Consider the following 144,179-nt stretch of genomic DNA (forward strand, 5'->3'; position numbering starts at 1 on the left):
CCATAGAACAAGGAAATGTCAGTCCCTTATAATGTTTCTGATTATATACAGCCTACATCTACTCAGCAAATTGGGATTTCCTTTCTTCTACATTCAAAATGTCTTTATAGTTAAAAAAAAAAGGTTTTGATTTGCAAGAACAATTTGCAGCTAAACTTTTGGCTTGAAGAGCGTACTGGTGTGGCAAGAAAGACATGTTTAACTTTGCCAGTTTTAAAGACTTGTTATTACTTACAGAGTAACATGTTAAATATACAGTAAAAAAATACTGTAGGAAAAGGCCTGAGGAATAAGTGTGCATTAAAAGTTAATGCCTGCTGCGGTAAATTTTAAATAAGTTATCTTTCCAGGAGCTTAAGGTACAGTTTTTATCATTTTTCAGAACTTTACTTTGGACCATTAATATATCAAAGCCCTGAACTATCATAGGTTTTTCCTTCCTTCAGAAAGGAGAGATGAAAAGAGTCCTCATCTAGTTCCTGCAGAAACCATTTTCATAAAAGTTGATCCAGTCCCACAATGCTGTAATCCTCTTCCTAAGGAGCCTTCCACATTCCATTGCCAGCTTTAGGTTTCATTTACCGTTGCAGAAACTAAAGAGTGTTAGCTGTCCTTCCCTATTTTTTTTAATCTATTTACCTTAATGCTGATTTAAGATGTTTAACTTGGCTTCTTGGAATGTCTCTGTCTCCTGTTAATATTACTTTGTCCATGATCTTAGATTTTGTGTTCCCACAAAAGATAACTCTTCCCCTCTGGAATGCGATTTCCAAAGTAGAAATTTAATTCCTTAAGGGGAAAAAAAAAGGGTGGGAGAAGTTTTATAAAAAGAAATGTGTGCAGAGTACCTCAGATACCTTTCTCTTCTCTTCCACCCATCTCTAGATTTAAATGAAATGCATAGTGAGTGTTGGTGTTTTATCTCCATTAAGAAACTCCATATCTGGCTTCTATAATTGCAGGATATTGATCTTCTGTTCCATATAGTGATCAATTGCTTAGTTAACTGAAGGAACAGGTAGGTATCACTGCAGTAATGTTAGTTATTTCACACATTCATTTTTTAATTCCAAATAATGCAGATTTATTATATCTGTATTAAAATAATGCCTCAATTCCCTCTATACAGGCTTCTACTTCAGCATTATTTTAAACAGCAGAAAACAGTATTTAGAAGCAGCAGTAATCTAGATAATTAAGGCACTTTTGCCCCACTGAAGACAATAGCAAAAATTCTGCTGATATCAATAGAATTGAATTTTTAAGTAAACAGGTGACACCTATTCCAGCATTACCACTAATGAATACTAAAGAAGTCACTTAACAAATCAGTACTTTGGTTCACCTATCCATCAGTAAATTATCAAATGAGTTTATAACATTACCACTGAAGGTTAATAATTGCAAAATTTCAAATTTGTGTTTAAACGCATGCTAAAGCAGCATATTACTAGTCTGCATTTAAAGTACCTTACCTTTAATGAGGTATTCCAGATATATTGCATAACAGAAATAAAATTTGCTCATTATACCTGCTAAACAGCTCCAGAATATATGAACTATAAAGATGCTTGGATTTTAGGAAAGGAGGTACAGAGAGATAATGACAATAAATGCTATTATCCAAGAACTGAAGGATTATACTTAATTGTATCTTCTCTGCAGGCATAGAGAATGAGGTCATGCTTACATAGCTGACAGAATCCTCACTGCTACAAGGACCCTCTGAATTTGGAATAAGCTCACACTACAGATTTGATTTGTGGTGAATCCGATTCCTGTATTGGATGTTCTCTGGTCTGCTGTTTTTATCAATCTGATATGTCAAATTCAATAGATACCAAAAATCCACCCTAATCTGTTTAAACTGCAGAAATGGAGAACAAACAATCCTTAATATGCCACCTTGGCACAGGATAAAAAGTAATAAGCTGACTTTGATTGTAACTGTCATGTTTTTATCTGTTGAATACCACTTTATTTTTAAAAACTGCATTGATCCTATCCTATGGTAAATTTAATATCAGGTATCTTGGAGGTCTGCATATTTAAGTGGCTTAAGAACAAGATCAGCAGTAAAATTGCATTTCTGTGTTATTTAAAAAAAAACAAAACAAAACTGATTTCATGTATATCACTGCAGGAATTAGACTTAACAGGAAAAAAATGAATAATCATTGACGCTTCTGCAACTTCTACCATTCCCAAAATGTTTTGTTAAAAAAACCAAAACAACAAAACCATGGGGGACTCACTTAATACATCTACATCAAACAAAATGCAAGAGCTGCTTAACTATGCCATGGAATAACACAGAGTAGGTTAATAGGCAGTTTCTATCCATCTGAAACTGTAGGAACTTTGTCAGCAGGGTGCTGTTATCTAAAGTGGAATTTGACCAGGACATGAAAGTTTTTTACAAAACAGTTATTGTCTGCTGATTAAGATAGAGGACACTTCCACAGAACAGTATCATTAATGGCCTACGTTCATTTATAAAGCCAGAGTTGTAAGAACAAAACTGCCCCACGACAGAAAATCTCCAGGTTTCCAGTCTGCAAGGTATCTGCCTTCAGGCAGTTTTTAAGAGGACAGGCACAGTTGCAGAAGAAATGTCACTGATTTTGAACTGGGCTAAAATATTCTATATTAAGACAGAACTAACATAATTCAAGAATTTGCAGTGACACTTCAGCATTTATGTTCTTGGGCAGCTGAGCTTCTCCTGGGATATCTTACTAAGAGCCAAATCCCTAGCATAAGTGATAGCAACTGAATGATCCAAACTTCATGTTGGACTTTGTCTTCACTAAGGAAAACTTAGGGTAGAGGCAGAAAGGAAAAGAAGTTTCATTTAGTTAGAACAATATCTCATTATATGTATTAGGTGGTTAAAATAATCTTATGCTCCTACCTGTTTACCTTCATCAAGATAGCATGTAATAACTACAAACCACCTTGTTCATATTAGGAGAAAAACACCCCTATCTGTTATTATTTTCTTTCACCTATGTAATACTATAAGTAAAATTTAGTTGATGTATTTTTGTATTTTATGGGTGTTGTGATATCAAGTTATCAGTCCATTTCACCTTACTTAATTATGGAAAAAAATTCATTAAAACTCTTCAGTGATTCTAAATAAAAACTAGAACTTTCATTCTACTGTAAATTTCAAGATGTTTTGTTTGCTTTGATTCAGAAATTTTAAATTTTAAAATATTGGACCTTGTTGCAGGATGGAATTTCTAAGTAGATCTAATATTAAGTATGAGCCTGAATCTTAAGCAAGTTCCAATCATTTATTAATGTTACTCTAATGAAAAAAATGCTTTTACCTGTCAAGACAGACTGTACTCCATTGCCCATGCAATTCATTTACCAGAAGTTAATTGCTTGCCAATCACAAGTGATTTACAGACCTGTTTTCCTCACACTGACCAACCTTCAATTAATGTAAAATTAAAACAATATAAAAATCTATTTTATTTCTTTCCCAAAATAGCTTCATAGAGGCCTTATTCTCAAGTACAGATACGTACAATACATGTCCTATTGAGACATTAATGTTTTACAACATTTTCTGATACCACAACTCAATGAATTCAAAATTCTGCAATATATAAATATCTCACAGGTATCCTGCTTAGTGTCAGTTTACCTCACCATTTGTTCCACAAAAGCTGCTAGTTACAGCAATCCTTGTGCTTGACATCTGTTAAAAACATCTGTGAATTACTTCAACTGCTTGTAAAAATGAATTAGGGAACTTGTTATGGTCTAAACCCACTAGCACTTATTTATTAATTAGATTTCAGTAACTAGTTTGTGAACTTGAATAACTTGTATGCCAGATGTCTTATGCTGAAACAAGAAGCTAGGAAGATGGGGGAAGGGAGCAGCAAGTGAGTGATGTGCATTTAAAAACAGCTGTGTAGACTACCATTTTAAAGAAAATTCTTTGTTTATTATGTGATTCTTTGTAACTGTCACATGATAGAATCTAATTATTTAGATAGGAAATGAACAGATAGCTGTTTGGTTGTTGCTGAATGGGGAAGGCCTTCTTTTGCTTTCCTGTAAATTCTGAGCTCTTTGGGGTTTTTTTAGTCCCTTTAAAATCCACCTATCACTTCTATTTTTTAACGTTTCATACCCTCTCTCAGTGGAAACGGGGCCACATTCTTTCCCAGTGAATAACACCAGCAACAAAAGAAACTCAAATTTAGAAAGCCCCAGGCCATCTTACAGTTTCAGCGACATAAAAGGACAGTCGCTCCTTCTAACAGGACAGTCTACAGTTTCCAATTTATTTAAGGACTAGGCAAAAATTAGTTAGCTTGTACCTGTCAAATTCATGATGATTCCAAGTTGAAAGAATGAGGGAATCATATCTTAAGATAAGCTCCACTCCACCCTGCTCTAGCTTATGACATTCAGATTGGTATCTGCAACCTGATACACACAATTCAGGATGGAGCAGAGGTGGTGTCATTTGGATCTGGGCCCATCTGTAATAGACAACTTATTAAAAACCCAAACAAACAAACAAACCAACCCCAAACAAAACCAGTTGATAACAGTTGATACAACCAGCATAAAAACATGTTTAAGCTTTTTTCAAATAGATGATCAAACACTGAACTCTTTCAGCTACTTTATTCCTCTGATTACATTTCCCAAGACCTGGGAGAATGAACAAGCTAATTTAAAAGAACATTGAAAGAGGAGTAGTTCATATTTTCTGTGTAGTTCTTCAATTTCTGAGTTGAGTATTTCTTCTTGTGTGCAGTGGTGATGGTTAGGAGACAAAAATGTGTACCTTAGAACTTCAGTGAGAGTTTTCTTTTTGTCTCAGTTTTTATTACGAACTTGCCTATTTTCCATGTACAAAAAATAAATTAAATATACTACACAGTAGAAGAGTAGAAGAGGAAAAGATATACTGTATATTACACATTCAGCAGAACAAATTGCCAATTTCCCCCTCCTCCACTGTGCTGGGTTTGGGTGGGGTAATTTTCTTTACAGTGGCTGGTATGGGGCTGTGTTTTGGATTTGTGCTGAAAGCAAGGTTGATAATACAACAGAGCTGTTTTTCTTACTGCTGAGCAGCCCTTACACAGTGTCAAGATATCTTCTGTGAGGAGGCTGGCGGTGCACAATGTGTTGGTAAAGGACACAGCTGGACCCCAACTGAGCAAAGGGATTTTCCAGACCATACAGTGTCATCCTAGTATGTAAAGCTGGGGGAAGAACAAGAAATGGAGGGACATTTTGAGTGGTGGCATTTGTACTTCCAAATACACGTGATGAAGCCTTGATTTCCTAGGGATGGCTGAACACCTGCCTGCCCATGGGAAGTGGTAAATGGATTCTCTGGTTTCTTCTGCTTGTGCATGAGGCTTTTGCTTTACCTGGTAAACTGTCTTTATCTCAGCCCATGGGTTTTCTCACTTTTACCCTTCCTATTCTCTTTCCCTTTCCACTGTGAGAGAATGATTGAGCAGCTGCGTGGGACTTGGTTGCTGGCTGGAGTTAAACCACAACATCCATATACATGTTGGTAATTATTTTCCTCAGCAGCATGATGCAGTTTGTGACTCTTAAAGACATGTTTTTGGACTTTCCTAGTTGTTTCTGGTTATACATGTACTTTTCAAATTCAGCATATATAAAAGGCATATACAAGTAAATCCATATCTAAATTATGTTCAAACCCATCAATGGGATGAAATAGAAAACAAACATTTCCATAATTTAAGTTTGTTTCATTTATTTTTCAAAACTTTACACTGTCAGATTCACTGCTTTAGTGACTGCAGCCACAATCACACAAATGTTCTTCCCAGGTCTCAGCAAGAAGACTAACCATGCAGCATCAAACCAGTAATCAGGACATATGCATACAGAAATAAAAGCTCCCAATATATTTTGATGTAGCTCTCTAGTTGACCTGAAACTCTCCTTCATATGTAAACAGGGGGCAAAAGAAATCCACAACAATCTTAATTTTAACTTTGAATTTTAATGGTATACTCTGTTTTTAAAAATCTTCTCGCAAGTTTGTTCAGCTAGTTTCCAAAGAGATTATTGTAGTGGCTGTTAAATATGGAAAGCCAAAATAAAAATTGAAAGGAGCCTTTATATTTGGTAAATAGAACTGTAGGTGTAACTCATTTTAAGATATGTAACAGAACATTTAATTATATTGTTCTCAGAATTTGGCTTCTCCAGTTAATCTTGAATTTGGCAAAATTGTACTTATAGAATACAAATAAGGATATTTAAAAGATACTTAAAATTCACTCAGCACTATTTATTTCACTTTCTATCCCTGCATTTTTTGTTTGCTCACATGAAACTCCTACTGCCCAGCCAGCTGCAGATTTTCTACTGCATGTGTTCATCTTTGCTCATTCCATTTCTCCTGTTCATTTACACCTTCCTGAGTCCCATTTCCCACACCCAGCAGCAGGTCAATGGACAAATGTTTTAGAAAGGAACAGCGAGACGAACACCAAAATAAGGCATTGGTAAGACAGAAAAAATATTACTGCAAGTTTGCTTAAATTCAGGAAACTGTAGAGCCTTTGGGGGTAAGACGAACACCAAAATAAGGCATTTTTTTTTAGAAAGCCCCAGGCTTTCTAAAAATATTACTGCAAGTTTGCTTAAAAATTTTAAGCAAAAAATATTACTGCAAGTTTGCTTAAATTCAGGAAACTGTAGAGCCTTTGGGGGTTTTTTTGCTCATAGATTTTTTTCACCATTTGTGTACTTCTTTTAGTGTTATTTTGTACCTGCTATATGAAGGAGCTTCCTTAGGGGATTTAAGAAGCTATTGCTTTCCTCCTCTAGAAATTAAATTATTTTGTTCTTACTGTATTCAGAATCTGATAGACTTGTCAACATGTTTTTTCATTTAAATAGAAAAATTCATGCCTAACAGTGCATCCAGGCAGCTAAATGATACTGAAAATGGATGAAAAATGTGGTTCACTCCAGTTTTCTTCTGGATTAGAGGTGACTGCTGAGCAGATCTTGAAGGTTTAAAAATTGATTAAATATAGGTCAATGGCATTTCATAAACAAGACCTGGCTACATCTAAAATAGTGACTTTAATGTTCACATGGTGGCTAGAAGTATTTTTCTGCCTTATTAAAGGATTTAGATAAAGAAAGTTTACAATTTTAGTGAGTGCTTCCCTGAAAATATAAATTATTAGGTATAAGAATGCAGTGTCTGGAAGATAAAAAGCATGGTATGGAGATATACTTAAGAAAGCAAGTGTTTATGTGCTTGATACAGTGTAGTTATAGTATATTACACAGAGCACACATGAGCTGCCTTGCCAAATTCAGATAGGCTATAAATAGTGGTATTAGATGCTGGTGAAATTCTAAGTGGATACATGCCAGTCTACTTTACAAACAGTAATCCCTCTGCTAGCATTAGTAGCACCTTCATTGATCACTCCATCATCATGGACTTTTTTTTACTGCTTCATGAAGAATTTTTGGCTAAAAATCTGTATGTTATTAACACAGTTTTTATATTACCTAGCACTTTTGTCAAGACACCAATTCAATGTCTGCTTTGTCAAGCACCCACACAAGTACTGGCTCAAATAACCTTATTTAGCATCTCTGCTGCCAAATATCCTGAATTTAGGAAGATGTTCTTCCACTGATACTCATTATTCCTTGCTGCTGGATCACTATGTCGTCAGTGTGTTGCTACTGGCTGATGATCTGGATGCAAACATCCAGTCCATTAAATGAAGTAGAATTGTAAGGATGAAGTGACTGGAGCAGCACAAACCAAAGAAGTAATTCTATTTCATAAATTCAATGCAAATTGTTTTTTACAAGGGTTTGAAATTCCAGGTTTCATATTCAGGTTCCAAAATGGCATAGTGGTGTAATGTTTTAATGATTATCCCCTTGAGCCATTCACAGAACACATTGACTGGATCATCATTAGTTGTTCCCCTAGTGCATAAACCTATATGATCAATATATTTCCTGACTTTGTTCAAAGGCAAACTATAATGATTCTGTTGCTCACACAGTCATGTACACACAGTTTGATGCTTCCCTGTGTTTGACAAATGCAACCCTTTTTTAAGCCTCTGAATACACCACATAACCTATCCATCAATGTGAAATGACCCCGTCATTAGAGCACAGCTCTGAGGCTGCACATCCATTCATCAAATGTCTTTCTTTGACCATAATGGTAAATTCCAAGTTCATACTAATTTGTAAAATTTCATAATTTTCTTTACTGCGAGCAGCAGACAATATATCCGATGGAAGAATTAGCAATAGCAGCATCATAAATACAATTACAAAATTACTTTTCACAAAACTTCCACAATCACTTAATCAGAACTTGTTAGTCCTACACATTCTCATTTTTTAGTAGATCATAGGACAGTTCTTATTTATTGGGGCAGGGGGAGAAACTCATTGTTTAGCCTCCAGAAAACAGCTGCCATTGGCTAAATAAACTGCCAATTTTCCCAGCAGTATTTCCTCTAAGTCCCATGCACTCAGAATTTCCCCAAATATGCCTTGTTAATTGAAAAAATACAAAGTGAATAGAAAGAATCATGTGCTACTATTAAAACAAAGGTAACTGCAAACTTCCATGTAGCCTGGCTGGGACAAAAAAAAAAATCTCAGAAAGACTTCACAGAATGGAAAAGCCGAGTTTGAAGTGGGCTTATTTGAAATGACCTTCAGCTGATAACTTAGCACTCTGTCACAACCACATCTGCTGTCCACCAAGTATTAGAGAGACAATAAAAGGCTAAGGAAAAACACAGGGTATTCCTGAGTATGCCATAAATAAAATAATCTTACTTAATAAAAATAGTGTATTAGCCAGCTTCATTATTACTGGTCTCTAGCCATAGAGGCTGTTCATAAGTTCAGTTTACCTGGGATCAAATTTACCCAATCAGAACCTGTCACATAGAAACTAGAAAATTTTGAAGAATAGTTGATCTATCCATGGCTTCCCTTATAAAAGCTTGGAAAAAAAAAATTTCACCATGGAAGTAGAAAGATTTGACTGGTGAAATGCCTAATTTTTTGCTGTAGCAACTTATCAATGTGACTTTTGAGAAATTATTGACTGTGACAAAGAAAATTGAAGCTTTTGTGATATGGTGCAAGCAAAGACATATCTTCTGGACAGAAAGGATGATAAATGCACATATTAAATATATTATTGGAGAAAAGTAGACTTGGTTGTCAGAAATGAATAGGTGTAAGTGTATGTGCTTTGGACACATCAGGAGCAGAGATGGAAATAACCTTGAGAATGTAATTATGGAGTGAATGGTGACAAGTCATCATAATTGAGAGCAGCTAGAAAGGAGGTGGATAGATGACATGCAGTAGGCTGCTGTAACTTCAGTTTCTGAATGTTCAAAACTAGCAATAGATCATGGAGGCTTCTAAAAATTCTCCTATGAAATCACCAATCTGCAGGTGCCAATAAATTGATTTTACTTCACTTGCAAGCAAATGAAAGAAGTGCAATCACTCTGTCAATAGAGTGGTTTGTAAATTAAAAATGTGTTAATAAATATACACTTTTTCCCAATGGCTTAAATGCTATGTACAGTGACAATCTTCACCATTTCTGAATGAATATACAGTATTTATATATATCATATATGATATATATATAATAATGTGTGTATGATATATATATGATAATGTGTGTGTGTGTGTGTGTGTGTGCGTTGGGGGACTAACAAATCAAGAGCAGCCCTGTGCAAAAACCATTTGGTGATGCTGTGGGTGAGAGGCTGGACGTGACCCAGCCATGGGCACTCACAGCCCAGAGAGCCAAACGTGTCCTGGGCTGCATCCAGAGCCCCGTGGGCAGCAGGGGAGGGAGGGGATTCTGTCCCTCTGCTCTGCTCTGCTCTGCTCTGGTGAGACCCCACCTGCAGGGCTGCAGCAGCTCTGGGGCCCAGCACAGCAAGGACACAGACCTCTTGGAACTGGTCCAGAGAAAGGCCATGATGATCATCAGAGGGCTGGAGCATCTTTCCTGTGAGGAAAGGCTGAGAGAGCTGGGGTTATTCAGCCTGAAAGAAGACTCTTGGGTTACCTTGTAACAGCCTTCCAGTACCTAAAGGGGACTTGCAGGAATGATGGTGACAGACTTTTTAGCAGACCCTGTTGTGATAAGACAAGGGGTGATGGTTTTCAACCAAAAGAGTGTAGATTTAGTCTAGATACAAGGAAAATATTTTTTATCAGGAGGGTGCTGAAACACTGGAAGAGGTTGCCCAGAAAGGTTATGAATGTTTCATCTGTGGTAACATTCAAGGTCACGCTGGACAGGGCTTGGAGCAACCTGATCTAGTTGGAGATGTCCCTGCTTACTGCAAGAGGGCTGGACTGACTGGATGACCTTTAAAGTCCCTTTCTACCCTAACTATTCTATAATTCTATGATAACTGCCCTATTTCCAAGCATGATTCAGAATAAAGACATTTTTAGGCATCACATGGAGAAGCCCTCCTTACCAAAACCAGAGTAAAAATAACATTTAGAGAAATCATGGCTAGGGATCAGTTTTAAAAGAGTTTATCATCCATGTGGTCCTTCCCTTTATTCAGAATTGGTACTACTCAATGAAGACTCAGAGAGCTGTGGGACTCTTCCACAGAAGCACTTTGTGTCTCCATCTGATTATCACATAATACACATAAGTCCTCCTGCCCCCTTTTATTGATTTTATCTTGTCAATGTAGAAAATGGGAGATACACAAGTCCCTGGTTTTCTGACAAAGCTCATTTCCTGGGCTATTCTAAAAGTAATTTCACTGTAAAGACCCCCTGGAATGGAACACCTTTTGGAGATTTTTCATTATAGCAATGCACATTGTCAAGAAACTCACCTCTGACTCACCTCAATTTACAGCAGATGTAAAATACATCAATAATAAAAATAGGCAGTTAAAACAATTAGGTGGTGTTATCAAAGATATGTTATACTGCAATGAGAGATATTATTTTTTGCAGTTCACAACACAGTATCATGTCTTAATGTCACTGTTTACTTCTTAGTCATTGCCACTATCTGTGTTTACTGTATTAATAAAGACCTGAGGAGAACTACTAAGCAGTTCCTGGAAACATGTGAGCATAGCTTAATTTAATCAACATGAATTAAAGGATTTTCTGTGCTTGAAGTAATCACTCCGTACTCTCTTCTGTTTCACCCGAAAATGAAAACCCTATGCTGCATTGTTTTCCCTACCAGTAAAAATACAATTTTCCTTTCTTGATCCTTTCCTTGAACGTGTCCTATCACAACACAAAGAAAGAAGCACCTTACAAGGCTGCCCCACAGGTGTTTGGCACCCTTTATTTCAGTCTGTTTATGAATAACATTTGCAATCATAGTCTAAACTACAATCAAAACAAATGAGAGCAGATCAGAGCAAATACATTCCAATAAAAGTATTGTGAGTGAAGGTAATAAAATTCTGATGCAAACAGTAAAATCTGGGTAAAGACTAAAGGACTCAGTCATATTATTAGACAGAGCCATCCAGTAAAACCCAAGGGATCATGTGAACCTGGCTACAGCTGTACAAGCACAGTCCAAGTCAGATCTCAGCTGCTTGCTGAAATTAGAAGGGTGAAGGTCAAACAAGCAAAAGCAACAAACCAGACACTAGCAGCTGTAATTGTATCTGATAAGAGCAGATTTCAGGACTATTCAGATTAAGGAGTACCACAGGTCAGATTATCTGAAGCAGTTATGTTTTTACATTCTGAAAATGCCATGAATATATTCCAGCTAATTGGCAGTTAAGTGTTAATTCATACATCCCTTAATTGGGTGTGATATCAGAACTACATGCTCTGTTTTAGCCCTTTAGAATTTCAAATGGTGCAGAAGTACAAATCCCACTGCTTCTCTTCTGAGAAAAGATAGAACCATTGCCTAATCAGCTCATGATTACAGAATTTGCACCTACTCCTCTCAGCCACTTTGCTGATATGATTTGTTCAAGACACTCAAAACACTACATATCTGGCTAACATACTGCTGACTAATCACCCATTACCCATAAAAGCAGGAATCTTGTGTGAACTCCTTGATAGTCAACCTTCCACTGATGCCTTTCAAGACTTTCTGTGTTATTCTAACTTGACTATTTGTCTGAAATCTGCAAGAAGACAAAGCGGTCTTGGTCCACAACCAAGAGGACTTCAGTGTGGGGATTCACAAAGAACTTGTGTAAAATGAAACAGAATTTTAACTGAATGAGCAACCTTGCCTGGCACTCTCAAGTCAAGTCTTTGAATTGCCTTGTTTAATTATGTGCTACCTTCAATGTACACATTCCTTACAATGCAAGACTTTATCTTATTCTTTGGTGAAAAATAAAAGTGATTAGAAGTGCATACTAGAGGCTTTGCACTGTGTTTGTCCTCAACTTAGACTAAAACCAAATTGTGGGAGAGTAGCCCTTGACTATTTATGTTCTTAGTCCTGCTTCACAACCCATTGTATAAACAATTCTAAGTAAAGATGGTGTCAGTTTGTGAAAAAAAAATCTTGTAACTAGATTACAACAATAAGTTATGATATTGTAGATCACACTAATGATATACATAAAGCAGTGCTTTTCAATAACAACTAAAGAATATTTGAAAACAAGTACTAAAATTCATGAAGTTCAGAGACTTAGGTGAAATTTCTGGAATGCCTGTAGTACTTCAATTCTGCCCAAAGAGAAGTCTGCCTAACATCTTTCTAGCTCTATGTTTGGTTTATGAAAAAAACCTTAGCAACAGACTCTTTAAATTTGTTTCTTGCATTTTTTAACTGACTTAGATTCTGTCTTTTTCTATTTAAATTGAAATGAGCACATAACGGTTTTTGATATATACTTTATTTAGTTACAGAGTAATCTTCTAGGATTTGTTTCTAATTTATTGTGCTAAAAGAAGTGCATTAAAAATAATGAACCTACACCAAATGGTTTATATTAGTAATTTGATTGGAGAAGGAAATACCTTATGTAACAAATTTAAGAAGACCCAAATATGTTCAATGTAAGTAAGTTCTGACAGTACATCTTATTCGATTGACAACAAATTAAAGTTGATAGCTAGTCTGAGTACTTCAACGTTAAGGGAAATCTAAATGGCCCCTTTAGTTTAGATTCAGGAAAAAAGGCTACATGCTTTGAATTGGCTTTTATTTACTAAAATCAGTACAACCTTAGGTCACCTCTCTATTGTGAATGCCCAAATCCATCGATCCTTACACTTGGAGAGAATAATTTCATCTAAGTCTGGATTCACAGCCAGATTTAAATGACTGGTCTGATGGCACCCTTCTAAATTTCAAAATCTGTCTGAGATCCTCCAAGTGTTCATTGCAACTCTCAGTCAACTTTCACGATAACCCTTGTAAGCTGGTTTCATAGAGACTGTGGACATTCAAGGCTTTAACTCCCCTAGGACGACACTGCAGGGAGACAAGGAACACAAGTGTAGGAGAGCAATTTCCTACCCACATGCTATTACACACAAAATTCCAAAAAGCTTCTCAGTCTTTGTACATTTTCCACCCGCACCTTGTAAAGCTGGAATTCAGCATACTTCACCATAATCTTACTTACTTACCCCTATCCCATCCCCTCATCCTCCTGCATCTTTCCTTCACCACTGCTGGGCCATGCTAGCCACCACCCTGCTGTGCCTAGCTAGGCTCCTGTCCTACCTGTGCAACCCCCACGGAGAAACATCCCTCCATGGAGACTGGTCCTAACCTCCTACCTTCAATTTGCTCTAAAGAAAATTCATTAGAGATTTCCAAAATAAAGAAAAAGAATACTTTTAGCTGGTTTGAATAACAAAAATAACCAGCTGAAGACCCGAAATTAGTCTTGATCAGTTAGAAGTCATCTTTCAGCTGTCACACACCTCTGAGCAGCACAAGCATCTAGAAAACATTTCATAGCCACCTACGCTTCAGACAGGGTACATACTGCAGATTCAAAACAGACAGATATATCCCACTTTGCTACTGACTTTCCAGACATACCCCATCCCTTGGCAATATGAATATTAAATTACAAAGACATTTTGCACGGAAGGATTTCCTGAGTTGGCTGGCGAGAGCTCCTTTGGTCTGCATATTCAAGTTTCTCCTTAAGATGTATAACCAAAGTGTGGATACTGCCCTTTCCCCTCATCTGCCTGAAGAAGGACCGTTCAGTCTCGCCTGCCGCCGCACTCTCCGCGGTGCCATCCCGCACACCGTTTCCGCACCCTGTCTTCTCTATCGCACACCAGGCCCAGATGCCTGAGGGACCGGCCAGACGAGCCCGCGCAGCCATGAGCGGCCCGGGCTCCCTAAGGAAGCAGCAAAGTAACTCTCGCCTTCCCGCCCTGCAGCCAGGAACCCGCAGGCTCGCTCGCTGCCACTGCCGGCAGCCGGGCATCGCCGCTCGGCGCCAGCCGTGCCCTCGCCGCCCCGCAGAAGCCTGCCCGGCCCGGCCGCTCCGGGGGTTTCGGCGCCAAGCTGAGGCAGCGCCGCGCCGCCGCCGCCCGGCACTGCCCACCGTGCGCGGGCTCCGCGCGGTGCCGGACTTACTGGGCGGCCTCGCCCTCTGCCCGAGGCGGGGGCTGGGGGCTCCTGGCGGGGCGTCGCCGCCGGCCGCGGGCGGGCAGGGGAAGGGGAAGGGGCGGGGGCGGCGCGGAGGCTCCTCCCGGGCTGCGCTTCCCTGGGCGGGCGGAGAGCGGCGCTGGGTCCCCGCGGCGCACGCTCCGCCCGAGCCTCCCCCTCTCCCGGCCGCCGCCGCCGCCGCTGCTGCCGCCACCGAGCCGCTCCCCCTCCCCCAGCCAGCGCTCCCGAGCAGGAGCTGCCGCGCCGCGGAGCAGGAGGCGGCGGGAGCGCCCAGGGCAGCGGCCGGCGGGGTGGCGGCGGAGCGGCGAGCACCACCCGGCACGGAGGCTGCTCAATGCTGCACCTTCCGGAGCTGCATGAGGTAAAGGCGGCTCCGGGTCCCGCTTCCCCCCGTGCTCGCTCCCCGCTCCCCACGGCCGCGGGGGTGTGTGCGCGGAGCCGGGGCTGCGGGGGGCTCTTTGTGGGCCCGGCCGAATGCGGGGCGGCGGGGCGGGTGGGGGGGGTGCGGGGCGAGGGCTGAGGGGACATGAAGTTGCGGGAACAAATGGAAAGTGGCGAGTGGCCGGGCCCCCTGGGGGGCTCTGAGGGAATGGGGGGGTCGCGGGGGGGTTTTGTTTGCGCTCGCCGCCGCCTCCCTCCCTTCCTCCCTCCCTCCCCCTCTCCTGTTGGCTTCTCTGCCTCCCGATAGTTTTGAGGCCTAACTGTTTAGGCCTCGTCTCCCGGCTCCGGGGCCGGTGTGCCGGCTCTGAACCACCCCCTGGGGCCGGAACGGCGTCCCCCGCCCACCCCTCGGGCCGTAAGGGGCCCTTGGCCGCGGGGTATCCCTCGATTGGGCCCCAAATTTCATTGTAAAACCGTCGGCTGCGAACTAACAGTGTTGGGCTGGAGCAGCCCCGCAATGAAAGGAGGCGCCGGAGGGGAGCGGAGAGGCCCGAGTCGCGGGGAGCGGCGGCGGGCCGGGCCTCGCTCCCGCCGGGATGCGGCGGGGGCAGCGCTGGGGGGCGCGGCCCGCGGGGCGATAGCCGGGGCCTTCAGCGAATTGAGGGTGAGGAATGGAAAAAGAGGGTTAGAAAGTCGTTTCTATTCTGCTGAACTTTTGTTTTCTGACCGATAGAGGCCGGTAGAGGACTGTGGAGAAGGAAAGTTTATAACCAGCAGCGCCAGGATGGACTTCCCTGCTACCCAACCAAAACCTGCTGCCGACGGTAAAATCATCTACTATCCTCCTGGAGTGAAGGAGATTACGGACAAAATTACCAACGATGAGGTGGTTAAACGGTTAAAGGTGAGCAATTCTGACCACCACCCCCCTCCCTGCAACTTTTACTTGTTAAGGTAAACATTTTATTGCTGGAATGGAGAACTGCCAGAGTTTTGTTGTCCTTCCTGCCTGCAGACCTTTAAGGGAATATGACTTCATTGTTTTTCCTTGAAAGTGGAGGATCCATTTTTCCCATTTTTTGTAATTCATTACTGTTCTCTTCTGAGTTCTCTCAGTGCTGGAGTTGGTACATTAACTGCTAATTTGTACATGAACCATATCCATAGTTTAGAGGAGAGGTCTGAAGTGGAATCATAAGTAATAATTACAGGATATGCTAGCAAAATTTTTTGGCAAGCTAGGTGGTGTTTTGGGTTCCGGCATTTGAAGAAAGTATAGTTGAGCAGAGGAAACAAGTAGGCCTACGTAAAGAGTATTTTTGATTGAAAAGATCAGTGTTTGCAAAAAACAAAGCTTAATTTTTGGTGTTTATGGATGGAATTTTGAAGTAGTTTCAGATGTAAAACCTGCCTCAGATTTTTTAACTTAGTGTAATACATACTGGTTTTTTCCTGTTTATTATAATTGACAAAATTGCTGCATTTTCTTTAGGAAAAGGGATTGTTAGAAAAGCATCTTCTCTGCTTATTTGACAGCATCCTGGGGGAGTGCGAGTCTTGCCTCTTTTTTATTTTATTAATCCCTTCTTCCACTGGGAAAAAAAAAAATTAAATGCTATTGTGATACAGTAGGATTATTTCTTAAATCCTTGCTGAAAATAGAGAATTAGGTTGAGCATTGATCAAATATTGACACAGCTCGTTTGTTAACACCATGGTCTTTGGACCAAAGGTTTTTGGAACCTAGGATTTGGTCCTGTGCCCAGGGTGGAGTAATAATTTTTAGAGATGGGAAATATTCTATCATCTGATGATCTGTTTCCTATGACAGCAGTGACTTCACAAAGACTGAAAAATAGAAATCATTGTCTGGGCTGGTCAGTTAGTACATTGAAAAGTTCTCTTAGCTATAAATGTGAGAACATAGGCTTTGTCCTTTGTTTTTCAAGCAGCAAGGCACCTGTCAGTGGTTTTTTTTGAAAATGAGCCTTGTTGTCCATTTACAGTTTTGAAAATTATTGAATGGGAGAACATAGGCTTTGTGCTTTGTTTTTCAAGCATCAAGGCACCTGCCAGTGTTTTTTTTTTGAAAATGAGCCTTGTTGTCCATTTACAGATTTGAAAATTATTGAATGGACAGGTTTGGCCTAGTATTTTCAAAACTGCAGTGGAATATTGCCAGTTACAGGAGAGGATACTGGAGTTGTGACTGTTGAGACAGATAGCTGGGATTAAAGTCTGTGGAATGTAGAGGAATGCAGTTGTGAGCTGATCCTTGAAACAGGTATTTTATTTTGTCCCAGCTGGTGGACCTGCAATGGGGAGCTATGTCATTGCTATATAATAGGAATCATGGAACTTCAAAATCATGTATACATGTCTTACTGCATTCACGTGTGTGTGTATTAGACATAATTTCCAGGCTAAGAGCAGACTTTTTTCCTGTTGTGTTGTAATGAATTATCATTACAGAATTCAGACAGCCAAAAAATTTGAGAGTAACTTCAAATGGAAACAAACTTTGCTACTGAACCTACCAACGTTATTTTTCTGTCTGAAACAACAGATAAAGAATTTTCTTACTGCATTGGCACTGTGTAATCTGAGTTAGAATAATTTTTTTTGTCAGGTATGGGCTTTACTGAAGCATCAAGAAAATGGGAAGTACTGTACATTCTAGAACTAAACCAACAAGTATATTTTTCTTTATGCATTTGTGTAATGTGTATGTTCTTTATGAAGTCTGAGCTTCTTTATATCAATTTACAAAAGCAAATTAATTTTGGTATGTGGAATATTATGATGATGCTGTGCTTGGGATAGAAATGCTTGAAAAAGTTTTGTTAAATTTCTTCAAGTTTTCTTCAAAAGATAACTTTCCAGAACTTTAAATGTGACTTAATGATAAAAGCCAACTTTAACAGAATGTACCAACTCAGGCATGAATCAGTTCTTGAAACTGTAGATTTTTTTGTCTTCTTGGCCATGCGTCAGGCAAAGATGCTCTTACAGAAGGTGTTTCTTACAGAAAATGTGCAACTTAAGAGTTTTGGCCACCAGGATGTGAATCGGTTCCTGCAAATTTTTGTTCTTTTGGCTTGTTGAAGTCATGGTCAACTTAACTGGTTACAAATTTGTGTCCTTATTAGCAAGTTTTCTGGTATCGCATCTGTATTTTTGTGTCCAGACCTCTTCTTCTAATGAAAGCTTTTCTTATTATTGGAACTTGAGACGTTCTGGGCACCTGTCCCAGAGTGCCTGAGCAGCAGCTTTTGTGCCAAGGACTTTAAAAAGAATGTTTTTATATCCATTCCCTCCTTCTGCTTGGGGTTGTGGGTAATAAAATGTAGGCCAGATACTTTCAAAGTGTTTTGACATGTCAGTATGATAACATTATCATTGTCCTGAAAATGAAAACATTGAGAATTTTAAAATGAACTTGCATCTCTTGAGGGATGTAGAAAGGAAATGCCTCAGGATTGCATATGTATGGCAGATGAAACACAAGTTCAGGTGCTTAATGGAGTCAAAGGTAGTTTCTGAAGTGTTAGATTACATTGATGGTTTGGTGCCTTCATAGAGTGGGACAGTATGTGATGTATAGTTTCAGCTGTTGGGGAAGTGATTTTAACTGCTGTGCTGTGGCTGGAGTCAAGTGTCCATTCAATAGATCCAATTAAGTTTAATCAAGCTAGGCAGCTAGCATGTAGCAGAGTGTTGAGGTTTACTGTACCTTTGAGTACAAAATAATTTTTTTTAGGTTAGTCTTTCAAATCTTTACAGGGCAGATGTTCAAGTTGTATAGGGATTCATTTTAGAGCTGCAAGTCAGATGCTTGACAATTTGGGTAAGGCTTAGGAAGAGGGATGGTAACTTTGACATAACCAAGTGATAGAAGGGGAAAGCAAACAATTTTAAGGCACCCAAGAAGCCCTCCTTCAGTTCCAAGATCAAACCAGAACCTAAATAAAACTTGAGAGCAATTGTGTTAGCAATATTATATTTCTTTCCATAAGATAGTTGGGGGTTGAAAGAAGACTTAGAATCTTGGCATCTGCTTTGCTGCAGAGCTTCTTTATGGCTATTGACTTTTTTTCAAAATTGACTGTATTTTACTGCTGCGTTAAACTGCAGACTTGCATATTGTTGTCAGTAAACTGTTAAATCTCAAATATAACTTAGATCACAAGAGAATAATAAAATGTCAATGATATAAAACATTTTTAGTCATTATGAGTAAGATTAAGATGAAGTCGTGTACTTAATTGTCAGATACATTACAAATAACCCCATCAATCCAAAATGCATAGAGACTGATTTTCTCAGTGACTGACATAAACAGCCCTTGTAAGCAAAGCCAGAACTGCCACCAGAATATGTGGGGCTCTCAAGTGCTTGTCCCAGCCTCTGTTCTGTACCTTCTTTACAAGCATTTTGTTTTGCTGCACACCAACATGGAAGGGTTGACTGGGTTAAAACTTAGCAGGGCGAAAAACTCAAACCAACCAACAACAGAACACTCACCCCTCTCCAACTCAGTTAATTTTAACCTGAACCCTTTTCTCATGTAATTTATCAGGAAAACTCACAAATACTTGGGCTGGCACAGGGCAAAACCAACTTCTTTTTGTGGCAGTCCTACCTTAGAGTATTGCAGGAGCCTCAGAGTTGATTTGAACGTGAAAATGAGCAAATGTTTTCTTTTGAGATAGGGATGGGGACGTTTGCATTGTTTCTGGAAAATCATCATGCCTGCTAGAGTTTTTAATGCAAAAGAAAGGATGCATGATGGTGAGTTCAGATAAAGCTTTGTACTAAAAACTGTCTGGTAAAGAGTAAGACAAGTCTGTAGACAAAAAGAAAATACTTACAGTGCAGCAGTTTCTTTTACCTTGAGATATCAGTGTAAACACAAATTCATGAAATTTGTAAAATGCACATTTAATCAGGCACTAAATATACACAAGTTAAAAAAATGTTTCTGAAACTTTTCAAAGGAAAAGAAGTGATAAAGTTATTTCAGCATGGAAATTTTAAACACAGGTTAAAGGCAGTGTTTAAATATGTTTCTGTGGAATTAAGTTTTATAGGTTAGAATTTAGTGAGGGAGATACAGTTCTTTATCATGGCTGGGTTAGGATCCTGGTTTTTGTTTTGTAGGGGTTTGGATTTTTTTGGGGAATGATTGTCCTTTTGTTTTTCAATCAGTCCAGTAGTCTTGTTCTTTTTTCCATGGTGACAGTTAGGCAAGGCGTTTGCTGTGAAAGTTGCATTTGATTTCAATGCCCCCCACACCCTTTCATCTTCTCTACAATTCTCCTCCTGCCATGCCTATCCCATGGCCCAGCTTGTGATCTTCTGGGGAAGTTAGCACTCCAGGTGTGCCTTGCAGTCTTCCCTATCTTGTCCCTTGGCATTTCTTAGTTATTATATGTGTTTGTGTGAGAATGAAGCAAACACCCTCCCTGTCCTTTCCGTTGTCTTTCTGCGTGTCCCTCTGGTTATCAGGTGTTGGCCCCTTTGGCCTGTTGTGTTTCCATACCACTAGAAATAGGTAATGCTAACAATTTGTCATATCCTGCACAGGTAGTTTTAGGCATCTGTTACATCATGTTAAAATTGAGAAAGCTTGCTTGATGCTGCTCACATGTTTTGGAAAAGTCTGTAGTTACGTGAGAGGAAAAAAGTTACTCTTAACTAAACCTGATATTTCTGCGTAAGTTAATGGCTGCTCTCTGAGGTTGTGTAGTTAGATGGACCTTTGATCTGACCTGGATTTTACCTAGGTAGTTATATTAAACTATACTAAAAAATACAAATTGAAATATCATCTGGTAGAAGATGATCTGTTGTGTCACCCACAAGAATTTTGGGAAAAGGTATATACATAGTAAGTGGGCTGGATAGTATGTTAACTAATAAATGTTCTTTGCTGGCAAGTCTTGGATGACATGGGTGACTTGCATGTATTTACATGCTTGTGTTTAAGAATTATGAGTAATTTTGTAGAGGTCATATGGCCAGGTTACAGAAATGATCCACAGTTAATTATTCTAATAATTTTAAACTTTCATTAATTGTATTTAACTGCAGACTGCAGTTGCAATGTTCTTGAGCTATTGCTGGCCACATAAGCCTAAAGCCAAATTTTTAATTTGATTTTGCTCATAGTTTAATCTTTTTAATTAGTTTGAGTCTTGTAACAATCAAGTTTTTCAATAACTAGGACAGGCCACTAGTCAGAGAAGAAGAAATTGTGTTCTGATTTTTTTTTCCAAATGGCATATTAACCAATTGCTTTGTAAATGTCCCAGTTTTGTCGGTCCTTAGAGGAACAGACCATGTGGGCTTACCAAGTTCACCCAGATGTTACTGAATTTCAAACTGACTGATGATGACACCCTTTGTTTTTGTATCTGATAATTTTCTTTTGTTGCAAGTGCGTCAGTAATTAATGGCAATTTCACATGTACAATATTATTCTAATGGTTTCCCAGCAACACTAAGATAAATGTGAAAGGGAAAAAAGCCCCTATTTGAAAGGGGGGGAACCCCAAAGGTAGCTGAATTAGAAATGATAACTTCTGATGTCTGACCGCTGAAATGGACAGACTAGTTCAGAAGTCTTTATGCCCTTATTTATTCTACTATAAACTTCAGAGGATTTTTAATCTTATTCTTATGCTAATGCTTGAGGTTTGTGAGGCATGATGTTAATCACAGTTAAATAAACTGAGGAGTTACTGAAAAGGAAAAAACCAAACCCTAATACCAGAAAGACAAGCTGGCTTCATATGTCTAATTTGGTATTTCTAAACTGTGACTTCTGAAGTGAAGTGCATTCTGTTGCACTTTATATGTTCAGACTGAAAGTTTCTTTGATTTCAGCTACATTTCTGAGTGTCCAGAGCTCCTGTAAATCAGACTTTATCATCTCTCCTAAAAAGCCCAGAAAATGACTAATGTTTTCTGGGAAAACTGTGTTACAGGCTGTTTCACAGGCATTATATAGAAACTTTGTAATAGGTGGGAGGCTGGCATGTAAATCTTCAGACATTACCATTTCAGAATGTAGTATAGAATATTAATTTTTTTCAAGTATTTTCCTTCAGTTACAGTATTCATATTTGATAAATAAGAAAGATGGTCTTTGAGCAATATTTCTCTACCAAATAACCTTGATTAGCTCCAGAACGAGTTTTTAAATGTGAGTGGAGCCAAGTAATGGCTTCAGGGTTTTGATTGTGGTGTTTCCTTTTGTGTGTGTGTAATCACTTTACAAGTACTATATTAACATTAGTGTTACAAAGACTGACTAGAAGTTTGAGAAGTAGAGGATTATTTACCTTGGAAAAGAGATGATTAAGAGTTGTTGTGATAATAATAAATTACAAATTTCTGAGTTTGTGCCCCTCTTCTAAAATTAAAAGAAACTATTGAATGCTAAATATTACTTAGGGGCATACTGGAAGCCTGTGGCAGACCAGAGCTCTACTGATGCTGTCTTCAGTGTAAGTGACATGATTTAGTCATGTAAATCACTTCAGGTGGATATGCAAGTCAGTATGTATTTTTATGGTACAATTTGGGAGACTTTTTGTGAATTGAAATGTTTTAAATAAAGTTTGGATAAAAAATCTGTGACATACTGCATTCATTTGAGGAGTTTGTATGCCTAAGTTTGCAAAACAGCAGGAGCTTTAGCTGTGGTCAGAGACTCATAAAGGAAATGTTATTCTCTGACCAGTGATATGAAGTGAAAGAAAAACTGTCCCTGGGCTTGCAGACAGTAATATGGAGATGATTGATAGAAAGGGAAATCAGACATATATATGTGGTTACTTGTCTACCTTGTCTACTTGAATCAGTGCATACTATTTTGTCTGCTTAATGTCAATGTGACATATGATAAAGAAAAACAACAGACAACATAATTAGCAGATCTTCAGTTCACAGTATATTCTATAGCAGTTCAGCCCATTTGGTAGTTAAAGAAACCAAACTTTTCTGTAGTCCCCAGTCTGTGTTAAACATTGTTTGTATCTGAGGGATTTTTTCCCAGACTGCAATATCTTGTAAATCACCATTGTTACCTAGAAATGTAAAACACATGCTTATTATTGGTGTTACTCAAAGCAATGGGTGTTTTAGTGGCTTTGCAGCTGCAGTAAACTAGTGAACTGTATTCCCACTGCTGTGCTGACATCAGAATTTGGCTCTTCTAAAGATCTCTTAAGCATGATGAAATACTGCTAAGGAGAAACGAAGATAAAATTTGCACAATGTCGTTGCTGCTCAGGATTGAAGATTGAAAACTTTCTGGTACCTGGTTAGCAGGGGGATATTCTAAACATACATTTTACTTGTGTGAGACCAAAGGTACATACTTAGCTGATGGAGGTGTCAGAGCTTCAGTGTTGGGATCAGTTTTGCAGCGGGGGAAAAATCCTTTCAAATTTACTGTGAAGGCTGATCAGGTTTTTAATGTCTTACTCTTAAGTGAGTTGCTGTTTCTTTCTAGTTGTTCAGTTATATTACCTAATCTTAATGGTACTCTGTTGTCTTCCATGAGTACAACCTGTCACGTTTTGCTGGAATACAGTTTGGTAGTTATTAGCATTTTAGGCCTTGTGTCTTCAGTTTCGAGTGTGACATCTCTCTCCATGAGATTTATCAAAACTTTCCAAACTATTGAAACAGAGAAAAGGTTTTCTACTGGCAAAATACATTCATAAGCATTAAAGAGAATGTCTTTTCTATTTACCAGTAATTTTTGAACAGATATTGAAGATGAAAGAGAAGGAGGAAGAACATTTTTTAAAAAGGATTTTGGAGTAGTCTTATGTTTCAGAGTTTGCCCACACACTATTCCTTGTTGTCTACAGCACCTGAAAAATGCACATGCTTAAAAATAAAGTACCTAGATTAGTAGTTAGTAGTATTAGAATTTGCTTGCAGTCATTAAAGAATTTCTCTTCCTCTGCAATTGTTGTTGCTTTCTTATAGCTCTCTGTGGAAATAGCCTGATTTACCATGAGAAGATAGCTTACCATCTGTAGTTTTACAATATTAACTTACTGATCTTAAAACTGTTTTTTATCTGTGCATCTAGTGTGAAAGCCCATTGAAAGACCAGCTCTAAACTTGTGCTTATTATGGAAATCTTTTTACTGTTGTTCTAAGTACCCAAAAATCAGTCTCTCAAAAACTGCAGGTAAACATTTGTGTGTCTCAGTTTACTTTGTGTATGTGATAGAGCTTTGCCTGGAAAAATGTTTTTACCTCCCTTTTCTAATGAAATAAGTCTAATTTCTTAGTTACTGATCTTCCCTGAAGTTACATTCGTTCAAAACTTGCTGGCAGTTGGACAGAGGTTTCAGAGATGGAACACTTGTCTAATTGCTGCTGAACAGAATAGAGACATCCAAATTCTGTTTACACAAAGAAACATGGATCAGCACTGCTAAACATTTCAAAAGGCAGCAGCCCATGTGCTAGCTGCAATAAATTAAACTAATTATTTCATGGGCGTTTCAAATGTTTTAGGGGATCTGCTGCACCCTCTCCAGCTTTCTGGACAGGGCACCAAAGGAAAGTGGGCAGGTAATGCAGGAGGATGAGAGCAAGGCAAGGGATGCAGCAGCTCTCTGAGAGGAGAGTGGTGGGGAAGAGGTCTATTGGAAACCAGCCAGTGGCAATTTTTCTGCCTGTGATAAAATCAGTTTCAAATAACAGCAGTACAGGAGATAAACAAGGAAAATAAAGCACAAAAACGTTTTAATACTCTCTTAACCCCCAAACTGGTGGTGGGTGGTTCATGGTCTTCAAAAGTATTACTAGTTTTTAAACTTAAAAGTGGTTGTTTCTAACAGCTGAGTATGAGACTTGTACTCTGTGATCAGCTTGATGAAAATTGCTTATACAATATGGTATTACTGAAAGGATAAAGCAGTAATAAAAAAAGCTAATCTGAAAACCTAACAAAACCCAAATCACTCAAAAGTAATTTAAAATCTTAAAAGCCAATCAGTAAGTTCTTTAATTGATGTTTTGTATAGTGTTTTTTTATGTAATTACTTTTTTTTGGGGTTTTCTGGCTACTTAGAATCAGGGTTGTGGTACAAGTGCTGAAGGAGAATCTGTGCAATGAAACTATTGTTAAACTTAGGAAGTGCTTAATGCAAAGAAGTTTTGCAATATGAATGTTACAAATTTTGCCAATAGTGATGTGGATATGAAAAGAAATTGGTTATAATAAGTTGTTCCTTGAAAAAAAAATAAGCTAATTGACTTCTGTTACAAGTTCAGTGTAAGGAACAATATGGTTACATATTTCACCTTAAAATTTTTATTCTGTCTTTTGGTCCATAGGGTAGTCAAAGAATAGTAAATCCTGTTATTTTAATATAATTTTGTGTTTTAAGTGTGGGTTTTTTTCTGGTACCATTTGAAAATACGTGCATGTACTTAATTATCCAAACTCATTACTGAAGTTTAATCAAACTGTTCATAATTTAGTAGGGAATTCCTTGAAAGTAAATTCTGCAGAATATAAAAATTGTTCTTTTCTTGTGATTTAAGAGAGTAAAACCTGATACTCACTTTACTCTGACTGCAGTACTTTTCTCAGGGCCTTATTCTTGTCAGTCATAAAAGCAAAAAAATTTCTTTTAGAAACTTTGTGAAGAGAAATAATTCAGAAATGTTGCTGCTTTGTTTGCACAATGGCAGCATGTATTGTGGAGTACGTGAAAGGAAGTTTAATTCTTAAGCTGTTGCAGTAAAAATAAAGCAGGTAAACTCAGAACTTTGTTGTGATGGTTGAAAACAACTCAGTGATCTGTGAGAGCTGGAAAAAGTGGCCCTATATGTGTGGGGTTTAGCAGGTGTTTATTTCTCATCAGTGAGGCGCTGCAGAGCTAACACTCATTCACCTAGAAGGCAAATGAAAATGCAAGGCAGTTTTAAAGCTTTTTTCCTTGAAAATGCATGTTTATTTAAATGCCTAATTCAATCATCCTTTATAAATGTACTTGGCATTTGCCATTACTCCTGAAAAATTCTAATCTATCTCAAAGCTCCTTCCTCTGCTATTACCAGTAGAAAATCAGTGGCAAGAAATGCTATTTCTGCTCATGTGAAGTCACTGAATGAAGGTCTAGTAGGTCTTTGTGACCTGTTAGTAATATTTTTTCTTAGAAAATGTATATAGAATATGAAAGTAGGCATGACTGTAGCTGATGGGAAATTGGGAAATCTGGAAATAAGATTTCAGCTTTGTTCCTTTTGAAACTGGTAGTCTAGACTGCTGTAAAACCATGAGAATTTTGCTTTAGGAAATGGAAAGTTCACCAAGTACAAAAACTATATCTTTGTAGAATATATACACATTAATAGAACTGGAAGTAGGTCAGTAGAAAACTTAATAAGCCATTTAAGAAATCACTTTGAAATGGGAGTAAAAACCAAGTTAGTGTCTGTGTTTCTGAATCTCAGCTGGGAACGCGGGGGTAGTGTGTAATGTTTTCCAAAGTTACAGTCTTTCAGCCCTAGCCCATGTTTCCCTTTAAAGGTTAAATCACCTTCAATCAGATTACAGATTAAAAAGATGCCATTTAATTTTGTTTCACTTTGACATTTTTAGATACTGTTCTTAGTTTAGGTTCTTGTGCAAATTGGAGCATTCTGGTCTGAGTTACATATGCTGGGTAGATTAAAGAATACTCATCCTAGAATTGGAGCTCTGTGTGTCACTCCATGTTTGATGCTAAAACTGGTTTCTGATACCTGTGTATGTCTGTGAGGATGGAGTTCACCATTAGATTTTTATCTAGCAGTAGAGCTGGTTTGAAAAATGCCTTGAGGGATTCTATCTCACAGGTTCTGCCTCCTGATAATTCATACTGTGGAGCTGTGCCCTAATTCACACTGTCTTGAGACTCCTCAGAGTTACTCCAGCTTTAGTCTGTATGAGGGCTGTCATGCATTTGTTTCTGTACAAAATCTGAATTGATGTTTCTCCACACTTCTTTGAAAGCCTGGCATCATGCAGCGTCCCCAGAAAATTAGTTTTACAACTAACCTCAATTTTATAAATAAGGACAGTATTAGTTGTTGGTGTTTTTAGAAGATTCATTGAGAGTTTTCCCACAATTTTTCATCATCTTTGTCAATATTCTGCTCAAAAACAAAGTTGTGGGCAAAAATAATTTTATCAGGAATGTAACAACATGGAGGAGTAAGTAATGACAGGTTGGTTTTGTAGAGTATTGCAAGTCATTTTAGTGATCTGAGCTGATCTGCATAGTGGGTATACTAACATAGTCTAAATCAATTGAGTTTCTCTTAAAAACAAATAAATAATTTAAAAAGGCTAGTTCTCTTTATAGACTGCCAGAATTGTGTTCTGGAAGCTTGTCATCCTGGCACTGTTGTATATGAGTACTTTTGAGTACTTTTAGTGTGATGCTGCTACTGACGAAACAGTTGCTCATTTTCACTGTTGCTGCCACTGCTGTTCAGGAAGAATAATGGTTCAAAGTAATTTTCCTTTATTTGAGTCACCACCACTCCTAAAGTCATAGAAACAAATCAAGTTTGTGAAAAGTGAGAGGAGAAAAAGTAGAAAATAGAGGCACATAGTGACTGTAGGGAAAGAGGGGAAAACTGGTGTTGGAAATGGTGGAGTTGCTACACCAGTAGGTGGAGGATTGCCCTGAATCAAGCCCTGGTGTATGGAAGGACAAACACCAAAGCCAGTGCTTTGAGCCAGTTAGATACTCTTGCTACTTGTGGGCCATACTTTTCCCCGTGCCTATCCAGGTGTATCTGTGGCTTGCAGGGTACTGGGTTGTAGAATTGGTCCAATTCAAAAGCAGTTTTTCCAGGTAAGTTTTCATTTGGATCAGTGTGACTTGTGCAGTCACCTGCTACCCGCTCCTTGCTTTCACAGAAGCTCTGTGATAATGCTGGGTGAACTACTACTTGCAGTGACAGCTGAATTTGGGACACTGTTCATTGGGTTTGACCTTACTAAATCAACTTCTAAGTCATTAAACTGCACCCTGAGAATGGGCTGAAGTAATCTCACCCTCCCCTGTCATTTTTACAGCCATGTAATGAGCTGGTTCAAGAAGCAGATATATCTGAAAAGAAACCTGGGCAGAAAATGGGATTTTTCAGTAGTGTCACTTATCAGCCACTTAGTGCTGGCATAATGGAGGGACAGTTGGTTTGACTCACACAGCCATGAAACTACACCCTAAGAAATTCTACAAACACCCCTCCACCCCCTCTATTTGTGAGGCAGAATCTGTAAACAAAATGAAGTGTGTCCCTTATTTCAGGGAGCTGCAAATCTTGGTGCAGTGGATGATGTGCTGGCCTTCCATGTCTGAAAAAAGAAGCTAAGAAACAGAGGTGAATGTTCTCTGGAAATGTTCTCTGGTTACAAACAATTGAGATCAGTGCCGTGTTTATACACAAATGTGTGGATTTTGCTGGCACCAGTAATTTTGAACAAGCATGAATGATGGGAAATCCATGACGAATTTTCTGATGTTTAGCTGAGTAACTGCAGTAATAGATACTATTCATCTTTGGATTCAGAATAGTTGTAGTAATAGTAGAGAGAAATACTTAGATAACACCTCTCCTTTCTCTGGGATTGTTGGTTTTCTCTGTTATTGTCTGTCCTGTTTGTACAAAAGATGGAATTTGAGGTTTCAGTTTTTTCAGGCCTCTCTAGACACGATGGCACTCAGTTCTGTACCAGTATTATGGTTATGAGATGCAGTCTGTGTTGTTTAGGCTGGTCTTCTCCTGTTCTGTAATCCAAACTACTGAGTCTTGTGCTGTGAGTTGAACTAGAGTAGGCGGTACAGGCCAGTGCTTGCAAACAGATTTGTCTTCATGCTGGCTCTGATTCTTAATGTTTTTTCCCTTCCTAATGCCTGCTGTAGTTGTCCTTTAAACAAAGACTTGTGCTAACTTCCAGGATGTGTCGGTCTGTAGGGGAGTAACTGCATGCATACCTACACGTAGACAGAGATGAATCTTTTCTTTCCAGATTATCACACATAATGCAAAAAAAAAAATTGTACTATCCAGGCACCATAAATAGCTTTCTCCCCCAAGCATGAACTGATAAAATGCAAGTAGTAGAATCTTCTTTTTGTGTGTGTGTCATATCAAAGCCAGTTATTAACACTCCACAGGGCTTATAGCAGGAATAGACTCCAAGTTTACTCTGGCATGTGAAGCACTTTCCAAATTATTCATAGAAAGTAAGAACTCTTCTTTTAACTCATTTAAGTAATATTTTTTACACTTCAGGACCTGAGAGTTGTGCAGAACATATTAAGGACTCCTTGATAGGAGTGCCAAAAGTGTAGCTGCTGTTGAAATATGTTTGAACATAATTTTGTTTATTCTTCTTAGAATCAGTGTTTGCAAGGAGTTTGCAATTCTTTAGTGGTTATGTGCATCAAAAATCTGTAGTTGCCAAACTTGAGCTAATGTTAGAGCTGAATTTTGCCTGCTTTTCTAGCAGCAATTTGTTTGTATATAGAAACTTCTGAAAATAGTGTGAGAATGTTGCCAGAAACTTTTGGATGAAGTTATGTAGATAATTTTGATTATATAAATCCTTACTTTGAAATAATTTGATTTCATCTTATATTGTTTGGTTTGTGACTTGTTGAGTTTAGTTGTTTCATTGTATATTGTTATTGAAGTAAGCCCTTACTGGTACTCTTCAATTCAGAAAATGTCAAAGTAATGCTTAAGAAATGAATGCATGGACATGCTTTACATATATTCACATCTGAGTAGTAAATTGGGATTCCTGGAGTTCAGTTTTTTTGTTTGTATATAAATTCCGGAGACCTTAAGTGACTCTTCATTCAAAAATGTGTAATTACCTGGCAAGTCTTTGATAGAATATGAAAAAAATCTGTGAGTAACTGATACCATTCATGACCAGTGGATCAAATGTTCAGAGGTTTGACCAGCACAAAGAAATTTGGGAACATTTATGGGAAGGTGGACAGAGGCTAATACCTATTTTACTTTAAACTTATTTTATGCTATCTTAATCCTCACCAGAATGCTTGTAAAACCATCATACTGAAAAGGGGGAAAGATGTTCTGGGTTTCCTGGGCTTCTCTCTAAGACTGCTGGCTAGGAGATACTCTTTCTCACCCAAGAGAAGTGATAAGCACACAGGATACAAAATGCTTAATAGGCGGTGATGGAAAACTGCTTTTCCTACTGCTTGGGTTCTCAATATCTGACTCACACAAGCATCAGCTGTCTTCTGACCTCTGAAGGCAGCTCCTAGGCAAATTCAAAACAAGTACTGTAGATACACTGCCAACAATGTGCAGGTGGCCACTACCTGATTTGAGTGTTACCCCATGATTTTACCATTTTTTAACCCTATGTGTGAACAGTCTGAGCTCTAGCAAAAGAAAGATGCCTAAAGATAAAGTAAAACAAGGCAGTGTTTTCAAGCGGGCAGCAGGCAGCAGTTTTCTTTGCTGGATTGTATCCCTTTGATACTTCTTTTTGGTCCTTGGTGCAGGCAATACTTACCTTCAGTGGGGAAACTGCCAATAGTGGCCTCTGAGAGTAACATCTTATGGCCTCTCTCCTTGATTAGGAATTTGGGCCCCATCTGGATTAGTGTCATTTGCTCTACTCTCTACATCTGGAACAGAGTTCTGTAATTAATCTCATCATTAATGTATCAGTATTTTAGGACTATGGAATAAAAATACTGAAGCATTTTCCTCAAGATCAGTTACTTGGTGGGCATCTGCTTGTTTCCACCTCCACTATTCTCCCATAAAATTCATAGTAAAATATTAGTTCTCAGCCTTTTTCTTTAAGGTGCTAGGTGGCTTCAGTTTAATGTTTGAGTTTTAGATGCTAAAGATTGTAGTTGACAGATTTTGTTTCCTGACCATAAATCTTAGCCCACAGCATTTTTAGCATGTCCAGTGATTTCTTGGCAGCTGTAGAAGACTTGCATACCTCTACAACTTGTAGGCCAAAGTGCATTCTGAAATTTTCTTTCCTTGCTATGAAGATGAATTGCGAAATGTGGCTACTGTTCTGAGATCACTGCAGCTGAGCAAGTGAAGTGAAATCTCTGTAATTTTTGAGTCAGAGAAACAAAGATAATTTTTAAATCAGGCCACTTCAGTCCAGTACTATTGATTAAGTGGCTGCTTTCTATGTGTTCTGGGCTGTCATAATTTTTTGTGCTGAAGCTTGGTGCATTCTTTGTAAGCTTCTCAAATTTCTCTTTAACACTGTGTCACAGATGTAGATATTTGTGAAGTGACTAAATCCTGTGCCACTGGGTAACAAATTTATGTTCATGCTGGGGTACATTGTTTCAGTGTGTGATCTTAGGGAATCAGATGAATCCAGCTCTTTCAAATGAAGGCAGAAGTCACTCACTGTTGCAGAGCATGTGCTGTCTTGAGACAGTGTCTGTTGTGCTGGAATTTGCTGAATGAGTTTAAAAAACTCAGAAACTGTAAAATTGAGTGGGTAACAAACATTTCTAATGAAGTATTGAACTAGGTGTTAAAGTAATTTAAGGGTATAACCTCAAGAACCCCTCTAAAGTCTAGAGTCCTGTGTGGTTTTTGTACTTTTGGCATGGAAATGTCTCAGTTTTTGTCATGGTGAAGATAAGCGATTTTTCTGGATGGCCATGCCAAAGTGTTTTGCAAACACAGAGCTACAATGCCTTAAGGTTTTTTTAAGTATGCTGGACCTTCAGAAATTTTGTGTGATTCCTGTTTTAGGCATTGTTTATGAGGATATTACTGGCAGCTATTTAAATTATATTTGGTACTTACAGGTCGCTGATTCCAGCAATTTAGTTTAATGAAATGTTATTTTCAGCAAAACTCAGCATCATAAATTGTGAGACTGAACTTGAATGATGTATTTAAATACACAAATTAAGCATTAAATACATAAGGTGTATTCTTTAATAAAAAATGTCTTTATCTGAAGTCTCTTTCTAGCAGAGCAAGGACATGGCAGTGCTCTCTGATTTTTCAGGACCTCAGTGAGCTTTCAGTTTTTCAAAAATGAAGTTGTAGTACAAGACACTCCTTATTGGAACTTCTTAAAAAATGTCAGTCACTTTTTGAAAGTGTTCTTAAAAAAAAGTCTTATTAACACTTTATATCTGATACATTGCCTGCTTCTTACCATATATACAGTAAGAAACAAACTTCACAAAATCAGTAGCCATAAAACTGATTACATAGGAGGAATGCTGAGGGACAGGTACAGCAGTTATGGTCATATTCAAGCTATTTACAAGGAAGGAATTTGATGGCACTGATAGGCAAAATAGTTCTAGAAGTCTTATGATGGAAACGAGGAGTTACTTAAGTTCTCAAAATACTAGAGAAAAATTCCATGTCAAGACTTTATTAGCCTGACCTTGAAATAACTGCAGAAAATCAGAGCAAAGCCACCACTGCTCCAAGACACATGACATAATATCCTCTAAAACAATATTGCCAGTCCAGAAAGGTAGATTAGAGCTCTCTAACAGCAAGAATTCAGAGGTTTTTTCTTTAATTAGGTAAGAAAAATCATGGTTTACATATTCTGGATTTGGGATAATTTTCAATCAGATCAAGATTACCATATTGCTTGAAAATACTATTAAAATGTTTAACAAAGTTAGAAACAAGTGAAAGCAATCCTGTTACTGGTGGTTTGGTGTATGTGTCAAGACCCAACCAATAAAAATAGGTATGATACAGACACACAAATGGGAAAACCTGGTTTTTGGGGTTTTGGTGTTTTTGTTTGTTTGGGTGGTTTGGGTTTTTTTTTTTTTGTTTTTTTTTTGTTTTGTTTTTTGGTGAGGTTTTGGTTTTTGTTGTTGTTGCTCTCCTGTCGTTGCATTTTTGTTTTTACTTTTTCATTGGACATACAAATGCACATTACTCCCATGTTCAAAATGGAAACATCTACATACAGTATCATAAAACAAACAGTAAAAACATTAAAACAAAAATTTTAAATACTTTCCTATAAAGTCTAGGACAATGCTTTCTATAAATAACGTATTTGATTTGAAATATTTCCACACTTTTAATATTGGCAATTATAATGGTAATATGAATTTCTTGAAGGCTTTTCATATTACTCTTTGCTACCTATGTTAGAATCACATACATAGATGTATCATATTTGTTGTGCAGGCATATTTCTCAGAAATTGAATATCCTACACATAATGATTATGTCTTTAGCATCATCCTTTTGCTGAGCACTGTGGATTTGACTTTTCTGTCCTTATATCAGCAATATCAGTGCGTTTTATTTTTCCTTTGGTCTCCAACTCCATTGTAATGACAATTTTTAAATGGAAAATTTCTTTAAAATATTACTCATTTCACATATATCAGAAGCCAGTCTGTTACTTAAAGGTATTTAATAATAGGCACAGTAAAATTATTTAGGCTTGCTAATGAATTCTACAAATAGAATACTTTCCATACCTTTATTAGAAATCATTTTCTTCCTCCTTATTGAAAAATTAAGACTTACAGCCAAGAAAGCCACTCTGCATAAGTTTCAGGTCCAATTTTTTTGCATCAGTTTTTCCCTGTGCTTTAAGAATTTTGAGAAACTTTGGTTTGGATAGGGCTAGTTAAAAATAAAATGAAACCACCAGACATGCAAGAAGAAAATTCTTGCATGTTGCATTAATTCCATTTTGTAGTGCCTTAGTTTTGAGCTTGGTACCTGCCTAAAGACAAAGCTGTTGGCGGGGGGGCGGTTTGTGTTTCTGATACAGGTAATAGTGTTCAATAGATAGCAAAATTATCTGGTAAAACAGAAAGATAGTTTGTTTGATCACAATTCTTTGCAGCAGTGCATCTCGCTTGGTAGGTGTGGTAGCTGGCACATCACCAGCTGCTGACAGAGGCTCTCCGTGGCAGCCAGTGCCTTCTGAGGAGCTGGTTTGATGTGCTGGTTTGTCAGGGGTTTGGTTTTGTTGTTACTGCTTTGTAGTATAAGTTTTGATTGTGAAAGATTAAAGATTTTTATGATTTTACAATTCTGATTTTTGTCCAGCTTTTCACATTGGGAATGGAAAATTTCAGTTTCTGCAGTCTGTATAATTGTCATGAATGTGACAGTGTTGTACTATGATTCCAGTAGATGGCAAGAGACAAAATTCTTCTGTGAAGTTTTGTCACAAAATATGGGTCATGCTAGGGTCTCACATAATTTGCTCCCGATTTTCAATTCTAAGGTGCAGTGGAATGTGGCTCCTAAACAAACCAGAAGATTCATGTCATAACTAAAGAGTATTTTCTTGTTGACCCTTGGTACCATTGTTCTGTTACTGTGTATGATGGCATTATGTGCAATTGCTGATCAATCAACCATTGCATGAAAGAAATTCTGATTTATTTCTTCTCTTACTGTCACAGATAAAAGATTTTTTTTTTCTTTTAACTGATTGCACAGTTTACTTATTTTAAAGATCAGTGTACAAATATTTTACATAATTTTCTGCTTTGGGAGATACTCAGGTCACTACAGTTTACAAGATTGCTGAAAGAAACACTTTTCTTAGAATAAATATTTTTTTGTCTCATGTATTGATTGTGTTGAAACATGCATTGGGTTTGCATGGCCAACCTTTCCTAGTGGGGGCAGGCTATAGGGGTGGCTTCTGTGAGAAACTGCCAGAAGCTTTTTCCCTATCTGGCAGAGCCAATCCCTGGTGGCTCCAAAGATGGATGTGCTGCTGGCCAAAGAGAAATGGTGGTAATGCCTCTGTGGTAACAGATTTAATAAAAAGGTAGTTATTTGCATTGATGGAAGCCAGAGAAAGAGAGGGAATATGTGAGAGGAACAACTCTGCAGACACACCCAGGTTAGTGAAGAAGGTGGCAGAGAAGGTGCTCCAGGCCCTGAAGCTGGGATTCCCTTGGAGCTTATGGTGCAGACCATGGTGAAACAACTGTGACCCTGCAGCCCATAGAGGACCACAGAGGTGAAGAGATTTTCCTGCATCCTGTGTTAAAGACCACGGTGAAGCAGCTCTGCCCCTGCAGCCTGCAGAGGACCAGGGAGATGCTGTGATCCCCCTGCAGCCTGTGGGGGGGACCCACGCTGCAGCAGGTGGATGCCTGGTTGACTGTACCATAGTGTAGAAATAGATATGGTCTATAGTCTTTACAACATCAGTATTGTTGGCAGCATAGCTCTCTATGTGTGTTTAATGTGAAACCTTAACACATGATTGGGTTGTAAGAATTGATCTTAAATAACCACTTCAAAGTGAATCCTTAACAGTCAATTCACAGTAGAAATGCAAATGCTGTTGTTTTGTCTAGCACCACCTTCTCTTTGGAAGAGGAAATGAATTAGCACACAGCATTGAGCTGGTTATGAGGAATCCTCTCTCACATCTGGAGGCTATTAGCAAAGTATTTGTGAAACTTCATATGGAAATAGAAACTCCTTCACCGTGGGGAATAAGGTTTGAAGAATTTTTTGGTTTTCCCCCAGCCATATATAAGTAACACCATTATAGCTAGGGGAGGAGGACTTCTTAAGGAAATGCTTCTAACTGATGATGTCTTGAATTATCATTAGAACATTTAAAAAAGTCTCTTTTTAGTCCCTCTGCAAAACCCTTTCATTATGTATCCATGTATGTGGAAGCAAAGTTTCTGAGAATTTAGGTGACTTTAGGAATCATCTTAGGGCATTTAAACAATTAGTAGTCTTTGGCAGGAAAATTGCAGAGAATACCATTACAAATCTTTCCAGTAATAAAGACTAGGTACTGCTGAAGACTGAATCACCTAAAAAAAAAACCAACAAAATTGGTGCTGTGACACCACACTTAAGTCATAGATGTGTAAGAGATGGGGAGTAGTGTTAGTATGGAAACATAATGTGCTGATAAATATGAGCACTCTTTTCACTGTTTGAGAAGAATATACGTGCATTGTTAAAATGTGTGATTTGATTGTGACTATAGTTTGTGTCATAGAAAAATTGTGTGAATCAATCTAAAACTGGGATAACAAAATACTTGAGGGATTGCAATATGATACAGCCAAACTAATAATATTTCTCAATGTTTCTTACATTAAAATAACTTTAAAAGGTCTTGGATTGAGTAGCCAAGTATTGTCATGTATCCAAAGCTGCTTGTAAATAAAAAGTACCAAGAAATAATTTTTGTTGGTGACAAACCATACAGTGACCTAATGTCAGGTAGTACTTTGCACACTTGAAAACCTTTTAGGTGTTTGGGAAATGTGAAGAGGTGAGTTGGTTTTGTTCATCACAGCCTAGGAGAATGTGTATTAAGTCAGATAATTTGAGTGGAATTGATCCAGTGGGAGCTTTTAGGCTTAATGTTGATTAAAGCATGGTGAGGAATAATGAGAGAAAATAGAACTATAACTTCATGTAGTTGTAAAGGACTAAATAAGGGAATTCTGATGCATCAGTTGAGGCTGCTCAATGAAATCTTTGAACAGCTTCTGTTGGAAAACCGTGCAGATTTCAGTGCTGGGTAAGGAGCCCGACAGTGAATACTGTCTTACGCTCCCCTTCAGATGTGTGTGCTCGTTTGCATACTGTGGGAATGTATTCTCTGCAATACTGAAGTTGTAGTGAACCTTTGCCTCCAAAGAAATGAGATGAGGATATGATGAGATTAATAAGAACCTGGAAGGCAAAGACAGAGGTGGCTGAAAAAGTAAATGGGGAAACCTCTGCTGTCTCGAGTCATGATGAAACCCCAGGAAACACATCATTAAATTAAAATGAAAAAGTTCATTGATACATTGGATACAAGTTCTGAAAATTACTGTAGCAACACATTTCTGAGACCTTAAATTTAAAGTGATTGGGGATCACATCTTATACCAGTTTTTACTAGATAGAAGTAAAGGTACATTTTTGGGGGATCTAGTAGGATTTGGCTATCTATAGCTGCCCATTTCAGGCTTCCTGAGCTTGCCACTAGTAAGGTTAAGAATTTGTGCCTCTGTTAGGTTGTTTGTTAAGAGTTTATATGCATTAGAAAGGCTTGAGTTCTTCTGTTCCTGGTCTTGGCCATTGAAGTCTAACTGCCTTCTTGCTGCTGGTTCTGGAATGTGTCAGATCTGTCTAGAATCTAACTGTGCCTGTCAGAAAACTATCTGGGCCTTTAACCAGGATGCTTTTTGGATACATCAGTAAATTAAATTTATTGTGGAGTTGTTCAACAAGTGTGCTGGCACTGCAGGGCCAGAAGCAGGGCAGGGTGAGTAATAGGAAAGGGAGAAGGAGATGGTGGCTGCAAGTGGTTAAACGGGATCTCCATGTCACATGAAGCCAAAACCAGATGGAAATTCAGATCTGTTTGCCAGCCAGTAGTCTTAGCAGTACAAAGTTCAAACCTGTCTCCAGATAGCTGTGATTTTGGTTACATGTTGATTTTAGTTGCACTCAAATAGTCATAATTTCAAAAGAAGTGATTATAGATTAGAAATAGAAGATTATAGAGATTCCATATTGTTGCAATAGTGTGAATGTAAATGAATTTACAGATTGTTCTTACACAAAACATAGTGGTACCTGATTAAACACCAAAAAAAGAAACTTGATTTGGGTTTAAAGTGCTTTTACTTGGAGGAAAAAGCACATTACTGTTGCATATAATAGTGAAGGAACTGAGGGTGTACAAAAATGGTTTTGAATCTTCCAAATTCTACTTCAGTAAAAATTTTAAATCAGTGATATTTTCTAAAATACTCAGTTCTGAGCAAAATATATTTTGACAAGGTTGTGGTGATAAGAAAAGGCATGTAGTATTTTCTTTGCACATCGTTAATCTCATTTTTCCCATGGGCTTGTTCATGGTCAAGGAGTACAAGATTTATTGCGTGCTGTGGTAACAGCATTAGGCTTATCTTCTGCTGGGAAGGAAGGACAGAGTTTTACTTCCTTTTGCACCGCTGCAGTCTTGGGAAGTGTACTTTCTTGGAATTTTTCCTTGCAGCAGTCCATATGAGTTGCTGTAACCAAGATGTCAATCTGATTATCAATACATGACTGATTTTTGCAGAGCAAAAAATTGAAGCACAATTTAAAAAGCATGTTCTAATTTGTGCCATGAAAAGTGTTTTGAATTAAGGCATCTGATTTTTCTCATTATATTTGCCTTGTTCCCCCCTTCTGTTCCATTCATGTTAGTATGAGGAGTCTTGCAGCTTTACAACAGAACTGGAATTCTACTGTGTGTTGATTACCAAGATAGGTGGGTAATTGTACAATCCCTTTCCCAATTTGGTAACAATTCTTGTCCTGTTTATGTGATACTTGAATTCATTTAGTAGTTACTTAAAAACGTGTATCAAGGAAGTTACTTCAAGTAATCCATGAACTATCTGCTCCGTGTATTGTTTTTATTACAGGCAGTAATCAGCCTTTCTGCTTTTTCATATGTCAGATCAATTTAATAGCTAGGTTCTTGGAAAATCGTCTGACTTGCTTGATGTAAGTAAAATAATACAGAAGCTGCTGTTTCACCCATGAGAAAACAATGGAACATTAGCCATTTGTGACTTCTTTGCATGTGATTGGCTGGAACTCCATGGAAAAGCCTGGTGTAGGTTGGTCCCCAGGGGAGGAATAGCCAGTTAAAACTGTTTGCCCAATCAGGGGGTATTGCTGTGGCTACCAGCTGTTGCTGCATCAACTTTGCATCTCATATGATACATTTGTCATCACATCTGGAAACCCTGTTCATTGGCTTCAGTTTGTGAGCGGGATATATAAAGAATAAAGCAAATAGTCTTTGCCCCTCAGAGTGTATATGCTTTATATCTTCTTTTGTCCAACTTTTCATTTTCTTTTTTCCCTTCTGGCAGGTTATCCAAAGCCAGTTAAATGTCTTGTCAGAGAGTATAGATTGAAGAATTTGTAGTGAAAATGGGACATTGCCCTTCTCTGGACTTCATCTAGCACTTTAAATTCTTCCCCGAACTAAAGGGCTCAGAATTGGAAACAGGATTCAGGGTGTGGCCTCAGCAGTGCCGAATATAGCAGGACAGTCACTGCCCTGGTCCTGCTGGCCACACTGTTGCTGACCCTGTGGGGCACACACTGGCTCCTGTTCAGCTGCCTGTGGAGCAGCACTCCCAGGTCCTTTCTTGCTGGGCAGCTTTCCAAGCACCCTGCCCCAGCCTGTGGCACTGCCTGGGCTTGGTGTGACCCAGGTGCAGGACCTGGCAGAGGGCCTTGTTGAACCTCATAGTGTTGGCTTTGGCCCATCTGTCCTCCATGTCCTCTAGAAGGTCAACACTCCCAAGCAACTTGGTGTCATCTGTGAATTTCCCGAGGATGCACCCAATCCCTTAGTCTGGATCATTGATAAAGATACTAAACAGTACTGCCCCAAAGAGAGATTTGCAGCTGTTGTATTTAATTAGCACAGTCTGGTAAATGTCTCCTTACAACAAAAGGCATTTGAGACTCCTTTGGCAAATACATTCTGTACCTATGTAATTTATTTTTTTTTTAATTACTGAGGATAATCAGGACTAAGTAATGTGTTTCCAATCAGCATTTAGTATTTTTAGCATTTCATGAGTTGTATTGCTGGCTTTTTCCTTTCTTTCTTTTGTCATAAGCTGCAATTGCATTTTCATTGTTTTCCTGTACATGGCCAGCTGTTAGCTTATATATTCTTTACAATTACTTACTAAATGTCCATCTTTCTTCTCTTATATGTTTACAGCAGATAAGGCAGCTTAATAAGGTCTTGGATTTAACCACTAAGCATATGATGATTTACCAATGGTGATTTTTTTGGTATTTCTGTTCTTCTCATAGAGCATCCTATCCTCTATTACCATTCTGTAACTGTCATCACCATAAATTCCTACTTCTCATACCACAGTTTTATATGGTAATAGGGTCATTTATAACACCATTTTCCACCAGTCAATACATTCAGGTCCAAAAGGTTCTTTCAGTTTATCACTTCAGGAGGGGGCTAAGGAGACAATATTAGCCAAATTTTCATCTCTTTCAAGCATCTCAATTTCCATGTGGCTCAATGTGGTGCTGTTCTTGACACTCAAACTAAGTCTTGTGTAAAGTGTTGATTATCTTTATTAAAGGCATGAGCTGTTTGGAGATGATAAAAAGCAAAGTAATTTGCTTTTTATGTGTTACCCTGTTTTCTCAACTTCTGGGTTTATTTACCTGTTCCAGATTTGGTTTGTATTATGAAATTTTGTTGATGTCAGCCTGTTGGATGTATTGGCAAGATGTCCTTTCCTGATTTCTACATCAATATATGGTGCTTTCTGATTAGTTGGTATCTCCCTTATTCAGGCGTTAGCTTAGGGTGGTGGTGGGGTGTGTATATATACTTTGTTGTTTGCAATTATTTTTCTTGTTTGTTGTTTAAAGAGCAGCCAACAAAACGTGTGGTACTACATTTTTTATTTCATTTGTTAGGAATTTAAAGATTTTGAAATAACTGTCATCTGGTCCTCCCAGTTTGAGTATTTTTCTTTTCTTTTTCTTCATACTTTAATGTCTCTTTTGTCCACGTTTGTTTGATGCTTCTGGCTGACAGATAGAACTGTATCTGAGGCTGATGAACACTTCTCATCCTAAATCTGCACTGCATAGAAGTTGTTTTTTTTTTCAGAGACACATGTCTGTGAAACATTTTGCTATGTTTTAGTCTGAGATCTGAGATAAAAATATAATTTATTATTAATAGTTAATGGCAAGAATCACTTATAGTATTGCTTAAATTGTGTGAGGAAAGATGTAAAAACACTCTGACAGTTGCATTATTTGGGTCTGCTGTGATTTCAGCCTTTTCTTGGCATCTCTCCTTGAATTGTCCTAGCTCTTGAAGTGTCATCTGGATTCACATCCATTTGGTTAAGTTTTGCTTTCGAATATCTTTTGTATTTAGTCCTAGTACTAAAGTTAATTTACAGTATCATCCCAGTTACAACAAATGGTATCAAATTCTCTCAATTGTTGAATTTCTTCTTTCAGTGATTGCAAAGGGACTTTTTAAATACTGAGTATTTTTCCCTGGTCTTTTTACAAGCCAAGGGTTGTTAAATGTTACTGCTTTGGAGCCCTGTGAATAAGCTGGTGTAAGAACAGTAAAAGAAATGCAGCATGTACACGCCTTCCCCCTGCTGTGACTGGCTTGGATGTTTATGCTTGTCCTGCCAACTGCAGCAGGGCTTTTCTAGATCTGCCTCCTTCTTCCTCTCTGCAACTGCTAGTTTGAGTCTTTTCAGTATCTATACTGATTATCCTGTCCTCTCTTGGTGTTTATATACCTCTCTGCCCTATATTGCTGCAATCATCAGTATGTTTCAGCAGTAGAAGGGCTTTCTGATCCAACAAACATTTTCCTAAATCCTACAGATCAGAACAGCAAAAGTTAATATTCCTGTCTGAGGCATAGCTCTTGCACAAGAGCAGCAGCTGAGTCACATCAGGGCAAGCTACCATGCTGATTTTGTCTTTGGAAGCAGGCCACATGTAAGCTGCATGTGAGATGTGGGCAGAGTGTGAACAGCCCTTTGGCAGCCTCCTGTGTGTGTTTCAGTGCAGCTGAAAGGCTGACAGTCTCACAAGAAGCTGCAGGTATTGTTCATCTCGCCTTGTTTCAGGCCCCTAGTCACACTGAGCTGCTTCCATGGTTGGTGCAGAGTTCCAGGGCAAAACTGAGCCTGCATCTGTAGATGTCATCATAGACATCTGTGCTTAAACTCAGGGTCTGTATTTCTCTCCAGTGGGTGAAAGGATAACCTAGACTGGCTTGCTTGTTGCATGGTTGATAACAATCAGATGAACACCTTCCTGAAAGCTTTAACTTCCAGGTTTCAGAGTGCTCCTAACACAGTATGTTTCTAACTGCTGAGAGTGACTTCAGCAGTCTTCATTTAGCTGCTCTCGCTAGTTTGAATGAAAACATTTGCATGGCTTCAGTGTTATAATCCTGTCATTTCACTTACTGGTTTACAGAGCCTGGGAGAGTAAAATTTTGCTCTGATAATTAGAATTTAAGGGTACTGTGGTAAAAGTGGCAATAATGTCAATTTCTAGAATAGTTGTAATACTTTATTTTCTCAGACTAACTAAAGTACCAGTATGTGACAAATTAATGGAGATGCATTCAATCAAAATGCATGATGCAGAATGAATTCAGTCATAAATGTGCATAGCTGTATTCTATTTACATTTGCTAGAATTAATATTTAAATTGACTGCTTAATTGTTTGGAAAGGAGTGGATGATGTTACATTATTATTATTAAAGAATATTTTTCTGTCTCTTGCTTTGTGCACACAGTAGAGTAACAGATTTTTCTTTGTGAAAGCTGCTAAGTCTGTATGCTTTTTATATTAATGAATATTAGTATTCAAGATGGTTTCAACTGTATAGCCAGACATCACTTAGACAGTACTACTGTATAGTAGTGAGTTCCTGTTACAGTTCGATCACATTTTTTGGGAATAAAAACTGACTTAGTGTGATAATAAGTGGTTTCCAGTTTGGACATTCAAAACATTAAATTATTTGGACTTTAGCCTTCTGACTCTCTAGAGTTTATTTTAAGTTTTCAGTTTCATCAATTTTTGGCTATATCCAGGACTCCAGGGGAGGCTACCCCAGTGCCAAGCAGGACAATCCCCTTCCTTGACCAGCTGGTGATGCTGTGCCTGGTGCACCCCAGGACACAGCAACAAATGGCCCTGTAACAAGCAGACCTTAGTTGTCAGCAGAAGAGTGGTTTTGTGCTTTCAGCTAGGGCTTTAAAACATAGCTTAAGAACATTTTTAAGGAAAGAGACCAGTAAGGTACATTTTGTGTTTTTCTGGGCTGTATATGTAAAGTTCTCTTTTTTTCTCTTTATTGTTGTGTCGGGTTTTTCTCTTCTCTCATCTCCTCTTTTTTGTCTTTGTGGCAAATTGGGTTATACTTGTGCATTTCTGGGAATGGAGGAGGATTTTTAAGTAATGTACTGTAGGAGAGGTTGCTGTCAAGCATTTATTTTAATTTATAAGATCTGAATTTAAAACTATTTCAAAACTCAGGAAAGAAAGAAAGCCTAAACACAGCGCTTTCATATTGGAAGCATGGCTGTGCTTAATAATGGAGAAGCAACCCTAGAATCATTTGAATTACACCATAACAAAAAAATTCTAGTTAGAGTAAGAGATGTATTTATTAGCTGTGTAAGCTCAGTCTTCTTTTGTGTTTTACTATTATTAGAGGTGAATTTGACCCATCAGTATTTATCATTCTTTGTTCTCTCTGGTATCTTTTCATTGTCTGCACTGTGTATACTGTGTCTGTAGTGGGCATACCAAATCCTGTTGGTCTACAGTGTGGCTGTCCTTCACAGTTTTAACTCTTAAGGATGCACAAGTGACATGGAACAATGGAACACAAAGACTGATTTCACTAAGGTCATTCTAAGAGTCTCTGGCATGTCCACCCATTCTGTATTGACATCCTAGAAGTCATTCTCATCTTTCAACAAACACTATTCTAAAAGTTAAATCTGCGACTTTTTATTTCTTCAGATGAAATTCTTTCTTTCAGTTTTGCGAAATCATTATGTTGAGAAGTTTCAATTAAATGGGGTTATATAATAAAAATAAACTAATTTGGTGGCATTTCATAGGAATTAGTAGTTCTTAGCTGTGCTGGAGGAAACAAGGAAACCATGTGGTTAATTTATTACATTATGTTAATGAGGCTAAAGTTGCAATTTTAAATATGCAAAAAGAGAGATCTGCAGTGTTAAGACTTCTTTTACATGAGGGATTAAATTATCCAGTATCTAGATAGAAAGATTGTGCATATGTGAAGTACTTTGTGACGTCTGTGCCTCAATAAAGGCAGAGCGTTAAGAGTGGCTTCTTAGGTTCCTCTAGTCCTGGCACAGCTCTGAAGCAGCTGCATTGTACTATAGCCATGTGTTAGGCCAGATGGCTTACAGCCCCTCACACCATTCATACTGAGGTGAGTCCTCACTTGGAATTGCAGTGGGACTGCTTTGAGAAAGAGATGTTGCCATCTCCAACCCCACCTGTGCACAGCAGTTTCTGTGCTATACCTCAGGTCAAGATTGACAAAATAAGCAGATCTGCGTGCAGCACATTTTTCAGTGTCATAAGCTAAAATATCGACTTCAATAAACCTTTAAGTATCAGGTTAGCACTTCCCTTATCCCGATATTTGTCCTAACAAAAAAATTCAAGTGCTAGTTGTGATTATGCAGCAGAACATGTATTGATAGTACTGCATCCTTTAAAGAAGTCTTGTTTAGTAATGAGCAATAAAAGCAGAAAGAACTCAATTTTTTTTCTGGTGTTTTTCAGATGGTGGTAAAAACCTTCATGGATATGGACCAGGACTCAGAAGATGAGAAGCAGCAGTATCTCCCATTAGCCTTGCACCTTGCTTCTGAATTCTTCCTCAGGAATCCCAATAAAGATGTGCGCCTCCTTGTAGCATGTTGCTTGGCTGATATCTTTCGTATCTATGCTCCTGAAGCTCCATATACTTCCCATGACAAACTTAAGGTAAAAATACCTCATAAGATAAAGGCTTTTCTCCTACCTTATTCTTACTAAAGAAAATACTAACTGCCCCCTTAAAAAAAAAACAAACAAAAAAACCCAACCAAAACAAAAGATACCAACCCAAAAAACCCAAACAAACCAAACAGTACCTCCCTCCCCCCCAAAAAACCCAAAAACTAACAGTAAAATGTTTTTATTCCCATGGATACTGATTTTAGTTTTATTAAGAGAAATTGCTTTAATCCTGTAAGTCAGCATAATACTTAAGGGCCAGAGATATGTAAAGGAATGCTAGATGGCCAATGTCTGTGTTGGTGATAGCTTTCTATCAGTGCCTAAAAAAGACAATTTGATGTTCTCACATTATGAGTTTGAAAATGTGGATAGATGTCACCTACTAAAGGATTGTATTTTCACTTGCAGCTGAATCAAGCTTGTAAACTTTGTTTTTTGACAGGACATATTCTTGTTTATTACAAGACAATTAAAAGGCTTGGAGGACACGAAGAGCCCTCAATTTAACAGATACTTTTACTTGTTAGAGGTAACACAACTGTTGTAACTTTCAGTAGGTGGTAGTAGCTCTGTAAACTTAAGAAGTGTAATCAGTTGTTCTCCTGATGTGCCAGTATGCCTGGCAAATTTGTTTTATTCTGTAAATCACACCATTAAGTTCAGTGAATTGCTTCTTTTAGTACTTATAATGCTGTTTGTGTTTAATAAGTTTGTTAATCTGTAGTTGAGAACGTGTTTAAACAATTGGTATTTATTAAAATTTAACCTTTATCATACAATTCCATGCATTGGGGTTTTTTATCAAGAGAGAAAATCTCAAATGCTGATTAAAATGCAAATGTGTCTATATTGGTGATGGGAGGAGGAATGTTAAGATTTTGCATTAAAAACATTGCAAAACCATACTCTTGACAAGAACTGAGTGGTGGGGGTTCAATGGGCTTTTAGAAATAGTATCTCATTTGTAAACAAGATATTTGATTTTTAAAACATGATATTTCAAATTGTATTGTTTCATAGCATGAAGGAAAAAAAGGTCTTACTGTATTAACAAGTGCTGTCAATTGGATTTCATACTTAAGAAATCAGATCATTCTGTATTTAGCTTTTTCTGGATATATCTTGCAAAGCCTCTCTGTTAGGAGCTCTTTATATGCAAAGCAAATATCCAGTCTCTTTCCCCAAAGCATTTACATCTATTGTATATTATTTTTCCTTAAAAAAAAAAACCCAAAACCCATAGCTAGCATGATTATATGTATATTACTTAATGTGAATTTGTACTAGTCTAAATATCTTAATTTTTGTTTTAGAATTTAGCTTGGGTCAAATCTTACAACATCTGCTTTGAGTTGGAAGATTGCAATGACATTTTTATTCAGCTTTTTAGGACTCTTTTTTCAGTTATCAAGTAAGTTGAATCATTTCCGTTATATTAACTGTCAAAATATCATTAGATTTGGGGGTAGACTGAATCATTGCATAGTCTACAGATAAATATGTCTGAACAGAATTCTTTATTTCCCTAAATGATGAGCTACTGGGAAAGCAAATGAATGTGAACTACTGACATTACAGGGGGGTATGTGTCTGAAAGTAGATGTTTTAAAATTTGTTGTCCATATTACAGCAGTATATTTCATTCTTATTAGTTTATCTGCATTTTTGTATTGGTTGTCCTTTTTTAATTTTGATTGTCTTAAAGCAGAGCTAAGTTGTTCTAGATTTTTGAACCTTTCTATAAGAGAAGAAAGGCACGTAAATACTTTTGAGATGTGGAGAGTGTAAGGGAGAGCAAACTGGACAACATTTGATGTTGTTTCTTGATTGTACTGTTAGTATTTGTCAGAGTCTGAGAATTTAATATTGAAAATGTTCTTTATGATCCTAGTAATAGCCACAACCAGAAGGTACAAATGCACATGCTGGATTTGATGAGTTCTATCATCATGGAAGGCGATGGAGTAACTCAGGAGCTGCTGGACTCAATTTTGATTAACCTCATTCCTGCACACAAGGTCTGCCAAGTTAAATATTATCATAGTGTACTGTTATAATAACAGTAATTCTTACTGCATTTTGCATATTGTTTATCTCTTTATACACTTTAGCTATTGTGACTGTTCTGTTTTCTCACATTCATTTGGGAATTACCTGGTGCTGTTGATCAGCTGTGTCTAAATTATTTGATACAGAGATTGTGCCACCTCAGGATCTCTGTACTGAAACAGAAATGAAGTGTTTCCAAGCAAATATAATAGGAAAACATTATATCTTGAGGATTGTAGGTAGTTAGTTGTTTCACTTTTGGGATATGTTGGGTTTTTTTTTTAAATAGAGAGGATATTAAATATTTTTGAATTTAAAAAAAGGGGGGCAGGGGTAAGATATTCCTGAGACTTCTGTGGTGTGTTGCTGTTCTCCACAGCTTGCTAGTCAGACTTTGCTGCACCTTCCTGGTTGTGCTTCCCACCCCTTCCATTGTCTTTCTTCATTTAATTCACTTGTAAGGAACACAGTGACACAGAACACACACACACTCCCCTTCCTAGAGGAATTGTATGTTCCTTGAAGAGGGGATCACTGGGTCTGCAACTGAGCTTTTAAAGTACCTTCACTGTAATGCCTTAATGAAGTTAAAAAGTGAATAAACACAACTCCTTTAGCTGTGAAATAAAGCAAAATGAGATGCAGGCTGGTGATACCTTACACTGACCAAGAAAATTCCCTTTCTAAAACACTTGTACTTATGAAAAATATCGTGGAGTACTGTAAGTTTCGGTCACTAGTCAGAGATGAACTGCACTCTCTGATTACTAAGTAACTAACTAACTAAGAAACACTAAGTATGTGTTTCTGTTTGCTCATTTGTTAATTAAAAATAATTACAAAAATTAAGGCATGTCCATCCATGACTACATAACTAAATCAGTATTAGTATGGCCATTGTCATTTACCTGTGAAATCTCATCAAGCTTATAAAAGTATCTATTGTCTGAGATGAGTTTGCATTCCTTATGTCATAATCATGGGACAGGAATGTCATTCTATCAAATCATTTTTATTGACAGCAGTGACATAATGTCTTACTGAGACTGCTGACACAAGGAGCCTCTTATAACAAGTGTCCTTGTGAAAATACACTCTTTGTGAGCTGCTTCTGATGAATTATAGGCAAGTAGATACAAGGAATGGAAGTAGAGGGTGGTGGTCTGAGGTGATGCTGTTAACAATAGGGGGCGTTGCTCTGAGGGTACAAAGGCCCAGTAAAACCTTGTACAACTTAACATTGTGGTGTGACTATTTGATTTAGGCAAATGTCATGGTTTGAGGCTGGCAAAAAAACCTCACTTCCTTCTTAACCTACCACAGCAAAGTCGAAGTGAATATGATCCTTTGACATTCTTATAGTTTTGCCTAATGAAGAAAATTCTCAAGCAAGGCTCTGATAAAGAGGGATACAAACTTGGTGTAAATATTGAGTTGTAATGCATATTTAGTATCACTTAGAGGATTGGTGCCGCTCTTACTAGCTCTTGGTCATGACTGAGAAAAAAATGTCCTGTAGGCAGTGCTCAGTATTATAATTTGGTCAGTATGTCAGTCTGTGTTACTTTATTTGTTTCCTTTAACAACAGCACTTAAATGACTGCTTTACAATGGTAGTTCAAAAAAAAGAATAAAAAAAACAACCAGAAAGTTCTTCTGTCTGATCTGCCTACGGGAGTTTGACTGTTGTAACTATGTTCTCCTTTCATGAACAGATCTCCAAGAAAATTCTGTGATTATATTGCTTGCCTTTAGATGTGTAAATCAGAAGCACCAGCCTTAAGAGCATGGTTGATTTTCTTGTAGAATGCATGCAATAGCAATACTTATAGGTCTGTGCAAAGCAGTCAAATACCAGTCATTCTCTGCTATGACAAAAGAAAATCAGTCTGGAAAGACTTGATGGAAGTTTGTCCTTGTAAAGAAGCTGAAATAATGTGGTTTGAATATTGCGGTCTGAGGTGTTTTGGGGTTTTTTTTATTAGACATGATGTACAGTCTACCTCTGAATCTGGATTTTATTAATTTGTGCATCTGTTCTTAGTAAAGTGATGGTGTGGTGTACATTGTTCTATGTGTGTGCTAATGTGACTCATCTAGTAAATACAGGTTTTCAGTAGCAGTAGCATGTCACATTTTGACCTGTGGCCTCAAACTCTAGTTCTTTTTATTAACTTTAAAAGTAGTGTTCTTCAGTGAAGATTTTTCTTCCCAGTCTTACGTAAGTTATTCCTTAAAAACATTTTCATGTGTTAAAAATCTGTATTTTCTTCTGCATGTTCTACAGCATGGGTTATCCAGACAGGGTTTCTTTTCTCCTAATAGTTGAAATAGTTGATTATTTGTTTTAAAAGTTAAAAAGTTAAGTTATTATTAGGTTATATCCTACTTTTCTAGGCTCTTTTGATGTTTGGTTCTTTGGTATTGTGGTGTTCTGTGTTTGTGTGTGTATATGGGTTATTGCTTTGATTGTGTGGAAGAAGCTGTATTGAAGTTTCATAGAAAATGTATTTAAAAGTTAGAGATTCACAGTCCTTTAGTTTAATACCTGCATACCAGTCAACAAGGTTTTAATCATGGTTGGGTTTGAGAAGAAAGTATTGGGATATTTTTTGAGAAGAATTAATACAAATATGTCTGTCCTCTACAATGAGACATCAGCTTAGTGCTTTGGTGACTGAGGAGATAATTGTTTGAGCCTTTGGCCACCTTGTTTGTCTTTGCTCTCTGTTGATGAATTGTCTTTGTAATCTCATTAGTTAAAAAAACATGCGGGATTTCTCAGTGTAGATTTGCCAAATACCATATTTCCAAGAACAGTCATCCCATGGCTTTACCTGCATTCTGTCTGCAGTGATTTGTAGTTTTCAGGGCAATCAGCTCATCCATATCTGTGATCTTTCCCATGCAAGCTGCATTAATCCTTAGATGATATGAGATACTGCATATGGGATTTGTACAGACTTGGACAGTCAGATTTTTCAGATATGCAGTTGCATTCTTTTTCTTGCTTAAGAGCAATATAAACAATGTTCAGATTTGTCATGTTACAATCAAATGCTTACTTGTAAAGTTAACTGCTGACTCTGCCCAAGTGTAGGTGCTTTCTGTAGTCTCATTGTGGGCTGTCTCAGAGCATATGATACAGTCTGTGGAGAAATCAGTGCACAGTTTTACTCTCCAGACAAGGCTGAGCTTGCTACAGAGTGTATCTTTAAAGAGTATATGAGGGGCAAACAAAACCACAGTTAAATATTAATTTAAATTCATTTATTTTTCAGTGCCAGATTTGGTGCACCTTAATCTTCAGAGTATGGAGGTGTGATAATGTTTCTTCAAAATTTGTTATTGTGTGTGAAAACTCTATAAAATGTTACTATATTTTCTTCATTTCAGAACCTTAACAAACAAGCGTTTGATCTTGCAAAAGTCCTGTTGAAAAGGACCGTCCAGACCATTGAACCGTGTATTGCCAATGTATGTAAATTAATTAACCCATGTTACCTGCAAGTAATGTGTTCTTGTTGCTGTCTTGATTTATTGGAGGTTTGATGGGCCTTTTTATTCTTTTAAATGTTGTTTATAGAAGCTACTACAATTTTTTCCAAATAGCATATTGTTGGCTTGGTTGTTAAACATGTGGAGTATTTCCAATAAGCAAAGAGGAAATTAATTTTTATGTATCTCAGTCTAATGTTAAGCCTAAATCTAGGTTGTGAAAATAGGTGACCACCAAAAATCCTGTTACAACAAAAGGAATCATTAATAGTTCATGTGTGCAGCAACCAAGCAGCCTTATTTCATACCAAGTTTAGGATGAAGCATTTCAAGCTACCGTCTCTTGATTTTCTTTCCTCTCCTACACTTGCTGTGACTTGTAGTCATAAAGAGTAAAAGAACTATGCTTTTTGCAAGGCTTCCTTCAAATTACAATTCCTTCTTGTTGAATATGAGTGTTGTATATTCTGCATATTAATACAGCTCCTGCAGTCTTTGATGAATGTGTTCTGATCCATTCTGTTGCCTTTCCTTGGTGCTGAAGCCAATAGAATCAATAAAATTCAGAGCAGTTTAAAAGGGAATTAGGCAGATTGATAAAAGATTAATCAGTAAGTACTTAAAAGCTCAAGGAGTCTGACTAACAGTTACCACATTCCCCTGTTTTTTTAAGCTTTGTAATTAGTCATATGTGAAAACAGGATAGTACATAAAGTAACATTTGAGTTGATTTAATACTATTCTCCTTACTTTCTTTTTCAAGTGTGTAATAGCTTTTTTGCTATTGCATTTGCACTGCTTAAATAATATTAACTCACAATATCTAATAGGAAGTATTAAATTTTAATATACTTTATATAAATCCAAAAATAAATAATTCATAATTTAGACTGCTTTGCTTTTTTTCTATTAGATCACTAATGACCGTGATGCATTAGCCATCAAATATTGCAAGACATAACATAAAGACATCTGACATTCTTTAAAATGGATTTGAAGCAGAGAACCTTTGTTTTCAGTATTTGATGATCTTCAGTTGGATTGAGTTTCAATTATAAGAAAAATTTTTAAAAGTACTAATTTTTTTGGTCAGTGTTCTGCTGGATGAATATGCATTTTAAGTTAGCAATTCTTTTGTTACATGTTAATTTTGCTTGGGAGATAGTTACTGAGATTTGAAATTATCAAATTGTCATGTATTAAACTGTCTTGATAGAAATAATAAAACTCAGCTGGGAAGGATGTTTGTAATTTGCTTGAGCCAAAATTGTAAGGGTGAAATGCTTTGATGTAATGAAGAAATTGTGCTTTGAATGCCTTCCATTGGTATAAAACCATTAATGATACTGCGTTAAAAGAATTTTTTAAAATGTTTGCATTAATGAAGGAAAATATACTACATAATATTGTTTGTGTTTTAGTTTTTTAACCAGGTTCTGGTACTGGGAAAGTCTTCAGTAAGTGACTTATCAGAACATGTGTTTGATTTGATACAAGAGCTTTTTGCCATAGATCCTCACTTACTGCTGTCTGTCATGCCACAACTGGAATTCAAGCTGAAGGTGGGTTACAGTGTAGCTTTGGACAATCAGTAACATTTTTGTTAAATGTTTTGTTAAAAATTTTTGTTTATTTTTTTTTATTAAGAGTGCATAACTGTAGATTTCATAAGTGTTCTACTAGAGGAATAAAAATTCTGTATTTATTGCTTTATTTTGAAGGTAAATATAATATTGAAGAAAGGATATTGGAAATTAGTATGCAATTATGTGCTTATTGTGCTTGGAAACATGTATTATGCACACAAAATATATATAATCATTGTAATGATAAATTAATGCAGTCTAATGCAAAAGCTTTATGTACTTCATCTTTGGATTACACCCAAAATTTATAAAGCAATTAGGCTGTGGTTGGCTTGTCTTATGAAATGCAAATGTGTTAGTTTCAGTATTGATTTGCAGAATTTTCTTTTATAAAATAATGCTTTAATAATAGGGAAATATTTCCTAATATTTTATCAGATTTGTTATTGTCAGCAATAAGTTAGCTGACTGATTTGAATCCTTGAAAGTAGTTAATTTTCCCTGATTTGGAAGTCTGTGGGGATTTTAATTAAAAAGCTGTTTGTCTTTCCTAAGATTGTAAGTGGACAAGAGAAATAATTTCGCATGTGTGGATGTACATGTAGGCTATGGTTGCAACAAACAAAAGTAATCAAGAAATAGGTATTTGATGAAATGACATGTGGCTTTCATTAGTGCACATGTGTTTATTACATCTGAATTGGTGTCTTTTCCACACACATAAAATAGTCTTAAAAACATTTTAAAACAAATCATTAGTTGTTTATATTGTCAAATATATATTGGAGTACTGTGTATGGGTTTTTATTGCTGAAAAAGAGGGTCATTTGAAAGCACATCCATCTATTCAGTGTCTGTAATACATTAGCTTAATAGGTATTTGTATATTTTGCCTCGTATGAATGCTATAAGATGGTTAAAGAGAATGAGGATTATCAGAAATACTTTCAAACTCAGTTTTTCATCTAACTGTTCAAAAAAGCAGAATATTACTACAAAGGTATTACAGACAATATTTACAGTTGCTTTTTCATGTTTTGATTTTTAGAGTAATGATGGAGAAGAGCGTTTGGCTGTTGTTCGACTTCTGGCTAAACTCTTTGGCTCCAAAGATTCTGATCTGGCCACACAAAATCGACCTCTTTGGCAGTGCTTTCTTGGGCGGTAAGAGGAATGGGATAGAATTCTGAATTTCTGGTTTTTTTCTCTTTTCTTACAGTATTGCATTTTTCATTGCCTTTTTAGAGGATGTAACTGTTTGTATTTGAACGAGTTCCTTATTAAATTGTCAAAGCAGAAGACTGCATAGGGTTATATTTTAGAAGGAAGCTTGAAAGACTGGTGCTCTATTGCTATCAGCTGTGGCCATATAAGTTAGACAGCACATTATATGCATAGCAGAATTTACACAGTAGCTATGCCAGCATTGTCTGAAACTTCATACTGTTCAGCCTTATCTGCAACTCTGTTTTGCTTGGCATTTACCTTTCTGAGTGAAGAGATACTTCCTTTAATATAAAAGTAGAAGTTCATAATTTTTAAAAAAGATAATATTTTTAAATAGTTCCTGTTGATGCCAGTTTACATTTCTATAATTTTGTGTATGTTTGTGTAGACACACACAATTTACATTCTATGGAGAACTGTGTTCAGAAGTCAGTGGGCAAAATCTGTTGGGTCAACATTTTATCCACGTACACTATATTAATTCTTTAATTTCAGTCCTGACTGAATTTCACAAGAAATAAATATTTATATGAGGTACATTATGAAGATAAATTCAAAACATATAAATTCTCTACTTTTGCCATATAAAAGTATTCTAATAGTTAACAGAACATACTATCAACACATGTTACTACATAGAGAATAATACTGATTTGCAAAGCTAATTAAAAATTAACATTCATTATCTTCTATCCCTCCAGGTTCAATGATATCCATGTCCCTGTGAGATTAGAGAGTGTGAAATTCGCCAGTCATTGTTTAATGAACCATCCAGACTTAGCAAAAGACCTCACTGGTGAGATGCTCATAAAGGAGTTTAGAATAACCCACAAAATGAGCAAGGAACTGTGTAACTATTTTTGTATATAGCAGTGTAGTTCTGAAATGTACCAAGTCCAATGGTGCTTGATAAGGGATGGAAGCATCTGCTGAGTAAATGATTTCTGTTCAAGATGAGTGCTAGTTATGTGAAGTGAGTGAAGATGAGTTAGAAAGAGGAGGAGTGTGTGGTTTTGTGTGGACTTTGTTCAGACTGAGTCATTAAGAAGCTATCCATTGCAGAATGAATTTTAAAGTCATTTCAAGTTCTAAAGAAATTTTGGGTGAGGCAAAGCAAATATTGGTGCAACATCCTGACTTATTTTCAAAACCAGTAACAGAGTTCCTCACTACCCTGTTCCACTGAGCTCAGAAAATGCCTTTTTGCTGATCTAAATGATGAAGTTTCTTCTTTCTCTACAGTATCATTTTAACTGTGAGAAGATTTTCAGGCTTAACTGAAAATACTTTGGTTTTTTGATGCAAGCTATTCTACAACAACTGTCAATATTTCTGATTTTTTATTTACATTTTTCACTCTCTGGGAATGAGAGTTTCTTCTCTTTTTGTTTCTTCTTATTCCCTCACCCCCCTTTACTTACAGTATATTTTAGTCAGCTTTATTTGACTTTATTGCTTCTTGTAAATCATAAAAGCTATCACTCCTGTATTCTTCTGATATTTACAGTTATCTAATTGTTTTATAAAGCTTTAACATAGAAAACATTGCAACAGATGTTTCCTGTGGGTAACTCTATATTTAATAGATTACATGGTTGTGATATGTGACTGACATTTAATTGATTGAACATTAGTAATAAATCAGAATACATTACACCTACGTAAAAAAGCCAAGCTTCTCATTGTTGCTGCTCATGACAGACTATTTGAAGGTGAGATCACACGACCCAGAAGAAGCCATTCGACATGATGTTATTGTTACAATTATCACTGCGGGCAAGAGGGATCTGTCTTTAGTCAATGACCAGCTGCTTGGCTTTGTGAGGGAAAGAACGCTGGACAAACGGGTAAGTGTTCATATTGTGTTTTCAGCAGTCACCTGCTTCTAATATACTTCACTAAAAGTAAAATGAAAAAACCTGAAGCCACAGAATCAGAGAATCTTTGGAATTAACTATTAACGAGAATACTGACGGGAAGAAAGTTATTTTCTTACGAGAACATCTTAATGGAAATTCCATATTATGGTGGCATCAGTCAAGTGTTGTGAGGCAAATAGGGTCATTGACTTGTGATAAACACAGTTACATTATAAGAACATAAGAATGGTCACACATGTTTAAGCCAAAGGTCACTATAACCCATTATAATTCTTACAGTCATCAGTTTTGGCTTCCAACAATTTGTGATTTAAGGATTTCTTAAGTCTGCTGTCCTATGCTCATAATAACTTTCAACGGAACTTTATTCCATGTATTTATCAAGTCCTTTCTTGAATTTATTTGTAATTTATAAGCCTCCATGGCATATGCATCAGTAAATTAAAGTTTAATGCATATTTGGGAAAAATAACTTCAGTTGTTTGCTTCTAATTTGTCTGATAATTTGGCTGGGTATCTCATAGATCTTGGATTATATAAAATAATGAATTTTCTTTGACTCCTTTATATTCAATAAATATAAATACCATATCTTCTCCAATTCTTGGTTTTATATTCTAAAGAATTACCTGATTAACTTCCACACAAATTGATTGTTACATACTGCTGATCATTCTGGTCTGGATGTTGGAACTAAGGTGACCAGATTTAAGAGCATTGTGCCACTCACCAGAACATCTGAGTTTGAATGACATTCAGAGTTTGAGCTATTACATGATGACTTTTTTCTTATTCTGAAACGTTCTGTCTGTCTCTTCTGTTATTTCTGAGCACTGAGCTGGCAGAGAAAACATTCATGTTAAAATCAGTGTTTTTCTTGAATAAATTTAGGTGGTATACTGCCAAATACTGTACATGCAGTGTTAATGCTGGTGGGAAAACCTCTCCTTAATCTGAATTTCTTCCATTTCATATCATAACAATTCAGTAGCATGGCACTTTTCTGCAATTCTTAATTATAATGTTGCATCTAATTACCTCAGTAAATTTTCTACACACTGTTCAGTTTATTTTGTAATAATTTTTCATACATTATATGTCAGAGATTCCTTTCTGACTTCATCTACAGGTTTATTTTGTTCCTTTAATTGTGAAAATCAGTAATTTATTTCCAGCCATTTCCCCCTATGTTTTAGTTAATAATTAATTCACAACAAAATTTTTATTTTAAGGTCCTCTGGTATGAGACTTTGTTGGAAGTTTTTTGGGATCCTAATGCATTTTACTGATGGACTTCTGGGTCTGCTAGAAGTTATATTTTCTTAGATAAAACTTCCCATTATGTAAAGTTCTTAGACACATTTCTGTCACTTATTTTTCAGTAGTGTCATCTCTTTGTTGTCGTTACTGTTCTATTTCAACCTGTTTGCTCATTCCAAATCAGGTGATCTTATGAGTGGCACATTTTTCCTCTTTAGACCCTTTGGTTTCTTTCACATTTGCTGTCTTCAGTCTGCTTATGGACAGATTGCAGTAATAGAATAATTAGTATTTGGTATATAATGTCTAAATTTTTGTAAAAGTCATAGATGGGTTGCCACCTTTTGTAATTAAGATTACAAAATCTTAATAATTTTCTTCCTGCTTGCTTCACTAATTTTTTTGTTTTAATGTATCTTAATGATGCTTTAAGAAACCTCTTCAGACCTCTCTCCTGGAATAAATCTGTCTCTCAGCCATTCAGAAAGGGTCTGAAAGGCTTCCTGCTTCTGCAATCTTTGGTGAAGATGTTTAGTTAGTATGCTTTTAATAACTTTATTTTGAAGCTATTGCCCATGCTTCATCAAGGATTTACTTTCAATTTTCCAGAGTTTATACTGTTTCCTGTTTACAGTTTTTTGGATATGGCTCCATGCTCTTTGGAGAGTGATGCCTAATAGCAGACATGTCTGTGCAATGTAGCCATGCTGATGTTTTTTCCCCTTTTTATTGTTCTTATTTGATAGGCTGTAGAAAGGATGCCCCCTATGTAATTCTAGCTTTTTTTAAAAAATTTTTTTAAATTTTTTTTTTCCTTTTAAGTGAGAATGTTACTATAATTGATTTTGGAAATGATGTCATCTTTACACAGAGAAATACTGATTTGGAGTATGTTCACTGTGATAAAGCAGCCCTTCAATTAGTTGTACTTGCAGCTTGACATTGCATGTTTCTCAGAAGTGATCAAGATCACCTTCCTTCTTTTTCAGTCACTTTTTCACTTTTTTCAAACATATCCAAAAGTTCATTTATGAGATCTAAAACCTTTTAGTATGGCCACCACTTCCCACTGGGACTTTCTACCTAGTGAGAAGGGGATGATTGTTACTGTGTCTTCACCAGTGTCTCTGTCTGTTTTCCTTTAGCATGCTGCTGTCAGTAAGAGGCAGTCAGCTATTACTGCATAGCTGTAATACTGATTTCTACAGAGCTAGGTCTTTCTTTGTGTGGCTTTAAATCAGTGTGGTGGCATGCAATGTTCCTTATCTGTAGACTAAGTCTTTTCACACCAACAGTTGTAGTTGCATTTCAAGGTTAGGTGCTTTTTCAGGTGATCAGTGAAGAATTACTTTGTCTGTACATGATGTTTCTCTTATAAAAATCTCTGGAGAGAGCTTTAATGAAAGTATATCCTGAGGGGAAGATAAAATTGAGCACTGACTAGAAATTACTACAACAAATACTTAGCATTTGAAGTAGACCTTAGTGATACAGGATGTGTTAGTAAATATGGTTACTTCTATAAAATGAAGATCAAGGACTTGTAAACTTTCATCTGGTTTTTTTAAAATTATTTTTAGGATTTTTCTCCAGTTTGGGAGAGGAGCATTGATAATGTCCATGTAACTATCTTTATGTTTTCTGTGTATGATTTTCTCAATTCCAGGCTGAGTGCCCTATAGCTATTTTAATAACTTCTTTTCTTTAAAAGAGGTCTGTATTTTGCTGGCTGCATTTACCCTTTGTAGCTGGGCTTCTGTTGGACACATCTACTGTAAACCATCTAAATGATGGTTCATCAGTTTGACTTCATCTTTTTAGGTCTGCAGTCATCTGTCAAATGAGTATTGCTATTTCTATGAAAAGAATGCTTGTCCAACAGGCTGAAGTAAAGTGCCAACCTGTCATTTCAGTTTTGCCTCTTATCTTTATAAAGCAGGGAAAAAAAATTAAGTCATGCTAATTGGTATGCCATTTAAGTGATTTGGTTTTTTCCTCCTGACCATATTCTAATTGACACAGTATTGATAGTCTAAACACTTTCTAGAGTGAAAGTTTCTGGCTAAAAGACACTTTAATTTTTTAAAGGAATGTCCTTAGCTGATTTGATCTATATAGACATTTGAATGATGATTGTAACTATTTGAAAAACAACAACAATTAAAAAAAACCAACCAAAAAAAAAAAAAAAAAAAAAAACCAACAAAAAAAAAAAAAAAAAAAAAAACCAACAAAAAAAAAAAAAAAAAAAAAAACCAACAAAAAAAAAAAAAAAAAAAAAAACAACAAAAAAAACCCACTTGCACTAGTTTTCAAATTCATTTTTATTGCTCCACATGGAAAAGTAACACTGGTAACATGCTTCCTCAAAACTGAAATCTAGTCTTTGGTGATAATTGTTCTTAAGAAAGCTCCATTGGAACACTGTTTCAGAGGCTTTTCCAGCATCTTCACTTCTCAGAATAATTAGGAGACATTTTAAAAACAAATAACAAAAATACTCTGGTCCATAATACTGGAATAATCTTAAGAACCTGACAAGTTAAGAGAGTTTTGACAGCTGACTTCTTTGGCATTTCTTCCAACAGTCTTTATGCAGTAGAGACTCAGGCCCTTCATAAGAACTGACTTGCACATCATCAGCTTTAAGTCAAAAGCTCTAGAGTGAGGAGCCATAGAATCATACACCTCTTTTTGGTTCCTCTTTATGCATTTTTCTGCATGTGCGTTAGTTTTAACTGTACTGAAAACCATTGTGGCTTTTTCCAGATGGAGGGGAACTATTCTGTTTATTAAAGTTATTCTAATGAGTAAGGGATTGTGTTGAACTTTCAGTAGCAATTTTTTTTCAATACTCAGCCCAACAGTCTTCAGTGGAGAAATTTAATTATGTTGGTCAACCAAGGAAGCTAAGATTATCAAAATTCTTCTGTTAATTAAATCAGGGTAGTAATTCTGTTCGCTGTGATTATGTATTCTGCCTTTGAAACTGATTATTACATTCCTCTTTAGGTTTATTTGCTGTTTCAGCTTTAATTTCCAGAAGTGTCTTATTCTTTTTTTTCCCCTACATTTGCCACCTATTCAATGACTTGCTTCCATGGTGTTCCAAACATTCTCTAAGTGGTTTAGTCCAGTGTCTCCTATTGTCAGTCTGCAGCTGCCTTTCTGAATGCTCTGAAATCTACTCTACAGCAATTTCACTAATCAGAATTCTGTTGGCAATCCAAACCTCCTTTCTTTTGTAACCTGTTATTACTCCTTCATTTTAAACTTAAATTTTCTGGAATAATTTCTAGAAATCATTTTTTGTTTTCTTCTGACAAGTTTTGCCATCCTTCCTGTCTCATATAGGAGATCTGATGAAGCTATCACCTGCAGGGTGTATCTGAATGCAGAAAAATATGAATGCTTTTCTGAAAATGTTTTCTCTTTCAGGCCTTTATTTTCTTTAAAATGTGCTTTAGATCGTAACAGGAGTGAACAAATTCCTGCAAAAGAGTTAAACAATAACATCTGTTTATAGCTAAAGTTTTTCTCTTTTGTGAAAACTAATTACTGTGTTGTGTTCTGGCAAAATCATTACTATCTTGACTCATCTGTCACAGTTTTAATACTTAAGAAATATGTAACAAAATACAAGTTTATTCTTTCCATCTTATTGTTACAACCTGCTCCAACAGCTAGTGGTGTCTTGTGGTGACATGAGCCATATTATCTTGAAGATTTGTGTTTTCTTTGCCCTTCAAGAGAAGGAAATCATTCAGTAAAACTATTAAGAAGTTAAATGTGCAGTACCTCAGTGGTATTGAGTCAAGCCTTCAGTTTAACAAGACTGAGGAAGTTACAGTGTGAATAATAGTATCTACATTTATGCTTGGTAGGCTGAAATGATCTGAGTGTTGCTAGTCCTTTGGAGTTCAAGGCCAAAAGTGATACCTAGTGTGTTCTGAAAGACATTATCTCTTTCAGTTCAAATTTAATGCATTTCTTCTAAATTATGTGGGGAAAAAAGTGTTTTCTGAGGTTTACTGTGTAAATCATTCAGCATGAGACACTATGCTGCCTAAAATAATCCTGAAGTTAGTTTTGGTATGATTCCTCATACAAATCAGCACAGGATGGCTTATGGGTCTCGTCTGTTAAATTGTTTAATAATGGAACATTTGTTATTTACTTGAGAGGATAAAGTATGACCACCAAAAGCAAGATGGAGAACCCATGAACTCCTCCTGTAGCTCTTGTACTCTGTTTTTTTTTTTCCTTAATCCCTGTAGTCTTAGAACAATTGCCTCAAGGCTTCAGCAAAATGGGCCTCTCCCACTGTCCTGGAAGGTGGCCTAAGAGTTTAAGCCTAGCAGGTTTGGCTTGGCCTAGGCTCCAGATCTCCCATGTCTAGGCAAGGGTGCTGTAAGATGGTGCAAGGCAATGGGAAGAAAGTCTGCCACTTCAGGTGCCTGTCTCTGAATAGATAAGCCTTCCAAATCCTGACTCAGTAAGACACTTATTCAGGCATACATGTTAAGCTGTACTTAACTTCTTTTCTGGTGGCTAGCTCTCAGATTTTTTACGCTCAGCACAGAGAAGTACTGGAGTCCTGGGTACTGACCATATTTAATCTGCATGGTACTGGCAAGAAAACCCTTACACAGGCTTTGCAAGTTTTCATCTAGAGGCTTCAAACAGCATTTTTCAGCTTTTGAAGTGTCTGAATATAGGACATCAGAAAGTGGCTATTTTGTCTTTCATGCTTCTACATCTTTACTGTATTTTGTATGTTTTATTTATTTATTTATTTACAAAAAACAATTCCCCAACTTCTTTTCATTTCTTCCCTCTCAAGTGGCGAGTAAGAAAAGAAGCTATGATGGGTCTTGCCCAGCTGTACAAGAAGTATTGTCTTCATGCTGAGGCTGGAAAAGATGCTGCAGAGAAAGTGAGCTGGATAAAGGATAAACTTTTGCACATATATTATCAAAATAGCATTGATGACAAGTGAGTCCATCTAAGTCTTCCTAATTTTAATTGTATAGTGATAAGAGATACTCTGAAAATATGTTCTTATCCTGTGGAATTAAATTCTTTATTTACAGATTGATGTATGGTATATTTAATCATTAAGGCATGTTATGCACATATTCAGAATTGTTGTATTATCTGTTCATGGATTCATTTTCATATACTGATGGAACTAGATCTATGATGATAGCAGATTTTCATTAACTGATTACTGTGTAGAAAAAAAAAAGTTAAATCTGGCATTTACTGTGCCAGCTGTGGTTTGCCTTACTACTTTCCAGAGGCCAGGCTGTTAAAATCCATCCTCTGTGTTCTGTGTGTCCACACCACACTACATGCACAGATCTCTCCTTTTGGTATATGGACCTTTAGGTAGACCAAAAACTGAAGAAACATCAGGTGTGCTTTCACATTTGATTTGTCTGTGTTCTGTCGTACATGCACAGATCTCTCCTTCTGGTATATGGACCTTTAGCTTTTGGTAGACCAAAAGCTGAAGAAACATCAGGGGTGCTTTCACATTTGATTTGTCTGTGTTCTGTCACTCAGTCCCTTTGATTTTTTGAAATATCATTTTGGTGTTGAAAAAAGTATTTTGGCCAAGGTTTTGGAAGATTATTCATAGTCTTTCAGGAAGGGAGAAGCTGTGGTATCACACAAAGGCAGAATTTCAGCCTAGATTTTTAGTAGGATAGACTCAGAAAATTCTTTACAGCCTTGCTTATGCAGCCTGCTACTTCAGCATGTTTTGTTGCCTTGGTGACTAGTCTGAATGGGCCAATAGCCTCCTTCAGGTGCCATTTATGATACTAAATTTTTAAGCACTGCAGTGGTGAAGGTTCTCGCTTTGTTCATCTGGCTGATTGTAAGTGGGCCATAGTTGCATATTTGATTAGTTGGCTCCTTTTTTGAAAATCAGGAAGTCTTCACATAGTTTATACGAAGCTAATTCAGCATATACATGAAAATATACTTTAGTTTGCATTGAGAGGTTTCTGGTTTTTCTGCCATGTTTACATCTCATTTTCAGTACACAGGTTTGATAGTGGACAGAGAATGAATCAGTTGTATAGTGAATGGGGCAGATGTTTTCTGTATTTCTGCTCAAGCAAAAGCAGAACACTGATGGAAATGAGGCAGGGAATTTTAAGGGAAGAGTGTGTCACCAAAGCTGAGTTTCTTTCTCTGACATGATTTCGGAAAGCCTGATTACACTATTCAAACTAGCTTTTTCATGAAGAGGCATGGATTATATCCTGTTTGTTTTCTGTGTGTCCACACAGAAAGATCAGTGGCTTCATTTTTAATGTTCTTCTAGGTCAGTGTGGTACTCTAAATTTTAATTCAAATGCTACTAGTCTTCAAGGCTGACAATTAAATTTTTGCTCAGTGACACCACGGGGTTGGTTTCCTGATCTCAGTGGAGGGATGTGTTTGTGCTATTGTCAGGATTTTAGAGATTTAGCACCTGAAGAGATGTAGAAATGCTATGATCTTTTAAGACAGAGTCTGTTCAATCCTTTAAACACATAAGCAAGGATGGGCCAAAATTAGCCGGCTCTGCCCTATTTTCCTTCAGTAATGCTGCAAGGAGGATAAAAAGTAGCAGTGGACAGCTCTGAGCCTTGGAGTATTTTCTGCAGTGTGCATGGAATAACACTGTTTCTTTCAGGAGATAGCAGTGCAATATCACACAGACTTCAAGCATGAAATGGAATAGAACAGATTTTTTTTTTTCCACACATTGATATCTTGGTCACTTGATAATGTTTTTTTGTTGCTTGGCTGTTGATGTACACATCTGCTCAAGACTGAAAACTTCTGACCACAAGAGCTGCCTCTGAGCTTCTTTGTTTTACAATAAATACATAGGGAATGGAGTGAAACAACCAGATCTGAAACAGTGCCCTGTTACCAGCTGTTGTTATCCTAGCCAGTCACTTTCTTCACAGGAGAGAAGTGTGTCTTGCATTGTTCCCACTTTGTAAATCTTGACCCTGACCAACAGGGACCAGGGAAGGGATGATGCAGTTGTTCCATTTGTATTGATTGCTTTTCTAGAACATGTATCTATAGAGACATGGACTAGAGCAATGTTCATAAATTGGTAAGAGCTCTGATGCCTCCAATCTCCTAGTGTATTAAACAGATGGAGTCCCTTGGGCTCTGAAGATCCTGTTCCCCAAACAATTTAGTTCTTGGAGTCATCAGTAGGAAAGTGTACATTTAAAGAGACAAAGCTAAATTTTCTTTAATACTGATGGGCTGTAGCCATACTCATGGTCATCCTTTTATTCCTGTGTCTTGCCCTCATGTTTCTTGGAATTTTTTTTCAACAAAAATAAGCTGTATAAGCTGAAATAACTTGTGTTTGATCTGTGCTGCTGTGGTCTCTGTACAAGACACTCAGAGTTCTTGCTAGTACCAGTGCACTGGTACCTAGTGAAAAAGTCTTAAAACTCAAACACACACAGTAGTTGTCAATAAATATCAAATTGTATTGCTGAACATTGTGCACAGCTTTCATTCAAATGTAAATTCAATTCATACTAATGTTCTTTTATTGTGGGGGCTATAATTAGATTAACTATTCACTTGTAGTTCAAAATTGGTATTTAATGTAAAACTTCAAATGTGAATTTTAAAAAGATAATTGGAGATTGTTTTTGCTGGTTTGGTTTGTTCTCAGTTTGCCTTTTGCCCCTTTATTTGTATATGTTTTGGTGTTCCTTCATCTCCACTTTTTTAATGCTGATTTTTAGTTTCTGTATTAGAATGAGTAGATTCCCAAGTACTACAGTTCAATTTTAACCACTCTTTCAAGGATACTAAAAAATTTTACTTTTCCTCCCCTTTCAGTTATATTCTTGCATTCTTTCTCCTTTATTTGAGCTTTTTACTGTCAGTGTTCCTTCAGTGTATTGGAATAAACAAAGGGAGATTCTCAAATCTTAAAGACGAGAATTTGGATGGTGACAGATTATTCCCTCTTAGAGGTGAAAGTGAAAGAACGTGGAAAAGCTCTCAAGAAGCAGTTCTTGCTAGTTTTTCTGTCAGTAGTGGAAAGAGTCTTTACAGCTGAGAAAAAGGCCACTACTTTTTGTCTTTTTTGTTGAAAAATCTGGTTTTAATGACTTCCACTCTTTCTTGTTTTTTCAGCTTGTCTGGAAGGTATTGTTTGGCATGTACAGTAGTGATTTCTCTTCTTTATTTTCTTCTTTTCCTGCAGATTACTGGTAGAGAAAATCTTTGCTCAGTACCTTGTTCCACACAATTTGGAAACAGAAGAGCGAATGAAGTGCTTGTATTATTTGTATGCTAGCTTGGATCCAAATGCTGTCAAGTAAGTATAGTTTGTATTCAACAAATACTTGCTTTCTTAGGCTTTTCTAACATCTGTTGTCTTACTTTTTATGTAATAAAAATACAGCTAATGGATGCTTAGCATTATTTGCAAGTAGCATAGTATTTGAAAACATTTCCCTTTTATATACAAACCCTACATGTCCATTGGACAAGAGGATCCCGTGATATTTGAGAAGAGTGGGTTTGTCCCTTCATTTTCTTGCAGACTTAAAAGTGTGCAAGTGATGACTTCCAGGTTTGCTCTCTATTAGGATCCATGATGAAGGTGTGTGACTGAATTCTGGTGGATGGTGGACTGTTTTTTATTTGGGTGGTTGTAAGAAATACTACAGGTGTCCTGCATATGTTAAATTGTTAAATTATTCCTAGAAGAATAAGAGAGATGATTCTCTGTAAAAAGAGAAAATCAGTTCCACCTTGTTTTCAACACTTATGTTTAATATTTGGTAGGTTTTGATTATACCTAACAGGTGTTACACTTGATAAATAAATGCTAAAAAGTAAATTAATTTAATAAATTTATTTTTAATATATTTACAGTCTTGTTTATTAAAACATCCAGCATGTTTTTCTCATGAAGAAGCTTTTCTTTTCTTGTTTATCATTTTTGCAGAGCACTGAATGAGATGTGGAAGTGCCAGAACATGCTAAGGAGTCATGTACGAGAATTGCTGGATTTGCATAAGCAGCCCACTGTACGGTTTTGAAAATATTTGTACTTTATCCAGTGGATCTGTGGGACTGATTTACTGGGGGGGGGTTAATACTGCATTATTGATTACATGTAACTCTGTTATTCATTCATTTCTGTATGTCGGCAACATTCCATTCTCACGAAGTAAAGTTGCTTTCTGTAATGCTTGAAGGTATATGACCTCCTTCTGTTGATCATTCTTTTGTAGTACTGCTCAAGAGCTTTGGAACAAGTTTTAAAAGTTTCAAAGGTTTTTGTTTGCTTTTGATAGACCTTTTTTCTTTCTCACTTTGAGAGATTTTGAAAATTGAATACGTTGTAACATAAAGCAGTGATTTCTTCACTGGTTAGAAAAAAACAATACTAGTAGAAATTTTAAATAGAAGGGCATTACTTTGAGGTTTTCTTGAGAGAGTGGGCTTGTGGGAATTTCCTGTTTTGGTGGGTACTGGGGACTTTTTAATTTTGATCTGTTACGTGAATTAATGAATTTTTGCAGTTCTTTGATGTTACAAGAAGATTTTTCACCTTTCTGTGTGGTAGAAGTTAGTGATAGTTACATTAGTCTAGTATCTATTCTTAAAAACATAAACCATAAGATTCAGGGGTAGAAAGTAGTGCTGCAGAAGACTAACATACCAGCTTAAAGGTGTATTTTATAAAGGAGATATTGCTGATTTGTTTGTCTGTTTTTGCTCTTGTCCTCAGTCAGAAGCAAACAGTGCTGCCATGTTTGGAAAGCTGATGACCATAGCAAGTAAGTGTTAATAACTTTCTGTAAACATTCTATAAACTACTACAGCATTCCTGGAAACTGTATTTCTGTGAATCTTGGCCTGCTGAAGTTGCAAAATCATCTCACGTTAAACCGTTTTTGATCATACAGAAAACCTTCCAGATCCTGGAAAAGCACAAGATTTTGTGAAGAAATTCAATCAGGTTTTGGGTGATGATGAGAAACTTCGGTCCCAGCTTGAGCTGTTAATTAGCCCTACATGTTCTTGTAAACAGGCAGATGTCTGTGTGGTAAGGAAATAGAAAAGCAATCTTCTATACCATAAATATTTGTGCTTAAAACTGCTACCTGGAATTAATGGTGATTAATTAGTTACCTAAATGTGGTTTTTATATGTTTCCAATTCTCAAAAAATGCCTTTTTGATTAACCTGTAGAGATTAGGCAAAAGATAATTACAATCATTATCTTAAGAAAACACTAGCTTTATTCCTTCCTGGGATTATAAGCATCAAGCATAATGCCCAAAGACCAATTTATTTCTTTAAAATACTTTATTTCAAGTACTTGTTTTGTGGTTTAGGGTTCCCAAACGGTCTTCTCACACTGATTCAGCTTTCAAGTTACCAGCAAGTCATCTGTTACCATCTGCATATTACTAATTTATTTTTCATCCTAGAATAGTATTTTGAGATCACTCTTTTTTTTCCCCTCATGTTATTTAACCTCTTTGATGAAAATACACACCTTAATATTAAATTGTACTTTCCCAGAGTACAACCATTACTTTTCCATCTGCCAGCCATCACAGATTTTTTTTTTTAATGGTCTAAGGCAAAATAAGCAGTTTCCTTGACAGGAATTAAAGATCACAAAGAGCATCTACAAACAGACGTAGACTTCTCGGGTTTTGTCTAATGCCTCAGAAATTTTACAGGGAAGGGAGCAGGACAATTTTTTCATTGTTATGAAATCTCAATGTACTGCAGGGTTACCCTCATTTTTCTGGATTACACTTGACAACAGACACACACATTCTGTGCGCTGCACTTCGCTCTTCCTTAAATCTCTTTTGAATCTGGGCTGCAATTCTTAAGAACCCCTGAAGAGCTCTAACTAGAATGATATTTAAATAGTTTTGTGAAGTATGTCTGCTTTGAATATAACATGATCAAGAGAGGTGTGGTGATACCAACAGCCTCCCCCTTAAAAAAATTTTCACTGATTATATAGACAATCTCTGTGGTAAAAAAGAAGTAACTGTATTTAGCTTACTAACCATGTTAAAGAAGCTAGTAAAATGGGCGTAATTCTTGTTTGTATCTAATGTTCTTGTAGAGGGAGATAGCCCGGAAACTTGCAAATCCTAAGCAGCCAACAAATCCTTTTCTGGAAATGGTCAAATTTCTTTTGGAAAGAATTGCCCCTGTACATATTGACTCAGAAGCCATTAGGTAAGTTTGAAAGGTCATGAATAATTGACTCATGAATGATTAAAATATGCTAGAAATAGCAAAAGAAAAAATAACTTTCTTGGTGTTTAAATTGGTCTGTCCTAGCAATAAGTGTGTGGGTGAGTTTTAAATCAAAATTATGTAAATGTATTCATTCCCAGCAACCTAGAGGATGCAACTTCTTTTGATGCTGCTTTGCTGTGCTATCTGTAAAATTATTTTTAAAATGTAGCAGTTCATGGTGAAAATTCTGTTTGTGGGACTTCAGGTGAAAACTGTGAGCATAATTTTTGTGTAGTTAACTGCAGCACAGTCTTCCATATAGCACCTGAATTAATTAGCTTTTGTGGGATTGTGCAAGAGAATGTTTTGATTTCTTTTGAGACTTGTCTGGCAACCTAATTACAATTCTGGAACTTGTGCAAGTATGTGTTGATCTAATGCCACCAGCATGGTGGGGGTTTTTTTGGATGGCTTTTTTTTTCTCTCCCTAAAGAATTCATTTTGCAGAAAGTGCAATTAGAAAGAAAAGGACTAATAATAACTTAAAAATAACAAAATAAAATAACTTAAAAATAGCAAAAACCAAACAGCAATGACAACACCACCCCCAAGGACTGTTGCTTTCCCTTTATATGTTGTGAAAACCTAAACAATCTTGCTTGTATCTCCAGCCTTTAACATTGTTATACTTACTTCTTTGTTCCTTTTTTGTATCTCTCATTTCAGTGCACTAGTAAAACTAATGAATAAATCCATAGAGGGGACAGCTGATGATGAAGAGGAGGGTGTAAGTCCTGATACTGCTATTCGTGCAGGGCTTGAACTTCTCAAGGTAATCTACATTAATGCAGCTGTAATGGAAGGGGCAAAAGGGACATGAGTAACAAATTAGTGTTAGCATGAATTTAGTACTTAGATAATTACTTTTTTAATGTATGAAACTGCTTAGTAATACTCGCTTGAAAGAAGAATAATGGAATAGATGGTTTGTTGGAAGAAGTGTGTTTTGAAAAGGGCGCCGGGTGTTGAAATGTACAAGTTAAAGCAGAAATTGGTTTCTGCGTAGGGAAGTAGTAGAGAAAAAGGTGTAGAGGTAAAGTGAGAGGAAGAGAAACAGGGAAACTGGGAGAGACACCTTCTGTGGGGTGTGCATGTCACTGGCAGGAGAGCAAGCAGTTAGCTCAAGAGCCACGTTATTTAGCGAGAAGAAGGGAACTTGTGTTCAGTGGTGCTGAGAAGTGTTTTAGCGAGAAGGGAACTTGTGTTCAGTGGTGCTGAGAAGTGGAAGGGGGAGAAAGAAGGATTTGATATAACTGGAAAACAGTTGCCCATGGGGTTTTTGTTCTTTTCTGCTCAGGGGCTATAGATTCTGGAGAAATTAAAATTTCAATCCAGTTAAATTAGGTTGAAAATAAGTTTTCTTAAATCAATCGCAGTGTAAACAAATACTCTTGAATAAGTGTTCGTTTGAAGAAATGTGTTTTTATATATTCAGATAATGTAGTATCTTACAAAATATTTGGAGAACAGGAGGACCTGAAAAGCAAAACTTAGATGAATTTATTTGAAAATCTATATGTAATCTTCTCCACAGTGCAGTTATTTAATGTAGTAGTAAATAGCTATTTATAGTGATGGTAATGCCCATAAACAGCCATCATTTTGTTTTTCTGATTGTTCATTTACTATGAATAAATATACTTTTGTTTTAATATGTGTGTGCAGGTTCTGTCCTTTACACATCCTACCTCGTTCCACTCTGCAGAGACCTATGAGTCTCTACTGCAGTGCCTCAGGATGGAAGATGATAAGGTAGCTGAGGCAGCCATACAGATTTTCAGAAACACGGGTCACAAAATAGAAACAGACTTGCCACAGATAAGATCGTGAGTACTGTTAACATTCTGCTTTTCATATCTGGAATTCTGCCTCTTGATAGTTTATTCAATGTGTTGCCCCTATCTAGTCTTTTTAATTTGAACAGCTTCTCTTCCATGATTTTGATTTCCTTCAATACCTATCCCTTCATTTTTTAATTCTGTGCTCTCATACTTTTTATGTGTTTATTGAATGTGTTAGGTACTTCTTCAAAATCTTCTTATAATAGAGACATTAAAACCAGTGCATAGTAAATCTTTTAGGTTACAAAATAAGCAACAGCAAAAATACAGCAAAGATATGATTACTTGGCATAATTTCTACTAATTTCTGTCCTTCACACAATTTTTTCTATCTTTGTAAGCAATGCAGATACAGTCTCTGATATAGTTAACAGCTCTGTTTGTTGTTAAACAAAATGGAAAGCAAAATCTAAAAGGAAGTATGAATTTCTAGCAAAGAATAATTGTCTGTAAGTTGTCATTCAGTTCATGTTGTACTTCTGATTAAAGCTGCATAATCTACTAGGTGTTCACTGACTATTAAATACCTTGTGAGTAACATCTGAAACCTTAAAATCAGCCTGTCAATAACTAACTTGTCCAAATAATAAATCACAGGTTTCAAGTTCTCATATATTGAAATATCATTTTGGATATTACGCAGATACAGTCTCTGATATAGTTAACAGCTCTGTTTGTTGTTAAACAAAATGGAAAGCAAAATCTAAAAGGAAGTATGAATTTCTAGCAAAGAATAATTGTCTGTCTGTAAGTTGTCGTTCAATTCATGTTGTCCTTCTGATTAAAGCTGCATAGTCTACTAGGTGTTCACTGACTATTAAATACCTTGTGAGTAACATCTGAAACCTTAAAATCAGCCTGTCAATAACTAACTTGTCCAAATAATAAATCACAGGTTTCAAGTTCTCATATATTGAAATATCATTTTGGATATTACCATGCTAAAATGCATATCAGTGTACACTTTTAAGTTTGCTGTAAATTAAAGCTGTAACCTCAGTGATTCTTCTGAAGGGATCAGATTTTGTACAAAAGAAGAATATTACAAATACAGATATGAGATACATTTTCAGGCATTTGTAGGGGTAAAAAGAAAGAAAAGCCCAGCTGTCCCCATTGTGAATACAGTTCCCAGTATAGTCCCAAGTGTCTTTGGTTCCCTAGCAGAATTTAATCAATACTCTGTTACTGGGCTATATCATGTTCTCTCAAAGGATCTGGTATTGCTGACATTTCTTTGACTTCGTACCTTTGCTTAGCCAGGTATTGGTGAAGTTTAGTCTGGGAGGTCTTAACTTAAAAACATGGCTGTCAAAGTGGAGGTAGCATCCTTGGCATGGTTTCCAGGAAAGTCAGGTTGGCATTCTGAAAAACCATGTCAGTGTTTACACTTGACACAAAGAAAAAGATGTCTGAGGACAACTAGATGTTCCAGACTTCATGTATTCAGAAATCTTTATCATAAATAAACTACCTGATACAATAATCCACAAGATAGTTTGTTTCAAGGGACCTATTTGTATTTTTGAGCTTTTTTAAATGCTTCTGAGTGCAGGCTACTTGCTGTCCTTTGAAGCAGTGTTCACAAGCAACAGCTCAAGTTCTTCTTCCTTGTATAGGAAATGAATAAGGGGTTTTGTACCAGTTCATGGACAAAGACTACCATATGACTCAGGACCCTCATGAGAGCACTGGCCATGCTCAAACAGAGCCTGTGGACCATGTGTAAACTTATAGATTTAAACATGTAAAGGTGCATGTCAATATTTCAGGTTTCACCTTTTGCAGATTTGTGTCAGTTGGGGTGTGCTGAGGTGTGGTTTGTAACTGCTGCACCAAGGTCTTGCAAATGTACATGTATGTAACACCATGAAAACTGGAGGTTAGGCATTGAAGGTTATTTTAACTGTAGGTTTTCCTGAATTCTGTCCTGTTTTGGCTTTTAATCCAATTGGTGCAGCCTTGGCAGGTTTGAGAAGATGTTTTCTAGTTCAGGATACTGTTAGCATGTTTCTCAGGGTCTTTGGTTTGCTTTTGGATTTTGTGGGGATTTTGAGGAAACTGAGGTTTGATTCTTTCAACCCAGCTAGTTGCTCTTTAGGCTCGGTTGCTGATTTTGATTCTATAGAATGTGTCAGCAGGGTGCTGAATAATCCATGTACTGCATACTATAAAAGAGCTTTTCAAGGAGGCAGGGAGATTTCTGGGGATGTTTCTGTGTCTGACTCTTTCTAGGTGGTTTTGTTTTCTCATGTTAGTTGCTGGGTGAGTTGCAGGGTGAACCTCCTGAGTTAGTGTCTCAGCTGCTGGGCTCTGATGGGACTGGCCTGCCTTCCAGCACTGCCTGGGGAGTGATACTGAACAGTCTGACCAGCCTGGACCTGGTATCAGGAGTGGCTCCTGCCCTGCACTTTCCTTCCATGCCTCTGATCAGCAGATAGATTGCAGGAGATTCAAAATCTCACAGCAAAGCAGTTGTTTGCTTGGGTATACATTGTGATTAAAAGTTCTGGTTATAAAAGCCTGTAAACACCAGTTCAGTGGTTATTCTTAGCTTTTACAGATTTTCTTCAGCCCTGTCATTCCCAGGCTTGGATAATAAGTCCAGGAATTCACCCTAGCTGAAACTGTCATGTTGCCCCTACCTTACACTTGTCTTCCTAAATAGCTTTATTTTGATCATTATTTTCTTTCATGTTTGATTTTTTTTTCCTGTGGGCTGTTCCCTTCTTGTATGTGTACAATCAGATATTAAAGTATTGCTAAATACAGGTCCATCCTGCTTTTTACTTTGTGATCTTTCCTGAATAGACTTCAAAGGCATTCTTGATTTATAAGATAGTGATGATAGATCTGTGTGTGTGCCGATATTTATTTTTTTGTTGATTGCAAATTGCATTTTGAATTATTCTATTTAATGTTCACACAGAACACTAATTCCGATTTTGCATCAGAAAGCAAAAAGAGGCACTCCTCATCAGGCAAAACAAGCTGTTCACTGTATACATGCCATATTTTCAAATAAAGAAGTACAACTTGCACAGATCTTTGAGGTATGTGTTGCCTTTTTGTTTTTAAGATTTGTTTCTGTTATTAATTGATACTAGTAATTAAAATTAATTCCTACTGTTTATTGATAGGTAACAGTTTATGCGGTCAGGAAGCCTACAGATATATGGTAGTTAAGTCATTAATTTTACAATAGCAAGTTATTAATATTTGTTTCTTGAAGTCACAATTTACTAATATGTCTGATATAGATGAAGGTTTTTCTTTTTATCTGCATGGGAGAAGTTTGTGGGGGAAAGTAAGCTAAATATGCTGGCCTGATCCACAGCAAATTCCATGGGGACACATTTAGCAGATACTAAATGAGAGATAACATTCCTATTGAATTATCCAGCTTTAAGGTCTTTACACATACAGCCTTGCCTCACTAAGGCAGTTAGTGCAGAACAACTTGGCTGTAAGCTCAGACATCAGCTTACTGCTCATTTACTGCTCCCTTAGACAATAAGTTAAGCAAAAAAATATTCTATACAGAGCAGTTTATTACTTCTCACTGTAGTCTTTTAAATAATAACATTATTAATCTGCACTCGTAAAATATTTTAGGTTCTTAATCTTGGCTCTCTTTGAGCCTGTGCATAATTTTTAAGTGTGAAAAGCTTTGAATTAAGTTTGCAAAGTTTGATTTCTGTTTAGACTTCTGTGACAGTGCTTGTTCCCTCCCTAAGATACCAGAATCTGATGCAGTGGTGTGGGGTGATACAGGAATTGTTGTGGTGACTGTTACCTGGAAGGTAAATACTGATGGCTAGTAGAAATGTCCCTGGTGGTTTCCAAGGTTTTGGCTGCTGTTTTCTACCATTGGCAGTTGGGATTCAGGTTTTCACAACTACTGAACAAAATTAAGTCAAAGTTTTTTTCCCATGTCACTCAGGTTTGAATGTGTTTCACTTTAAAATAAGAAGAGAATGTAGAATTTGTTTTGCCCTTACCTTATATAAGCTTTTTATTTACTCAGTTGAACAGGAAGTTGTATTCTTTATACTTCTGATTGCTAATTTTATTAATTCTTTTGGGAAAACAGTGAAATGCATCAGCAATACAGCAGTAAAATAAACTATTTTAAGACATGTTAATTTATTAACTGAAGCCAAATTTTCAATTTTTTTAAATTTTTCCTTCCCCAGCCTCTTAGTAGAAGTTTGAATGCTGATGTACCAGAGCAGCTTATAACACCCCTGGTCTCTTTGGGTCATATTTCTATGTTGGCTCCAGACCAGTTTGCTTCTCCAATGAAATCTGTTGTTGCAAATTTCATTGTGAAAGATCTCCTAATGAATGACAGGGTAAGATTATCTTTTTTTTTTTTTTTTTTTTTTTTTTTTTTTTTTAAGTTCTTATTATGCTGTTAGCCTATTATGAGCTCTGGGGGGAATAGAGCTTTTTTTGTCAAACGAGTCTGTAAAGTAATGTTCTCTGTAAGTGGTTAGTACAGTGATAATTGCATTATAAAACATACTTTTTGTAAAAGAAAGCCTAATCCATTACTTTCTTCTATTTTTACTTTATTTTCTTTATGGATTGAGCCATTTTGTATACTTACATGAATTTCTATAGTCAACAGGTGAGAAAAATGGAAAATTGTGGTCTCCGGATGAAGAAGTCTCTCCAGAAGTACTGGCAAAGGTGTGTTATCTGCTGACAGCAATAACGTGTATATCTGCAATTAAAAACTTACTTTTCTTCAAGCTGTGGGGAATATCAGAAGAAATCCCTTCAAGCGTTTTTGTATTAGTCCTATTAGAACATTATTGTTTTTGAGGATTATACACAAAACTGATAGAAACTGTGCATTCTGTTGTCTTCACTTCCTGGTATTAATTATTCAGAGCATTGAGAAGATCAAGAAATTCAAAAGTTGTAGTTTTCCTTACAAGAAAGATGACTTTGACTTTACTGACTTGTAAACAGATTTGAAGTAAATTGAAACCCCAATGAATGGGAATATAATTATAGCCATTTCTAGGGGTTTTTATCTAGTTGCTTTTACATTTAATCATATATCAAGTATCTTGCATCCTTTGCAGATGCAAATCTGCAAAGGCGGTGGACCATAGTTGTAGTCTCCTGAGGTCAGAAATACTGCTTCTTCTTTTTCACTTTAAATATTTAAATATTTACTGCTTCATTCCTTTAAAAATGTACCAGCTCTAATACACTGAAACCTATGGGAATTTCAATTTGACAGCAGTAGATTTTAGTAACTTACCAGCTCTGGCAAGTACGTTTGTTGATTGTTGATTTTTGTGTGATAGGTGCAGGCAATTAAACTTCTGGTACGCTGGTTGCTGGGTATGAAGAACAACCAGTCAAAATCCGCAAATTCCACACTCCGGTTGTTGTCAGCCATGCTCGTCAGCGAAGGAGACTTGACAGAACAGAAGCGAATCAGGTCAGATTTTGTTTCTTGCAGGCTTGCATAAATCTTGTTTTAGAATGTCAAAGAATGTTGGTTCTTTTAGAGTGCTTGTGGAATGTTAAGGTCAGCACCACGTTGGCTGCAGATTTGATCAGAGTAGTAATAGTAGGAGAGGAGTGGCAGCATGAAATTGTTAGATACTCCCTTTCTTGCAATTTGCTAATACCTACGCAAAAATAAATCTTGTTTTAGAATGTCAAAGAATGTTGGTTCTTTTAGAGGGCTTGTGGAATGTTAAGGTCAGCACCACGTTGGCTGCAGATTTGATCAGAGTAGGTAGGAGAGGAGTGGCAGCATGAAATTGTTAGATACTCCCTTTCTTGCAATTTGCTAATACCTACAGAGTTCCAAATTAGATTATTTTCCTAATAAAAGACATTGTAGAGAGTAGAACACCTGCAGAGGTATCTTTGAAAACAATTGAGTGATAACCACCTCCCAAGCATGTTAGATTTTGTCTTGGGTGGAGCTTCTTCATTCCAACTGTGATGTAGCTGCACGTCAACTTCATCTTGAGGGTGAAGGAAGGAAAGAGAGAAACTGTGGCAAAACCATTGCTTTAATTTAGACAGGGATAGGAAAACAAGCAACTTGACTCATCTAATTTCATTGTTTTACTCGAAGTAGAGGATTTTTGTGGGGAAAGTAAAGCACTTTATTTTTCACAAATTTGGTAGGGTTAATTTAGCTTGATGTGAAGCTATGTTACTGGGACGTCATTGATCTTGTAAAAAGAAGCAATTGAGACATGCAGGTAATTTAAGGATAGTTGTGGTGAGCTGTGATTAATTATTTGGGGTTTTTCTCTGCCATGTTTAGTAAATCAGATATGTCTCGACTGAGATTAGCTGCTGGTAGTGCAATAATGAAGCTTGCACAGGAACCCTGTTACCATGAAATAATTACCCCAGAACAGTTCCAGCTCTGTGCTCTCGTCATTAATGTAAGTAACTGCATTAGAATTGAAGTGACCCTTAATTGAGTTCTGAGTCCTTATGTCTGAGCTTTTATTGCTGCTGCAGAGTATATTCTGTTCCTCACTGCAGCTTTCACAAGTTATTGAAGTTTCAATTTCAAATGTTAATAGTGCTGCTTCTGTTCATATTTTTTAAAAGCCTCCTCATAATTCCACCTTGAATGCCTTTTTTTTTTAAGACCAGGATTTTGATGGTTGCACTTTTATGGTTTGTGTTGCTGTAGGATGAGTGCTACCAAGTGAGGCAGATATTTGCCCAGAAGCTGCATAAGGCACTTGTGAAGTTACTGCTCCCGTTGGAATATATGGCAATCTTTGCTTTGTGTGCCAAAGACCCTGTGAAGGAGAGAAGAGCACATGCCAGACAGTGCTTGCTCAAAAACATCAGTATACGAAGAGAATATATTAAGCAGAATCCTATGGCTAATGGTTCGTATTTCACTGAAATTGTTAAGAATAGAGTAATACTAAACTGGAAGGAATAATTATTAAACCATAAGCAATTGGCTTTTCTAAAGAAACACTAGATAAGTTTAATCTGTTTCCTCATCTTTATATTAGACACATTCAAATCTAAATTTACTTAGTTCAGTATTAGCATAAACCATAAAATACTCCTCTGTACATTGCTGAGAATTATGGATGTAAAATCTAGTGCTCTTATGGTTATAGTTGTTTTGCTCAAAAAACAAAATTTTGTCGTGATATTTTTAGGCTTTATGACCTTCTTCCTGAAGCAAGACCCAAGTAGTTTTCTAGCAGTAAAACATCTTCATTTTTTTTAATGATTCATTAAAAGTAAAGTCAGTAAGAAGAAAATGCAAGTCAAAATTTTACATTTTGTGTTTGAAAAAGTTTTTCTTATGATGCATGTGTATGTATATAATACAGAAGCAATTTTTTGTTGTTATTACTGTAGAAAAATTGCTGTCCTTGCTGCCTGAATATGTGGTACCGTATATGATTCATTTACTGGCACATGATCCAGATTTCACAAAACCTCAGGATGTTGATCAGCTTCGTGATGTCAAAGAGTAAGTGTCAAGTGATTCTGGAATTCTTAGCTGAGAATTGTTCTGCACTTGGAAAGAACTGATTAGGAAGAGAAAAAAACTAATTCGGAAGAAGAAATATTTGTTTTATCAGCAGTATCTTCCAAACCAGTAAATGGAAAGTGGAAATATGGAACACTTTAACCATGGGAAGAAGTCATCAGCAACTGCTTAGCAGTATATTCTGAAAGCCCAAATGGTAACCTGTAGGTCATACTGTAGTATACCAAACTAGTGAGTTGTATATGTTTCTTTTAAAGTAAGTAATGATTTTATAGTCTTGTCTTTGGGCCTAGGAATGTTTATAGGATATCAAGTAATGTTAGTTCAAATATTTTGGAACTTTTAAAATAGGGCGCTTCTCCAAGACTTGAAAAGAGGCTGGGTAGGTCCTGCCTCACTGGAAACTTATTTTCCTCTTCCTGTGCAAGCCTACTAAAATTCATTGTAAGTAATCGCTGCTGACCTACCACTTGCACTGTACATCAGCAGTGCAGGCTTAGTACTTCTTAATGTATTCAGCACAGATTACTGTATGCAATACCATCATACTTGGCTGGAGCTTGTTCTGTACTCTTTCCACATTCAGACCTTCTTGTGTGCCTCAAATAATATTTCATATCTTAATTATAACTTCTTTTGCTCCTTATGCCTTGCAGTGAATTTTAAAAATTGTTTAAGCATGTTGTCTCTCACCACACAGCGCTGGTTTTAGTGTTTTAGTTTTTTATTGTATTAATTTTTGATGAAACTGAGCTTTGTTGGTTTTGGTATTAGGCATATATAACCACATACACATCATCCAAAAAGCAGTTCTATTTTGGCACCAATAGACTAGTTCAGATCTCAATGTTTTTTGCACCTTCACTTCTCACAGTCCAAGTCTGATTCTTTCTCTAAATGAAAAGCTTGATGTGTTAGTTCACACCTGGGCACACCTGAAGTTAATGAAGATTTTTTTACCTTGCCAACAAATCTGCATTTTGTCCCAGCACTCCCTGTTCCTGGCAACATCTGAAAGCATCCTTCAGCATGTACTTTATCCAGAATGCATGGGAACAAGTTCTGATTGGCAGTCACTGAGTTAATACTTTCTTTGAGAAGTACTTTCTAGTGCACAGAGCTTTTTTGGACAGTCCTTGTATAGCTTTCCTTTGTTGCTGAATTTCCTCCCTCATGTTTGTCGCAGACTGGCTGAACTAGCCAGAAGGGACTGCTCCAAACAAAGAAATACTCTGTAGGGGAATTTTGGCAGGAATACTTCTCTGAAGAGTCTCCTGAGATATGAAAAAAATGTTTTCCATTCAATGTGATACAGTGTTTCTCTTAACAGCTCTGAATGTCTTAGTGTTCACTTTAAAGTGTTAACGTAGATGCTTACAAAGTTGGAAAAACAGGCTTTGCAGTGTTTTGTAGGTGTCTCCCTAGTTCATCTTGGTTTACATGGCCTAGATACAGTGATGTACAGTAAATGCATGCTTAGCAGTTCCTGAACCATTATCTGTGATAATTAACTCTTACTGATAAAGTTTTTTAAGCTTATCCTGCTGGGGTTTGTTTGGGGTTGGTTGTTTTTTATCTTCATACTGTCTCAATCATCTTTCTCTTCCTAATTCATATTCTGAAATTACTGACGGAGATACAAAGAATGACTTTATGTGTTCCTCTAGGTGCATATTTTTTTGCATAAAATCACACTGGTGTTTTGGACAGGTCTTGTTCAAAGTTGATAATTATTTATGCAATTTCCTGACTTAGTAGGAAAGTCAAGCTATTGAATTTGACATGTGTTAACTGGAATTTCCAGAGTATAATGTGTTCTCTGTAGTAATCTTGGGGTAACACTGGATTTTGCAGAACCTGGGTCAGGGTGGTGTGTTATTGGTCCTGTGTTCGTTCAGTTCTTGAAAACAGTGTATACCCGGATGTAAAGTTTTCTAACAGATTGATTTACTATAGCCTTTGTAGCTCTTGGATGCAAGTCAGACTAGAGACATCTTAGGTTCTTGAACATCAGATAGCTCTGTAAGTATTTTGATTAAGCATTAGCCTCTGAGCTTTTGAGAGAGATGTTCCTTCATCTCTTTCATTACAGTTTGAATCAGTAAGATGATGGGGGCTTTTGTGAACAGGGAATTGTATGTCTTTCCCAACTAAGCACTATTTTACCTTACAGCAACTGTTGTACATCTAACCATATGCAGTGGTGGAGCTTGATAGCAAGTTATAGCTTGGATGGACCTGTTGGGCTTTATATAATAATTGACAAATTTTTAAAACAAACTTTCAGTCAAAATCTGATGTAGTCTCACTATAAGCAAGCTAGATTTAAAGAAAGAAACCTAGGAAGGCTAATTCCATTGAGTCTTACCTGGGAGAATTTTCCTCCCATATGGAGCACTAGGAAGAATCTGACCTGCTTTTTGGATCCCCTCTCCTATATGAACTGCAGTATTAATCCACCTCGTGTGGATAACTGTCTAGTAGCAGCATGATTTGTGTAAGCCTGCCTTGAGTGTGCTCATGGCCCACTGTTGATAGGGACATGGTGCTCAAGGTAGTCATTACAGAATTTCATTTGGGTGATGATAGCACCAGAATTCCTGTTTCTGTTCATATGTGGAAGAGAAAAAAGTTGATTGGCTGGGCAGTATTTACAAGTGTAATAATAAGCACACTAATTTGGCAGGTTTACTCAAAGGAGTACAATTAAGACTGTGTGTGGTAAAGGTCTAGACTGTGTTTACACCATTATATGAAGTTATCTGATTATGTCTTCAAATTTATTTTGTTTTCTTAAGAAAAAGCTGGTACAGCTAACAAAATTTTGTAAAGCTTTGCTCTATGTAGGAGCTGTAATATAAAAGCTGGAGTATAACTGCTGTGGTTTTATGGCTTTTTAGGTGCCTGTGGTTCATGCTTGAAGTTTTAATGACAAAGAATGAAAACAATAGCCATGCCTTCATGAAAAAGATGTCAGAAAACATCAAGCTTACTCGAGATGCTCAGTCTCCTGATGAGCCAAAGGCCAATGAAGTAAGAAATGCAGTTGAGATTAGTGCTGGGTGATGAGCTGAGGATTTCATAAGCAGGATTTGCAGGAAGTTTGAAAGAACTAACCCTGACATTTTTATGGTTTTTTAAAGACACTGCTAATTGCAAGCACTGTCTGTATGTTTCCAATCTCATTCTTGCAAAACCTTGCTGACCTCAGCCAGTAATACCTGCATTTTTTGAAAGTATTCCTGCTACTGCCTGCCTTATTTGAACAACTGCCTAGTTTCCTCACATAAGTATCTTCTGCTGTTGGAGGAGGAAATATTGCATTATACAGTTATTGTTAAACCCATTCGTTTCTAGCAGTGATGAGAAACCATTTAAGGTGATTTGGCTGAGCAAGATCTTCAATTGTACATCATGTAAAGTATTACTAGGCTTTATAAATAGTATCATCTGAAAAATTAGGATTTCTCCATGTGTTTTAAGACCCAGCAGCATGGTTAATGATACAGTTTTTTAAATGTCCTTAGTGGTAGTTATTTAAACACATATTTTAAACTTTTTGAACTACCACATTCTTTCTACACTGTAAAAACAGTGAGTAATTCCTAAAACATGCTTTTCTTCTTTTTTTCTCCAGAAACTTTACACAGTATGTGATGTAGCACTATGTGTAATCAACAGCAAAAGTGCTTTGTGCAATGCAGATTCACCGAAGGACCCTGTATTGCCAACCAAATTTTTTACACAACCTGAAAAGGTAAATTTGTTCATTTTATTTCCAAAGTAATAAGGGGAAATACTTTTTTTTGATGAGTGAGAGCTGGTTATCTCTGTAAGATAATGAGTGGGAAAATGCATATTTTATTATCAGCAGTTAATTTTTTAATGTCAGCTCTATGCTGTGCTGTCTGTATTATGAGCATGTGACAGAAATGTTTGTAACCAGGAATTAATGCTGGTAGGTTGGCATATATTGCTGAATAATTTCATTAGTCTGTTTTACAAGTGCATCTGAACATATGAGAATATATGTATTTTCTGACTGTATATCTGAATTAGAATGCAAATCGGAAAAAAAGAGGGAACATTATTTTATATTACCCATGATATGTTACTATCTCTCAGTAGTTGTAGGGGTATTCTGCTTGCTGTACAAGTTGGTCCTCTTATTCCTGGCTTTGGCAAGTACAGCTCTGCTGTCAGCAGTGGCACTACTGCTCTCCAGGAGACCTTACTTCTGAAAAGTGTTAGGGGAGCACAATTAATTCTCTGGACCAGACCTGATGTTTTAGTTGTCCTGGAGAATGTACTGGCTGACATTTTTTACTGCCCTAGGCTGTGAATTAACATCCTTTCCAGAGGCTGTTTAAGCAAAATTTGTTTCCTATTTAATTGTGAAATGGCAGATGCCATGTAACAGTGAGCTGGTGCCTTTATTCAGTTACAGGATTTCGGTCTGTGTAAACTCTGATACTCAGTGTGACAAAGGTAACAACTTTCAACTTGTTCAGAGAAAATGGCACCTCTGTTCCTCTCTTAGGACTCCCCATTAAAAACATGCAAGTGAACAAATAGGGAGAACAGTTTTGCATCATTTCAAAAAATTCATGTCACTTTAGAAGGAAAAATGTTCATTCCTATTTTAGGTATGGCATACTGTCATTCAGTAATGCTTGCTGTAAATCTCCACCAAAATACGAGCTCAACCTCTCTTTATTAGATTGATTCATTAGTCAGCAGGTCGCGAGGTGTGACGTGTGTGTAACTCTTGATAATTGCATCTGAGAAGTTATTTGAGTGTAAAAAAAGAGGTGAGATTGAGACATCAAATACAAACTAATTTTTATTTTTTATGCAGGATTTCTGCAATGACAGGAATTATATTTCAGAAGAGACAAGGGTTCTTCTTTTGACAGGAAAGGTACTGTGTTTTGACAAGTTGCAAGCCTTTGAATATTACTTGCGGTTTTTGAAATGTTCTGGACTACTGTTAAAAGTTATGTTAAGAGTTCATGTACAGTAATTTGTAACTCTTTTACTCGATGACATATAATTAATTCCTTGAACATGCTACCTGATGAGTACACAACATCAAGGTTGTTATCTGTGCACTGGGGTACAGGTTCTTGATTACAGTTTCTTCTACTACTGAAGAAACTTGGCATAAAGTTATGCTGCATATAGAGAATTGTGATACCACTAGTGATACCATTGGCAATCTTAAATTTTCAGTTGTAATATTTTTATATAGCTTTTATTGCTGTTAAATTCAGGTGCAAATGTCTATGCACTTTTGAACATCTATTTCAGGGAGTCCCAGCTGGAGATACTCTGTGATTCTAACATTCCATATTTGCAAAGCAAAGCACCTCTGGGAGAGGCTTTCCAAACCATAATGCAGAGTTAGGTTCAGTACAACAGTAGGAGATATTAGAGAATCATTAAGGTTGGAAAAGACCTCCAAAATCATTGATTCCAGCCACTGACCAAACACCACCATATCAACTAACCAAAGCACTAAATGCCATATTGAGTATTTCTTGATACTTCAGTGATGGTGACTCCACCACATCCTTGGCCAGTCTATTCCAATGCCTGACGGTCCTTCCAGTGAAGAAATTTTTCCTGATGTTCAACCTCCCCCTGGCACAGCTTTTAGCCATTGCCTTTTTCCTGTGTTTAGCTGCCTGGGAGAAGAGGCCACTCCCCACCTGGCTACAGCTGCTTTTCAGCCGGTTGTGAAAAGTTTTAAACACCCCCAGCTCCCTCAGCTGCTCTTCATAAGACTTGTGTTCCAGACCCTTCACCAGCTGCATGGCACTTCTCTGGACTCCCTCCAGCCACCTCGGTGTCCATGCAGTGAGGGACCTTGAATCGGGAAGAGGATTCAAGGTGTGGCCGTAGCAGTGCTGAGTAGACAGGACAGTCACTGCCCTGGTCCTGCTGGCCACACTGCTGCTGACACAGGCCAGGATGCCACTGGCCTCCTTGGCCACCTGGGCACACACTGGCTCATGTTCAGCAGCTGTCAGCACTCGCAGGTCCTTTTCCACTGGGCCACATTCCAGCCACTCTGCCCCAGCCTGTAGCACTGCCTGGGCTTGTTGTGACCCGAGTGCAGGACCTGGCACGTGGCGTTGTTGAACCCCACAGCGTTGGCCTGGGCCCATTGATCCAGCCTGTCCAGGTCCTTCTGCAGAGCCTTTGGCCCTCCAGCAGACAGTACTGCCACTGACTTGGTGTCATCTGTGAAGTGACTGAGGGGACACTCAATCCCTTAGTCCAGATCATCAGCAGAGGTACTAACAGGACTGGCCCTAGCACTGCTCCCTCGGGAGCGCCAGTAGTGACCAGCCACTGCTGCATGTAGCACCTTCAGCTCCTCTCTGGGCCTGACCACCCAGCCAGTTCTTAACCCATGAGGAGTGCAAGTGTCCAAACCATGCGCTGCCAGCTTCTCCAGGAGTGTGCTGTGGGAGACAACATTAAAGGCTGTAGTGAAGTCCAGGTAGACTACATCCAGAGCCTTTCCTCATCCACTAGGTAGGTCATCTGATCATAAAAGGAGATCACGTTGCTGAAGCTGGACCCATCTTTCCTAAATCCATGCTGGCTAGGCCTGATCCCCCGTACACACCGTGTGATCACACTCCAGATAACAAACAGATCATCCATAACTTCACTGGCCACCAAGATCAGGCTGACAGCCCTGTGGATCTCCCACATCCTCCTTCTGGCCTTCTTGTAGAATGGCATCACAGTGGCCAACCTCCTGTCATCTGGGACCTCTCTAGTTAACCAGGACTGATGAAAAATGATGGAGTGGCTTGGTGAACTCTTCCATCAGCTCCCTCAGTACCCTCAGGGGGATCCCATCCAGCCTCATAGACTTGTGACTGTCAGAATGGCTCACCAAGCCACCACTTCCTTCTGGATTGCAGGGGATTTATTCTGCTCCCTGTCCCTGTCTACCAGTTCAGGGGCTGGGTAGGCTGAGTGTAACTGACCTTTCTGTTAAAGAGACAAAGAAGGCATTAAATCCCTCACCTTTTTCCTTATCCTTGGTTACAATGTTTCCCTCCGTGTCCAGTAAAGCATTGAGGTTTTCCTTGGCCCTCCTTTTGTTAATGTATTTGTAAAATTTGTTATTATCTTCCATTGCAGTAGCCAGCTTGAGTTTTAACTGAACTATTATATTTATATATTTGTGTTATATTTTCATATTACTTTTCTGCATATAATGATATAAATATGATTTAGAAGTAATCACTATCTGTTTGGGGTTCTGTGATACAATTACAACGTTTTAGATCTTGCTGTGGCTGATGACTTGACCCATGTGCTCAGGCTGAGTAGGCAACAGGAAGTTTCATATTTTGTCCCTGGAGAGCAGTCAAGAACGTTTTCGTAACTGACATGTCACATTCTTCATGTAATTTTAAATTTCCTTAGAGGCCAAGTTAATAAATTAAGGTATTCCCGAGAAGAAAATATATTTCCCATGGGTGGAAGTTGTGATGGAGCAGGCGGGAGAAAGATACTATAGATGCTGGAAAACATTAGCTAGCAAAAAAAGCAACAATCTCTGTAGAAAAGGCTTGTTACTGGACACATGTTCAGTGGCTGCATCATCCTAGTTCTAATTCTGCTCAGTATTTATTTAAATGCATTATTCTTTTAATATAATCATTTATTTGCTCCATTTGCTGAGTAACTGAGTTTACTGCATGTACAAAGAAGGGAAACAAAATGAGTGAAGTGTCTGGAGCACAAGTCTTATGAGGAGGAGCTGAGGGAACTGGTTGTTTATCATTCCTGCCAGACATAGTGTTGTAACACAGGACTCTGGGGGTCCCAGGGCCCATCACTGGTGTTGAAGACAGAGGCAAAGATGGTGTTAAATATTTCTGCTTTGTCACCTCCTGTGTGTGAGGTGACCAACCTCATCAAGTAATGGCCCAGTGTTATCTCTGATCCTGCTTTTGCTTTTGACATATCTTAAAAAGCCATTTTTGTGACCTTTATGGTGCTGGCCAACTTGAACTCTAATCAAGCTTTGGCCACAGGAATTTTCTCCCTACAGTGGTGAACAGCATTTCTGTAATGCTGCCATGTTGTCTGTCATTGCTTCCAAATAATGTATACTTTCATTTTCTGCCTAAGTTCCAGAAGAAGATCCCTGCTCAGCCAGGCTACATTTCTGCCTCACTTGCTTGACATCTTACACTTCGCAGTTGCCTGCTCCTGTGCTTTGAGAGATGGTTCCTAAAAAGTGACCAGAGTTCATAGATGGCAGTACCTTCAAAAGCAGATTCCCAGAGCACCCAAAAGCCTTAGAGCACTCAGTCTGCTGTCCCCCATGTACAGGGCCAAGGCTGTGCATGAGGCCAAGGGCAGTTGATCCAGAATGATCCTGTCATTCCTTGTAGAAGGATGCATTGCTAGTGGTGTCCTGGCTGGGTGGGCAATAGTAGACTCCCACAACAGTATCAGCTTTATTTGCTTTCCCATTCATCCTTACCCAGAGGCTCTCAGCTCTGATATTGCCTAACATTTTGGCTTTTGTTGAGACTTCTCCAGCTGCTCTGTCTTCAAAGCATGTGAGAGAGAAGAGCAGTTGATGAAGTGCTTTTAAATTACAAGAAGTAAAAGGATAAACAATGTTTTTAAAGTAAAGATAAGGTTAGTAGCTCTAAACTGATGGCACTGTGATCAAGACTCTTATCCCAGGAAAAGTATTTTGAAATACTCAAGCAAATATTTGTAAAATTAAATATGTATCTGAAGTTTGCATTTTTTAAGATTTAAACATTTTTTTTCTAGCCAAAACCAACTGGTGTATTAGGCACAGTAAACAAACCATTATCTGCAACTGGAAGGAGACCATATATTAGGACTACAGGATCAGAGACTGGAAGCAGTGTAAACTCTGAGCTGAGCTCTTCTGCAGGAAACAGATCAAGGTACGGGAGTCTAACATTTCTTTCATCAGCTCTTTACTTAATGGTCTCCACTGTGCTTGCAAGTTTTAGGACAGGAGATGATTTGGTGTGTGTGTTTACATGTTGGAAGAGTGTCCTTATTTTGTCCAGTTTTAGAAAATGTAGTAGTTTTCAACAGGTAAAATCTCCATACCTGCTTTTCGGTTCAGTTTGTGTCATTGGTGTTTTGATGTATAAATTACAATTAATCCTGATTGGAAACAAGAAACTTCTTTTATATAGATAGAATATTCTGATCTGTGTAAGATTAAGGATGATAAAAGGACCTTGTTGAAGCAGGCCAGGGTCTCAGTGGAAAGATGCAACATATGATGGTAATACTCAGTGTTTCTTCTAGCAAGTATTATTTTTATATGTACGCAGAGTTTTAACATTTATTGTAAATCTGGAGAAACAGTTTACCCTTTCAGATTTTAATACTGTATAATTTGGTTTGGAATTGATTACCTGGCTAAAATAAAGGGTTAAAGAAAGCAGAGAAAGCAAGTCTAGTTGCTACATTTCATAAGGCCAAAGGGAAGTATAACTGCGTTCAGAATTCGTTCTGTAAAGCGTGCATGATGTAAGTTGTAATAATCTTACTTCTTTCTTTTTTGTTCTTTTGTTTTCTATGAAGTTGTAGCATTATTCGTGTTTATTATTCTTCACTACATTTTCCAGTGTTGGCTCTTTCTATCTGGAAAAAGAATACAGCCTATTTTAGAGCTCTGGTCTTAAGTTTGCAAAAGTCATTATACAGTGGTGTGTCTGTGGTAAGGGATTTGGCTCAGTGACCAGCCAATTCCTTTCAGACCTTTCCTAGTTCTGGGAAAGAAAATATGTGTGTGGACTCTGGCAAATTCAATTGTTCTTCAACTAATTTAGCCTATTGCGTTGATTCCCCTTCCCCCTACCCCCTTTTCTTTACCCCAAATAATTCCAAACATTTTTCTTCTTTTCTGTATATTTTTGGTTGATTATGGCTTCCATGATGTTCCCAGGGAACAAAGTTCAGATATATCGGAAACCGGAGTCAGTGAAAATGATGAAAATCCTGTGAGGATTATTTCAGTCACACCAGCAAAGACAGAACCTGTGAAAAACAAGGTATGTCTAGGGATTTTATGGACTGATGTCTGTAATAAGCTTGACATTGGGTTTTTTTCAGTACACATCATTGCAGGTGGTCTCTGAGGAGCTGGTAACATCCAGTTTCATTTCATGTAGTTGTGTCAGTTTCCCAGCCTGACAGAGGGCCCTGTATCTTCAAAACAGCCATTTATTTTATCCAGAGTAATTTATAGCACTCATTTGAATGGACTTCATTCTTCTTTTCTAAAATTCCAAAGTATTTCCACATTTATTCTGCATTTTCCAGTGTAAGTAACAGTGAGCCTGGGATTCAGAGTGAAAGTTTATACCTGTAGTAGCTTCAACTGAAATTACTGCCAAGAAAATGTCAAGTGGTCCTACAGCATGAAGTAAACATCTAACTTTGGAATTTTGTCACAACTAAAATCTTAATTAAACTATTAAAAATATGGTGTATGGTTCACCCCCCCTTTCATTAAAGCAAGAACACCATGTGTAAATCATAATGATTTTTTAACTTATAAAACATACAATAGCATAAATTTTAACACAGTTGAGTCCTGCACCTGGGACAGATCAAACTCAAGCAGCTGTACAGCATGCTGGGATCTGCTTGGCTGGAGAGCAGGTTGGCTGGGAAGGACCTGGGGGACCATCCCCAGTGGATAACTAACAGAGCATGAGCTGGCTGTGTGCCTTGGCTGCAGTGAGGACAGCAAGCTGTGTCCTGAATAGTCAGCAGACAGAGGGATGTGGTTATTCCACCCCATTTGGCATTCATTAGGCCATACCTGGAATACTGAGTCCCCCCCTCGTTTGATGCAGATACTGAAAAACTGGAGGGAGCCCTGCAGGGGGCACCAGGATGATTAAGGCATGGAAAAGGTATTGTGTGAAGAAAGGTTTGAAGTGTTGGGTTTGTTCATCTTAGAGAAGAGAAGCCTTGGAGAGGTTCAATCAGTCTTTCAATGTCTAAAAGGTGTTTATGGAAAAGATGGATGGAAGGAAGTATTCTCAAGGTTGCTTGCTGGAAGGACAAAAGGAGGAAGTTGCTTCAGGGGAAATTGTCTGGATGCAAGCAAGAAAAAAAAATACAAAAACCTCCAAAACATTGTGGAGAAATTTAAACACTGGAGCAGACTGTCCAGAAAAGTGGTGGATTATCAGTGTTCATGGCTTGACTTGTCAAGGCCCTGGATAACCACTGGGGCCCCACTGTCAACAGGTTTGACAAGATGATTTTTGAAGATCGCTTCCAGCCTAGATGATTCTGTGATTTAAAGTAGATTTTTGTAATAATGTAGGGATACATAGAAGATTTAGATATAACTTCTTAAAAAGCCTGCTTAATCTCTTTTTTTTTAGATGAAATCAGAGTAATAAGCCGGTGTTTTGGATTTGTATCATTGCATAGAAAAGTTAGGCAAAGCACATATAAAGTAAATGTTCAAAAATGCTTTCTGGGTTTTTGAAGTTGAAATTTCAGAGACTCTGTAAAGTTCTTATGAATAGCAACTGTGTCTACTATGGCTTTTTAAGAAGTTATATCTGCTTAATCTCTTCTTTTAGATGAAATTAGAGTAATAAGCCAGTGTTTTGGATTTGTATCATTGCATAGAAAAGTTAGGCAAAGCACATATAAAGTAAATGTTCAAAAATGCTTTCTGGGTTTTTGAAGTTGAAATTTCAGAGACTCTGTAAAGTTCTTATGAATAGCAACTGTGTCTACTATGAAGCTGCTGGAACAGTAGTGAAGGTTACAGAGATTGCCTGACTCATTTGAACACATAAGAAATAATAGGAGAATATTTAACAAAAGAAGTCCTTGGTTCAGATACAGCACTTAGAATAGTGGCATTGGTTTGTTTGAAATTGCTAAGTGATCCCAGCCATACTTCTTCAGTGTCCTTTTCTCTACCCCTTCTCCCAGCTGGTTTGGAAGTCAGTGTTCAAGTGAAGGCTTGGCATCCAGTTGCTTCCTCTTTGATTCCATACAAATACTGCTCTCTGTAGAGAAATGCATTGCTAACCCTTTCTGTTCCACATACACAGACACCTCTTCATGGAATTTAATCACTTCATTACCTTGTTCAGTGTGTTGAGAAGAACATGCATGTAGGCCATACCTATTTCAAGACATGACAAAGAATTAACAAACACATCAAGTTGCATTCTTGGTGTGATCTTACTTCTTTATTCCTTGGGTTTTTCTTTACTGGCACTTAGGTCTTCAGTAAACTGCACCTTTACTGAATGTTGGTCTCAAAATTTGCATGTATAGAAGTAAACAGTAAATACTGCTGTATGGAAATAATTCTTTTGCTCCTCAGTTTTCTCTTGTCATTTGACAAAGAGACAGTAAAAGGAACTTGTCCAGAAAAATGATAATGGGAGGAGCTCATAAAGATAATTATTCTTAGTATAGTCTCTCTCACATCACTATAAGATAGATCAGCTGCAGTTACTAAGATTGCACAAAATGTAGAAAATGTTTTTGCAAGGATGAGGTCCAAAATCCCATTTAGTAAAACTTACTGCTAGGTCTAAGGCCATGTGATGTGTTTTCATAACAATACTTACAGTTTTAAAAGCTCATGTTTCTGATGGAAGGAGGTAACAGTTTGGGTTTGCCTTTGGGAATCGTTTTTTCTTCACATTCATGATTTTTATTTTCTAGGAGATTAATTCTGATCAGACAACACAAGGAAATAGCACTGAACGTGGGAAAAAAAGAACAGCAACAGCATCTGGAACTGAGAATATTCATCAAAAAACAGAAGAAAAAAGTGTAGAAGAAACAGGCCCATCTTTTGCAGCGAAAACCAGAAGAGGGCGACCAACCAAACCAGAGCCTCAGGGTACCACTGCAAAAAACGAGGAGACAAACAAACCACCCGTCAGGGGAAGGAAGAGGGCAGCAGCCAACCAGGAAGGTCCAGGGAGTTTAGAGGCAGGTAATGCCAAAGCACCAAAACAGCAGGACACAGCAAAAAAGCCAGCAGCAGCACAGAGACAAATTGATCTACAGAGGTAAAAATCAATCATTAAATACGTGGGGGGGTGGTCCTTTCCTGTCTCAAGTCAGACCCTGAGTTTACAATTACAGCAGACCTAGCATAGTTAAGGGCACAACTAAACCACAGCAGATGTTGCAACCATATGTTGCATTGAGTCCTATTTTTTAAAAGTACCTGGGCAGCTGGAATTGGAGAAATTAATTTGTTTGGTCAGAGCAGGATAAACTTAACCCGTTCTCACCAAATGTTATTTTTATGCATCCTAGTTCCCCTTCCTGGAATTGCTGTCTAAAGGAACTAAGAGTTGATGGTGTTTCAGTGATAGCAAAGGCTTGGAAACTGACTGTCTTTAATGCACAGGGAAATTTGTAATTCCAGCTGTAACTATTTTCTGGTATTTTGGGTCTGTGCTTGTTTTTAGTGTTAGCAGTACTGTAATGCCTATTTTAAGTAACTGAAAATTAACATTTGCAACTTTGTAAATTACAAAACAGCTTTTGCATGATAATCTGGCTACTTTAGTGTTTAAACATGTTGACTTGGTTTGCAATACAAGCAATTCATAATGTGCATTAACACGAGAGGTTTGTTTTGCTGGACCTGGTACATAGTTAATGCAAAAGTGTCCAAAGTGGGAGAGCAATAAGGTCTGCAAACCTTGTGCTCTAAGAAATCACAAATTAACTGAAGAAAGAATCATTGAAATAGTTTCTTTCTAGAGATTTGTAAGTTGAAGATCTTGCAGAGAACCTTGAACAAAAATAGTTTTACCTTTTCTTCTTAGAGTAAGCTTTATACACCAGTAAAATGGTCTGTCAAGAGTATAATATTTGTGTACTGCCTTGCAATGCTTGTTTAATGTGTCAAATTTCTTCAAGTCTTCAAAACAAATTGCACTATCCATAGCCTTTAATAAGCTACTGTATCAAATAACATCTTTAAAATGTGTAATGTCTCAGTGTTTTCTGGACAAAATACCAAAACATTGTTAACGTTTTTCAGAAGCCAGGTGCTTGGAAGTGATGGAGATTCACTGTTGGAGATAGACTCAAGTTCAGAATACTCTCAAAATGCAATGGATCTTTTTAAGGCCTGTGGGAGCAGCCAGGAAGATACTGAGGATACAGAGATAGCAGAGGGAGGCTTCCTTAAGGTGTAGCAGGCATCTTATATAGGACAATTCTCTGTTTTTACTTCTTTATTGTAGTTTGTACAGTAAGAAATCAAAGAAATGTGTGTGTAAAAAATCTCTAATAGGTTTTTTGCTTTTAAGTAGACATGTACAAGTTACTGTAAATACTTGGAAAACATTAGAAGTAGTGCCTATTCTGAAGTAAAATAAGCTATTTTTATAAACCTTGGTAATTACAGTTAATTAGATCAAGTTACTGTTCTTAATCTCCAATTAAGCAGTGGATAACTGTTTATATTTATGATGAAAAAACATTACTTGGTTATGGAATTATAAAATGCACAATTCAAGTTGTGTAGTTTCAAGTTTATCAGGCAGTTGTGCTGTACAATGAGGCAGTTCAGTTGTGTTCAATTAATTTTGTAATTGTTAAGAAGATACGAGAGGGAGTTGGAAGAAACACAGTAGGAAGAGTGTGAAAGCTAAAATCTAAACAATATTTGGTAGGATTTTGATTCAGAATCACTTGTAATTTCCATGTCCTTAAAATTAACTGTCATTTCCTTTTCTCCCCTCATAAAGGTAAAAAGAAAACTTGCTCGAAAAGGGAGGAAATGAAGGCCAAATAAAGGCATGCTCCAAGCTTCTGCAAAAACTAGGATTCAGAAATTTCCTGTACAGGAACTTAAATTACTTCAAAACACACAGCTTTCAGCTCTGAAACCAGAAGGAAAACTATGCTTCCCTTTCACATGAAATTAATCCTTCTCAATGGAAATGTAAAGCAGAAACTCTTGAGAAAGAGGCTAAAAGCATCTGTACTTATTTCCCCAGAGACTTTTTTTATGAAAAGTCAATAATTAAGCAAATTGCTTAACACTTGGTTCCAGTTCCTGCATTCTGGAGTTTAAAAGTGTATTTACACCATTAACTTTCATGCTGCATTTTTTTTTAAAGGAAGTCAGAGAAGGTCCTTACACTGACATTGAAAATTCATGATCCTAGAGCCAGGTATTCCCATGTTTCACAGAAAAGGTAGAAGTCTACTGAATGGATTTTAAACAAGACTAGAGGAAAAAAAAATCACAATTTTTTTTTTTTTGCTTTACTTTTGGAGACTGTTTTATGTATAATTCTTTCTGCCTGCCTACTTTTCTGCAAAAATAAGATGTACAGATTTCAGTTCCCTGCTATGAAAAGTCATGTGGTGGCAATTTTATAAATGTTGCTTTCTGATTTTTATCAGAGTGGGAAAGTAATCACTTAAAATTGTTATTAATTCGCAAGTAGACATTTCATTTTTTAATTTTCCCTCCATTTTAGTTTAATATAATTTGCAATAAATGTACATATTGATGTTTGTTTTATAAAAACATATATCACTTTTAAGTGTTTTTACTCCTGCGGTTCTGTTGGAATATTCTAAATTTTAAAGGAGTAAAGACAGTCCAGCATTTGATTTTATAATGTTTGTCACCAGATTTTTATTATTGATGTAAAGAAAAAAAAAATCAGTTTTTAAAAATAGTTGGACTTTGGCAGCTTTGTAAGGAAAGTTGGAAATGTTTAGGATTGCTCTCAATTTTAAGCATTGTGCTGATTGGAAGTAAGTCTGTTTTGCATTTTGTCTTCCTGTCCAGGCTCATTTTTTAATGTTTATTTTAGAAGATTGTTGCATCAATATTATGTTTCCTGGCATTGTTCAGCATAGATACAGTGTACACTTTTATGTACACATGATCATATTTAAGTTTGTTGCATAAAATAAACGCTTCTAGGTGTCACATGGCAGTCTTTTTCTAATTTCTTTTTTCTTTCACAGAAAACTTAATTGCTGTGCATGGGCTTGGACATTGACAGAAGTACAGAGCAAAGGAGCTGTAATGCAGACAGTGGTGTAGTTAAAAAGTGACATTTTTGAGGTGAAGTTACGGAGCTTTGTCTTGTGAAGGGGGTTGGGTTGGTGGGCAGAGTGACAGTGAGGAGTTTGCTTTGCTTCCCACTGCCTCAGTTGCCCATTTCTCTTCTGCAAATTGTTTTGATATCCCTTGATTCATACAGAAGGGCTGGATACTGGTGGCATTAGTTAGGGATTGCTTGTGCTCTGGAGTGTGCTCTTCAACATGACTTAAGTCTCTCTTACCAAGTGTGTACAGCTGGTATTGCTTTTCTTCTGTAACAAGAAATCAGGCTTTGTGCACAAAGCAGTGTGTGAGCTCCCCTTCTAAAACAACCTGCAGTGCTTTGACCAGAAGGATGTGAAATGCTTTTGACATAGAGGAGATTTTAAAATAATTTAATTACACATCTATCAGGGGTTTGATTTCTAAAACGGAAATAATTTCACAAGGTGGATTTACTGATTGTAATGAAGTTTCTTTTTATTGCTCTGGTCAAATACTTCCCTCTCACAAAAGTTAGAGTGTTTTGGTTTAAACTAATTTTAAAATGCTTTAGTTCAAAGTTTTCTGGTGCTACCTGAAAAAAAAAAATTGCTTTTTCTTATAAATGAGTTCTTAGCAATCTAAAATCTGGACTTGACAAATCTTGCAAATAGTTCAGATTTATTTCCAAAAGCTTTGTTTTTTTGGTTTTTTATGTAGTGGATAATTATTGGGTTTTTTCCTTTTTATCTTCTTTGGTCAGTTTTTAATTAGTCACAACGTCACATTACTCAATGAATCACAATAGAATGATATTGTTTAGAAGAGATTTCTGGAGGTTCACTCCATGCTCAGAGCATGGTTTTCAGTTGTCTTTCTCCAGATGGAATTATGTTGAGTTTTTTTCTATTTTTTTTTTGTTTTGTTTGGGGGTGGTTTTTTTTGGGTTTTTGGGATTTTTTGGGGGGTTGTGTTTTGGGTTTTTTTTTTTAATGTGGACATTTGAGTTATTTTCTTATGCTGATTATCAGTAGGTCAGTTGGTACATTCATGTAGCAAATTATGCTGGGCATAATAGGCTGAGCCAGAATGCAGCTTACAAGAGCAAGATCTGTTAAAGAGTAATGAGTATGAAAGTCTGGAATTGAAGGCAACACATTTCAAAGAAAAGGGGTGTGGGATGGGGGGTGTGTGTGTGTACTTGGCTATCTATCAGTTTTCAAATATTGTACATAAGAGTGGGGATTCTCCCATTAATAAGGAAGCTGATGCTCAGAGTTCTTCACTTGTTAATGTGCAATTAATAGGAAACCTGATAAAACCCAGTCTTTATGGCTTTTTACCAGTGCAGGATTTAAAGGTGCTGAAGTTTCAGTTACATAGTTAGAACTAAGTTCTTGTCATCTTTTAAGTTCCTATCTTCATAAAAGTCTGGTGTGTCTCTTAGCAGACATACATTTATTTCTGGTTTTTTCTGTCTTCTAATGCCTGGACTGCACAGCTTTTGTCACAGTAAGACAGGAAAGCTGTTCTGAGAACATGCTTTGTAATATACTAAATTAAACATCTACCACTCAACAAAACTAAATCTGAGTAGTTGTTTGGGATAAAAAAATAATGTTGTCTAGAGCAGTCTTACACAGGAAAAACAGCATGCACTACAAACCTTTTCTGCACATGCTAATGAGCCCTGCAAGTTTTAGAACTGATAAATAACAAAATGTTATCTAAAATGTGCTTCCAGCTGGTAGATACTTAGCTCACATTGTTGGACCAAGTTCAGTATCAGACTGGCTCTTGGGGGCTGTAACAGCTGAACTGTTTCCTCTAAAGATAAAGAAAGATTTGGGATCCCCAAACATTTGCAATACACAGGAACCTTGCTTCTTAAAGAAATCATCCATATGGATCCTACTTCTCTTGACTGTGTATTTCATTATTGTCTTTATCAGCAGTAATAGTTCTGTTTGTGCCTTAAAATCAAATCTCAAATTGGTGCTCAGGGAAATAGCCCAAGCTGAAGAAGCTGGGCTATGAAGTCTGCTTGCCAGCCTGGCTGCAGGTGCACTGAGCTGATAACCAGGCATTAGTCACAGAGTGGCTGGTCTCAGCCCAGGGCACTGTATCTGGCTGCAGGAACAGATTTGCACAGGGAGCAGCAAGGTGTTCAAAAGCAGGGACAGCAAAGTCCTGTACAGCAGCAGTTTGTGTCCCTTGAAGGCTTCCCCTGCTTGAATTCCTGATAGGAGGGAATCATCATTCTGATGAATACCCTGTGTATGGCCAGAAGGAAGTTCAAACAATGCTATAAAATACTCTTACACTTCAAAGACCAACAGTAGCTTCCATTCCTGAAGAGTTTTTAGTCTGCACATTCTGTGGATTGATTTGCCTTGGTTCCTCAAAGACAGAAAACAAGACAGAACTTCCTCAGAAGCAGAACTTGGAAGTGGTTGCTGACAACCTGTCCCTTCCTAGCTGCACAGCCTGAGTCAGGAGAGTGGATCCAGGATGTCCTTTTATTTCTAATGAGAGACCAAAGCAGGTAAGTGACCCAGTACTCCCATCAGAGATTCCTTAGCACCAAGTCAGTGTGGTGAGCCACAGGGTGACTACTTCCACAACTCATTCCCTAGTATACTTTAGATTCAGAATGGGAACATCTCTGACTTGGGGGAGCTTCCCATCCCTGTTTTTGGCAGTCTGAAAGGAGACAAGCAAGTTTTTGGCATGTGCACCTGCTTGTAAAGAGATGAGTGGAGCACAGGCAAAGGCTTGTTGCAGTTCAGACCTCCTGCCCCTCAGGCCGAGCAAGGTGCAGGCGCAGCCCCGCGCTCTGCAGCGTTGGTGGGAGCAGCTCTGCAGCCAGCCTGCTCAGCAGCACACGGCTGCAAGATGTGTGAGCGTGTTCCCGCAGGCGCAGCCCCGCGCTCTGCAGCGTCGGTGGGAGCAGCTCTGCAGCCCTGCCTGCTCAGCAGCACACGGCTGCAAGATGTGTGAGCGTGTTCCTCAGAGCCCTGGTGTCATACCAGGCAGGGGGCAGGCATACCATTGGAACAAATCCTCCTGTTTGTCTGTTGGAAGGACCTTTCTGACTTGCAAGAGAGCATCTTCTCTCTGCCTAGGGAAAGTCCCAACACTTTTACCAGGACTCTCGGCCTGCAGTGGCTGGGCCAGCACGAGGAAGTCAGGCTCATGGTGACCCCTATAGCTTTGCAAGAAATGACTAAGGAGCCATTCAGCTGTGAACCTGGTGGAGTCATTGCCAACTGCGGCTCTATCCATGGTCAGCACAAGTGGATGGTGTAGTTGAGTCTTGTGTTGCTTGGTGAGGAGGGACAGCCATGAGGAGACATCTGCTTTTCACTGGGAGCACAGAGGTTATCCAAGCCAGTTTGTAACTCGCTTGGGTCATGCTGGCAAGCTGTGTAGTCTCAGCAATGTGCCAGTTCAGGCAAAAAGCCTGACCAAACAGCTCTGGAAGACTGAGCATCCTCCTATAACCCTGCCAGCCTCAAGAGTTCAGATGTGTGTTCATAATGCTGCAAGCTGGGCATGCTCCAGAACAAGAAATACATGCTCTGCTTCTTCATTCAGGCATTTAATTCTCTCATTGCCCTGGAAGCAGGCATTGATGTGTTGGCTCTGATGCACCAAAGCTCTTGAAGGAAGAGAGGGAAGGTGATTATGGCTGTTTCTTTGGTGTTGGGTCCAATGGCTAAAGCAAGTGGGGAGTCACGGCGTGCCCTAGTTTCTGTCCCCAAGCCAGAAACAAGCTGTGTTTATGCTGAGGGCAGAGGTCTGAGCCATCAGTCTCCTCTGGACTATTATAAGACATGACAGGAGATCCAGCATCCTCCCATGCAGAAACAGGGTACATTTTTAGTCCTTTCTAGTTCCAAACACATGTAGGAAACACCAAACCCTCACAGACTGCACATAGCAGAGCGTGGTGGCATTCACAGCAGTCCTGGTGTGTTTGACCATGAGGTAGATGTGGTGGTATCTGGCTCTTCAAGTTACAGATACCTTCCTGGTGAGATAATCCTTCAGAATGTATCAATGTGTGTGAATACCTAAACAGGAAATAGAGCCAGAGCTACATCCCTAGAGAGATTAATGGAAATTGGAAAACTTCCCTATTTCCAGGCCAAATTTTTTTCCAGCCAATTAATACCAGCCTGAGATCACGTCCCTTGTAGGTGACTGGTCACAGCAAAACACCCATCACTGCATCCACTCCCTTGACTCATCACCCCTCAGGGCAGCTGTAGGCTTCTGCTCTTGGAGCTTTTCTTGTGCCTCTGGAAAGGGGGATGGGCCCTGCCAGTGCTGGCACCCCTTGTTCCCCACTGCCTCACTCCATCTCCTTACTCACTTTCTCCAAGCATGTTGTGTCTGACCAGCACACTGTTTTCCCACAGAACCACTGTGTACATGGGGCTGTTTGGCCATCTTTGAGGGCACCTCTATCCCCAGAGCTACATTCAGAGGCACAGGGCCTTCTGTTAAATTTACTAAGAGATTTGCCAACTTCCTCAGATCTCAAGAGCTCAAGTCAATTTTCATTTGGTCACTCTAAAGCCTTGAAATGGTAACGAGTTTCTCCTCCAGAAGACCACTTACCCTGCTGTGTCCAAGCCCCCTCCTGCTGCCACATGGGAGCTGCACCACGTGCCAGGGCAGCAGAGCAGGGTTCCTGCTTTAAGCATTTCCCTTGCACGCATTCTTTCATGAGGGTGGTTTTGGAAGCTGCCCAAAGCAGTTGGCCAAGATGACAGCAGAATGTCATTTGATTCTGCATCACTGAGCTGCTTTCTTTCCAAAACATACCTTTAAGCCAAAACATAGGTTGTTTCTTCTTTTGGGTTGATGGTGGGGTTTTTAATCTCTTTGCTATTAAGAGTGCTTTGTCATTTCACTCTTGCGGGATGTGGCCCCTTTTGTGTCTGTTTACTTCTTTCTCAGCCCCATCTAACAGGCCCGGGCCCCCTGAGTACACAGTCCCAGTGTGGCCAGCTGGCTCCCTGCAGCCCCTCCCGGCAGAGCAGGGCCTGCCATTGCTGCTGGATGTGGCTGTGCAGAGAGCAGCATGACCTCCCTGAGCCTGCTGCTGACACTGCCTGGGCAGCCCAGGGTACACTTTGCTGCCTTTGCCACGAGCACAGGTTGGTGGCTCATGTTCAGCTTGGTCCAGATCCCAAACCCCCAGATCCTTCTCTTGCCAAGCTGCTTTACAGTTGTCTCAGCTTGTACTGGTGCCTGGGTTTTTCCTCCCCAGGTTCAGGACTCTGTCCTTCCCCTTCCTGAATTCCTCATAGATGAGAACCATTCACAGGTGAAAAGAATGGCACACAAACATTACAAAGAATTACTTCTCTCTGTTTTTTAAGAAATGTTTGGGGTTGGTTAGTGCTTTGGTTTTTTTCCCTCCTAGCATTGTTTGACCCAGTGAACTTTTGGTAACTACTTTGTTCATACATGTTTTCTTCCAATAGTTCTATCTCCTGATAAGCATTGCCGGGAGACACTTTATCCCAGTATTTTCGGTGTGGTTCAGACCATTAAAGGACTGGAATGTGGAATAAGCTATAGAGGGCAACATATATGAGAAGCAAAGAGTGAGCAAGCCCAGCAGGTTGTTCATACACAGGATTCATTTCTTGCCTCTTAACAGAAAAAAAAATAAATCTTTGTTTTCATTCCATTTGCACTGAGAGCTTGGGATCCTTTAAGCTACTTTCTACACTTCACACCCAACAGTTTCTTTCAGCAAGGTGAAGATGTGATGGCCACCACTTCCAGAAACACCTGGGACCAGCTGTGTGTTTGGTGTTTGTACTCCAGCCTCGTGTTGATGGAAATTTAAAGCTGTGGCAATTACAGGATTCCCAGTGCCCACTCTTTGTTATGATGACTGCAGTGTGAAATGGGACCAACCAGTTCTGCTTTTGAACCAAAACCTGTCTTGGTGCATAACTGGCTCCTCTTTTAGGAGGCTATAACCAGCAAAATGTTCCTCCAATAAAGGCACCCTCCTACCCACCTCTGCGCCTGGGCAGCAGGTAGAAGTATAAAAATGGGGATAGGCAGCTTTGCCCTGGTCCAGTAATGTGGCTCAGCTGCAGGAAACTTCCCAAACCTCTCAGGGTCAGCAGAAGCTTTGACTGTTCACCATCATGATGTTTTTAAACTGCCAGTTGTGAGAAGAGCTTTTGGGAAAGGCAAAGGGAAGAGACCATGGCACTGTCCCTCTCCCCACCCACTACAGGTGCAGGGGCCACAAGCCTGTGCCCTGCACCATGTGCACGCAAAGGCAGCTGCACATGGAGGACTGGGGCTGCTAAAGGGGTCTGCTGATGCAGGTATCATCACCACAAAAGAGATTCTCTCCCATCTCCCCCTCCCACCCATACTTTCCTCATCAGCCCAGCTTATTACCCTTTATTTTATTCCAGGCTGTCATAAACCCACCTAAAGAATTAATGTATTTCAACACAAAGCAGCCACTAAGTGAAGCAATGTAATTTATTTGACATTATATCAGACACGGGTGCTCCAGATCCAGACTTGACCTTAAAAACAATTTAAAATCCTGGATTTGCTGTATTGGAGGTATCAGTTACCCGTCTGAGAGCCAAAAGTGTCAGTATTACAGCCACTGAAACAGAAAACTAAGTACAGGACAAGTCAAGCTAGCAAGCACCATCAGTCCATTTCAGCTGTGAACTCGCTTCCAGTTTTGGGGCGCTGGAAGAAATGACAAGGCTGTTGGACAACTTCACAAATATTCAGTATAAAGCAGCTCTCAGTTACTCATGTCAGTGTCTAACTACACAAACTGGGGAAATTGGACTTTTTTAATTTTTTTTACTCTGAATTAATGTCAGGCTAAGACCTGCAGGAGAGGGACAGGGGAGTGCTCCCTCACCCCTCTTAAAGAATGAGGTACCACAATACAACACAGCTCCTGATGACAGCAAAATTAAACAAAAACCCAAACAACATCTTACACCATAAAACAGCGCAGCACTATCCCAGCTGGCAGAGCCTGCCCAGAAACCTGCAAAACTTGCCCAGGGACAAACGCACCTGAAGCTGGGACGCAGATCTGAAACCCAGCATTACAACCAGCTCCACAGCAAACTCGGCTCCTTGCTTCAGCTGTGCTGTCTTCAAATTGCTTTACTCCATTTAACAAACGTTGACAAATGCCAAAAAAGTGAAGTTTGTACTGGTAGTAAATCCACAGTCCTCATTCTTCTAGAGTGCCATTAGCCACCAGGCTGTCACCTCCCTGTGCATGAACCAACTGCAGTTTGAGGTACACCGATTAAAATGTACAAAGATGACATGAACAAAAGTGGTGCAGGGAAATCCAGAGAGAACTTTTCCTGTGTTAGTGGCTTTGCTTCTTCAGATGCAGCCTTTGAAAGGAGACAAGGTGGTGTAGGATGGTCAGGCCAGCATGTGAGGCAGTCCAGGTTGAAACAACACACGCTTCCATTACACAACTTCTATTTACACAATTTTCTTCAAAAAAAATTTTAATGTGCACCATGAAAATGGATCATTCCTTTCTCTCTTGTTACTGACATGGAGGCAGTAGACCCTGTAATCTTAGAACAATCTGTATTGCCAGAAATAAAATGAAAACTGTTTTCAGGGAAACATGCATTTATTGTTAAGCATTCCCAGTGAAAAATCAACATCTTTTAAAATGTGTATTTATTTAAAAAATCATTTGTTTACAAAAGTGTTTGTGTAGCTTTTATTTTCACGACAAAAAACACTGATGCTGCATTCCAGCCTCCCCACCCCTGTTCCGCCTCCACAGGAAGTCTGGAGCTCAGGAACCAACCTCCTGCAGTACTTATAGGTAAATATTGATTTGCTAGAAAAGTCAGAATTTAGGATGGAAAAGGTAAAAGTGAAAGCAGGGCTCTTCAGCAGTTGACATCAGCATTCCTAGGATGGCAGCCTTCTTCAGACACCGCGTGAGAGCAGCAGCAGTGGCTGCAGGTCTCACAGCAGACCAGCACAGCACTGTCACAGCACAGCTCCTCCATGGGCCGTGATCTGAACTCACAGAAGCGATGAAGGGCTCAGCACCACGAGTGACCCCAGAGCCAGTCTGGTGCCTACAGAGCAGGGAACAGCACAGCACAGTTCAGGGCAAGTGATTCACAAGGGTTTGTCCAGTGAGAACAAATCCAAAGCCAGGTTGCTGCCAACAGAGCACTGCAGCTGGAATAACCAAGCCAGAAGCCAAAAGCGTTGACAACAGTTGGTCTTGTGAGTCTGATGATGGATCAGCTGATGACACAAACACCACAAGCAGGAAGAGCTACCTACATTATTCACAGATAGGTTTGGAACAGATAAGAAAACTAGCAAGAAAGAAGTGATTGCTCCTTTGCCTAGCCCTAGGAGAAAGCTGTGCCTGGAAAACAAGGATGGTAACACTGAAAATATCTATTTGGTCTTCCCAGAAGAGGCTTGACTTTCAAGCATCTTGGCTTTCATGCTTTAGTTCCATGATGCAACAGATGCTGATGAAATGCACTTTTGCTATCTCTTGTTGAGCCAGCTGCTCATCAAAACCATACAAAACCAAGCACCTGGTCACAAATCAGTGTCCCCACTCATCAGCTCCATCAACAAAACAGAGCGGGGAGGATACCTCATCTTCTCATTGCCTCTGCTCATTAGCATTTAAGTAACATCAATTTATTTGCTAAATAACATTTCCCACTTCAGGCAAGCCTCCAAGTCTAAGCCAGCTTTTGGTGATGTTTCAGAAGGGAACAAGGGACATGCACAGTCGACTTCCCCTGCACTAAAAACAGAACTTCCCGACACAGTGCATGACCAATGCAGTAAACAAGAACTCACTTGAATCTGGTTTGATTTCCCCCCACTCCCCTTCTCCCTTCCCAAATGACATAAGCTCTGAAGTGCCTAGTCTGAGTCACAGCTGTTAGGCTTAAATTTGCATAGTTTAAATGCTTCTGTTACCCACACCATCTAATGCAGATTTGGTGTTACAAGGTAAGATTCTTTCTGGCTATTTAATTCCTCCTTTCAGACAACAAAAAAAATTTCTATATTCCTTATAGTCAGTGTTCCAATACTAATTTACATGGAAAACAGTTGAATACAGTGATAATTAGAAAAAAACTAAGACATATTCATACACCAGTAGTACCTAATTGCTCATAAATACTACCGAACCAATTATAGTCAAGGCCCCATGTACTCTGTTGCAAGCTTTAAACAAAATAGTAAAAAAAAAGTTTGGAGTACGCAGAATGCACTAAATGATGCATCTTTCCAGGATATGTTCCTAAGGTTTTTGTCTCCAAAATGCAGCAATTTGTCACACAGAGAACACAGTTTGTTCACAGAAGGAATGGGAGGAAGCTGTGAATTTGGCAAGGGGGTGGAATACAGTCAGGGCTTTTGGTACTCATGGGAAAATGGAGGCTTTTGGCAACAGGAAAGGGCATTTCTCTACCTCTGAACAAAGCTGTACTTTGCTCTTGGAGGAACTGGGTAAGATAGGATAAACCAATCTGCTGGATACATGTTAAAATGTTCAGCAGTGAAATCCAATGGATGCTCTGGTAATCTGTACGTGTTATTACCTTGTTTAGAAAAATGGGGCCATTTGGACTTCAAAATGACTGTTTCAAGCTGTCTTCTGGCACAACAGAGGAAGACAATGCATGATTTATTTGTACTTAGCCACTGTACCCATGTTTCATGCTCTTGTTGCACGGAGTGGTCAATGTGCAGCCTGAGTCCACAGCTGGAGTGGGCTGCACAGCAACTCCACGTCTGTGAATGCACAGGGCCCTGAATATAGCGGTGTTCAGTGATACAGAAACAGATCTGCCAATTGTATGTACAATGCTCACAATGATAAGCTGAACACTAACAAAATTCCTAGGGCTCAGCCCCAGCTGCAGTTAAACTAACCTTGTACAACATTATCCCTATATTCAACTCTGATAATTACCAAGAATACAAAAACATTCCTTATAAAGGAGTAACATGTCAAAATTCACAGGGACTTCAGACCAAAGGTGTCTCCTTAATGCGGGGTCATGCTTCCTTCCCAGCTCATCTTGAGTAGCTTCCTGCCAGCACCTGAGCTAGCACTAAGCTACCAAGCACATGTATGGAGGGCAAAATCCAGAATCCAACATTTATACATAAGGGGGAAGGGGAAGACAGGTGTTTTGCAGTAGAGAAGAAAATGAGGTAACTTCATGAGATAAGTAAAAGTTAACAGGGCATTCTTTCAGAGGTGACTGTGCTCACCCAAGAACCTCTTTTCCCCCTCTCCCCCTTTCCCTGGCTTCCTTTATCACTTTACATACTGTTGGAGAAGCCTGCTGTTCTTAGGAGACTGTCTTATCCAAAGACACGTTCAGAAGCCCGTTACTGAGAAGTTTTATGTCCCCGACAATGATTTCCAAGTTCTTTCTTTTGATAAATAGCAGCGAAGAACAAGGGAAAGTAGTCAGCAATTCATATTTACCACCAGGGTAAAAAAAAAGGTGTTGATGTAATCAAGAAGTTCTTAGCCTGTATAACAGAAAAGACAGCAACTTGAGATTAACACAAGTAGCATTTTGCCAGTTTCCTACCGTCCCTGGTTTTCACTTAGCAAACCAGCTGAACAGTAGCAGCTTCTTGTTAAAAAAATAAATAAATATAAGGAAAGTCAAAACAACTCATTTCCTTTGGCATCATTGCAAATGATTTACACTAACTCAAGAAAACCCAAGAAAACTGATCACTGACTACACCTTAAAAAGCAGTAAGTATAAAGACTAAGCAAATGCATTTAGTATTGCACTGATGAGAGTTCAAAGTATTTACTGTCTGTGCCCTGTTTTAAGTGTGGACACATCGGACAGAGCAGTACAGGGAACATCCCAGAACTAGGCAGGTCTTGACAGCTCTGTTTTCTGGTTTTGTTCCCCTACTACTATGCTGCAGGTATTTACCAGATACCATAATGATCCTGATTTCATCTAGTATGAGTTATAAACAGGCCATGAAGTGCAAAAACATTTCAATTTGTACTTCACAGCTCTAGAAAAAACCCAAGCAGGCATACATTTCCCCACCCCATTAATCCACAGCCCAGGAAAAAAACCAAAAAAACCAAACCAGAACAAAACAAAAGAGTAATAGAAAAGATGACTGATACAGTACTCCATTATCCACAATCCCCACTTTCTATTCTCAGGATTTCTCTGAACTTCCTTGTCAGATATACTCTCAAAAGTTAGCATCATATTCACAAAGACATTACAGCTCTCTTTAAATAGATGTACTAGTGTTTGAAGTTGCAAGACTAATAATTTTCAAGCTTTTGCACTCAGGATGAAATGTCATTTTAATACAAATAAAAAGACTGACTGTATGTACAAGCCAAGGTAAGATTTCAGTTCTCGTTTATCAGAAACATCAATCAAAAAAAAGCTAAATTGAGAACACACTTCTATTTCTAAGTGCATTTGAAGTATGTACAGTAAAAACACCAACACAGCCTCCATGTGTTAACCAGAGAAAAATGCAAGCAAGGATGAATTTTAAAGTACCTGGTAAGCAATCCTTAAACTGAAGCCCAAAATAAAGCTAGAAAACTGCTGCAAAAAACAGCTGATTGCATCATATCAAGTACTCAGTTTTTTTTTTCCATTCTCAGTACACTGGAGAATCAGCTGTGCTCTCCTTCAAACCCTGTGAAATCATATTATCCAGAGTGTACTGAAGAACACTTTACAGCTATTTAAGACAAAAAGAAAAAAAAGGAAATGAAACCAGCTCCATCTTTTTGTGCTGTATTGAGGCATACTCCTTACATGATTGTGTAGAAAATATGATGGATGAAAATCACTACTGATAATTCAAAATATATATTTTTAAAGGGGAGCCTAGACTACTGCAATGGCACACATAATACCCACAGATGTTGAAACATAATCAACAGTATGATGTAAGGGAGAGGAGAATCAGGTTTCCCAATTAATAAGCTAGAAAGAAAATGGTTCTGAATAGGTCACCATTTGGAACTTTGGGTAAGTCTTGAAAGTCTGTCAGGAAAAAAGTTACAAAAGCAATTGAGTATTTCAATGGTGCTCTCTTCAGCGACCCTACCTAATATGTCTATTAAGTACAAGCATGCAAATATAGGTCAATCCACAGGCACATAGGATCCATGTTAAAAACAGTAAGATAACTGTGATGAGTGGCACCAACAATTTTGATGACTAACACTCAAAATGTTGCTTTCTGAATTACTAAATCAAAATCCTGAAGCAAGTTCCTGCTAGTCTTTGTCACACTGCTAAACACTAAAGTAGGCATTGTTTTCCCCCATTATCTTAGCTGAGCTCAAAGAATTTTTACAATATTTAGTAAGAAAAAAAATTAAAGTATTTCCCCTTTTTAAATTTACACAGACGTTTAATTAGCTTTATTTACAGAGCGCTTTTTTTTCAGTCTCCAATAGTGCCTAGATAGCATCATCAGGCAAGAGTGCCAGTTTTGAAAGAGAATCTATATAGAATCCTAGGAATAACAGATGGTGATGCTCCTCCAGAAGGGGCAAGCTGGACTACAGAAGCAGCTCTCTCTATATGGCTCAGTTACTCAGGAGTAATTCTGTTGCAGTCTCTACATCCCATGATTTTGAAGACAAGGCCACTATTACTGCATTCTGCAATGAGAAAACAAAAGCAATAATATTTTCAGTGTTTGAACCTGCAGCTCCAGGAAGTGAAATGAAAAGTTCACAGAAGGTCAAAACACATTAGTTTACCATTTCTTAAATCCCAACTAATAATTGATAGAAAAATTGTTTCAAAAAGGCAGTGGGAGTTCAAAAGAGTTATCCATAATATAGTATTTTAAAACTCCAATTCTTAAAAATAATTAGCAAAATAGAATAATTGGACCTACACAACGTCATGAAAGAGAGAATCTACTTTAGTAGATTCTGATGATACTGATGACTCCCTGTATTTACACACATAAAGTTGCCCTGCCATTACTGAAAATATTTAAGTTCTTTGTACTTACCCTATCAAAGCCCATAGCACAGAGGTTTTCTATTTTTTTGGTGTATTCTGGACTAGAAACTGGTGCCCCAGCATACACATGTGCCCAAAGCCGAGCTGTCTGTTTAAACATTTCTGGATTTTGTTTGTACTACACAAAAGAGAGAGGGGGAAAAGCAGAAAGTTAAATCAACTCAGCAATCCAACCAAACAGCAAGACAATATGGCAGATTGCAACCCATCATTCTTCCTATGATATCTTCCACAATGCTTCATACTGACCATGCTGCTATTCTTCAAGTAAATTTAGAGGTGAGGATTACACAAAGAGCAAACCTATGCAAGCATCTGATATAATGAGTTTGCCTTCAGGTTAAATTATGCACTACTGGTATTTGATGTGTGCAAGCAGGTACTGCTCCCAATTGCACAGATCAAAGCAAAGTAGCTATATTTAGCACAGCTACTGAAAATTTATATTCAGTGCGACAGAGTACAAATTCTCCTCCCTGTGTTAACATCTCCTGAACATGGCACTAGGTACTACTCCAATGCATTTCTCTAACCACTTAAAATAGATATTGCTTTACACACTGCAAGTAGGCCTGCAGTTTTTCAGTCCAGGCCAATATTCGACTACTAGGCTTCTTCCTGAGAATGGGGATCTTAATCACACAGGTGACACAAGAAGGGCTGAAAAATGGGTGAGCAAGTTACAAAAGCTAGGGAGCTGCAACTCTTCATAAAAGCAATTATTTACCAGGAAAAAAAAATCATGCCAGTATGTAACTGTATTATTTTGTACCAATCTCGCCACTAACCAGTTTTCCAATAAACAACAGCAGACTGGACCATATTGCAGAGAATTTTTAGCTTGTGCCAAGAACTCAGCTGCCAAGAAAGTGGGTCATTTGTCATAAACTGTACTCAAAAAAGTTAAATGATTTTCCCATTTTAACAACTTTTGTATGCAATATCAAGTTTGTCTTAAAAAAAACCTCTTCCCTTAGATCATCACTTTAATAAAAAAAGGTATTAGGAAATACATTTTTCAAATATTTAGGTACATTTTAAGGACAGAAACATGGCTGACTATTATCCTTAGACATTTCATTATTACATGAAAATAATAATCAGATCTATAAAGCATGTAAAATGCTGCATTGTTTCATTTTGCCTCTCCTACAACAACCCACACCAACTACACTGCTTTGTGTGCCTTGCCCACCTCCCTATAATTCTGATCCACAGGTCATAATTTGTATATTTACTATCTGGTGGCATTAATGGCATTAAAACAAACATGGGAGGCAAGCTATTGTTGGAAATAAACCACTGTTATAAATACAGTGGTCTGTAACAAAAGTTTTTTGGTGTAATGATTAAAAAAGAAAAGGATTAAGTTAAACACCAGTACCATCCTGAAGCACTATTTTCTTCTGCTCTTAAGAGATCTTCCCCAATTAATTTTTTTTTAATATTTTTGAGAACACTGCCAAGCCTGGAAAGCAACTAGCTGAAGTGCAAAAAATTAGTCATAATTGCATTTTACTCAGAACTAGCTTTCAGTGTTCTATTAATAGAATTACTTTACTTAGGTATCTGTAAATACTCCAGTTTCTCACTGAATTTAGAAAAGCCTAAAGGCAACTTTCACTGATGTTTCAGTATCAGGAATCTGAGGCAGTTCATGCTGCTGCACTGAAAAAAAAACCCAGCAACCAGAGCAACTAATACACCAGACAGCTGGTGTCTGAAAATACTGCTCTTACTCAAACAGGAATTCTCCCTGGGATTCTCTCGAGAGCGTTTGCCATTTACCTGGACAACACACAGTTTAATAAAATAGCACAAGTGTGGAGAATAATTAATTCCTTGTGAATTTTTGTCTTGGAAAAGGCAATTAAGCCCAAACAAGGTAAAAGAGACCCCAACACCAAATAAGCACATGATAAAAGCAGTTGTTTACCAACATCTCCTTCACAAATACTATAATCACTTTCTACTTACATACACATGCCTGTAACTCAAGGCCAAACCCCAGCATCGTTTTCATGCAGGTATTTGCAGGGAACAGGAAAAACTGAATCCTCCCAACATGAGCCATGCCACAATCCCACTGCACACACCCATACAAGCACCTAAGGGGCAGCCTGGAAAGTTGTTCTTTGGAATCTAAAAAGTTTCATTGAGTTCTTTACATGGAAACTCTTACCAGCTCAAGTGCTTCTACTGTTATGATTCCCACACAAAATTCTACCATCAGAGCCAGAACAGGAAACACTATTTTTGCTCTTTGTAAAAAAGGATATATAGTTGTTTGGTTTTTTTTAAATGAAGGAGTATGACAGCAAGGGCATACATCTGGAAAAAAAACCCAGTGCAGGGACATGCCTGGTGGCCTTTCTGGCCTTTTCAACAATTCTCCCTGGACAGAGCAATTCAGCCTGACAGAACTGTTCAGGGACATTTATTCAGAGCAGCCTTAGTGCAGAATCCCACAAGCAAGCCTTCTGTACTGACTGAGTACAGTGGTAGCAAACAGCTCTCACACACCCAACAGTGCAATGGGCTACCTCGAATCTCCATGTGTCCCCCTGAATCCTGACAGGATTGAAAAAAAAGCTTATCTATCATTCTACACTGACTTTTAAAGGGAAGTAGTGCACACCTTGTCACCCTATCCTGAGGGTTCTGACTTAGAGAAGATACAGGTGAGACAGAAGGTTCTTCCAGCACCAGCTTGCTTTGTTCTTCTGTAACTGAAATACACCCTTATTGTCACTCAGTGGGGAAGCCAGGCTGCCCTTGTCTCTCCCCAGAGTAAAAAGGAAAACACACACATACTTGAGAATTGTCAGAGGAATGACTGTTTCTACCCTTCAGCAACACTTTAAACAGAATCATGCCAGTCCTCGTATGGCCCAAGATCCAACTGATATTTTTTTGGTATTAAAAGTTATCACTAATGTCTGAAAGGTAACCAAACCTTGTTGGTTATAAAATTTTACTGATAGCAATTCAATCAGTGATAAAAACAGCTATCCCCAAGTCATTATTAATAAAATTTTGACATTAAACAAATACAATGCTCAACAACATTCATATTAATCCAGAAGAGTTACATACTAAGCCAAATCCAATTAACACCACCAAGTTAAAACTCATTTAAAACCGAAAGCATATTGCTTTTCTTACACTGGAAGTTTTGGATTTTGCAAGGCCAGTTACACTGGAATTCATTTATCTATGCTGTTATCTCCTGACATTTCTCACAAGCTGATATAAATAAAGGACAAATCCTCCTGACATTGTAGAGTAACTAATACTCACTCTGGAATTCAAAAAGAGCACAAAAACACTGTAGCAGCTCACATTTAGAAAATGCAATTTTACAATAAACTGTTTAACATCTTTTATCTCCTGTAACCAGTGGGTCCTAACCTGAGTCAGTAAAGATGTCAGAAGTGTTATGGAATCACAGTCAACTGAGTATCTTACCTGGTTTGCCACTACTGCATCTTGTGGATCATCTGGTTCTGCAGCTGCCAACAATGCTTGCAGTGATAACAACACTGTTCTTAGAGTCATTGCTGCTGCCCTAAAATTGAAAATTCAAAATATCCTTAACCATATCCCGTGCCTGTATTCACCCTTGTGGCTGTACTATCATAGAAGATATGAGTTCATGTAGATTTTAAGTCCAAGAAACATAATTTTAAACTGCTGCAGGTTATAGTTATTAAAATACTGTTCTGTAAATATATTTAAATAAGGTTTTAAATGTGGACTTCCCTATCAACAATGCTTTCTGAAGTTTTTGGAAAGTACCTTGACCTACACATTTCACCGTGCCCATTTAATGCAATTGATTTTATCTGGGAAAAAGCCCACAGAAACCCAGGGCAGAAGAGGCTGTGCCGCCCTCCCCCAGCGCCGGTAGCAGCACGGCGGTGCCGGGCGGGGCAGCGCGGGGATGCTCCCTCTGCCGGCACTCCGGGCACGAGCAGCACCTGCACCGTAAACGTGCGGAACAGGGAAGGAATTCCATACAGCAGGCCTCTCTGCACCAGTTTGAACATTACATTTTTGTTAAACTGAATCATTTACATAGTTAATTACTACTAGAATAATAAAAAGGTTAGGCTAATTATGGAATGTGCAATCAAAATAGTTCCTTGGCTTCTTCTCACTACAACCTGACTGTTGGCAGCAGGAAAACATTCTGTAGTCACAATGGTCCTGTAAAGTTACTCTTTGCTCCTGTGGAAGAACCCTGTTGAAGGCAGCACAGTCCCAGAGTCGGAACTTCTAAGATTTTAGGTTCTAACCATTTGTCTTGATCTCAAAGTGTATTTAGAATAAGACACTTCAATAATTTAGTAAGGGAAAACACAGTATGCTCAGAGACATCAATAAACCCTCAAAAGTAATCACATGAAATTATTACACACTGCAAGTCTGAAAAGTCGTAACATTTACACAGTTTCATTAGATTTTGATCATAAATAACATCTCTGAATTACCATTTCAGTTGACACACCAAGTAAGAGCCCCACAGACCCTGTGAAAGTTGAGTATTTCTGAACAGTTAATTAGATTCTACTAATCATTGTGGCAATGGCACAGACAGATGTTCAAACCAATACACAAATCTGTTTTCTCTGTTTAAGAACTAGGAGCAAGGTGAGTGGGGAAGATGCGACATTTTAGATTTGAACAAAGTGATTATGACACATGAATGTCAGAGGAAAGTTCTGAAACACAGGCATCCAATTTTTTACAAAGAAACCTCAATTTTCAATCAACAGAAAACAGCTTATTGTGTTCAGAAGATTGCAAATGGGAAAGTTCTGAAACACAGGCATCAACAGAATTTTCAATTTTCAATCAACAGAAAACAGCTTATTGTGTTCAGAAGATTGCAAATAAATGCAAAGGGTTTGTTAGAATAGGTGGGCAACAGTCTGACCTGATGGTCCAGCTACAAAGGAAATGGTGTGCAAGTGCATTTGCAGGCTGAGGTTTCAGAAATTTATGTATTTTCCAGTACTGAGTCACTGTATTAGGGTACTCTAGCAGTGTATACCAATGAACAAAGAATAGATGGTAATATGTCAGAGGTACACTTGTGGCACCCAAATATTATGTTCCTAGATGCCTACATTCACAGATTTCTTGCTATGTCACTAACCATTCAGACATGCCATTCTTCCCTAATTGTTTGTAATTCTGGAAGATTTTTCTCAGCAAGTTATTTTTTGGCTTGATAATTATTGCTGAGCTTTCGCAGTGCAGTGTTCTACATCAAAATGCAAGTGACAAATATCCCAAATGACAGAGATTTTAATTAGCACAGAGTGTCTCATTCCAACTGCCACACCAGCTTGAAGTCCCTTGAGCTGAACGTAGTATACTTAAATCTTAAAAAAATCCTTATGCTTTTAAATCTGAATTCTGACAAATCACAAAACTATCACAACATACAATTCTCCTTTTCAGACCTACTCCTTAGTAATTTTCTTTTCTTTATATGTTCCTAATGTTATTTTGCTCTTATAATTTCCTTAGTATAAACCAGTAGAGATTACAAGCCTATCTTGAAATTAACCTATTTAATGTGTACATGGATGACATAATTCAGTCTCATCTGCTAGCATTACAGGAATGCAATGCAACATATTTACTATTCCAACATCCAGGCGTCACAGAATACTAAAGTCCTTCAGGTCTCACTATGCTCAAATGGATGTAATAATTTTTATTTTTATGCAGTCAATTTCAGGTACTACCACATCTGCCACACCTACTGTAAAACCTGAAGTCTTTTTCTCAGTTAAGTAATTATATTATTACAGTTATTATATTTATTATATACAGTTATTTACTGTAGAGTTTTAAAGACTGACTTAACATGAAATATTTATCAACCATAACTAATGGTATAGTTACTTTCTGCAACAAAGAGTTGTTCTGTCCTTTCCTTTGCAGAAATCCTTCTACTTCAGAGACATCTGAAAATGTAGAGGAAATTACATAAAAAGGATCATAGCTTTTTGTGCCACTTTTACATGCAATTTACTTCCACTTCCACTGTACCTTCTCGGAAAGGAGTGTAAAATATACTTTGGGGAGCAGGGGGCATCACTACAACTCAAGGGTGCCATGGACACCAGCTGTCTCTGGCTTTCAAGACTGCCAGGTCCTTTCAATCCCTGTTCACCTGTTATATTTGTAGATTTTATACAAAGCATACTGACACTTGAACATCTGCCATCCCAATTTCAAAATAATAATAAAAAACAACAACTTATCCATTTATATATACAGATGGCTATATGATCAGAGACTTTAAACTCTGAAATACTATGTTTCAGACAAGATTTGTTTAGCCTTTATAAAAAGATTTAGAAATGTAGCTTACAACTTATTTTCTAGTCTCATGTCTCAAAACAGCTTTCCCATCTCATGCATACTAAGACAGTCTTTAACTGGACACAAACACTGAGAGAAGTATTCTTAAATCATAAAAGAAAACCCATTACAGCTTCAGTTGCTGTTCATATTAAACACAAGAAGCAATGAAAAGTTTGTGATCAATGGTAAAGAAAGACTGACATTTTTGTGTAACTACTGCATAACCATCTAAAATCTTCTACCCTTAGAACACAAATTAGCTTTCCTGATCAAAGGAAGTAAAGACAGCTTATTATTTTCTACAAAGCTTAGCTTTAATTTTTCAGATATATATTAAGATTCACAGAAGAAATTGAAGGAACAGGTAAAAACAGATTTGGATTTCCCATGAACTTAAAAGCCCTTCTTTCTTCCTGTTACCTTCTTTTGGGAGAATACAGTGAATGGAGATGACTGCCTAGAATTATATTTACAGACACCAGTAAGGCAGGACCTGTTGCTCATGAGCAGAAAGCAGAAACAACTTCCATCATCAGTTCGGAAAGAAAATCTCTACTGACAGTGGCACAAAACTAAAAATCCCAACACATACCCCCACCCCCTTCCCCAACATCTTCACAAGCCAAAGAAGAATGTCCAGGGGAAGAATGAAAAAAAATAAGTTGTATTTTCCTTAAAACTAATTCCCAGTGCAAAGATACAGATCTTCTGGATTTTCCAATGCACCTCAAAGTTTACTGATCTAGAATAGAACCCTGAAAAAATTAGGTATTTCCAACTCTTCTAACATTTGAAGTTTACTTCTAGGTACAGATTTATGTGCAACAGCTCATGGAGCAAGCAATTCTCTCTGGTAACTCAAGCTAGCTGCATGGTTGTGTTCTAGGTTTGTTCTCTCCTCCTTGCCAAAGGCAAGGTTTTGTATTGCTCCTGACAGACTTTCGTCTGATTTGCTCTTAACTGAAGCCTCAGAAGGCTCTTGCAAAATCTACTTCAATTCCTCACCATGCTTGATACTTTGCACACTGAGATAGCTTTCCAATCTTTCACTGTACATTGTTTTTGCTTACACTATCATTCTTGTTACTTCACTCTAGATTTTTCCTATGGTTCCCATCTTTCTTGTACAACAACTCTCTAAGCAGTTGAAATGGAAACCTGACTGATCACTAGTGACAAGCAGCCAGCTTGTATAATGAGTTTTACAGGTAAAACTCCCTATGTGCCTTGCACATGACCTTACATCGCCTTTGTCTCGTGACACTACTGGCTCCTGTTTGCTCCTAAAGCTTACAATAACCCTTCACTTCCACTCCCATCCCAAAATGTTGCTTAGCTATCATGCAGGTTTGCCATCTGCAAAATGGGAGGAGGCCCCTATCATGCACCAGTGAGCTGCAGAGAGCTCCCTACAGGGAGGCACTGTCTCTCAGAGAACCTAAAAGCCTCCACTCAGGACATCCAAACCAAAAGCTCAGCTTTCTATCGGCATTACATTCGCTAAACCGCTAGGAAAATCTGGACTGAATCAGAACAAAGAGAGCTGATGTACATTTTGTTCACTTACACTTTTTTACTCCTTTTTTTTAATAATATCTTAGGGCATTTCCATTAAAAAAAAGCACCCTAGTTTGGGTGACTATAGTGTTAACATTAAAAGGCACAGCAAGCCAGCTGTGCCCAGCATGCCTGAGGAAAGAAATCTCTTTTACCTTTTGATGAGCAGAGAGAGTCCTAAGAGGATTACAAAACACTGTGAGGTTTTATTTTTCTTCTCCATTTTTAAAAGCTAAGTAATTCTCCATTTAGGAAGTTTTTACTTATGTTCTTTACATTCCACTCTAGGAAACCATCTCTCTCATTATTCCAAGAGGGTAACGAAGCAGAATGCCAGGAACAGCTGCAGCCAGCAGATTGCTACTCCACTCCATCATCCAAACATGGCTACGGGAACACTTTTTTCTGAATAATCTGCGATATTTGTTCAATTTGTGAAATAAATAAGCTTGTTAATGCAAGAGAAAATCACTGGGACCTTGTACCAATGGCTTATGGAATCTGGAAGGAAATTGGTAAGGCCTTTGAATAAGCCTGTTGCATAGTCACTATTTACAGTACAACTGCAAGACCAGGCACCCATCAGAGAAAATAAAAAACAAAAAGAATAATAGGATAGCTTTGACACAGCACAGAGGGGAAAGACAGCCTGCTTGCTGAAGGGCTCCCTAAACCCATGTTGTCAATATTCTCTGCATTCTTTTCAAAGCTTTAAGAAGCTTCAGGGCTCCTCAAACACCCAGAACATAACCCAGCAGTACTAGGTACCCAGGAAGATTACAAGCTGGCTGTTTGCTTGTTTATCTACTAAAACTGTATTATCTCTTATAATGATTTCCGCATCTCAACTAAAACTGAAGCACAAATCCTCCAGTAGCCAGTATGAGAAAAATATCTTATTATTTGTTATTGACTGTCAAATCCACAAAAGCCAAGAGTTTTTGTAGCCATATATGCAGCAAGGACACATTCACTTAATAATCTCTGCTCAAGGGATTTATGCAGAACAGCTTTCAAGTAATTTAGTTCTCAGGTTTCAATGAACTGCATTAGATATGTTGTATATTTAAGATTACAGCTTTGAGACAGAGTACTAGCCCGGAAGATAAATGTAGGCCACAGTAAGTGAAACCACAATGAAAATTATGTCAGATAAGCATAAACAGTATGCCTTTTACAAAATCATACCCCTATTTTAATTCTAGTGGCAAAGAGTAGCTGCTTTGCAAACAAACTGGCATAACAGGTGCTTAAAAATCTAAACATGATGAAAATCCACAGCTGGAAAGAATTTCAGTATCAAGCCTGCAATGTGGAAAAAGAATTTCATTAAGCTCATTAAAAATAAGTTAAAGACATTACTTTGCAAACTGATAAAATCTCCTGCCAATATGCAGAATATCACCTCAACTATGCTCATTAGAACAACAAATCATTACCATAGAATGGGAGAGTAGGGAAGAGACTTTTTAAAACTATACAAACACATTTAAATCTTTGTATTTGTATTCACCATCTATAAAGGAGCAATTTATCAGCTTATTAACTCTTTCAAAAATCCTGCTAAGGTCCATAGGCCAAACTTCTCTAGTCCTTAACTCTCAAACCTCACTGAAAAACAGACATGCAGTGGAATTTGAGACTTATATTTAAACACAGCCACGAAATGAGCATTATTCAGTTAACAGCATTACAAGTCAATGAAGCAGCACCTCAAAAAGATCTTGTTGCTAAAAGATTTGACAAGACAAATTGAGGAACTAATATATTTTCTAGAATACTTCCACAGGTATATTTCAGAATTGCATTTGGCCAATTTATTTTTTAATCCCTGGTGAAATAACTTAAATATTAAAATATTAATCAGGGGGGTGTGATTGCTTATTTTTTGTTTGTTTTTTGATGAAGCTGTTTTATTCAAATCACTTTTCAACCTAGACATGAAGAAAATTTATTTCTGGTGGGTTGTGGTGGTACATCCTCCCCCTGGCCCCTCCTTAGGCCAGCTATGGTCTCTATGTTAGGCCTCTGCCTGAATCATTGGCAGTTAGGTTTCCTTGAGCTTATCAAAAACACTGTCTGCTCCCAGAACTTCTGTTGTCTAGCAAGCTCCTGTTTTCCAACAAATAGCCTTGAGTTCCCCCTTCCATCTGAACAAGAGATCAAGTGGAGTAGTATTTTTATTACCGGACTTTTCAAGGAATATTCCAGTAAATACCAACTCATCCTTGTGGCCAGGACGGAAATTTACTGACAATTTAAGTCAATCATCTTGTGACTCTATCTATGAACAATGGTACTGAAACCCTTTGAGCTGTCATGGACCACAGCAGGCTGTGACCAGCATTTCCCAGAGTGGGATGACTCTCAGAGCCAGCAAACTCTCAAGTTTGTGAGACTCTGAGGACTGCCATGGAAAGCCAACAAAGCCTGGGCTAATTCCTTCACCATTCCTCAAGGCTCAATCCTTTGCCCACTGAGAAGACATCTGCAAGTATTTCACTGAATCTGAGGGTAATTTTCCTCAAATATGCCTCTGTACATACTTATTTATGTCTGTGTGCACTTATGAGTGTTGCCACTTCAGATTTGACCTGGTCTAGTGGAAGGTGTTCCTCTCCATGGCAGGGGGATTGGAAGTATATGATTTTTAAGGTTTACTCCAACCCTAACCATTCTATGGTTCTATGATTCTATACTGTGGGCATTTCTTAATTAACTAAAGCTGCATACATTTAAGAACAATAAACAACTTACTTAAACAATATTAATCATCCATATTGCTTAGTGAGTTTTAGGAAGCTACTCAGGAGAAAACCAGTCTTATCTACCACAATACAGAAATGCTTCAAACAGTAAACAGTGGAGACAGCTATAAAGTTGTTCTTATCAAAGGATTAGAGGCTTGAAAAGCATTTCAACAATGCTCAAGTGATTTTTATGTGTCATTCTATGATTTGGAAATAATCAAAACTTACAAATAGCACCACTATTAAATGAAGGGATCACATTAGATGAAGAATCATCTGAAGAGGGATTAATAATATACAGGAAATCTCTCACTGTCACCACCAGGTTCTGTGCAATTCTCTCCTTAGTGCTTCCAAATGAAGACACTGTTTCAAAGGAAGAGTTTATATAATTGGCATAATACTGGTGTTTCTTGTGTCAGCTGGCATAAACATACAGAGATAAAATTCCTGTTCCAATACTCCTATTTTGTATACATCTTGGAGAAAGAAGATATTAATGTTGGGGCTTTTTTAATCAAGCACAAATAACAGAAATAAGACACAGATCAAATTATCTGTGCTAGACATAACTCAAAGATTACAAGAACACAGGTCAACTCTCCTGTCTGTCCTTCTCAGATATCAAAGGTTTTGACTGAACAACCCCAAAAGTACATAAATTAAGTTGAAGCTCATGGGTTTTTTTACATCTTTGTTGCCTTTTGATACTTACAAACAACCTCATGCCCATTCACTAATCTGCTTCAGAGTACAATCTCTCAGGAGACTGCACTTGGACAGTTGAAGAATCATTCATCTCCAGTAAAATTGTAGGGTGGTATGACAATTAGATGCAGGTACAGAAGTGCACTAGCTTTACTGATTAAAAAAAAAACTCTGCCAGGTACCACAGCATGTATACTGAAAGATTCTATTGTCTGAAAGAATATCAAGTGCTCTGAGATGGTAAGAAAACATATGCCATTCCAAAAGTTAGAAAAACAACAGTTTATAACCATTACAATTTCATTTCAGTAATTTACACTATACTGTGCCAGATGACTTCTGTAATCTTACACATCTGTAAAAGATTAATATCCTGGACATGTCACCCACAAGACCTCAAGACTTCAGAATTCTCCTGTAAAGTTTCTGTTTCAAATCCAACTCATGTCTGCTTGGCCAACAGCACTCTTTCCAAAGCTGCTGACTTTACAAGCATTTGAAGTTTGTATGGATTAGATACTGGTATGAGCTGCTGGGGAATTACAGTACTATTCTTTTGGGACAAACATGGAGGAAAATAACCATCTGTATTAGGTATCATGTCTATCATAGAACTGTTGTACACAATCTTCAAACCACACAAAATCAATTACTTTGAAAAACAAATGAATAACAAGTGCACTGTTAGTTTGGACGTAAGTCTGTTCTGGAGATTTTGACTATTAAAACTTCTGCAGTAAAATTAACTGATCAAAGAAGGCAAGAGGTAATATTTCTTAACAGAAAACAACTAAAATTAAAATTTAAATATAAAACCACCCAAAATGTCACCAATGAAATGTTCATCCTAGTGCAAAAATTTTTGGAAGAACTCTCTGTCTATATAACATATACTTAGTGCTTTCCAAAATTATCACCCAATCATTGAATCTTCATATTTGCACCTCAGAATACTACACCACAACGTGCGCTTTAAGGACATCTCAAATTATAAGCACAAGGTGAAAAGCAAGGTGAGATGATCCTCCTATCCACACCAGTATACTTGATTTTTTACATTTAAACCCCCATGGAATCTTACCATTGATCTTTCAGAATATCCAAACAAATGGCCCCGGTGACAGAGCTAATATTAGGATGCCATATTTTGGTGATAAACCGCACCTAAAAAACAAGACCATTTTTAAAAACAAAAGCAGTAATTAAATGCAGCATACTAAGTAAACATTTTAAATCCACCATTTTAAATAACAGTATGAAGAAATTTAGGAAATGTAGTACTACAAATGGAACTAAAATATGATACTGCTTATTTCAGGAAGCTGCCAGTTTGTAAGGCTGTTTGTTAGAACCTCACCTTACTGAAAGCAGACTACTGCCCATTCCAGCTCCCTAAACTCATCCCTAACCGGTTTTTCACATGTCATGTGTTCACATCCCTGCATCACACAAAGCTAGTTAGAAATATCCTCCAGCATACAAGTGTTTTGACAAGCAGATGGTCAAATACAGATTTAAAACTCCTAACATTACTAAAAGTGGGCTTTCTAGATTTGACAAAGTCCTAAACTCTGAATATAGGAACTAGATATCATTTACTGTTGAGCTAAACTGTTGGCTACAGATGTGTTAGAAAGTGGATGCTACTATGTCTACAACCATCCTATCTCATTACCACATATGCAGAAAGCTGTTCACCAGCCCAAAACTTAATTAGATTACTAATATTTTTATTTGCTATTGAAAGGATCTAGTCACAGCATTCATTCATTAATCATGTCAAAATTTTTACACTAAAGTGTATTCATGTTTACAAAGCATTACTAAAATCAGGTTTTGGTGGTTCAGGTTTTCTGGGTATTTTAAGACACAGAGAAAGGTAAAAGCAGCACTTTCTCTTAAAGGTCTTGGAGACCAAAGCTGTCCTCAGAAAGGACATACATGCCTTTGGAAATTCCCCCCTCCTTTTCTTCAGGTTGGACTGTAATTGCCTTCTAGTGATTTTAATCCATCTGTTTCTCATCTCCTCCTCAGCCCAAACTCCTCAAAAACATTTTATGTCTAGCACAGATCTTTCAATTTTTGCCCCTGACCTGCAAGTAAATCAACGAAGGGATTATCTGTTGGGCCCTACAGCAAGACTGTACATACAAGGCTATAATAAAATCAGTGCAATCCTGGTGTTTAAATAGGCAAGACCAGAACAGCTCTACTTTCCAGGACAAAAATAAGCTACCGTGTCAGTGGAGGCACTTATTAACTACCTCAACTCTAGAAATCACTTGGAAAATGTAAAAAGTAATGTAAATACTGGATAATTTCTCACAGCAAATGACTACTAACAATGGCTGTGAAAGCAGGTACTGAACAAGCTAAAGAAATCTTTCAGATGAAAGGCAGGGCCAGACACAAGGAAAAAGGCTCCCAATTCAAGACTCCAGAATAAGCAGTAATATGCTACATGCAATGAGTTTCTAACAGCTGCCTATGAACTCTGGAAATGGAGACCACCAAGCCCTAAAGCAGCAACTAAATCCTGGTACACAGCCTGATCTTTCAGCATCTACAACCTGTTTCAGCTCTCCTTATTTTAGCTCGCACCAGAACGTGTGCAGATTAAAGAACTGAAGACCAACAGACATTTCTTTAAGATTTTCTGTGTCATTTGCTCCAGCCTCAAAGAAGTAAATCAAAGAACCTATGAACTACTGGCACCTCTCTCCTCCTTCCTCTTCCCCAGTTCCTTCCCAGTATTACGTATCAGGGTGAAAATAACAAGAATCTGGGACATGTTCTTGGTTCAAACACATCTTTCAGACAAACAGAAAAACAATCAAGGAGTGGAGTCAGACAACTCAGGTGTCTACTGATTCAAGCCACGGAAGAGTGGACTAAATCAGGGCACATGAATGTACAGCTGCACATAGCTGGAGAGAACATTATTCAGAGTGGAATCACAAAACTGAAGCTGTAGAAAGATGCAGTAAAGTTAAAAGGCAAATAAGTTGTGAAAAATATGAACGACTTCACTACAGCCATTTCTCATCTCTCATCCACGTGCACATTATCTATTCCTTCAACAGAGAAGCAGCAACTCTATTATATTTCTCTGTTGATTCTTCAAGACACACAACACTACGTGTCTCTATTTAATTATTACTAAAAACTTAGTAGGTTAGATTCAAGCACCTTTTAAATATAACTTATGGAGCCCAAGAAATTAAAGAACCAATAACTTCCTATTACAACATTTCTTCAACAATGCTGAGGGGAGGGAAGACAGCTGTATTCTCCATATCACTTAAAAATACATGAAAACTGTATTTATCTTGTCAGGAAAATATTACATTAGGGTCAATAATAAGACCCAAGCTCCTCCCCAAAATTTCCCAGTTGGTACTTTTAGGAACAATCAGAGTGTACCTCTGATTGGACAAAGTTTGGAATCCTGCTTTGTTTCCTACAAAATACAACAGTTCCAATCGTTGTATAGAAGTGCATTTTAAAAAACCAAAACAAACAAACACACACACACAAAAACAAAACAAAAAACCACCAAAAAAAACCCAAAAAGCCCAACAGACAAGGAAACAAGTATATAAGAATATTCAAAGCTAATTTGTTAGCCAAACTGTATTATCCAAAAATGTGTGTTTGCAGTACCTTAGGAGGATTAAACGGATATGTTTCTGGGATTTTTATCTCTAGCTGATACCTTCCACCTGCAAAAGACAAAAACAAGTTGGAAATTATACTAAAAGAACATTACTCAAACTTAATCTTTCATGACACTAATGCTTAACTTCTAAATGAGATTTTCAAGTTAATTCAAATTTACCCAGCCATATTAGTTAGGAGATTCATTTAGGTTTCATCTATTTCATAAATAAATGCAATAAAGTCAGTTAGAAAAGCTGTGTTTACTTGTGCAAATCAGTATCCATATTTCTTAGGTATATTTATTGTTTACATTCTCATTTCCAATCTTATCATTTCCATGTTTTATTTTAGTAAAATATACCAAAATATGAACCAAATATCTCCTAAACAGATGAAAAAAGAGGCCACAGGAATATTCAGGCTGAACATGGGATATTATATTATTTTGACTCTTTTCTGATACCTCATGACAAATTTTCTTCAAATTGCACAACTGAAATTACCTGTGTTTCATTTTAAACTTTTTGGAATTCAAATATGTTCAAATAACTCTTTCAGAAAAGCTCCCATGCTTTGGGAAAAAAAATAATAAAGGAGGTACCAGTTTTTAATTTTCATTATGTTCTACATTTCCACCTGAAGTAGTTACTTCTGTTTCAATTCTGCAAACACTTTGACAAACCACTATCATTAAAATAATATGAAGGGCCACAGCGTACAATAAAGGATAACAGGAGCTTGAAGATCAAACCCCCTCCTACAGCCCAGTTTTAAACATTTCTCTGTTTTATCTCTTTGTCACAGTATCATTTCCTATCCTATTTCCATTATAGTTCTGTTAACATTCAAGTTCACTACCAATACTTATGTCTTCTGGAGCAATCCCAAACTACCTCTGGCTGCCCAGTGAAGGCCATTTGCCAGGCAGCAGTTCAATGACAAAAAGAACAGGGTATTAAAAAAAAAATACACACCAAATTAGACATTTCATTAAAAAAAAAATAAAAATTGAAAGTATTTATCCTCATTTGCAATTTTTTCTTCAAACTGCTGCTCTTCTTTCAGAAACCTTTTCCCTCTGTCAGTACAATGTGTTAAAATTTATACAATTTCTTGAATTAAAGCTGAAGTATTTGCAGTCTCTTTTCCTTGAGATTTCCAGAGTGATTTACTCTGCAAATCAAGCTATACAAAACCAGCTCTCAAGTAGTTTACAATACTGGCAGCAAGATGCACAGGGGAAAAAAGCCTCTAAGTACTCCTCTCAGCAGTTACAGTATATGGCATCTTTTCATCTGTGCCAAAAAACACATTAGTAGCTCCTAACAGCTCTCACTTTTAAAATGTATTTCAGTCTAATACACTCCACCTGAAACTAGTTAGCATCAATTTGCTATTTTACACTATTGTCTACAGCTGTTCTTTTTCTCACTTAACTCTAAAGTAACTTGAGAACAGAAAATACTATATAAAAAAGAACAATAAATACTATATAAAAAGACCAATAAATCCAAACTTATAACAGTAATGTCTAAGCTGATTGCTTGTCTGCTCATAGGACAGCACAGGAGAAACAGTTTTGAAGACATACATCAATAAGAGACCTTAAGGAACTTTGGTTTTCCTTTTCTTTAAACTGAAGCATAATTCAGCAGCAACTGTTTTTAAGAAAAAAAACAAAACGGCTACACTCATACACTCATCAGTCCTTCTACAGTTTTGCTGCCACATCATTTTGTAAGGTAATATGACATCTATCCTTAAGTATTACCATTTCTCCTGCTTACCACAAACTATTACAGTCTTCTGCCTAACAGGATATTCAGCCACCAATATTTTTCACCAGAGACTGATGAGCTGGTAGTATTATTTAGACAGTATTGTTTTGCACTAAATTTTGCAGTTAAAAATACAGGCTTAAAGACATAACCTAAAGAAATCTGTGACTCTTTAAATACTAAACTTAAAATATAAATTAAATATATATTAACTTCTGCATGCCAATATTTCTGCAATTTTAAGAGTATGCATATGTATGCATTTTTTTGTGTCTATTTAATGCCTGAAATTGAATTAAACAGTAATAGCATAATATTCCTTCTGTAGTCCTACTGGAACAGGTCTCACAAGACTTAGAGCAATTTTTAGCTATTTCCCTTGAAGAAATAATCTATTATAAATTTTGCTGTTTCAGTGGCTTACATGCAAGCTTGGCTTGAAATTAATACAAATATTACACAGGCTTTAAAAAAAAAATCCAAACCCACAAAACCCCAACCTATCTGCTGAAAAGCTCTTGACTCAAGTAAAGCCCAGCAGCCATTAATCAGGTTTCTCAAAGGTCCTCTCTCCAAACACATTTTAACATGGGATGTAAACGTGTTTCAATCAAGTTGCATCTTGCAGTACTCTGATAATTGATCAATATGAGTTGACACTACTAACAGAAAAATAAAAGCTGTAAATTTTTTCAATAGATGGCATTCTTCCTCTCAGTCATTCTTAATTCATGTTCCAACATTACCTATAAAAAAATTTGCAGCAGCAGTTTGGTTTCAGATACCTCACCAACTATGGTCAACAACTGTTCTTTCACTTCACAATGGTTCTAGAATTCCCTCCTGTATCACAGGGACTGTCTGACCAGAACTACTGCATAAAACTTCTTCATAAAGCACTTCTTGCTGTGTCACTGTTCAGATTATAGATGACAAAACATCAGTCAGTAATTATGCAACATGCATTACTGCCATAGTCATAAAGTGAAGACAACACACACTGGCACGCCCTTCGTAATTATGTAAGGGAATAAATGCATACAACTATATTACAGAAATATTAACATTCCAAAGTTTCTAATGTCAGGAAACACCAGAAATTGGGCTGACAGTAAGTCTCATTTTGCTCCTCAAAGCATATGACTTCTAGATTCAAGTAAACATACAATCATGTAACTCTTCCATGAGATCCCTGCGATAATCAGAATAAAAATTAAGTTCAAACAACCCGCCCCAAAAGGGGCATTTACTATATCCTCATAATTAAATGTACTCAAAGGTATTTAAGTATACATGCATTTCACATCAAAAAATTCTCCACTAAACATATTGCTATTTTTCACTAGCAGGATATGCTGAATATCTGAGCAGACAGTCATTCAGCATCACACAGAACCAATTCTGCAGACAGACATTTCAATCTTTTTTTATCCTCTTCATGACCTGCTATACAGTTTTTAACTTTTGTAACCCATGAATACATCTTTAATTTCAAATAACTCTCAATACATTCTCCAAAAAAGGCCCATTTTATAAACCAAGGTAATACTGACCTGGAGGGGGCAAAAAATGGCAAGCTCTGACAAACCAACTCACCCAAGGAGGTTTAATTCTCTCTGAACAGAAAATAAACACCAAAACCAACACCCTTCTACCACCATTCAGATCTTTCCTAGTATTCAACTGTTTATATACAGATGTTAAGTTATTATAATACTAAGTCTTGGATTTTCAAGATGAACTATACTATTGCAAAACAACAATTATACTAAATTCTAAATAGAATGATTCACTTCCCAAGAGATCACCAATCCAAGTCTGTATTTTAGGTAAACAGCATAGTACTCCTTTTAAATTGAAGGCACATATTACAACCAGATTAAATTGCTTCCAGACATTATCATCTGTCAACTATACATCTGCAGCTGATGAGATGGAGACACATGGGACAAGGGAGGGAGAGGGGGAAACCATCATTATTTACCAGACTGTTGAGGAACTCTGGAAATAAAGTTCTGCAGGGCACCCCTACCATTACAGCTGCTTCCACTTTTCTACTTTCTTTCTTCCAGACTAATTTCCCTTCTTGTCAGCTTCTGACATCCACCCCTGCCCAATATTCTTCCATGCCAACCACTGTCAGGCTATTTCCTCATTCTTTTCCTGTCCTGGGTCCCAAAGCTAGAGGGGAGACTCTCCCTGCTCTCAAGACCAATGTTACTGCACCAGCTTCTAGTCCAGAAAAGCAAAGCACAAGGAGCCTCCTCCATTAGGGAAGATGTGACAACCAGATTTTCATTAGCAGTCACTAATGCTTTTGAGTGCATACACTTCCAATAGCTACAAAACAATTTTCAGGTATTTTTCCCATCTGATGAGAGTTCATTTTTTTCAAAATAATGACAAATGGCATGTGTCCAGTCTCAAGGGAATACTACAGTCTCAGTGTCAGCTCAAAGGCATAGAGCAACTAGAGCACCTTAAGAACATGCAAAATTGTTTCATATTCCACAAAAGAACAATTTATTTGCCTGAGACACTCCTTGATCATTTTTTATTGAAAGTACAAATTCAAATCAAACTAGATACCTGGCATGGGAAAGTCAAATAAAACTATGTTTTAAAGCTATCCAAAAATTTTTAAAGAAAATTAGAAATCCTTACTCATCATTAAAGAAATTTAAATAGAAGGTATGTCTGCCAGTTCCATGTAAGTTATACACAAAGTTTACAAGTACCAACACTACTGAGTCATTTTGTGTCTCTGAAGCAGCATGTTACATCAGCCTCTGTTAAAGCTTCTTTATGGAAGTTACCTTGCTTTTACCAGACTGTAAGAGATGCATAATTACTGATACCAGCTTTAATAAACTAGAAAGTCAGTAAGGTATAATTTTTTAAGAGAGCTAAAGATATGAAGTTCTACTACAGAGCCCCCCATGTCAGTATAAATTAAGTATTGGGATACAAAGATGCCCAAATTTAATCCCAAATTTAACTTGCAACAGCATCTCTGCTTGACATAAGAGAAATGTAACATTTATGAATGATCACCACTCTAGATCACAGAAATACATGTACAGTCTGAAGCTCAGGTTCTTAATGCTTCATGGTTAAGGAGCTCAAACTGTCAAGACAGTAAATAAACAACCAGGAGTCAGAATTATACCAATTAAACCACACAGTTTATATTTGTAAATTAACTTTGATATGGGATAGTCTATCCTACTTCCAAACAGAGATCTCTCTTCAGGCAACACAGAGGCTGAACTGAAATAGTTTTTTAAGCTGTATTTTAAAAAAAATCAGACTATTTTAAAACAAGTACCTCTACATTTTATGCTGTAATTATTTTTACAAACAAAGCATCTCAAGACACATGACTTGAAATGTACAGTGATTGCATACACAAAAACTTTACTTGCCTTCATATGGTGTGTCCGGAGGTCCTGCTATTTCTCCTCTTAATTCTGTAAAATTCTCATCTACAAGATCTACTTTAATTTGATTTTTGCTCGTCTTAAAAATAAACAGAGAAACAAAGAATCATAAGTAAGCATTTCACATACAAATTTCCCCCAAAATATGCTGTTTTAAATTTTTACAACAGTACTTTAAACATTTAAAAATATAGTAACCTAAAGTTAATAGCTATCTTCCAGTTGAGATTTTACTTCATTAAAAAAAAAACTACTTGTGAAGCATTACAAACTTCAGTACTATTTATACTATCACTAGAATATGCAAAGCAATCCAGCAACATATCTAAAATTTTACTTCTAAGTTGACTATATTTTAAAATGACCGTGATCTTTCAAATCAGATATTAATTCTACATATATAAACCATAAAATTAAATTGACTAAATTACACATCAGTTCTTTTCATATTTAGACCACTTTATTTAAAAACAGACACATTTGTCACTTGCAATGGAACACAAAAATATTTCCCCAAATGGAGTAGTATTTTTAACATTACAATGCTCTAAACAGAATATTGCAGCCTTAAGATCATGTATATCTTTAATATTTAGGCATAAGATACTATTTACTTTATGCACTTTAATTTCATTGTCACCTCCTCAACATTTTCACACCCCATATGAACTTCTCTACAAAATAAAAACACTGTACTTTGATACTGGAGAAAACATATGTTTTCCAGAAACAGATTCTCAGAAGTGTTCAGCCAGAACTACTCATTCCATTGAACTTGCTTTCCAGGTCCAGAGAGCAGTATTAGTGAGAGCCATAAATCTCCCAGCCAGTAACTTTTATTGGGGGGTGCAAAGCAAAATCTCCTTTTAGAAAGATGTACCATCAAGTTTTCAGAGGTAAGGAATTACAGGTTTTTCCATTCTGCTACTTATGTGTACTGTGCTCACTTGCAATACAGATTTCCTGATTCCTGTGTTGTTTTTTGCAAGAACTGTTAGCATCTTCTCAGTGCTTTTAAAATTGTTCCAACTAGTCCTAACACAGCTGTGCTTCTTTTCACCCTCAGAGTAAACGTGGTTGCTGGCAGCTCTGAGAGAAGGATTAAGTCATATAAAGCTGATGGGTGCCATGAGTTGGTTCTTGAATCTATCAGTGATATGAACTATTAATCACACAGAATTCACTGGACAACAGTTGGGAAATTACTTCTGTTTCCTTCCTGCAAGTGTGCTATTGAACCAGTCCCACCAAAAACAAAGAGTGCTCTTCTGACCAGAGATGTTCATAGATTTAAAGAAAAATCAAAGATTATGTAAAAGTTTCACCATGTAAAAAATCCTAATTCAGTAAATGAATCCAATAGTGATCTGGGAGCTTTTAACATCTGTAGTTACATACATTTGTATTTAGAACTTGAAATCCCTTCAATCCACAGAAATGAGGCAGCACCTTCAGCTCTCCACAACAGCTAAACACTGTAAAAAATTCCCTCTCTGAATCAGAACTTGATCTTATGTGATGTATCTCCTTGCAAGCTTTCCAACATCGCTTTTAAATTTTTGGCTCTCACACTTCCAACTGGCAGCCTGCTCCAACACCTCACAATTTTTAAAAGCTTTCTGAAGTACAATTAGAAGTTACCATTTATTTATGCCCACTTGTGACAGCATTGTTTCCCAGCTTCAACAAGTTTTTCATGTACCTAGTATTTATTCTCCTTGTAAAATATATGGCATTTACACTGATTTTCCAGCCTTAATTTTGCTTTAAACAAGCTGAAATTCTAATCTCACCATACTGATTTTTTAAAAAAGGTTCTCTACTATGCCAAATGATCACCTAACCAGCCCTGCTTAAACAAATTTAGACGATGTCTCAGAGTGTGTGCTACCAGTACTCTGTTGCACTCACTGAAGATACATCACAACCAGCATAACCTAGGAAAGATGAAATCTGTCTTTTTCATGGCAGCATGACACAAGACTCAGATCAAGTGACAAGAGTCCCAGCAAGGATTCCTGCAGAAGTTTTTGTCCTCTCTAGAGACTGCACAGTGCTGTCAGAGGTACTGCCCCTGTGCATGGACTCTTCATTCCCAAAGCAGCAGACTGGTGTAAATAACCAACACAGGTGAGTCACTGTAACCATCTGTGCAGGTACTGCTGTCACTCAAACCTCAGCTGAGCTTCTCCTGCTCTCCCTCTGCCAGCATCACCAAGCAAGCTCCACCTCGACAGCAGGAGTTCTTGTCCTTTGCAGTTAACTTTTCATTTAGAGGACTGTACTAATAGCAAACAGGATGAATTTCAGTGATACAATCCATGGTTAATCCATGCTGCAGCTTGCTTGATTTTCTAGTTAGCATTCTACTTTTCTTCAGTGACCTCTTGCACACTCCTCTAGCAGCCTGGATATTCTCCTTCATAGGCAGTTTCAATTAGTACCACACTAGCTGTTTTTCACAACAAACCCTTTCCAACTCCATAAATTTGTTTAAAAGCAATCAAACACACAGTCATCACTAAGATCAGTTTCTTTCAAGAGTCAGTGATCCTGGCTCCCCACTTTGAGATGACTGCTTCTATTACTACAGTCGTAGCTGTCTCTATGCCCTTATTTGCTGTGCACAGCACCTTAAGGAAAAACAGCAGGCAATACTGCACTGTTTTATTGCAGGGATTAATTTAATTTTGTATTTATGCTCAAATTCTACCATGTCCTCCATATACCAAATTAATTTTTTTCTTCAAATAGCCAAAGATCCTTTTTTTCATGTTATTCTGACACTTTTCAAGGTTCAGCTCAGATTCACCTTGACAAGTATTGCTTTATCCTTCATCCCTGGAGAAACAGCACCAAAGTGATTACTAATCAAATTAAATCTGTTTTCCTACAACATTCCTATTTAATGAGGATCATGTAGGATAAAATTACTTCATTTTAGCAGTTCTATCAGAATAAATCCCTCGCCTCCACCTCTACCAATATTAGTGGTCTTCAAAAATTCTCTAACACCAATAACCTTAGCGCAGAATTTATGAATCAACTTGTGATCTCCCACCCCAAGTTGATTTTCCAGAAGCAGTTCTATAAAGACCTCAATTCACTTCCACACCAAGTCTATAACAGCATCACCTCCTGTTGATCCAGTAACAATTTAGTTAGACTAAATCAGTGGGCTAGCAATTCCTGAAATATGAGCCACGCCATTATTCGCAGCATGTATTTCCATAATTTCAGAGCTGAATTCTGTAACAATGCAATCCAGAAATCCATCAGTAAAATCCTTCCCCAGAAATTTGTAAGTCCAACAACAGCAGAACTTTCCATTATCACACCTGAAAATTACTTTGCTCAAGAATGATCAAAAAACCCAAACAACAAGCAGAACACAAGACAAAGAGAAAGGAAAATTGATGCAACAATTTTCCCTTGCATCATGCAAGGAAATGCATGATGCCATTCCCTCTCTTTTTCTTGATAGTCTAGATGGATTATGCATAGCCATTTTTCTTTTTAAATCACACTAGGGTCTAGTCAAAAGATTTGTCTTCTTTTAGACCAACTCAACTGCTAAGATTCTTTCTGCAATGTTATAGTCCTGCTTAACCAATTTTATTCTGCCTTGTGGAAACTAAACCCAAGCATAAGAGATTAAACTAAAAGTATGATTCAGGCAAGCTGGGGAAGATTCATATCATGCTCTTTTATTCACTACTAAAAGCTTTATCTCTAAAAAGAAACCCAAATGAATCAATCCTTCATGAAGTGTCATTCTGTGACCATCTTCCAAAGATAGAACACTCAATCACACTTATCACAGTAACCATTGATTGATAATATTTGATTTGTCTTCACCTGCTTCCTCTTAAAAAAAAATCCCAGAATTATACTAATTTTATGTTTTAGTAACTTCCTTGCAAAGAACACACAATCCACTCCACCAGAAAATTTGAAGAGTAAGTTCTGCCACTGTGAAGGCATAAACACACATCTTCCCTTCTACTAAAATCATTTCAGAGAGCATCTCTGGACTCTATAATATTACTCTCAGCAGATAAAAAGCTCTTCTGTTCTCCTTACTCACCATAGTCTACAGGCCTTAATAAGGAGGGCCTGCCCAATCTGAGGGCCTGTCTGCTTTCTGTAGGAAATCCAACCTTTTTCCTGAGCTTTCAATACCATTTCCTTCTCTCTTCTTCAACCTGCCTTTAGAAACCTCCTTCATTTCTTCATGGCCTATTATCCTCTTCACTAGTCCAGTAACTCTACTCTTAAAAATCCAGTGTTTTCCTTGACATAAAATAAACAGACAAAACCATTATATATCAACACAAAAGAGTATATTAAAATAATAAAAACTGCATTGTTCTAAATTTTATTTCTAAAAAACAAAATACTGTTTACTATATTTACTAAAAGCAGAACAAAATTATATATTCTAAGTTTGATCCTGAGCAAGTCTACTTCATAAAGACTGAAGCAGAGCAAATTGCTTTTTTAGTAACAGGAATTATAATTACATCAGAACTTTTTATGCCTTCTAAAAAAGCCTTCAAATTCTTCAATTATTTTGATAAGGAGACTACCAGAGAGTCAATCTCAAGCAATCAGCATAAAAATGCCTATTACCAGGGCTGGTGATGTATGGACAGATACTGGTAGGTTGAACTAAAAATGAGAGAATAAGATGTTTCTAATTAATTTTTCTTTAATTACATGGCCAGCAGACTTGACATGTGTTGAACTCTCTTGAGCAGAAGCAAAAAACCGCAAACAAACCCAAACTCCAAATAAATCCCTCACATTTCCATGTCAGCCATGGCTACCAAACATCATCAACTTAACACTGGATGATGGCAACATACAAAAAAAGTTTTGAGTGAAGTTTTCCTGGAACCAACCAGCTCTACTTACTCCCCCCAGGACAATATCTTCACATTAGATCTTCAATCCCTGTATAATAAATTACTCTACAGAAACATAAATGCATCCATTAGCAAACATACTATGTTTTTAACTATTGGGTCAAAACTAGAAAATAAAATAATGTGCATTAGCAGTATTAATAACTTCAGCATGTTATTTTAAAAATAATGAAATAGTATCAAACTGCTATTTGCAAGTTCTAGGTCTGTCTGTCTCTCCTTACATATTCAGACACCATGTGCAAAGTCCTATCAAGTATCTTTGGGTATAAGGGCCAAGGTGGTAAACAGGATTTATAAAAACAGAAAACAACACACACAAAATCATCTAAAACAGAATTAGATCTGGAATTTAAAACCTAATGGCTACTTCTAAATTACACTGTATGTGGGGAAAAAAACCCTCCAACAACAAAAAGAACAAACAAAACCAAAGCAAACAAAATCATAAACCCCTGCTATTCCATACAGGAATTAATTACTTACAGTTGATGATTTTACTGGTCTTATAAAATTATTTTCTTCAGTCTCAAGGGGAACATATTCTCTATTGGATCAAGTACTATTATTTTTGTTAATGTACTTTGTTTTACAGAAGATAACTCAGAAAACTCTAGAAACAAAACTAAACCAGAAAGAACTAACCTGAAAAGACACATACATGGGACAAATGATGCATATAAACATTGCACTAAAATCAGCTATGTATTAAAACCTGTAATCATTCAGGGCTTTAAGACTAGCCTCTTACACATTAAGAGTTTTAAGGAAGTGACAAAAATCTTAAAAGACTGTACATGCAACATTTTCAGCAAAGGTTAAGGAATAAACTTGAAAACTTTCTCTGGAATTTTCTCAACCAAGGACAAAGTTTGTGAAGGAGGTTTTGTATATGCAAAATGTTTTCAATTACTAACTGTTTCCCCAATCACAAAAATAAAATAAAATTACTTCTTTATCTTTCTGACAGGATTTTAAAATTAATGATTCATCTATGAAGTAAACTGGCATTTTTGAACCTACCAAAAATACAATAAAAATTTAGTTACCTCTTTATTACAATCATGACTTACAAACGTGAAGTAGGTACTTTTGAATACCCAAATATTTTATACTGACATTACAAAGTTCAATATTTAATAAGCCAAATTAAGTGAGAAATCCTTCACTCTAGTCTGAAGCCATGCTAGCAAAATTAAATTGTTATACTGTAAAGTTACTAGTGCTTTATAAACTCTTTTTACCCTCCCACCCATTTTATATTCCAACACAAGTCTTATTCTACATCAAAATCTCTCATGAATCTCTCACCAGACTTACAGAAAAAGATCACCTGACTATCCCAGCAAATCTATACCACAATTTTTGCACAAGGCCATAAGTACTCTGAGTCAACTTGTTTTGAGCAAAAGACTCACATATTTCAGCAGTTATTTTGCTCCATAAAATTTAAATAAATTAAAAAACAAAACCAAGTTCATCATTCTTATCTTATTTACCAACTCTTTGCAAATCTGTGGATAAATATTCAAATGAATTTTGTTTTGCAATATTTATATTGTTATTTTCTTATGCTCTTTTGCTAAGGTACTGAACTAGGTTCTGAACTTAGTCCAAATGGTTCAGGTCACCCTCCTTCACTGACATACCAGGAAGGAAGATTCCTAATAAAGGCTTGTGTCTTCAGCTGCTGTCTAAGAAGTCAATACCAGACTCTCATCTCCCTTCTTTTCAAACTAACTCTCTCCTTTCTTAACCCTCTTGCTACCCCAGAGTAGGCCAGAGTAAGTACACTGCATCCACTCAGTTCCCTCTTTCACAAGAAATGGGAAAACATCAAAAAGGGAGAAGGTGTGACTCAACTAGGAAACAAAGTGCAGTACATTGTCATGCAGCAAAACGGCAAATTCAACTTACCAGAAAAAAAAAAGTTTTATGATCCCACTGCCACCCCCTCAAAGGGCTACCAAGGCAAGAGGGAACAGTTCAATACTTCTAAAATAGTCCTTCAGACTAACTCCAGCTTAAAAGCCAAAATCAAGTGCAAAGCCTGAGCCTGTTATTATTAAGAGAAGCAGAAATGCCACATAATTACCACAGTGCTGTGAAGCACACACGCTGCCCTACCAGCTGAGATCAGCAGATCACATCTGCACTCTGGAGCAAGCGCCTGCTGACCTTCAAAGCACAGAGCCACGCCAGAGCGAAACAATCCGGCGTCTGCGGCAGGGCAAATTGAAGAAACACTTCTGTCTAAAGCACATTAAAGAGCAGCTTTCTAGATAAGAAGTGGTCAATACCAAGAAATGCATTTCCTTAAAATGCTCCCCATGTTCTTTAAACCTATCAATAACTGCAGTCATGAAAGTTCTACCAAATTTCACATTCTACATCATTCCCCCATACTAACACGTATTTTCTAGGTTTACATCTGTTCTAGTAAAACTAGGTGACATTGGTTTTGCATACTATTTGTTTAATTTACTGATCAAAATACTATATTACTAATAAATAACTTGTATTTTAATGTATCTAAGGAGCTACAAGCATGAATACTGTGTGAATTCTGTATTAACAGTGATTAGACAGCCTAGAATTTTCGTATTTATCACAATACAAAAGAACAATACTGAGGGATATCCTTTTCCTGTCAGAACACAAACATCTAAAATATTAAAACCATCTTCATTTTTCAAGAGTTAGACCTGGAGCACCACAAAGTTTTAGTAGAATTTTTTTAATTTAAGGTGGGTAAATACCCATTCCTGCTAGTGTTCAGCTATTAAAAACCTCACTCTACCAAAAGACTTAAGAGACTGTACTTCCACAGCACCTCAAACCAGTCTAACAGTGGCCAAGGTCCTACTTCCCTTCTGATCGCAGAATTAATGTCAAGGAGGGGGTAAGATTTTGTGTAAGCATTCACACAACTGCACACCAAACACGTGAAATAAGCACATATTAGGAAGACAGTTCTTTCATTTTAACCCAACCCCTGAACTGATTCACCACTGAACACTGCAAGTAAGAGAAGGAGCACATAAGCAGGAAGAAGAGATGAGTCTGGAAGAGGAATGTGACACTGCCTTAGGACTAGTTAAAGGAATTCTGAAACTTCAGCTCTAGTGTCTGTCTAAACTATTTCTGACTAAACCATCACATCAGTCAGGGAGACCAGAGGTGTAACTGACATGGCTCTTCTGGAATAAGCCCTAAATGCAGTTACACAGTCACTGCTTGTCTCACTAAGGGATAGTGTGGTTAAACTGGTAAACTGTGCCATGAAAGGTGTGTACATAACTGCACATGTACTCTCCTGTACTCCTCTAAGGGCCCCTGCACTGTCGAGCTATGCAAGATACTTACAGTACCTTAGAGCATAAATTGTGTGCAAGAGTTACCCAAATGTGATCCAAGCCTACTAAGATACTTGACATCAGTGTGGGCACAGTGCAAAGGACCCCTGCTCCCTCCAGAAAAGTAAGGGGGCAAAGAAAAGATGCATTTTTCCTATCTTTTTATGCATGGTTCTGTTTTTGATGTAGCACTGAAATACCCTGCAGATAAAGCAAGCTTTATGCTTTATTTTGAACCATTCTTTGAATTAGTCATTTTATGAACACACAAAACCATTTGATGCAGACTCTGCAGTAAATTCCGTGTATCTACCCTACTTAGGTTAGCGATTCTACATAGAAAGAAATCACAGGATTCAGTTAAATTGATTCAATGCTAATTCACTCACAGTCTCAGAGCTTAAAAGACTTGCGAAAATAGCTCAAGAACAGTTTTTCTGTACTAGCTTCCCACATGGACACCCTCATTCCAAAGTGGAAGGGCTTACCTAAACACCATGAAGGCTCTAAGAGCCTCCGAAGAAAATACAACACAGCTACCATGATTTCCATTCATGTATGCTACCTTCTTCCATCAGAGCCTCCTGTACTTTAACACATCCTAACACAGCAAAAACTCACATACTTCCTCACAGTTCCTTGTCAGCTAAAAATAAAAAGTGAAGTATTTTCAGCTTGAGCTAAAGTAAAAGTATAAGCAAAATAAACTGTTTCTTCCTCCCTTCCTGAAACACTCTACAGATGTATTTAGAATCTGAAGGCATGTTACCTTAAACCTGGTTTTTTTAAAGTAACTAGACTTACAGTCTTTAATTAGTCTTTCCCAATCTGAACTGTTGATCATACTGGCTAATAATGAATAAAAATTATGAAATAATGAACATCAACTAGTTTCCTATGTGTTTTGTGACACGGTAGACAGGACAGCCCTTACTAGCAATCCGATGGAAGAATGACACTCAGCTCTCTCAAGACATTGGCATAGCCAAACTGGAGTTATACTGCAGGCCTGATTTTACAGTGTCCAATAAAGCATAACATTGAATGAAGCTTCTTCTGTAGCCACTGACATTCACAGTATCTCCCTCCTGTGCAGATACTTTGAAGGATCGACAGGAGCAATCCATTACTTTATCAGAATTCTGTTGCAATATACTAGATGAACAAACACAGATCTGGTACTCAAAAAAAGTTATTTTTGCTACTCACAGAGATACTTTATTTATGATGCAGATACTATTTTGTTATATACTCAAGGCAAGCATATTCAAGTGCTCCCAACTAAAATATTAGAAATATTAACACTGATATAATCTCAAAGGAAAATTTCAGATAAGTCAAGACTGCAGAAGTGGACTATGTCCAACTCAGAATATTCAGTGATTCTGTGAAACATCCCTAGAGTGCCATATACAATATCACTTGTCAAAATTCCTACTCTCTGCCATAAAATAACGGAATCGATTCCTTTTCTATATCTAAATTGCAGCAATTTTACTTAGCTTGTCAAAGACAAAAAGATAGCCTGTATCTTAATGATAATGCTTTAGGTTAAAGTTTTTCTCAATTTAATACCAGCAGCAATTATTAGTATAAAAATGATGAAGTATAATAATGACAACAGTCCTTATTAGGAGTATGGAATCTAGGAATCTAAAAACTATTTAACAGGTAAATAATTTAAGAACCATTCTAAGTACTTGCACTAGCTTAATGCAAAATAAAGACCACTGGACTGTTAACCAGCACTTTCTTGCAGTTTATACTTACACAAACTTACTATGATAAAATTTAACTTTATTTAAATCTCATACTACATAAAGTGAACTAACCTTAGGACTCGTACACTTCCTTTCTATTAAAAGAACTCCTGGAAACAAGCACAGAAGAATGAATGCAAGACTGGAATTGGTAAAGGATTGGTTAATTTTTAGCACTGCTTTAGGTCCAGAGGGCTTCTATCAGAGGGTACCATCATCAGCTGCAATCTATCTCCTCATCCTAAACTGACTAATCCACTCCTGTAACCAGGGACTGCCCTCCTTCCTCAGGTTTTTACGGCATTACCAAAAACAAGCAAATGAGTCTGACTCCAATGCAGACTTAAGTTTTTCTGTTTTCCACTTACTCCCAAAATTGTTAGGATTCTGCCCACTGATGTGTAGACCACTCACTAGAAATCTGGGCCCAATTGGATACACAATAACATTTAAAAAGTCACCAAGTGACACAGGAAAAAGCAATAGATCTAGCCCTGCACAAATATCCCCACTACCAGTACTTAGCAAACTCATAAATCTGGTCAAATGATCACTCACATTGTATATTTTAAATCACAGACTTAAGCAGTATTCCTAATACTAGTACTGATTAGTATCTACATAATACTGATCCTAAAGGTGCACTGGTATTATATTAACAGAACTTGAGAAACAGCTATATGGTTCAGGTAAAGGGGCGTTAACTATAAATAAACCTAATAATTCTGAAATATCCCAGATGTGAGAATTATATGCAGTTTTCTCACCACTTATGGACAAACTTGTTTGTTGGCAAAGACATACAGAACCATTCTCCACTATTTCCCAGTACAAACTAGAAGATATAACCAACATACCCCAGATAGGATTAAGAAAACAAAAGATGCACAGTAATGGCATTTCACCTTTTTACACAGTTATAGGAAACAGGTCTAAACCCTGTCTTGCCTATAACTGTAGGCATGGCTAAAAACACAGCAGACAAAATTATTTTTGGCAATGTACTAAAGATCTCACAAACAACATTTCAGAGAAATTAAGCTTAAAGAAGTAACACAAATCTTGTATTTGTTCTACTTTGAGGGTTCCAAACCAGAACTCGCTCAACATAAAAACTCTGACAGCATTACATCTACCAGAAAAACCCAGCCTCCAATTTGTCATATAATAGTGAAAACTTTTAAACTAAAAAAATGGTCTACTTTAAAATTCTTCTATATGTTTACAGGGAAAGGTTTTACCAGATGTGGCAACAGAGTTGGAACCCTTTTATGTTTTCTTTGACAAACAGAAGCAGTAATTAAAAAACAAATTTATATTAGAGATTCTGTAATCATGCAGATAGAGACAGCTGGGTGGCTGCTAGTCCCTACCTCCTGCTCAAAGCAGGTCCAATATGAGCAGGTTGTTCAAGAATTTGTTGAGTTTTGAACAACTCCAAGCACAGAGATTCTGCAAGCTTGCTGATCATGCTGCTGAAATGTTTGACTACTACCATTTAATTTTTTTCCCCACTGTCTGGTCAGAATTTCCCATGTTCCAGCTTGAGTCTGCCACCTCTTATCACATTCCCATGCACTTCTGAGACAGGTCTGCCTCTTCTCAGGAGTCTTTCACTAGGTATTTATAGATAACAGGAAGATGTCCCTCTCAATAGCTCTCTCAACAACATCAACTCTTTCACCATCTTCTCACACATCTTGTGCTCCAGTCCCTTAACCACCTTGACAATTTTCTGCTCAGTTCATTTGTGTATGTATCTGAACACAGAACACCACACATGTTCTCTCAAGCACAGCACAGAGGTGAAGAACCCCATCTCACAACCCACTGACTATATTCTTGCTAATGCAATCCAGTATGTGGTTGGGCTTCTTTGCCACCATCACGTTCAACTTGCTTTTCACTAGGTCATGAAGTTCTTTTCCTGCTAGACTGCTTCGTTTCCAGTCTCCCGACTGTACAAATGGATGCATGGAGTTATTTCCTCCCAGGTGTAGGGCTTGGCACCTACCTTAGCTGAGCTTCAAAAGGTTCCTGCCAGGACATTCACTTCTCCAGCCTACTAAGATTCCTTTTTGCATAGCAGCCCCAAGCTCCACACACACTTTTTAAATCATATGCAGGCCTTCTGAGAGACTGGTACCAATAATGACACTTTAAATGTTCTTATGTTTACACCTTTTTTTACCTTCATGTGTTTTAATCAACTAAGCACACTCAAACTTTTTTCACACAGTTGTCCTGGTTTTGGCTGGGACAGAGTTAATTTTTTTCCTAGTAGCTGATACAGGGCTGGGTTTTGGATTCAGTCTGAGAATAATGTTGATAACACACTGATGTTGCTGGGTACAGCTTAGTCTAAGTCAAGGACTTTATAGTTTCCCATGCTCTGCCAGCGAGCACAGGAAGAGGAAGGCAGGAGGGTGCATGGCCAGGACAGCTGACCCAAACTGGCCAAAGGGATGTTCCATCCCAAAGAATGTCACACTCAGTACAGAACTGGGGGGATTGGCTGGGAGCTGCTGGTTGCTGCTGGGATGAGCTGGGAACAGATGAACAGGTGGTGAGCAATTGCACTGGGCATCCCTTGTCTTCCTCCAGTTTTATTCTTCTCTTTTTGTAATCTCCCTTTCCATTATTTTTACTATATTTTACTTTATTCAAATTACTGAACTGCTCTTCACTCACGGGTTTTATCTTTTTTCTAATTCTTCCTGGCCCATTGTGGGCAGTGGGGTATCTGATTGAGCAGCTGCACAGCACTTGCTGCCCCCTGGGATTAAACACGACAACAATCCCACTGCACTCACTGAACCTCTACTGACTTCAGTGTGACTATTCTTACAATTCAAAGGTTAAGCACATGCATCACCACAAAATGGATACTGTTTAAAACATATATGTTGCTGACTCAGGAACCATAACAGAAGAAATTTCATTCTTATAAATACCTGTATTGCTCCTACATGATAAATAGGAAGAAAAACAAGAATCCTACTTACATTAAAATACTATTACAACCAGAAGTTTCCACATTAGTGGATTCAGTATCTAGCACCCAAGACTGCCTAAATATAAACAAACTAAAGCAATGAATTTTTATGAGCCTGAAGATTAAGTATCTATGGCTTTTCCAAACAGCAAAAATATTTTCAGAGATGTTACTTAGTATCTTGCTATATACTGACATAAATCACAAGACCACTAAAGGCAATGATAAAAGCCAACATGAGAGCTGCTCACTAGGTCTTTACAAGTCCAAGAAAGGTATGGCAGACTACAGCTATTTTTCCCTTCCCTTTCACCTGCAAATCACTGAAACACCTAGCAGACTTCGAAACAAACTCATTTCCTTCTTGGAAATCAAGTACTTGAAGTTTTTGTTGTTAACCCACTATCTTTGCTTGAATGCTGTTTTGGGTTCAAGCAAGTTGCAAATTTACACTGCTACTTCAGACATCAGTTCATGAAGATACTCAATGCAATACTCCATAATTGCAGCTGCATTTAATTTACTCTCAGCTCTACCTGGATTTACCTGCCAGAAATGTCTCTTCACATTTGTAAGAGAAGAATGCTTTGTGGTAGATATACCAGCAATTCCCTTCTTGCTAGAAGGAAGCTATGTTTCTCAATGTGTCACCTTCAATATCAGATTAGAGTTTTCACTGCAAAAGGTATCAATTAGTAGAAAACACCTTATATTTCCACATGATAAAAGAAAGTGGATGGCCAATCAAACATTGAATCCTTCACTACTAGCATAGTATAATTTCTTCAAAGTAAACACTGATGCTTTATTAAATTACAAAAAACAAGTCACACATAATGTTTAACATACCTGATCAATTACAACATGTCTCAGCATCAGTCTTTAAGTGACCACAAGATCCTTCCATATGTCTCTATTCATTATTAAATGCCAGGCAAGTTCTCCCTCCCATAAGATAGCTACTTATAAACAGAGAGCAGGTCAGGATTTGGCTACCCAATGCAGCATTCTAGTAACTTAATCTAAAAATAACATCAGCTAACCTTCACTAAAACTTTCTCCTACTTAGTAAAAGTGGGATACTGTTCTCCTTCCACCTCTTCATTGGTTTCTCATCATGCTGCAGCTTCATACTTTTGCTCAAGATACATTTTGTAGCTTCAGAATTTCAGCCCATAAAAACAACAAGAAAACAGATTAATGAAATGACAGAACAAAGAGAGAGATAAAGTAGTACATCTGATCCCCTTGCCTACACATATTTAATCAGTAAAGTTACTACCTAGGCTAACTTAACAACTTTATATTTGTTACAGATGCACAATACCTGACCTACCTTAGAACTGTAAATCTTTCTCCACACACAAGTTTAAAAATCATTCTTTAGAGAGCACTCCTGACAAAGAAACTTTAGTTAGTTTTATCTATTTAATTCAAATATTTAAGAGATGCAAAGCTATGGGTATCTCTCAAATAAACAATATCCTACTTCTTAAGGTTACAACAAAACCGCAAATAATAAAGCAAGCAGAGCAGAAGCACTTTTCCTCAAGTGTGAAAAGACTTTAAATACTTTTACAAAACACTCAAGAAGTCCCAGACTCAACTTAGAAATATGGAAGATCCTTCATCTCTTATCTGTAAACCAGAGAGCAAGGTAGTATTTCACATTTTAGTTATTTCCCAGAACTTTCATTCAAGGAAAAAGGAAGTGCTAAGTAATATGAAAAGCATATTTAGTCCTGAGTAGCAAGGATTCATAGATCCTTATCCACAGCAAGGATAAACACACTTTACAGTTCGTTTAGCACTTCCAACACATTCTTCAAATGCAGAAGGAATTAACTGTCATCCAGCTGCTCCCTTTTAAAAAAATTTCTGGTCCCACCACTCTATTTCAGCATAAAGGTGAATTGTGGAAGAAGACAGAACAAACTTCTATGCAGTTTTTCCCCCTGTGTGCCTATCCCCTTCCCAGGCATTTGTGCTCCTACTACATCTACAAGGAAAAGGGGAGGGGGGAGCTGCTCTTCAAGTAGTTCAAAGCATTAAATCAGGAATCATTTAAGAACAGATAATGTGAGACATTCTGCTTTCAGAGAGGGACTTGCAAACTTCTAATCAACAAATTCTACATTGCCATTCATTAAAAAGATTTATTTATTTTTGAAGAAACCATGTTCAATAATAATTTTAGTGAATAGTAAGCAAACTCCTTTTATTTTGTTTTGTTTTGTGATTTGCAGTATTTATTTGGGCCTTCATTCATCATCCCACTCCAGATGTTTTCACACCCAATGATAATGACACCATCGTTTGACTGCCCTGGAATGTACAAACATTCACAAAAAAACTTTGCTTGCAACTTTGATAACCATTGAGTAATGCTGAAATTTTGCATTCAAGACATGGGAGTTAGTATAGTCTGTAAACAGCAATTTTATACATACTAATATATCATGACACTTATGTAGCTTGCTGTACTATGATTTTGAAATTCCATTAATTGAACTTCATAAGAATTATGACCTTTTTTCTGGATAGCTTTAGGCAGCTCAAAGGCTATCTTATAATAATAACCACTTCCAAAATTCTGTGTCCTGCAGACTAAACAAACAGAAAGAGTCAAAAATGTGCACACTGGATCCAACCTTTACAGTAAGAAAATTTACCATTCACCTCCCCCAAAAGCTATACAAGTTAAGGTTTGTTGGTTTTTTTTTTATCGCTACACAAAGCAAAGGGAAAGTGTTTTGAAGCCTTTAGAAAGCACTTCCAAATAGCCTTCTTTGTTTCCACAGCATCAGCTGGTTATACGGGGTATGAGGTCTACGTTTTCTAGCACTGGTATAAAGGTATCCACCTAGAAATTTCTCTTGGTCTCCATGCAATTCTGCATTTGCTGTGCAATAGCCTGGCAAAATCAGCCCGGGCTCTAAAGGCAGCTATAAAACAAGGCCCTTCCATTTTTCTAGGGGCTACTTCAAGATGAATAGCAACAATGTGGTTAGCACACAATTTAAAACTACATCAACTACTGCTGTCCTAAACGTGTTTTCCTTACGCCATTAGTACCTTTCAAAAATTAACCTCTCAATTTTTTTCTCTGTGAATATGTCCAGATTTCTGAAACACCAGCTTCAAGAGTTACATATTCACATTAATATTTCACAAGGATCTAACCTGCAACATCATCCCAAGTAGGACGACAATGACGACGCAACCATTAAAACCTATCTGGCTGACGTCCACCAACTCAGACACAGACACAGCAAACGCTGTATTGATGCAACCCTGCAAACACTGCTATATATTCCCCCAAACTGATCAGAACTTCTTTAATGCTGCCCTGAAAGTAGTCAGCCTCTCTTACTGACCACCACATACCTCTGAACATACTGATCAGGAAACGAGGTAACATGACTGAAATGAGTGAGGCTTTAAAACCATCCTTCTGAAGGTGAGTAAGCCTGCAGTGGGATAAAGCAAGTTCTGTACACCGCGAAGCTAAATGGAGGTTTAATAACACCCGCTAAAAACCAGCAAACCTTAAACCCGTACCCTGCAGCCTCTGGCACTGGGGTCAGCTGAAGGGGATGTGTGGATCACGTACCCACCTCACCCTCCCCAGGCCGCTCCACGCGTCCCTCCCGGTGCCGCGCGGGCGGACGCGGGAGGGCGCGTGCCGGGGTCCCCGCGGGGGCCGGCCCGGCCCCACCCGCCCCGCTCCNGGCCCCACCCGCCCCGCTCCGCGGCCTCCGGCCTGGCGGCGCTCCCGAGCACCGAGCGCCGGCAGCCCTCGCCGGGGGCCGGCCCGCCCAGCCTCTTCGGGCCCTGCCGCCGCGCTTCCTGCGGCCCCCTCCTCCTCCTCCTCCCAACGGCTGGCGGGCCCCGTCTCCCCGGGAATCGCCATTCCCCTCCCAGATGCCGTGGGACGGGCCCACCTCCAGCACGGGGAGGTGGGGCCGAGGGGGGTGCGGGGTCCCCACGAAGGCCGGCGGGGCACCCGCACCGTCCACTGCTGCCCACGCTCACACGGGGAAGGGTGGTGGCGGCGGTGTGCAGGGGGAGGGGGGAGAGGCTCTGACCTCTTCGCTCTTCAGCACCTCCTTGAACTCCCGCTTGATCCTCTGCACCGCGATGTTGGCCATCTCCGCAGCGGGCACCCCTCGCCCCCTCCGCGCCGGGCCCAGCGAGCTCCGCCGCCGCTCCGCTGGAGAACTCCCGGCCCTACCAAAATGGCGCCCGCGCCGAGCATGCGCGAAAGGGCAGCCACCGCTCCTCAGGAGGGGCCGCAGGAGTGCGGCCGGAGCGGCACCGGGGCGGCGGCGGGGCTGGGGGGGCCGTGGCTGGACGCTGCTGGTGGGGCGGCTGCGGCGTGTGGGCTGTGGGCCGCCTCCTTCCCGCTGACCCCGAAGGAAGGATGCGCTGCCACCTGTGGAGGCGCAGGGGTTCGCCCCGCCGGCCGCCCACCCGCCCGTCCCGGGAGACACCTGCCCGAGCCGCTCGCCCCGTCACGGGCCGGGCGGGCCCGTGGCGAGAGCGTGCGGAGGCACCCCTCAGGCAGAGCCCCGCCGCGGGCGGGCCCCGGGGCACAGCTGAGGCCGTTGTGTCGTCATGGCTCCCGGCCGGCCCTGTACCGGCAGCGGGCTGAGCCCTGAGGCGCCGGGCCGGCGAACGGTGAAGGAGCGCCCTTGGCAAGGCTGGGCCGGCTCCGCAGTA

At 37.9% G+C, this 144,179-nt stretch overlaps 3 protein-coding genes across 5 annotated transcripts in view; 2 read left to right on the forward strand and 1 right to left on the reverse strand.

Moving 5' to 3' along the window:
* Positions 1-14,772: 14,772 nt before the first annotated feature.
* Positions 14,773-92,937, forward strand: PDS5A (PDS5 cohesin associated factor A). Of its 2 annotated transcripts, XM_039698909.1 has the most exons (34): positions 14,773-15,047; positions 15,801-15,971; positions 44,515-44,718; positions 45,176-45,262; positions 46,047-46,144; positions 46,625-46,751; positions 50,179-50,259; positions 51,702-51,842; positions 52,915-53,030; positions 53,795-53,889; positions 54,795-54,940; positions 61,077-61,228; positions 64,482-64,595; positions 65,232-65,313; positions 66,021-66,069; positions 66,199-66,338; positions 67,386-67,501; positions 68,231-68,336; positions 69,230-69,390; positions 72,335-72,458; positions 73,602-73,760; positions 74,032-74,100; positions 74,730-74,866; positions 75,713-75,836; positions 76,094-76,298; positions 76,789-76,903; positions 79,825-79,957; positions 80,562-80,681; positions 81,783-81,845; positions 85,748-85,887; positions 86,907-87,012; positions 89,675-90,027; positions 91,017-91,167; positions 91,729-92,937. In XM_039698909.1, the coding sequence occupies exons 1-34, from the start codon at positions 15,021-15,023 to the stop codon at positions 91,762-91,764; spliced, it is 4,248 nt and encodes a 1,415-aa protein (XP_039554843.1). In that variant the 5' UTR covers positions 14,773-15,020; the 3' UTR covers positions 91,765-92,937. The 2 variants fall into 2 exon arrangements, with proteins under 2 accessions (XP_039554843.1, XP_039554844.1); XM_039698910.1 differs by lacking the exon at positions 91,017-91,167 and having other exon boundaries at positions 14,778-15,047.
* A 6,606-nt stretch (positions 92,938-99,543) lies between these two features.
* Positions 99,544-143,757, reverse strand: UBE2K (ubiquitin conjugating enzyme E2 K). Of its 2 annotated transcripts, XM_039699084.1 has the most exons (8): positions 143,546-143,683; positions 140,794-140,853; positions 126,404-126,497; positions 121,204-121,262; positions 118,622-118,704; positions 109,610-109,709; positions 106,131-106,259; positions 99,544-105,768 (listed from the first exon to the last, which is right to left on the reverse strand). In XM_039699084.1, exons 6-8 carry the CDS (start codon positions 109,697-109,699, stop codon positions 105,694-105,696), a joined length of 294 nt encoding a protein of 97 aa, XP_039555018.1. In that variant the 5' UTR covers positions 109,700-109,709; positions 118,622-118,704; positions 121,204-121,262; positions 126,404-126,497; positions 140,794-140,853; positions 143,546-143,683; the 3' UTR covers positions 99,544-105,693. The 2 variants fall into 2 exon arrangements, with proteins under 2 accessions (XP_039555018.1, XP_039555017.1); XM_039699083.1 differs by lacking the exon at positions 140,794-140,853 and having other exon boundaries at positions 143,546-143,757.
* The window catches only part of LOC120497502 (translation initiation factor IF-2-like), a 5,505-nt gene continuing 4,992 nt past the window's right edge, over positions 143,667-144,179 (forward strand). The window contains exon 1 of the mRNA XM_039699085.1: positions 143,667-144,179. This exon is cut by the window's right edge and continues 55 nt beyond it. Coding sequence (XP_039555019.1) covers positions 143,696-144,118 — 423 coding nt within the window. The 5' untranslated portion in view covers positions 143,667-143,695 and the 3' untranslated portion in view covers positions 144,119-144,179.

This window comes from Passer montanus, unplaced genomic scaffold (assembly GCF_014805655.1).
Source record: "Passer montanus isolate IOZ18808 unplaced genomic scaffold, ASM1480565v1 scaffold13, whole genome shotgun sequence".
In the NCBI taxonomy this organism is placed as follows: Eukaryota; Metazoa; Chordata; class Aves; order Passeriformes; family Passeridae; genus Passer; species Passer montanus.

Coding starts and splice junctions, on each gene's coding strand:
- PDS5A (XM_039698909.1), top strand. CDS start 15,021: ATGCTGCACCTTCCGGAGCTGCATGAG. Junction 64,596..65,231: donor TTGGATCCAAATGCTGTCAA/GTAAGTATAGTT, acceptor TCATTTTTGCAG/AGCACTGAATGAGATGTGGA. Junction 76,299..76,788: donor GCAGAATCCTATGGCTAATG/GTTCGTATTTCA, acceptor TTATTACTGTAG/AAAAATTGCTGTCCTTGCTG.
- UBE2K (XM_039699083.1), bottom strand. CDS start 143,608: ATGGCCAACATCGCGGTGCAGAGGATCAAGCGGGAGTTCAAGGAGGTG. Junction 121,263..126,403: donor TCCGGACACACCATATGAAG/GCAAGTAAAGTT, acceptor TGTCTTTTGCAG/GTGGAAGGTATCAGCTAGAG. Junction 105,769..106,130: donor GTGCTATGGGCTTTGATAGG/GTAAGTACAAAG, acceptor TTCTCATTGCAG/AATGCAGTAATAGTGGCCTT.